At 47.1% G+C, this 122159-nt stretch overlaps 4 protein-coding genes across 8 annotated transcripts in view; 3 read left to right on the forward strand and 1 right to left on the reverse strand.

The window, feature by feature from the left end:
* The window catches only part of Slc9a1 (solute carrier family 9 member A1), a 55883-nt gene extending 49697 nt beyond the window's left edge, over positions 1 to 6186 (reverse strand). The window contains 1 exon segment of the mRNA NM_001246753.1: positions 5823 to 6186. Coding sequence (NP_001233682.1) covers positions 5823 to 6186 — 364 coding nt within the window.
* A 19157-nt stretch (positions 6187 to 25343) lies between these two features.
* Wdtc1 (WD and tetratricopeptide repeats 1) lies at positions 25344 to 87095 on the forward strand. 5 transcript variants are annotated; one of them, XM_027399568.2, is made up of 17 exons: positions 25344 to 25528; positions 25867 to 26024; positions 57709 to 57855; positions 59774 to 59857; positions 63701 to 63747; positions 64091 to 64202; positions 70279 to 70466; positions 72404 to 72586; positions 73975 to 74069; positions 74574 to 74689; positions 76859 to 76931; positions 77500 to 77608; positions 78479 to 78652; positions 81612 to 81847; positions 82652 to 82823; positions 83897 to 84089; positions 85216 to 87095. In XM_027399568.2, the coding sequence occupies exons 3-17, from the start codon at positions 57808 to 57810 to the stop codon at positions 85411 to 85413; spliced, it is 2028 nt and encodes a 675-aa protein (XP_027255369.1). In that variant the 5' UTR covers positions 25344 to 25528; positions 25867 to 26024; positions 57709 to 57807; the 3' UTR covers positions 85414 to 87095. The 5 variants fall into 5 exon arrangements, with proteins under 5 accessions (XP_027255369.1, XP_027255368.1, XP_027255371.1 ...); XM_027399569.2 differs by lacking the exons at positions 25344 to 25528; positions 25867 to 26024 and adding exons at positions 41337 to 41718; positions 47581 to 47670; XM_027399567.2 differs by lacking the exon at positions 25344 to 25528 and having other exon boundaries at positions 25607 to 26024.
* Positions 87096 to 102299: 15204 nt separating this feature from the next.
* Positions 102300 to 116296, forward strand: Tmem222 (transmembrane protein 222). The gene is made up of 6 exons (XM_027399565.1): positions 102300 to 102566; positions 110340 to 110424; positions 111627 to 111658; positions 114248 to 114344; positions 114425 to 114555; positions 115491 to 116296. The coding sequence occupies exons 1-6, from the start codon at positions 102373 to 102375 to the stop codon at positions 115576 to 115578; spliced, it is 627 nt and encodes a 208-aa protein (XP_027255366.1). The 5' UTR covers positions 102300 to 102372; the 3' UTR covers positions 115579 to 116296.
* A 4258-nt stretch (positions 116297 to 120554) lies between these two features.
* The window catches only part of Sytl1 (synaptotagmin like 1), an 8992-nt gene continuing 7387 nt past the window's right edge, over positions 120555 to 122159 (forward strand). Inside the window, exon 1 of the mRNA XM_035439544.1 lies at positions 120555 to 121309. Within this exon, the coding sequence (XP_035295435.1) occupies positions 120912 to 121309 (398 nt within the window). The 5' untranslated portion in view covers positions 120555 to 120911. The remainder of the gene's footprint in view (positions 121310 to 122159) is intronic.

The raw sequence follows: 122159 nt of genomic DNA on the forward strand, positions 1-122159 counted from the left end.
CAGTTGCAGGGGATCTGACACCCTCACACAGACATACATACAGGCAAAACACCAATGCACATAAAATTAAAAAAAAATCATTTCAAAAATCTTACTCCCTTAAAAGATAATAGTAGTCTCCACACACTTGGGAAGCTTAGGCAGAAGGATTGCTGAGAGTTCGAGGCCAGTCTGGTCTCCAGAGAGAGTGCCAGGATAGGTTCCAAAGCCACAGAGAAACCCTGTCTCGAAAAACAAAAACAAAAACAAAAACAAAAACAAAAACAAAAAAATTAAAAATCCCAGCTTACTCACCAGGCAGGAAAGAAGACAGAACCCAGAACCTTGGGCTACTAGTAGTCCTTTCCCCTACCTCAAGCAGGTCACAACCCAAGACTCAGTTTCCTCAGCTGTAAAAGATAAATTGTGAAGCAAATCACAGCACTAATAACTACCACGACTGCTTCCAGAGCTCCAGAAAACAGCCACCTGCTCCCATCACAGAGGGTGCCTCTCAGAGGGTGCACTGGGCCCTGAGGGCAACCAAGAGCAGCCTGGTACATTCTTCCTCAGGGCAGGAGGTCACAGTCACAAAACTAACCACTCCTTCTGGCTAAAATTGTCACACTCTTGACCAACAAGAGAGAAGCAAGCTCTGTCAGACAGCTAAGAGAGCACCTGCAGAGAGGAGACAGGTGGGTCACTACTAGAGAACAAGGAACAGGCTCAACCCAGCACAGGATCTGTATGTACTCACACAGTCTCAGCCATTTTAGAGGACAGGCCTAACACCAGGCACAAAACACCTACAGCTCTCTCAGATAGGAAGAAGGTCCCACGGTGGACATGCCACCCCCTCAGATGGAGTCCTAGTGGAGCACAGGTGCAGTGGAGCGCAGCACCACTCCACACAGGGCCTAATGCATCAGCTGAGGCAACGAGAGAGGCAATCCGTGCAGCTGCACCCCTCCAGGAGGCTACGCCAAGACACGAACAGAAAATAAACAGCAATTCAGCATGGCTAAGAACAGGAGCTGTTCCCTCATCTGAAGAACAGAGGGGACCTTTATCTATTAAGACTTAGTGGGAATTAGTAAGATACTTTTACAGAGTCCCTACACTGCTCTGTCGATATTCGATAAATGGTAATTATTATTAGAACATACACCCCAACAACAACAGAAGCCATGCCACAGGCGGGCTAGGCGTAATGCCGAAACTGGAGAAAAAAAGTATGGAGAGAGCATCAGGAGAGTGGAGAACAGGACTGGGCTTTTCCCCAAAGGCCCAAAGAGGTACTATTGGGAAGTTGTGGGAATTTAAGAGGCCTAACAGGTCTTTAGGGCTAATGGCAAGTCCGTGAAGGGATGATAGAATCTCATCTTCCTCCATGCTCTCTTTGGTTTCCCAGTCATGAGGGAGGCCATTCTGGTCCACTAAATATTCCTGCCATCAAGTGTCACCTCATCTGTAGGCAAACGATGGGCTAACTAATCTGTGAGCCCCCAAAACTGTGAACCAAAATAAACTCTCTTTTATAAACTGACTATATACAGTATTTTTGATATAGTAACAAAACTGACTAACACGGTGTGTGTGTGTGTGTGTGTGTGTGTGTGTGTGTGTGTGTGTGTGTGTGTGTAATAAGCTCTAAAAGCCACACACAGTGAGCCAGACAACCCCCCCAAAATCAATCTCTACCTCAGACTCAGAAGGTGAGACACTGCCATCACTTCACAAGTCCAGAGACATGTAGCAAAAAAGCAGCAGCACCAAGAGCAGAGAGCAAAGCAAGGTTTCCTTAGAGACTAGCTGCATGTGTGGGACCGGACCGGCCGGGGTGAGAGGAAAGGTGAACCTCGGGCCTGAAGCTGAATGAAATCCAGGCCAAGTGCCCAGCACACCTGAGAACACACTACCTGAGGCCTTTTCGCCCAGGTGCCAGCTGACTTCCTTCACGCCATCCCAGTCAGGCAGCTGTTTTCCCAGGAGAGAAAGGTCATCCATTTTCTTGGTAGAGTCCCATGGGGTTGAGACAGCTTCAAGGTGACCTGTTTCTTCTCTCCTTTGGAGAAGTGGAAGAAGTAGGTCCAAGTCCCACCTTTACAGAACACCGGGCTCATGTCTGCTTATGAGAAGTGGGCAATAATAACTCCCTAGTCTCTATTCACAAACTTGTTCTAAGGAGGAAATAGCATACACCTTGCAAAGACCAAAACCAAAACAACATCATAAGATGTAAAGGGACAAAAGAAGTCTTTTTTTGTCCCTAATCAGGGGACAAGATGAATACCTGCTTTATAGGCATCTGGGCCTCTGCCAGGTGTTCCAGGTCAGAAATATGGGCAAACAACAGGGGTGCTGCCAGTGGTGAGCTGGGCTACAGAGAGCTTCTCCCTGGGAACAAACACTGCCTGAGAGTCAGGTGAATTGGGACAAAGCAGAATTCATGCAAGAGCCAAACCACAGCACAAGAAGAGGCGAGGGAGGAGGAGAATAGCCCTATCCCAAAGGTTTCAGGACAGTTTGCTCAATTATTCATTTATTCATACATTTATTTATTATTTACTTATTTGAGATGGGGTCTCGTGTATCTGGCTTCAAGCTCACTCAGTAACTGAGGATGGCCTTGAACTTCTGATCTTCCTGCCTTTTTCTCAGTACTGAGATTACAGTGTGTTACCATCATACTTGCTTTATACAGTGCTGAGAATCGAATCCAGGACCTCAGACATGACAGGCAAGTACTCTATCAACTAAGTTACATACCCAGTTCTGGTTCTCCCAATAATTTAAGTCCCTCTTAAACCGCTAACCCTCCTCCCACCAAGAAAAGGACTTGACTACTAGAGAGAACAAAACAGGGTCCAGAGCAGGCAAGTGATTTGCCCGAGGTCACCTCCCCAGTCCCAAAGGCATCAATTACTCTAGAAAATTATTAACTCTTGCCCCGTCTCTCCCATGTCAGTCCTTTGGGTTCTCCTTTGGGTTCTGGGACACAACCAGGATGGCAAAGAAGACTGTACACTGCACCTTCCGTTCTTAAAAGAGGGGTATCTTGCATGACAAGGAGGATGGGGACTCCACCAAAACCTCTACCCACTCTGGGATAATGAGGAAACGGGCAAGACCCTGAAACAAATTCTCTAGCTCTTGGATAGCAGCCAGTACAGAAACCAGTGCTTCACCCGCCAGCCTGTTATCAAGGCACCATCTCCCCTCTTCCCACAACCAGCACATGGAGGCAGATCAAGAGAAAGAACAGGACAGCCAGGGTTACACAGGACAGGCAGAGAGAGAGAGAGAGTCAGATGACATGTCCAAACCCCTGTAACCTTAAGGAAGGACCAGGTGGCAGCACAGATAAGGGACGCTGTGCTCCAGTCTTAGAGGACCTAGGAAGTAGGGATGCTTCTGCCTTAGGTGGCTACAACACTGACAGCGGCAGTGGCTGCTCACCAAGCACTCCCTACATAAAGTCAACTGTCTGTGCATTCATTTACGGCATCGTCACGTCACTAACACTACAGCTAAGCACTAGTTCCCCACCCCGGAACAACACACACACTTTTTGTGGGTGTGGTACTGGGGTGGAACCTAGGTGTTCTCCACCACTGAGCTACACTCTATCCTGTGACAAAGAAACTGAGGTTCAGAGGATGTAAACCACCAGATGGCAGGTACCGTCTCCACTGCAACCTCAAATCTAACCTTAACGCTGCCCTGTGAAGGTGAAAGTGGAGAGTGGGTTTTCACTGTTGCCATCGGAACAGGACCGACCCTTCACGTCTTTCATCCACCTGCCCCCTCCGCTTTACCCCCCAGAATGGCCAGGTGCCGAAGGAGGCTCCTGTTGTGAGAAGCAGAAAAATGCCTTTCCAAGCCAGATACACAGACCTTTGGGACTGCAAAGGGGGATCATACTCAGCCTTCCCATTTTCTGACAGGGAAACTGAGGTCCAAGGTTGGGGAGCTTTCCCAGGGTTTCCAGAATCAGAGCAATAACAGAAATGTCAGACCTGGAACGGATCACAAAGATCAGCTGGCTGAGGAGGCTCGATTGGTCAAGGTCACAGGGGAGGAGAAATGAGAACTCAGTTTCCTGACTGATACTCTAGCCAGCACCCCGTCCCTGCTGTCCCACTGAGGGTCTCAGGCCCCACACTCCATGTTGACAAGGCAGGTCAGGCCCAGTTGTTGCCCCTTAGGACAAGAGCTGTCATATCAGGTCTGCAGGGAAAAAAAAAGTTTCCAGAGTGGGGTCTTTCTGGTCATATCACCAGCAGATATGCACTGTGTGTGCCAACTCCTGACACTGGGGCATGAGGGGGCAGAAGGGAGGTGTTAATTTACAGACAAGCACTTATGAAGTCTTTTCCTTGTCTCCCACAGACAAATGACAAATCATGGCCACTTCAGTTCTTATAACAAATACAGACACAAGGTTTCATGACTCAATCAATATAGTCAAATAGCAATTCAGATTCTTTCACAAAACAAAGACCTTCAGGAAAGGCTCAGCTGCTCAAGGTTATGCATTTATGTGAGAATCCGGACACAGGGTTCCCCTTGCTCAGTCCTTGATTTTTTCCAGGAAGCTGGCTGCCATCAGGATGTAAGTGCTGATGTTCCAGCTCCATGGCCAAACTCTGCAGCCACCATAACACCTCAGCACCAAAGCCCTGTACTGGGAAGCCAGCTCCTGGATCTGTCAAAACAGAGGCATCAGTTCCTGCAGCACGCTTCAGGAACCATCGGCAATGATGTCCTTGGGAGAGCTTCAAGGCTTCCTGCTCAGTCTCTACCTCCTCAAAACCCAAATCTCAAGCAAAGAGGGGAGCAGAGTCCCAGTACCTTGCACCTTCCACAGTTAACTTAAAGGGAACTGAAAAACTTAAGGCAGCTTGCAAAGCCCCCTGGACACTACCTCCAGGGACTTCTGGACTATTCGGTCTCTGGAGAACACCAATCACCCAGCAGGACAGGTTGCTCAGGCTAGGCAGGGAGCCCAACCCGTGGGGAGGGAACACCTTTTCCATGTCCTTCTTCCAAAAAGAGTATTTTGAAATCTCTTTAGACCTAGCTCTTGTCTATATCTCTTCTCCTTCAATGAGTAGTCAATGTCTCTGGTCAGTCGGGTACAACCCTGAAGCAAATCTCATCTTCCTCCACTTTCCTGCCACCCCAAAAACGGCCTTTGGAAATGCCTATGAACTGGATAACGGTTGGCATTTCTGGTCTGGAACCTGACTCAGGGGCATCTGATCAGCCTTGGCAGGCAAAACGGACAGATACTACCCTGGGGATGAAGGAAAATGAGACTTTGGTGATGTTCTACCACACTCCTAAGTCTCCCGTAACCAGTCCCCTACTATATGCAAAATCCTGAGACAGGCCAGGTCCTGAAACACTCTCACGAGGAAGGTAATAAATTGCACTGATTCCTGTTGACAGGACAGAAAGTGCCACTTGCTAAAAGGTCCTCCTGTCTTACAGTTCAGCACCCGACTCCTCTCTAGATCTGATCCAAGCCATAGGAGACCTGCCAAGCCTTGGAAGCGTTACTGAAACTACCTAGTGTCAGAGGCATCCCATTCTCAAGTCCTGTGCACTCCCCTGGTCCCTTCCTTCCCCTTCATAAGGCCAGCTCTAATCTTGGAAGGTCTCAGATCACAGAGGCCAGAGTTTAAGGACCAAACACAAAAAGGAAGAGGAGGCCTATGTCACAGAAGTGGTTCATTCAGACCCTGAGCAGCCCCATCTGGTAACAAATGGGACAAGAAAGAAGCTCACCTATCTGGTGGTGGCGGCAGAAGCAACACCATCACACACCTCAGACTTACCTATCTTCATGAGGCAGGCCAGCAGGATCCAGAGGGAGATCTCAAAGGGTGTGCGCACATGTAAGTAGTCAATGTCCAGCACTGGAAAGGCCTTTCGAAGTGTCTTAGCGCCATGTTCAATGTGTAAATTGGTCAAATTGCGGTCATCTGGGTGGTGGACAGGCTCTGATGGAGCAGTGGTGACATCCCCAATTGAGCGTTCCCGTGGTGGTTCAGCCCCTCTGATGGTGTTGGCAGTAGGGCTAGGCTGGAGGCCATGGCTCCTGAGAACAGGTAACAGTCCCACCAAGGCAACCACCACCAGCAAGGAGGGGAAGATCCGAGGTGGAGAAAGTCCCCAGATGCCAGACCACCGAAGCATCATGCTGCTCCCTCAGCCTGTGAGGCCTCAGCCCTTAGGGAAGCGAGTATAAGACCTGGGACATAGAGAGTAAGCAGTCTGCAGGGTGGGACGAGACTGGGGCAGTCTCTAGGAAAAGTTCATGATTTAGAGGTATTTTGCTTTTCTAGAGATTCACAATCTTAAAGTCCAAACTGGAAAGGGGGGCAAGTACCTTGTAGGAACTTGGGAGGAAACCCAAAAGATCTAGAACTCCAGGCTGGGAGAAGGCAATCGGGGACCGCGTCCTAAAGAAAGAGGGCACCAGCAAGGGAAAGGAGGAAAGAAGGATGGGACCTTTGGCTAAGGAAAATCACCGGGGTGCTGGGACTCGGCGAAAAGGAAGGGGTAAGGAACCTGTGTAGAAGGGACCGAAAAGGGTGAGACCCACTGCAGGAAAAGGAGAGAGAAGAAGGCTTGAAGGCCAGCCTGCCAGAAAGGAGTAAAGCCGGAAAGGGGCTGGGGCTTCCCCACCCAGAGGAGAGCCAGGGTCCAGGCGCGCCGGGTTGAGATTCCAGGGAAATGGAGGGAGGCGGAAGACGGAGGCAAGCAGGCGGCCTGGCGGGAAGGCGACTCGGAGCAGGCTGGAGCCGGCGCGCAGTGAGCCAGCAGCAACACACCCCTCCTTGTGACCCCGGTGCAGTGCTGTAGTGCACCCTGGCCGAGCGACAGCTCCTTCACGATCAGCTCCAGCTCCGGCTCCACCTCCAGCCCCGACACAGCCACGGGTCCCGCGGCAGCGGACTGATGCCTAGCTGAGCACAGCGCAGCCATTTATAGGCACCAACGAGCAGCCGGCGCAGAGAGCTAGAGAGACCTGTCAGCGCCCGCGCAGTGCAGCGGCCCCTGTCGTCGAGAGAAGGAGGTATCCCGTAAGAAGAGGAAGCCGAGACCCAGATGGAAAAAAAAAAAAGTGCAGTCTAACACGAATGTTCTAGAGCAAGTAACTTAGCTTCTCTGTTTCACAGCTTTCTCAGCTGTAACGTGGAGATAAGTAGCTATAAAAAACGGACAGCATAATGGCTAAGTGAAGTCATCTATGTGCAATGTTTAGAACGAGAGGGGTGGGACTGTGGTTCAGAGGCAGAGTGTTTGCCTGCATTTGTAAAGCCTTGATTTCAATGCCCAGCGCCACAAAATAAGCTAAATAAATAAATGTGGGCTAGAAATCTGAAATGTTCGCAAGGGTAGGTTTGTGCTAAGGACTGAGTGAGCACAGCTCTGTTATTACTGCATCCCATCTCCTGGCCGGTGCTTTGCTGGCAGTGTGCTGGCTTCCCTTGACTGGGGGAGCTAACTCCAACCTCCCTGTCTCTGTCTCTAGATCCAAATGTTCCCTTTTATAAGGACTCCGGTCAAATTGAATTAGGAGTCTGCCCTAATGACTTTACCTTAGCTTGATCAACTTAAAAAGTCCATCTAAGCCGTGAGCAATGAGTCCCACCCATAACTGCCAGCACTTGGGAGACTAAGGAAGGAGGAATTTCAACTCCAGGTCAGCTTGCGTAACAAAGTGAGTTCCAGACCAGGTTGGGCTACATAGGAAGATCCTGTCTCAAAGAGACAAAAAGAAAAAAAAAGGGGGAGGGGGGCTTACCTTAATAAGGCAGCCACATTCACAGGCACTTAGTATGGGCAGGGGGAAGACCTCAACTTCTTTTGAAAGGGCACAATTCAACCCATAACGGTAGTGAAACAACAAAAAAGCAAGAAGCTGGGCATTGTTTTGGTCTGTCTGTCTATTTGTTTGATTGGTTTAAAGAATAAAGAAGGATTTTTATTACCTGCAGGCAGAACACAGCTTCCAAAAATGGCATGTTCTCTGTTTTGTGAGAGAGAGTCTTGCTGTGTAGCCCAGCCTGGCTTCTAATTTCTGGCAATCCTCCTGCCTCTGCCTCTCAAGTGGGATTACTGTGCACCGCCACACACAGCTGAAGCTGAAATTTGAAAAATGATCATGATTGGAATTCGGAAAGCTCAAGAAATTATGTCTATATGGTGCAAGCATTGGAATTCTTTTCATCCTAAGTAGTAGGATTTGAACACAGAACCCTGCCTATGCAAGGCAAACACTCTACCACTGAGCCCAGACTAAGAATTTTTTTTTTCTTTTTTGGCTTTTTGAGACAGAGTTTCTCTGAGTAGCCCTGGATGTCCTGGAACTCATTCTGTAGACCAGGCTGACCTCGAACTCAGAGATCCACATGCCTCTGCTTCCCAAGTTCTGAGATCAAAGGTGTGCACCACCACCACCTGGCAGACTGGTAATTTCTGAAATCATTGAAGTGCTGCCCTGTTTTGTAGAAGAGGTTAATTAAAGCCAAGAAAGTCAAGGTAATCTTAGAGGGGTTCATTTTAGTTTAACAAAGCTTTTCGGGACCATCTGACAAGGCTTTGTGCTGCACTAGCATCACAGGCATGAGACATGGGGTGGGAGTAGGGATGGTGACTAGGTGTCAGCTCAAGAGCTCAAAGTGAGTGTCTGAGTCCTGGTAGTGTCCTGTTCCTCTGTTGGGTAGTCTGTACCAAGGTTTCCCAAAGGCAGGTATGTATGTTGTGGGAGCTTACCAAGCACTCGGGATTTGTGCACCTTTTGGGTGGGGTTGTTTGTTTGTTTTTTCAAGACAGGGTTTCTGAGTGTAACAGACCAGGCTGTCCTGGAACTCAGAGAGATCTATCTGCCTGCCTCTGCCTCTGCTGTGATTAAAGGCAATGTGGACTATCACCTCCTGAGTTTGTGCACTTACCTGTGGATATAAAATCTTCCAGAAAAAGATCTTACAAATAACAAGAGTGTGATATGACAAGTAAGTGTGAAAACACTACTGACTTTTTCTGAACCTTACATTTTCCAGGGATAGGTTCAGACACTGGGAGGTGACAAAAAAATAAATAAATAAAAGAAATCAAGAAACAGACTAGAGAGATGGCTTAGTGGGTTCAAATCCTCACTGAACTGTATTCAAATCCCCAGCTCTCACATTTAATAAAATAAAATAAAATAAAAAGAAAGAAAGTCAAGTATCCCCACGTACCTTTAATCCTAGCACTGTGGATGACAGAGACAAAAAAGATTGCTGGGGGGGCTTGCTGGCCGCCAGCCTGACTCCAGGTTCAGTGAGACTAAAACAAAGTGATAGAACAGGAAACCTGATGCCCTAGTCTGGCCTCTGTATGTGAAAGGCCTCTGCACCAGCACATACCACACACATATACATGTGCTAGACACGTACACACATGAAGGGGTAGGCTTCATGAAGACAGTATCCTAGCATAAGCAAGAACCTGAGTTCATCTCCATAACTTTAAGAAAACCCTGAGAACAGATGAAAGGCAAACATAAGCTCCAATGGAGGAAAGCAAAAAGGAACAGCTTTTATGTCAAGGATCAGAATCAGCCAGGCTTGGTATCTGGTGTTAGCCTGGGCCTGTAATCTCTGCTACTCAAGAGATTGAGTCAAGAGGATTTCTAGTTCAAACCCCAGCAGGCCTACAGAGTGAGCTCAACTTAGTGAAAGCCTATTTCAAAATAAAAGTGTGTGTGTGTGTGTGTGTGTGTGTGTGTGTGTGTGTGTGTGTAGCTGGGCCATGGTGGCCATGTCTTTAATCCCAGCACTTGAAAATCAGAGGCAGGTGGATCTCTATGAGTTTGAGGCCAGCCTGGTCTACAGAGAGATTTCCAGGACAGGCTCCAAAACAATACAGAGAAACGCAGTCTGGAGAAAAAAGAAAAAAGATGTCTGGGAACATAGCTCAGTAGTGGAGTGCTTGCCTACCATACAAAATGTCCTGGGTTCCATTTTAAAACCCCAGAGGATCAGATTCAATAATGCCTCACAGTTGTTCAGTCATTGAGAATTGAAAATCAATTGTCCATGTTTGTCAATGGTGAAAGGCCTGCTGTGCAGCCAAAGTCGTGGTTCTTCTCATTCTCACTCTGTAGGTGAAAAATTAGGGTTTGCATTTTCGAAGCTGTTTGTCTAAGATCATATGGCTATGAGGAAGCAGTGCTAAAATTTAAAGCCAGCTTTTAATCTACACCACAGACTCAGTGTAAATTAATAAAAAGGAGAAAAGGTGGAGTTAGTGGAGGCACTTTCCACCCATGCCTTGAGGCCAGAGCCAGAAACTTTCCAGTACTTTCCAGTCCAGACAACCAGTCACTGGTGCACTCTGACCCTCCCCTCTCTCTCTTCAGCCCAGCTACCAGCTGCAGAGAGCATACATCTGAAGAGGACCAGGAAATACCACCAGAAGGTCCCCCAGGACATGGAGAAGGTTATAAAAACTTGACAGTATCAGGAAATAATCATGGGGACAGCCTGTGGCTAGGGCACAGTCCCAGGAGGCTTTGGGGCTATCTAACATAGATGTCCGCTGTCTAGACCCTGTCCCAGAACCTCTACAGGCTAGTTATAATTAGTGGATAATTAGTGTCTGTTTCAAGTTTCTTCCACCGTAATGCCGGGCAGCAACAGTGCTAACCTCATGGTGCTGCAATCTGAGTGTTAGGCAAAGTCCGTACGCTTTGGAGCAGCACCAGCAGGAATCACCTAAATTTGTCATTGTTATCTTTTCTTTCATGCATCTTGAAGTCTTGAACTTAGACTTTAATGTCTGTTTGGGGTTCTGTTTTGTTTTGTTTCTGAGACAGATAGGGTCTCACTATGTAGCCCTGGTTGTCCTGGAACTCCCTATGTAGACCAGGCTAACCTTGAACTCACAGAGATACACTAGCCTCTGCCTCTCCAGTGCTGGAATTAAAGGCGAGTGTGACTACCCGAAGCTTGCTTGGTTTGTTTTGAAACCAGATTGTTACAACTCAGACTGGCTTCTAAACTCCTCATGTAGCTGAAGATGACCTTGAACTCATTATCTTCCCACCTTCGCTCTGCCAAATGCTGGGATTGCATGCATGCACCACCTTGTTTGAATCTGTTTGAATTTTTTTGCACTAGGACTTCTCTTCAAGATCCTCCTACCTCAGCCTTCTGAGTGTTCGTGTTGCAGAGGAGCCTTGAAGCAAGGACCCTGTGAATTTGCACACACAATCACAGAGACGACAGACACGCTAGGAAGAGCACACTCACACTGATGACACTGGTCCTACCATCCCATCACCTGCTATGACTCTAATAATTCTAAATAAGCACTATTTTATTAAAAATCACCTATTAAAATGTACTGTATAATGGGAGTGCTTACCTAGCTTGTGCAGGACTCTTGGTTCAATCCTGGCACCACAATAATATAAAGTGTCTTAGTTGGGGTTTCCATTGCTGTGAAGAGACAGCACGGCCATGGCAACTCTTATAAATGAAGACGTGTAGTTGGGGCTGCCTTCCAGTTTCAGAGCATGGGGAGAAGTGTGGCAGTGTTCAGGCAGACTTGGAGCTGGAGAGGGAGCTGAGAGTTTTACACCTTGATCTGCAGGCAGCAGCAGGAGACTGTGTGCCACACTGAGTGTAGTTTGAGCACTGGAGACCTCAAAGCCGGCCTCCATAGGGACACACTCCTCCAACCAGGCCACACCTCCTAACAGTGCCACTCTCTCTGGGCCAGGCATTCTAACACAAGAGTCTATGGGAGCCATACCTATTCAAACCACCACATAAAATAAACTACAGTATTTGAAGGAAAGCAGAGGGGGAGGGTTCGGGGTTTTTTGTTTTTTGTATGTCCTCACTTATTATCATATTGTTGCTCTAAACTCAGAAGAAATGTCTACAGACCTTTCCTGGGGCACTGTGTGCTATCTCTCCCCATCTAGGTCATGTTCACTCCCCAAAACACTCAATCAAATACTTAAACCCTTCCACTAAAGGTGCTGGGGATTTTATGAAATTATTATTGTGGTGGTATTTATGATTTATGAAAGCTTGCCTGAGGATTCAGAAAGCAAAGTCAGACACAAGCCACAGAAGCCATGCACATGTACCTTTAATACCAGCAGCCAGAAGCTAGGAGGTGGTGGTACAAACCTTTAATCCCAGGACTCAGGAGAAAGGCAGATGGATCTCTGAGTCCAAGACCATCCTGCGTTAAAGGAGAGTGAATCAGAGCTCACGCCTTTAATCCCAGGACTCAGGAGAGGTATTTAAGACAGGAACAGGGTCTCAGTATCAAGCATTCATTCTCCAGCCACACTGAGGAGAGGCAGCAGGATCAGCCCATTCAGCCTAAAGTGGTGGTAAGAGCTAGTGGTCAGCTACTTTTCTTTTCTTCTTTCTTCCTTTCTTTCTTTCTTTCTTTCTTTCTTTCTTTCTTTTGCAGATTTTATTTGAATTAGAAACAGGATTGTTTTACATGACGATCCCAGTTCCCTCTCCCTCCCGTCCTCCCCTACCACCTGCCCCCAACTAAAACCCTACCTATCACATATCCTTTCTACTCCCCCTGGATGGTGAGGTCTTCCACAGGGTGTCATCAGAGTCTATCATATCCTTTGGGATAGGGCCTAGGCCCACCCCTGTGTGACTTGGCTTAGGGAGTATCCCTCTATGTGGAATGGGCTCCCAAAGTCCACACCTATGCTAGGGATAAGTACTGAACTACTACCGGAGGTCCTGTAGATTTCTGAGGTTTCTTCACTGAAACCTATGTTCCTGGGGTCTGGATCAATCCCATGCTGGTATCCCAGCTATCAGTCTGGGGAGCAAGAGCACCCCTATGTTCAGGTCAGCTGTTTCTGTGGGTTTCACCAGCCCGGTCTGGACCCCTTTGCTCTTCACTCGTCCTTCTCTGCATCTGGGTTCCAGTTCAGTTCGGTGATTAGGTGTGGGTGTCTGCTTCTACTTCCACCAGCTGCTGGATGAGGGCTATTGGGTAGCATATAAGTCAGTCATCAATCTCATTATCAGGGAAGGGCATTTAAGGTAGCCTCTCCTTTGTTGCTTAGATTGTTAGTTGGTGTCATCTGCTTTTCTGATCTTCACCTTGAAGTTTGAACCCCAATATCAATTTCTGTATCTTTTATTTATTCTGCTACATATTATAGCTGTGGCATCACCTCTTATTATAGTCCATATGCTGGCAGAGGATCCACTGTGTATCACAGTGCACAAATGTAAGTCACACTTGTTTCTGTCTCCCAGTTTGTTCATGTGTATATCAAGTGGATAATGTCATATTAGTGTAGGATGATTGCAAGACTAAAAGGTGGCTGAGGCAGGAGGATTTCCATGGGTTTGAAGCTAGTCTATAGTAAGACACTGTATCAAAAAACAAAACAAGAGGAGCACGGAGGGAGGGCTGGAAAGGTGGCTCGGTAGTTGAGTCCAGCTTTTGCAAAGGACCCGTTTGATTCCCAGAACCCATGGCAGATGGCTCACAACTGTGACTCCAAGGGCACCTGCACTCATACTTGCACGCACATCCCACCCCCCCCCCACACACACACATACAGAAACTTGCTCTGTAGAGCAGGCTGGCCTCGAACTCACAGAGATCCACCTGCCTCTGCCTCCAAAGTGCTGGGATTAAAGGCGTGCACCACCAACGCCCAAATGTATATTTTTAAAAGTGCTAGTTAGGCTGGGCAGTGGTGGCACACGCCTTTAATCCCAGCACTTTGGAGGCAGAGGCAGGCGGATCTCTGAGTTTGAGGCCAGCCTGGTCTCCAGAGCGAGTGCCAGGATAGGCTCCAAAGCCACAGAGAAACCCTGTCTAGTACTAGTTAGGTATTTTGTAGAATGCTCCCCCCCCCCTTTTTTTTTAACCTGACATTTTCTTCCAAACTTGAGTTACAGGCTGGGAAGAATGCCACAGAAATGTGGTAGCTTTCTCATCACACCATGTCACAGGCCATACCATACCTTACCACAGGCAATATTCCATTGTCACTTATGAATAAGGAGATCCCAACGTAATTTCCCATTTTCCGTATACTAGCCATTGGAAGCAGCAGCTAATCACTCCCGTTTTTACATCCCTAATCACTAATGACCATTTTGTGATATTTGCTGTAGGGCATGTCTCTCACAGAAATTTTTTAGTCTTTTGCCTATGTTGCAACTCATTTGCTTACCTTTGGTTTCTACTGCACTCTAGGTGAGGTTTACATATTAGTAACAATTATTTCACAATTATCACAATTTAGTCATGTCCTGTGAATTAGATGTTTACATTTCTGTCTTTTTCTATTATTTATTTAGTGTGCGTATGTGTGCCTGTACATGTATGTGTGGGGGTGCATATATGAATCAGAGGACAGCTATCAGGAGTCATCCCATCCCTCCCACCACATGGGCTCTGGGGAAGGAAACCAGGCTTGCTGGCAAGTGCACTTACCTGCTGAGCCATTTCACTGACCCTGTATTTTTTTTTTCCAATGCTGGAGATCTGACTCAGTGCCTTGCAAAGGCAGGGCAAGTGTTCTACCACTTAGCTACACTCCTAACTCCCTGTGTAAGTTTTAAAGTTTAAATTAGTTACAATTGGAGGCTGGAGAGATGGCTCAGTGGTTAAAAAGTACTGACTGTTCTTCCAGAGGACCCTAGTTCAATTCCCAGCATCTGCACGGCAGCTCACACGGTCTGTAACAGCTCCAGGGGATCCGACACCCCCACACAGACACATATATAGACAAAGCACCGATGCACATAAAATAAAAATAAATAAAACTTAAAAAAATAATAAAAAATAAATAAAACTTAGCTACATTTGTATATCACTTCCTTTATTCTTTCTCTCCATTATCTTTCTTTCCTTTGCCCTTTGTGGTTTTGAAAGTACCTTTTGAACACCCAGCCATGACTTGCTTATCCCCTAACAACTATCAGTTCTCATGGCATTTGTCCTCATTTCTTGTTTTCCTCAAATGCCCAATGTTCCTCTTTCCTTTGTTTCCAGCCAAGTGTCTAAATACCATTAATACTGTAAACGAGAAGAAAACTTCTCTGTGAAGCTCTCCCTGTGCTTTCAGGTATACTTGGTTGTTTCCTCTTTCCATTGTGATTGCACACATAGCCCAAGTCTCTATTAAAGCACATTCTGTTCTCTGTGGTTCCCCTTGGTTTCACTGTTTACTAAACTGTTATGACTTAAGAGGGACCCCATGTAATCCCAGTTTGAGAGGCTGATGTAAGAGGATTGCTGGAGTCAGAGGCCAGCCTGGTCTATTTAGTAATTTCCAGGCCAGCCTGGCTACAGTGACTCCCAGCCTTAAATGACAACCACAAAAGGGCAGGAGCAGGATGTAGGTGATGTTTGTGGGGTAAACAGATAGGTGATGGGGGAAGCCATAACCTGAATCCATGATCTTCACATTTTCTTTTGCTTTTGTGACCCTGAAGAATTTTTAAAGACTCTGTACCCACCTCCCATGCCTGTGAGATTCCAAGAGAGAAAACAAATGACTTGGTCCAAGTAAGATGGTTCACACAGGTTGTACACATAGAGAGACTGATTTGGTTGTGTGGTCAGGGTGGAGGAAAGTCACAAGAGGCCTACAGGAAGCTGGGGATGGCAGTACCCAAACAGTTGCCACCCTCTGCCTACAGGTACAACTTGTCTGCCTTAAAGAGGGCACTAACAGCCTCCAAAGCTACAAAGAAACCCTGTCTCGAAGAAAACAAACAAACAAACAAAAGAGGGTACTAACTTCCTATCAGCTGACAAGACTGGCCTGCAGAGACTTCATGGGGCATGAACCAGAGGGGACAGATCCTGATCTCACTGTCTTCCCTTTCTCTATTCTCTTGCCAGGACTTCCCACTGGCCCATCTCAAGTCAAATCCAGATGGAACAGGAGCCACTGATATCTTCCATTTAAGTAAGATAGCCAGACAGGCAGGGGACAGACAGGGGAGAGGAGAGGACAGAATGCAAGCTGGCCTGGCAGCGGTATGCACGGGCCTTTCATCACAGCATTTGGGAGGCAGAGGTAGATGGATCTCTGAGTTTGAGGTCAGCCTGGTCTCTAGAATAAGTTCTAAGTCAGTCAGGGACACACAGAAACCTCCTTGGTTGTTTTGGGGGGAGGTTGGTGTGTGGCGGGGAGGGACATGTTCATCTTAAATGCAAGTCATTGCTGGGTCAAGCGTCCCCACACCCAAAAAAGGAAAATGTTGCTAAGAATATACTAGCATATTGCAACTATCCATTTAAAAAATTTTTGGTCTGGGCAGTGGTGGTGCATGCCTTTAATCCCAGCACTCCTGGTGTGTGTGTGTGTGTGTGTGTGTGTGTGTGTGTGTGTGTGTGTGTGTGTGTGAAGCAGGTGTATCTCTTTGAGTTTGAGGCCAGCAGCCTTGTCTACAAAGTGAATTCCAGGATAGGCTCCAAAGCTACAAAGAAATCCTGTCTTGAAAAACCAACCCCCCCTCCCAAAAAATTTGTTTTTTGGAACAGGGCCTTACTGAATAAGCCAAACTAGCTTAGAGCTTGCTATGTAGTCCAGATTGGCAAAATTTTATGGCAATCTTCCATCCTCAGCCTCCTGAGTGCTAATAATGAGTTTTTATTTTCTCAAAAAATTTACCATTTTTATCTTCCATCCTCAGCCTCCTGAGTGCTAATAATGAGTTTTTATTTTCTCAAAAAATTTACCATTTTTATTTATCTATCAGGGAGGGAACATGTCTAATGAGTGTGTTTGTGTGTGTGTGTGTGAGAGAGAGAGAGAGAGAGAGAGAGAGAGAGAGAGAGAGAGAGAGAGAGAGAGAGAGAGAGAGAGAGAGAGAGAGAGAGGCTGACTATGGGGGCTGCAATGTGTGTGAGGCAGTCAGAGGACGAGTTTGTGGAGTCAGTTCTTTCCGTCCCCTTTTATTGAACTCAGGTTGCCAGGCAAGAGCCTTTAGCTATGGAGCCATCTCACCAGCCCTACTGGTTATTTTGTTTTTGAGACAGGTCCTTAATGCATCCTTGGCCGGCCTGGAACTGGCCTCAAACTGGTAGCAATCCCATTGCTTCTGCCTCTTGAGTAGTAGATTATAGGTGTCCTTACTGAATGGGGAAAAAATGAGGACATGACTGCTCCTAGGTATGGACTGAAGAGGTTTTTTGTGGATATGAGGAAGAGCATAGCCAGAGACATCTGGAAGGGTCCAGACTGAACCAGGCCGAGAGAGAGAGAGAGAGAGAGAGAGAGAGAGAGAGAGAGAGAGAGAGAGAGAGAGACAGAGACAGAGACAGAGAGAGAGACAGAGAGAGAGACAGAGAGAGAGACAGAGAGACAGAGAGACAGAGAGACAGAGACAGAGAGAGACAGAGAGACAGAGAGACAGAGAGAGAGAGAGGCAAGCAGACCAAGAGACATCCAGGAGTGGAGCCAGCCAGGGGCCAAGAGACCATGTGTCTGAATGGCTGTGATTCTATAGTAAGAGAGGCTGGGGGAAGGGAGGCAGAAGTCCAGAGTGGTTTGTTTGTTTGCTTGCTTTTAGAGACAGCTTCTCTGTGTAACAGCATTAGCTGTCCTGGAACTCGATCTGTAGAACAGGCTGGCCTCTAACTCACGGAGATCCACCTGCCTCTGTCTCTCTACTGCTGCCACCACCGCCTGGTTTGTTTTGTTTTCGGTTTTTTTTTTTTTTTTTTTTTTTTTTTTTTTTTTTGAGACAAGGTTGCTCTGTGTGGCTCTAGATGTCTTGGAATTCACTCTGTAGACCTGGCTGGACTTGAATTTAGAGATCTGCTCGCCTCTGCCTCCTGGTGTGCTGGGATTAAAGGATGCCCACCAGCTTGTTCTGTTTTTTAATGTGGTGCTGGGGACTGAACCCAGGACTTCATGCTAGACAAACATGCTGCAAACTGAGTTACATCCCCAATCCCCAAAATTATTTTTTAATGACAACACAGTTAGAACTTCCAAGGTGATGGAGGAAAAACCTGGGCTGGAAGGCTCAGGCTCTCCTGCCTTTCCCCATCCCAGTTTCCTTTGTCATTCTTGTATCCTCATTCTTTATGAGACAGACTCTCACTATGTTACTACATAGTTCTGAGTGGTCAGAAACTCACTACACAGACCAAGCTGGCTTTGAACATGTAACAATCCCACTGCCTCTGTCTTCCAAATTCTGGAGTTACAGATATGAGCCATCACAGCTGGCTCTAGGGTTTTTCTTCTGTAGTGGGGGCAGGGAGGAGGGAAGTTAGAAAGACCCATATGTTATTAGAAACGTTTTCTAGCCAGGCAGTGGTGGCACATACCTTTAATCCTAGCACACACCTTTAATCCAGGCAGAAGTAGGCGGATCTCTGTGAGTTCGAGGCCGGCCTGGTCTACAAAGTGAGTTCCAGGACAGCTAGAGCTACACAGTGAAACCCTGTCTCAAATAAATTGTTTTCTAGAAGATAGGTTGAAGGAAAGAGCACAATGAGGCCTGATTAGCTTTCTTGACACACCTGTGGTAGGAACCCTGGGGAAAAACCTTCACAAAGCCTGGTTTGAAGATGGAGATGAGATCCTAATGAGAGGTACCAGTGCAAAAGAGATGTGCTCTGGTGGGAGAAAGCCTATGGTCACAGAAGGGTCCTATCATCCACCCTTCCAGAATGCCTTAGGCTCCTGCCTCGGCATTGACTCCTGCACTTAAAAAAAAACCAAAGTGGTGGGGGAGTTTATAGGACCCTGGTTCAATTCCCAGCACCCACAGGTGGCTCACAACCATCTCTATCCCTAACTCTAGTTCCAAGAGATCCAATACCTTCTCCTGGCCTCCTCAGGCACCAGGCGTATGTGTGGGGCACAGACATACATCCAGATAAAACACTTAAATACATAAAAAGAAAATAAATCTTTTTAAAAATAATACATTTTTATTTTAAAGATTTATTTTTTAATTATGTGTATGTCTTGTGTGAGGGTGCCCATAGAAGCTAGACTACATCAGATGCCCTAAAACTGGAGCTGTCTGACATGTCTGAGCAAAAATTTCTTAGAGGAAGCTGTGTCGGGTTGTGAACAAAAGCCTCCCAGGAGGAGTCTGTGTCTGCAGAGATTGATGGACTGCTTGGATTTCAGTACTGTGGGGAGAGTGGAATTTTGCAGTTCAGAGGCTAGTTAATTTGTCTTGGGCTAGTGTTTGCCATTCCTTGTCCCACTTTCTATGAACGTTGGGATAATAATAAAAATCTCTTAAAAGCTATTAATTTAGCCGGGCGTTGGTGGCGCACGCCTTTAATCCCAGCACTCGGGAGGCAGAGGCAGGAGGATCTCTGTGAGTTCTAGGGCAGCCTGATCTACAAAGTGAATTCTAGAACAGCCAGGGCAGTTAGTTACACAGAGAAACTCTGTCTTGAAAAACAACAACAAAAAAGAGGCTCACCTGTTTGAGGCTAGCCTCGGCTACATGGTAAGAACCCATCTCATCTCAAAGAAGCAATGAAACAAAAAGCCATCTTTGGGGGTTTGGTTGCTGTTGTTGTTTTAGCTTGAGGACTATTTTGTTGAAAAGAAAAACAACAGGGTAGGCAAACTGGAAATTTCAGTAGCTGCCAGGGCAAGGCGCTGGAGAAGAGGAAGCCAGCAAGGTTCGGTTAGCAGCCTGATGGAGCTTCAGAGAAAATGAAGGACAACTTGCCTGGGCTCTAGTCAGTATGTGAAGGAGGCAGGAAGATGGAAAAGAAGGAGGAGAGTTATGTTTTCCTGAGCCCAGACTCAGATGAGCCACCAGATTCATCACAGCTATGTGGTGCCTTTGGATGCCACTGCCAAAAAAGAATTTAAAATTAAAAGGCTGAAGGACAAAGCGAACCTCCAGGCAAAGACAACTTGATTCCTGGGTGGCTCAACCTTTTCCCAGCAGGGTGGAGTTCCTGAGTCACTGTCTTCCTGTCAAACCCCCAAGTTGAGAACCACTGGTCTATAACTTTTTGATAACCTGTACCTCCTGAGCTGCACGCCGAGTCTTGCCTCGAACTGTGCATTTATCTTGTGCTGTGAGGCAAGCAGACACACTCTATGCAGGACATAATTCTCACCAACCCCTTTACAGAGATGTGGTGATGGTTGTTTTTCACTCTTTTGGCTTTTACTCTTTGGTTTTGGCTCTTTTGAGGGTCCGCTACCCAGCTCCCAAATAAATCATACACAGAGGCTTATTATTACTTATGAATGCCCTGCCTTAGCTTGGCTTGTTTCTTGCCAGCTTTCCTTAACTTAAATTATCCCATCTACCTTTTGCCTCTGGACTTTTCCTTTCTTACTTCTGTGTATCTTACTTTCACTCTTACTCCGTGGCTGCTGGGTGGCTGTGTGGCTGTGACTGGCCCCTAATGTCCTCCTCTCCTTGTTCTCTTGATTCTTTTTCTTCCTTCTCCCAGATTTCTTCACCTATTTATTCTCTTTGCCTGCCACACCAGGCCTATCCGTTTTCCAGGTCACTATTGGCCATTCAGCTTTTTATTAGAACAATCAGATGTTTTACACAAAGTAACAAAACTTCACAGAGTTAAGCAAATGCAACATAAAAGAATGCAACACATCTTTGCATCATTAAACACATTTTCCACAGCATAAACAAATGTAACACATCTTTTTTGTTTCGTTTGTTTTGGTTTTTCGAGACAGAGTTTCTCTGTGTAGTTTTGTAGACCAGGCTGGCCTCGAACTGACAGAGACCAGCCTGACTCTGCCTCCCGAGTGCTGGAATTAAAAACATGCGGGCCGCCACTGCCAGGCTACAAATGAACACATCTTAAACTAAAATTCTACAACAGAGATGGAAAGCAGCAAGGGTTCAGCAATGATAACATTGCCCAAGGACACACAGAGAAGTGGCACTGCTGTGACAAGATCCCATTCTGTCCTTCCTTCTCTGCCAACTGTGAATTCATAAGAAGCTCCTTCAAAGTGCTTCCAGTTTATCAGTGGACAGAGGCTAGAACTAGATATGAGTGATGGCGCAACCTTTAGTCCCAGCACTTGGGGCAGGGGCAAGATTGATTTCGGTGAGCTTAAGGCTAGCCTGGTTTCAGGGCATAAAGAGCTACATAGAGAGACCTTGTCTCAAAAACACAACAAAAAAGTCAGAGGATGCAAATGTATGGAGGGCCTGGTGAAGCCCTCATTTTCCACTGTGGGGTGTCAGAAGAGTTGTCATGGGTCAGGTGATGTGTGTAGAGGCCAGACAGAAATCAACAGTGGTGGGGCTGGAGACATGGCTCAGAGGTTAAGAGCACTGGCTGTTTTTCCAGAGGTCCTGAGTTCAATTCCCAACAACCACATGTGGCTCATAACCATCTGTAATGAGATCTAGTGCCCTCTTATGGCCTGCAGGGAAACATGCAGACAGAACACTACACATAATAAATAAAATAATCTTAAAAAAGAAAGAAAGAAATCAATAGTGTTATTAGTTCTCAGTTGCATTCTACCTTGTTTATTACGTATATGTTTGTGTATGAATATTTACTCATGTGTATATATGTATGTGAAGGTCTGGTTCCAACTAGTCTAACTAGATAGCTTGCCCCAGAGATCCCCTTTTCTTCTTCCCTGGTGCTAGGATTCCAGGTATGCAGCAGTACCTGGATATCTGACATGGTGCTGGGGATTGGACAGCAACACTTTACCAACCGAACTGTCTCCGCAGCTCCTGATTTTTACAATAATTTATTTAGTATATGCATTGGTATTTTCCTGCATGTATGTCTGAATGAGGGTAGCAGGTCCCCTAGAACTGAAGTTTCAGACAGTTGTAAACTGCCGTGTGGGTGCTAGGAAGAGCAGCCAGTGCTCTTAACCACTGAGGCAGCTCTCTAGCCCCTAGCCTCTATTTTTGTTTTGTTTTGTTTGAAACAGTTTATCATACAACCCAGGCTGGTTTTGAACTTACTGTGTAGTAGAGGGTGGCCTTAAATTCTCAGTCTTCCCAATTCCACTTCTCCAATGCTGGGGTTGCAAATGTGGGTTACCATGCCTGACTTTGCATTTATTTATTTGTTTGTTTTTTGGGACAGGGTTTCTCTATGTAGCCTTGGCTATCTTGAAACTCAATCTGTAGTCCAGGCTGACCTCAAACAAAGATCCACCTACCTCTGCCTCCCAAGTGCTGGGATTTTGTTTTGTTTTTCCGAGACAGGGTTTCTCTGTGTAGCTTTGGAGCCTATCCTGGCACTTGCTCTGTAGACCAGGCTGGCCTCGAACTCTGAGAGATCCTCCTGCCTCTGCCTCCTGAGTCCTGGGATTAAAGGCGTGCACCACCATGTCCTTGTTTTTTGTTTTGTTTTGTTTTGTTTTGTTTTAAACAGGGCCTCACTCTAAGCCCAAATTAGCTTGGAAGTCACTATGTGACCCCAGCTGGCCTAGAATTTAAGGGCAATCCTCGTGTCTCAGGATTATGCTCTCTCTCTCTCTCTCTCTCTCTCTCTCTCTCTCTCTCTCTCGTGTCTGTCTTTCTTGGTCTCACATAGCTGAGGATGGCCTTGAACTTAGTGAATCTCCTACTTCCTCTTCCTAACTGCTGTTCTCGCAGGCATGACCCGTCACACCAGTTTTAAATGGTGCTACAGATGAAACCCAAGGCAAGTGTGGGGCCCACAAGCACCGTGCCAACTGGGCTCCCTCGCCACCTGTATGCTTTCCCTGCCCACACCATTACTTCATGTGCTCAGCAGCCCTGTGGCTGATGACTGGGGCCCAGATGTGAGAAAACCCACTGTATCCTCAGACCCCTCAGGTCCTTGGGAAGTTCTACCCCGGAGGGCAGAATAATGCTGGCTTGGCTTCTTTAAGCGTTTCTGCATCTTCTGACTTGTTGACCACAGACATGTCTTAATATATAATCAGGATAAGAATAAGTATTAGGTGCTATGGGTATATGGTGCTCTTAGAAGGGGCCCCTGGTCAGGTCAGGCGAAGGTTTCAGTAGGAAGATACAAAGGATTGAACATAATGAATGCTAAAAACAGATCTGGTTGTGTTTAGTTTATAATTATTCTTTAAACTGTACTTTCATGCTTGATGTCTATATATGATATATTACATAATTTTAAAAACACAGGTCTAAATCTGGGTGTGGTGGAGTGGTGGCATACACCTGTAATCCCAGAGGTCAGTTAGGAGGTTGAGGCACCAGGGTCATAAGGTCAAGGTCAGCCTTTGGTTACCTAGTGAGATCTGCCTCCACAATTTTTTGTTGTTGTTGGAGTTTTTTTGGTTGTTGTTTTTTCAAGACAAGGTTTCTCTGTGTAGCTCTGGCCATCCTCGAACTCACTCTCTAGACCAGGCTGGCCTTGAACTCAGAGATCTGGCTGCCTCTGCCTCCAGAGTGCTGGGATTAAAGGCATGTGCCACCACCACCCAGCCCTCAAAACATTTTTTAAAATAGTGAAAAATAAAAATAAAGCTAAAAATAAAAGTGCAAGTAGATTTCCCCAGTGGCAACCAGCAATGAGCCAGCACTCAGGCAGTGGCTTCTAAATACTATATTCTCCAATAAAAGGAAACGGGAACCTTTGGAGGAATGTCAAATTCTTGTACTTGAGCAGGGAAAAATGAGAGACAAACTCACAGTATCCTTTAGTGCCAAAGAGCCAAGAAGATCTTAAAAAGTAAAAGGAAGGCTAAACAAAAACAAACAACTCCCCCTTCCCAAACCCCACCAAAACACAAAACAAAACAAAAAAATAACCCCCTAAACAAACAGACAAAAAAAAGTCCCCAAAGGAAGCTGGAACCATTTGAACTACAAAATCAATAAGAATATGGATTGTAATCTATAGAATAACTATGGATGAGTTCATACTGATATAAATAATTGAATAAATAAGTGAGGGAAAAGAATTATAAATGCCCACATTCCTTGCAGGAGATAGAACTTAAAAGCCCACTCTTTAACTCTAGAGGGAGGCGTTTGTAACTTAGATGGATACAGTGTGGAGCTGCCAGGCAAGCGTTACATGCCTGTGTCCCCAGCACTGGGGAGGTGGAAGCAAGAGGAGCCGGAGTTTGCCAGGGCGTTGGTGGCGCATGCCTAGAGGTTAAAATCCCAGCACTCAGGAGGCAGAGGCAGGCGGATCTCTGCGTTCGAGACCAGCCTGGTCTAAAAGAGAGAGTTCCAGGACAAGCTCTAAAGCCACAGAGAAACCCTGTCTTGAAAAAAACAAACAAAAAGAGGAGCCAGCAGTAGTTCAAGGCCATCCTCAGCTGCGTAGAGTTGGAGTCCCGCCTGTGGACTGTAGACAAAGCCCCTACCAAGAAAAAAAAGAAAAAGAAAAAAGAAAAACCAACTACCAAACAACAAACACCGCCCCCCCCCCCCAGGATGTGCTATGGAAAGAAGGGAGTGGGGGAGAGGAGAGGGAATGCCCGTGTTCGAGGTTAGTATCACCCACGGACAGGGGTGGGCAGCATGTGCCTAACAACACGTGAAGAGGGAGCACTTGCCACTGCTACCCCAGGGAGGCAGAGACAGGAGGATTGCTTGGACCAGGGTACGTCATCATGCCGGAATGGGGTTGGTCAAACACTTCAAAGTTAAACTGGGAAAGAATGGCTGGAAAGTAACCGATCCGGAAGATTAAAGGTGGAGGAAACCTATGATTTGGGTTAAAAGTAGCCTGCTTAGGAAATCTGCTGGCTAGTTCGGATTTTTCCCAGTTTCTTTTCTTTTTTTCTTTTTTCTTTTTTTTTTTTTTTTTTGAGACAGGCTTTGGAGGCTGTCCTGGAACTAGCTCTTGTAGACCAGGCTGGTCTCGAACTCACAGAGATCCGCCTGCCTCTGCCTTCCGAGTGCTGGGATTAAAGGCGTGTGCCACCAACGCCCGGCTTTTTTCCAGTTTCTTAGACTCCATTAAATTTTTTTTTTTCTTCTGTTGTTGTTGTCCGGAGACTTGAACCTGAGGTTTCCAGCACGCAAACAATTCATTTTACCACTGAGTTGTATTCTCTTGAGGGGTACCCGAGCCACCTGTGTGTGCAATGTGGTTGCACTGCTGGAAGTGTAGGGGACTAGAGTAACCTAACTGAAACTGAAGGTTGGGTCTCCGGACTTTATCTTGTGGAACCACAGAAGTCTATGCAACAAGGGTGTGGACCGATTACTCAGCCAGTCTCACACTGTGAACTTCCTGATGCCTTCAGCCTGCTCCTCCCCCACCCAATTCCCTTTCAGCTCAGACATAAATTACATCACAAGCACCGGTTGGGCGTGGTCAAATCCTCCAGTAAATCCTTGTATCCAGTAGGCCATAGGGGAGGATCTTAGATTGGAGGTCAGCCTTGGCTACATGGGAAGCTGGAGGCTAACCTGAGTTATACCGAGACTCCGTCTTGAGAAAGCAAATCAATCCAGCGTGGTGGCGAACGCCTGACTCATGATCCCAGCACTCAGGAGGCTGAGGCAGGAAGCATCAACGCAAGTTCGAGGCCAGCCTGAGCCACATAGTGAGTTTGAGGCCAGTCTGGGCTACAGAAGTGTAGCCTATCTCAAAAAAACAAACCAAAACAAAAAACCCCCAAGCCAGACCTCCCCACAAATACCCCACCAAACCAAACAAGCAAATGACTAGACCTGAGATGGTCACCTCCAAGGCCCATCCTCCCACCCCTTCCTCAGACTGTTTCAATCTTCTTTAGAGGCTCTTAGTAGCCACACCCATTAAAGGAGGGGTGGAGCCACCTTTCAACCCTTCCTTTACAAGATGGAGATCCCTAGGCTGGGAATAGCCAGTTGGAGCCTTTTGTAAAACCTTGCAAAGCCTTCTCTCCCCTTTGCTCACTAGCCCCTCCCACACCAGTGAGAAGAATCCAATCTATTGGTGGGGAAAAGGGACTCTGGCGCAGAAGAGGGGTCTTCAAGACCGAGCTAAGTTTTCGTGCCATCAAGAGAATTGTCGGCTTCTCTTCGACGGGGTCTTCACGGAGCCACAAGTATGTCCAGGTCAGCAGCCCGGGGAAGAAAAATGGAGCGGGTTTGTGGTGGGAGATGTGAGAAGAGGTGTACTTTTTCTTCTAGAAATAGTAGCAGAGTTCATTCCCCACTGAAAGCATTCTTCTGTGTCCGTCTCTCTTACCCCTATGTGGAAAAGCAAATGGCTAGCGTTATGGAGCAATGCGTTCTGCGCTTAACACTGTAGGTGTAGCTTTATTTTGCCCCCACAGCATCTCTGTCCTAGTACTCTTGTTTTAGTCATTCATGTATTTAGGTTAGTTTTGTTATGCTTTGTTTTGTTTTGGTTTTTCGAGACAGAGTTTCTCTTTGTAACTCTGGCTGCTCTGGAATTCACTCTGTAGACCAGGCTGGTCTTGAACTCAGAAATTCACTTGCCTCTGCCTCCCGAGTGCTGGAATTAAAGGTGAACACCACCGCCGCCTGGTTGACTGTTGTTTTGAGACCCCCCTCCCCCCCAGTCATGCGCCCTGCATCTTCCGGTATTACCTAAAGTAACCTTGAACTCCTGATTCTCCTGGATCCTCCCAAATCGTGGAATTCCTGGCCTCCTGTGAAGAGGTCCCATTTTGTGTGTGTGTGGTGTGATGCTTCGGATTGAACTCTGGGTTTGTGCTTTAGGAAAGTCATCCACCGTCTGAGGACCATCTCTTGCTCATGCATTTTGTTTTGTTGTTAGGGCTTTTTGTTTGTTTGTTTTTGGTGTGTGTGTTTTGTTGTCTTTGAGACAGGGTGATCTTTCTGTACTTTTGGATGGCCTCCTGCCTCTGCCTCCTGACTGTTGGGATTAAAAGCACATTTGGCCTGTTTTGTTGTTTGAGACTTGGTCTTACTAAGTAGCCCAGGCTGGCCTTACACACACAGGTTACACTTTCTCCTGCCTCCTGAGTGCCGGGATCAGATGTGGCTTTTTAACTCTTTTAAGTATTTGGATTTTTTGGGGGGGGGGAGGGGGTTCGAGACAGGGTTTCTCTGTGTAGCTTTGGAGCCTATCCTGGCACACTCTCTGGAGTCCAGGTTGGCCTGGAACTCAGAGATCCGCCTGCCTCTGCCTCCCGAGTGCTGGCATTAAAGGCGTGTGCCACCAATGCCCGGCTTTAAGAATTGGATTTTTAAACTGGCTATGTAACTACATGTCCAGAATCCCAGCATTCCTGAGTTGAGTCAGGAAGAAATCAAATTCAAGGCCAGGTCAGGCTAATATCTAGCCCCTGTATCTCTCTTAAAACATTTTATTTTATTTTACCTGTCAGTGTTTTATCTGAATCTGTCTTTGTATCAACCACTAGTATGCCTGATGCCAGTGGAGGCCAAAAGAGGGCATTGGGTCCCTTGGAACTGGAGTGTTGAGCTGCTGCGTGGGTTCTGGGAATCGAACTCGGGCTCTCTGGAAGAGCAGCCAATTTTCTTAATCACTGAGCAATCTTTGCAGCCAACATTGTCTTAATGCCCAAACTCAGAGTTTTGTTTTTGAGACAGGGTTTCTCTGTAGCCCTGGTTGTCTTAGAACTTGCTCTGTAGAGCAGGCTAGTCTCTAACCTCCGAACTCATAGATCTGCCTGTCTCCTCCCCAGAGCTAGTATTAAAGGCGTTCACCACCATGGCCTAGCTCTTCCTTTTTAGTGTTTTGAGATGGGGCTCCTCTGTGTAGCTTAGCATGTACTGGAAGTCTATCTGTAAACTCAGGCTGGCCTCAAACTCTGAGATCTGGTTATCTCTGCCTCTTGAGTGATGGGATTAAAGGCCTGCACCACCACTAGCTGGCTTTTTTTTTTTTTTTTTTTTTTTTGGTTTTTCGAGACAGGGTTTCTCTGTGGCTTTGGAGGCTGTCCTGGAACTAGCTCTTGTAGATCAGGCTGGTCTCGAACTCACAGAGATCCACCTACCTCTGCTTCCCGAGTGCTGGGATTAAAGGCGTGCGCCACCAATGCCCGGCTTAGCTGGCTCTTTTTTAAAGGCCAAAGTATGTTGTGTAGCCTTGGCTGGCCTAGGGTTCACTATATAGACTAGGCTGACCTTGAACTTGGTACCATCTCCCTGCCTCTGAGTCATCAGGGCTGCATTTACAAAACCATCCACCATACCTGGTTTTGAAAAATATTTAAGTTAATAATCAATGGATTTCAAAGGCCAGGGATAGAGTACTTGTATTACCTGTTATGGAAGGCCTTGGCTTAATTTGGGGGAAGGGGAGTTGTTGTCGATAACTTAGGCCTAAAGTTTGCTAGGCCTAGTAGCACAGGCCTTTAACCCCAGCTCAACAGGCAGAAGCACACGAGGTGATCTCTCTGAGTTCAAGGCCACCGGGTCCACATAAATTGTAGGCCATCTAGATGACCCTGGCTGAAAAAGGGCAGAGGGGCAGGAGAAGAGAGAGACTAGAAAGGAAGGAAAACCAGTTAGATACTATGATACCTGCTGTGTTGTCCTGCTGCGGCCACTTTTGATACTGTTTCCATATACATTTTAGACCCCCCAACCTCAGTGAAGGGAGTCACTGGAATTTAGGTAGAGGTTTCATAGAATTGTAAGCCATTTAGGCAATACAGCCATTTCCATTTTCGAGCTGCTGATCCTCGGGTGTGAGGTGGTCTTTTAATCTCTTGGTGTCTTTACTTCCAACAGTCTTAACCCATTTAGTGACATGTTGGCCCCAGTTTTGTTATTGCATTGAAGTATCTTCTAGTTCAAGTTTCCTCCAGGATTTTTGTCAAGATTGGAATGTGGAACTTCATTAAAAGTCTTTTCTGCAACTATGACAGGTTCCCAGGTAGCCCAGGATGACCTCTGCCCTGCCTCCCAACACCGTGATGCTGTCTTTAATCCCTCCCTCCCTGTCTTTGTTTTTTGAGATACATCTCATGTAGCCCAGGCAGGAATCAGACTTGCTGAGAATCCAAGATGACCTTGAACTTCTGATCCTCCCATCTGCTGACCTTTGACATCACACCTGGCTTTTTTGGTGCTGCTAGGCAAACTCTACCAACTGACCTACATTTCCAGAATCCCTTACCCTTAAAAAAAAAATTTTTTTTTGAGATGTGATCTCACTATGCAGCTGGAGTCTGACCAAGGTTGTCTTAAGTCCTAGCAATCCTCCTGCCTCAGCTTTTTATAGTGTAGGATTATAGGCATGCACTATTTATTTAGCATGCCTGGTTGTTTAGGGGATTTTTGGACAACTCACTTTCCATGTCATTTTTCTTAGTGAGTTTGACAAATGTATGGATTCTGCTTGTTCTTTGGGACTCCAGATGACCGGGCACAGTGATGTCACTTAATCTATGTGATATCATAGCTCTCCCCACCTTCCCACAAACTACAGTAACCACTTTGAGCTTGCCAGGACTAGCAGCAACAGTGTAACTTGACTTTGTTCTTTCTTTTTTTAGTTCTGGACTGTAACAGGAATGCCCCTTACTAGGGAGCAAGCAGACATAGGGTGGGTCAAAAGCCATCTATCAACTTAGTGAGACCTTGTCTCAAACTAAAATAGAAAAGAGGGCCTGGAGAGATGGCTGTTTTTCCAAAGGACCTGAGGTAAATTCCAGCACTTACATTGAGCAGCTCACAGCTGTAAGGATTCAGGCACTATTCTGGCTTGCCCCTGTCACCTGGCAGAATGCACTCAGGCAGTACCCTGGTCAGCATGCAGGTGCAAAGGACCCCTTTAAAAGAAAGACACTCCCCTCCCCTACACTTATGCTCCCTTTCCTGCTGTTCCCCTGGGGCAAACAGGACTTTTCCTGTTTCCCTCTTCTCTCCCGTCCTCTCTCTGTCTTCTGTGTCTTTATATCACCCCCCTTTTCCCTTTCTAATAAAACTAAGCTCTGTCTGCCTGGCTTGTTTGTCCCCTGCCTGTCACCCTCACCTTCGGTGGAATCCACCAAGGTTCTCTGTGTGCTTTGTCCTAACAACAGTTTCTAACTCCAGCTCCAGGAGATCTGGTGCCATCTTCCGACGTGGGCATTCACACAGATACTATTATATATGTTTTGTATCTTATTTGTTGTTTTGTTTTTGTTTTTCAAGACAGAGTTTTTCTGTGTAGCCCTGGTTGTAGGAACTCACTCTCTAGACCAGGCTGGCCTTGAACTCAGAGATCTGCCTGCCTCTGCCACCTAAGAGTTAGGATTAAAGGCGTGTGCCACCATTACCAGGCAGCCCTTTCAATTTTTTTTTTTTTTTTTTTTTTTTGGTTTTTCGAGATAGGGTTTCTCTGTGGCTTTGGAGTCTATCCTGGAACTAGCTCTTATAGACCATGCTGGTCTCGAACTCACAGAGATCCGCCTGCCTCTGCCTCCCGAGTGCTACAATTTTTTTTAAAGATTTTATTTATTTATTATGTATACATACAACATTCTGCTTTCATGTATATCTGCACACCAGAAGAGGGCACCAGATCTCATAATGGATGGTTGTGAGCCACCTTATGGTTGCTGGGAATTGAACTCAGGACCTCTGGAAGAGCAGTGGGTGCTCTTAACCTCTGAGCCATCTCTCCAGCCCCCCCTTTTTTTAAACTTATTAATTTTTATTTTATATGAGTGTTCTGCATCTATACCTGCACACCAGAAGAGGGAGTCGGATTTCATTAGAGATGGTGTGAGCCACCATATGGTTACTGGGAATAAACACAGGACCTCTGGAAGAGCACCCAGCGTTCTTAACTCCTGAACCATCTCTCCAGCCCTGTGCCCTTTCAATTCTTAAGCTATAGCTACAGCAGCAACTTCTGTGGCCATACAGTCTACGAAAACATATGGAAATTTTTGCTTGTCATCCAAGTCATGCATTTCCGGCCTCTGGCAGCCAGGAAAGAGATACCGGTTCATCTTAGTACAACAAACCGCCTCAAGGGCACCATGAAAAACACCCTTCCTGTTTCTGTTCAATCAGTGCTTACCACTTTCTGTTCAGTCACTTATTCCACCAGTCTAGCCTGCCTCCTAATTCTCCCAGATCTTCCCACATCCAACAATCCTCTGTCCCCTTTACCAAGTAACCTTCCTGTTTTGCCTGGGTCATTAGTCTCTCTGTCAGCTTTCCTGCCTTCAATCTGGTCCATGCTGTCCAGTGCCCCCATTGTGTAATCCAGGTGACTGGTCTGTGGCTCAAATAGCCTGAGACAAAGTCCATGTTGCTTTCTTTCCTTCTTTCTCTCTTACTTTCTTGTTTTTCAAGACAAGGTTTCTCTGTGGCTTTGGAGTCTGTCCTGGAACTAGCTCTTGTAGACCAGGCTGATCTCAAACTCACATAGATCTGCCTGCCTCTGTCTCCCGAGTGCTGGGATCAAAGGCGTGCACTGCCACCACCTTGCTTTTAGTGTGGCTTTCTAAGGCCCTTGCCATCTGGCCACAGCCTCATTTTTCAACTGATACCCTGCCTGGCCCAACTAGTTCCCCAAATGTGCTCATGGTATTTTCTTTGCCCGAAAACCTCGATTCTGCCAATCATTCTGGTCTTTGCATGGATATCACTTTCTCTAGGAAGCTGTTAGCTCTTCTGTTTAGCAAGAGGCTGGAGAGCTGGTTAAACTGGGCATGATGGCTCACACTTGGAACCCCAGTTTTTGAGAGGCTGAGCAAGGGATCACAAGGGCTGGGATACAGTTACTTCCAGGCCAGCTTGGGATACAGAGTGATCCTACCTAGAAGACAAAAGCAGAATGTGGCCTGTGGGGCAACCAGCAGGGCATATCCTGTGTCACTCTTAGGAACACAAGGCTGGGGAAGAGAACCCTGACCTCAAGCCTAGATCACATGTCACTGCTGGTTTACTCTGTATGGTAACAATGGAGTGGATGTCGATGGTGTAATCGCCCCCATTTTATTGATGAAACAGAGACTGAGGAGAAAAATGCCGCAAAGCTGCAGGTAGTGTGACTAGAGGTGACAGAGGGGCCATGAGCCCCAGTCAGCAGTGTCACTAGAAGTGATGGAGGAGGGGCATGAGCTTCCAGTCATCTTGATTCAGAAGAAGCTCACTTCTTTTCATTCCCTGGATTTTCTGGGTGGCTGCAGATGGGTCATTAGGAGCAAGAGGCATCAGAGGAAATAATTGAAACAGTGATACACACCCACAGGGGAATGGAAGAGGAGAAAATTGGACCAGGTGATCACTTGAGAGCCTTCCGGGTTGAGAGAACCCTCTGGTTCTATCCACTAACATTTTTAAATTTATTTTTAATCTTTACGTGTTTGGATATTTTGCATTTGTCTGTGCATCCCATGCACGCATCGCTCATGGAGTCCAGAAAAGGTCATTTGATCCTCTGGAATTGGGATTCCAGATAGCTGTGAGCAGCCATGTGGGTGCTGGAGTTAAACCAAGTTAAACCAGGTCCTCTGGAAGAGCGGGACTCTAACCACTGAGCCACCTCTCCAGCTCCAGCCATCTGCACTGCACTCCCTGTGTTGAAGCTGGCTGGGATCATATCTTTGTCAGCTGTGCTGGCTGGTTTTCTGTCAACTTGATAGGACCTAGAGTCACTTTGAAATAGGGAACCTCAGCTGAGAAAATGCCCCCACTAGACTGGCCTATGGGCAAACCTGTGGCAACGCTTCTTGATGATGGATATGCGAGGGCCCAGCGCACTGTGGGTGGTGCCACCCCTGGGCTGGTGATCCTGGGTGCTTTAAAAATGCAAGTTGAGCCAGCCATTAAGCAGCACCCCTCCAAGGCCTCTGCATCAGCTCCTGACTCCAGGTTCCTGCCTGGAGTTTTTGCACTGGCTTCCCTCAGGGGCTGAGTGTGACCTGAGAGGTGTAAGGTGAACCCTTTCCCCCCACAGTTGCTTTTTTTTTTTTTTTTCTTCCTCAAGGAGACAGGGTTTCTCAGTTGAACAGCCCTGGCTGTCCTGGAACTTGCTCTGTAGACCAGGCTGGCTTCAAACACACAGAGATCTGCCTGCCTCTCTCTCCCAAGTATTGGGATTAAAGGTGTGTGCCACCACCACCCAGCCTAGATAGAGATGGGTATTTTATCTTTATTGTGCAACCCAAGCCTCATAAAATTAGATAGCTCTCTCTGAAGTGTTTAGGATCCTGGAGTCAGGGACTTTGGAGATCTTTCTGAACTGTTCCCAAACTGTTAAGGGGGCTCATGACATTTGATACTTTCAGAAGAAAAGAAACCAAACTAGGAGCCTAGTAGAGGTGGCATCCACCAATCTGCAGGCCAGAGGACAGGAGACTTTTGAAATGGAAGTTAGGGCTCCACTCAGTGCTGCCACGAAGCCCTAGTTTTATGGATGCTAAAGGTGAGAGGTAATCGGTCAGGAAACACCCTGGAACATTTTCTAGAAGAGTCAGCAGTAAGGTGTTGCCCACATCTTGTGTGGGGGAAAGTAGGTCAGAGGGGTGCACCTCATGGCTTCCATCCTCCCAGACCAAAGGTTGTCCCGAAAGGAGATGCAGTGTTCATATTCAACCACTAGGTGGTACTGTGAAAGATGTGCACACCAATGACCCTATTAGAACCTCTGATTTAGAAAGGATTTCAGATTAAAAATTATAAACTCTGGTTTTTAGTTTTGTTTTTTTGGGAGGAGTTGTGGTTTGTTGGTCTTGATTCTTTTTCAAGACAGGGTTTCTCTGTGTAGCTTTGGAGGCTGTCCTGGAATTCGCTCAGTAGATCAGGCTGGCCTCAAACTCACCCAGATCTGGTCTTTTTTTTTTTTTTTTTTTTTTTTTGGATATGGTCTTGTTCTGTGGCTTTGGCCAGACTCAGACTCACAGCAATCTTTCTGCCTCGGTCTCCTAAGTGACAGAATTGCCAACATTATGCCGCCACACCTGGCTTAAAACTCCTTGTTTTCTAGAAGAAATGTGAGGTCTAGAGAGGCTATCCACAGCATTTACTTTTGTGATTGGACCAGTTCTAGAGACCCAGATTGTTTTCAGTTTGTGTATTTGCCCATCAGTGCCCATTAGACCACACCTACAAATCCTTTCCCATTCACTCATGGTGCAAGCTTATTGAAGTCACTGGCATCTTTCACAGCCTCAGTCTTTTGTTCATAGAATAAAGGGTTGGGCTATATATGTGAGTTGTTAAGAAGGTCAACACTAGCCACAAGTGGCTATCCTAATCCTAGTTAAAATTTGAAATTCAGTTTTTAGTCTCAGCACTCAAGAGGCAGAAGCAGGCAGATTTCTGAGCTCAAGGCCAGCCTGGCCTACAGAGTGAGTTCCAGGACAGCCAGAGCTGCAGAGACACTCTGTCTTGAAAAACAAACTAACTTCACAAAGTTGTTTTCTGGTCCCCAAAAGTGCACTGTGCCATGAACTCCCACCACACACACATACATACATTAATAATAATGATTTTTCTTTCTTTTTTTTATATATTTGAATTACAAACAAGATTGATTTACATGACGATCCCAGTTCCCTTCTCCCTCCCTTCCTCCTCTACCACCCCCCAACTAAAACCCTATCTGTCATATGTCCTTTCTTCTAATCTACACCTGACTCAAAATTTCTGCTTCCTCATGACCTCTGCATCCTTCCTTTTCCTCCCTTCTCACTCTCGTAGCTTCCTCCCCCCTCAATAATAATGATTTTTTCATTGATTTATGCAACTTTATTGAAGGAAAATAAATCAATTACTAGGAGAGCTATTAGTTGATCACTCATCCATTGACAACTCATAATAATGATTTTTTTAAAAGCTCACCAAGATGAGGCCTCGGAGACGGCTCATTTGTTAAAAAAAAAAAAAAAAATCACTGTGTACACTTGATGACCTAAGTTTGATCCCTAGAACCCACATACAAAGCCAAGTGGTGGTATTCATACTCTGAGATGGGAGACAGAGACAAAAGCTAGTAGGCCAACTTTCCTGGCTCTACCTCAAAACAAGGTAGAAGGAGAGAACTGATTCCCAAAAGGTTGTTCTCTGACCTCTCCATGTTCCCCCCATGAAATAGATGCATAATTAATTTTGAAAATCGAGACGGATAGCACTGAAGAATAGCATCTGATCTGACCACATGCATACATATACTAACACACACAAAGGAAAAATAGTTTTTGCAGAGGGGAGTGATGGGATACATCTGCAATCCCATCACTTGGAAGACCCAGACACAAGGATCAAGACCAGACTGTTTTACCAGAGACCCCATCCAGAAAGACAAAGTAAGTAGACAGGCATGGTGGCTGAGGGAGGAGGATTCTCACAAGTTTGAGGGTAGCTTGTGCTACGTACTGAGTTCTGGAACAGCCTGGCTTACATGGAAAGGCCCCATCTCACTCTAACCTGTATCCCCTAAAACAGATCAGTAAGGCAATGGAGAAGGACTTCAGGGCAGGCACAGAGAGCAGGTATGCTTCTCCCCCACACCAGCAGGCAGGCTGCAGTTCAGAGTCTGGGTCCCCACATAACAAAGGCCTTTAAGTGACTGACGTAACTATATTTACTAGGCCACAGTTTTCTGGGTTAGCTGAGGGGACTAGCAGAAAGGGTCTCAAACCTTTACTAATGGTAAACTAGATTTACTCTAAAAAGGCTTTGTAACCTGAAGGGTTTTTGTTAGCTGCTTGTTTTGTTTTTTTTTTTGAGGCAGCGTTTCTCTGTGTATTCCCTTCTGTCCTGGAACTCACTCTTGGAGATCCACCTGCTTTTGCCTTCAAATGGTGGGATTAAAGGTATGGGCCGACACTGGCTGACACTGAAATTCCTTTTTTTTTTTTTTTTGGTTTTCTGAGATAGTTTCACTGTTTAGCCCTGGCTGTCCTGGAACTCACTCTGTAGCCCAGGCTGGCCTTGAACCCACAGACATCTGCCTGCTTCTGCCTCCCAAGTGCAGGATTAAAGGTGTGTACCGCCGGGCAGAGGGAGGCAGAGGCAGGCAGAGGCAGGTGGATCTCTGTGAGTTCCAGGACAGCCTGGTCTACAGAGCAAGTGCCAGGATAGGCTCCAAAGCTACACAGAGAAACCCTGTCTCAAAAAAACCAACCAAAAAAAAAAAAAAAAAGGTGTGTACCACCATTGGCCTGCAACATGGAAATTCTTAAATTCTTATATGTTAGTAATTATCATGGCACAGGATACACACACACACACACACACACACACACACACACACACACACTTCTTCTTAATTGTTTTTTGGTGGTGCTGAGGATTGTGTTAGGCAAGTGCCATATTTCTGAGCAACATCTCAGACTCAGGTTATAGAACTTTAGTGTTAGGTGGATCTTGTGCCTAGGCCAAGGTGGATTTTTCTCTCTCATTTAATTGAAATAATTTTGTTGGTGAGTGAGATGACCTAAAGTGGGGGTCTTGTCACCAACCCTGACAACCTGAGTTTGATCCTCAAGGTCCACATGGTTGGAAGGAGAGAACTGACTCCAGCAAGCTGGACATGCACACGTGTACCCAAATGCATATACACAAATGTAATAAAATTTTTTGAAGAAATTGTAAAGTTTAATTAGAAACCATTTGAAACATTCAGTAAGTCTAGATAATAAAGAAAAGTTGAGAACTGGGGGTGGTGGCATAGACCTGTAGTCTTAGCATTTGGGAGGCAAAGGCAGGACATTGACATAAGTTCCAGGCCATCCTGGGCTACATGATGAGTTTCAGGGCACACAGACCCTGTCTCAAACAACAAAGCACACACACATGCTGAGGAAACTGCTCACTGGTAGAGAGCTTGCCTAACATGTTCTTTAAGTCCCCAGCATCAGAAGAATGACAGATAATAATTTAACCACAAGACGAAATATTTAATATCTTCCATTGTTAATCTCACTTAACTGCCTCTGATTTGTTAATTTATTTGTTTTTCTTCTTTTTTTGTTTTTTGTTTTGTCCTGAATCTCACTATGTTGACCTGGCTGGCCTCCAATTCACTGCTTTCTGAGTACAGGGATTAAAGGTGTGTGCTACCATGCCTGCCTATACATATTTGTTAAATTGCAGTTTCTTTCTTTTAGAAGATTTATTTAATTTCCTTTTATGTATATGAGTGTTTTGCATACATGCATGTCTGTGAACCACAGGCAGGCAGTGCCTGCAGAGGCCATTAGAGATCTTGGATCCCCCTAGAACTAAAGCTATAGATGGCTGGAGACATCATGTGGGTTCTGGGACTCTAACCTGGGTCACTGGGAAGACCACCTAGTAATTCTCAACTGCCAAGCCATAGCTTTGTGTTTATATTATATTTGATAGAGTCTCAAAAATTGTATCATCTTTAATGTATCCTCCCCCCCCCCCACCAGACAGGCTTTCTCTGTATTGCTTTGGAGGCTGTCCTGGAACTCAGTAAAACAGACTGGTCTCGAATTCACAGAGATCCGCCTGCCTCTGCCTCCCAAGTGCTGGGATTAAAGGTGTGCACCACCAATGCCTGGCCATCTTTAATGTATCATCTTCCAACGTCCACTTTTACTCATTGTTGCAATTTTGAGATACTTTGATGGCATGGAAATTATTTAGTATGTTGGATATTGCACTATGAAAAAGCCACCTGCATCTGCTGACTCTTGTACAGGATAATTGTGTTTTTGTGACTTTGTTTTGCTATTATAGTGGAGCAGGAAGGAGCATCCTTGCCTGTCTGTGTCTTCTTGTGCCCATGTGTAACGATACCTCTTTCCGCCAGCAGCCTGAGTTCTGCCGCCACTTTAGGGACTCAAAATAACACAGAGATTAATTTTAGTTACAGTGCTGCTGGCCAATGACTAGGATTTCCCATTTGCTAGCTCTGTCTTAAGTATCAACCATAACCATTAATCTATATATTTTATAAAGACATATCTTATTGAGGACGCTAACGGCATGGGTCCTCTCAGGGATCACATGGCTACTCTCGCTTTACTACATTTCCCAGAATCCTCCTTCTCTCCTTGTCCCGTCTATCTTGCTTCCTTATTGGCCAACAGCACTTTATTTATCAACCAATAAGACAACCATATAAACAGAAGGACCTCCCCCCCTTACCCATGTATAACAGTTCTGTGGTATTAGAATTGCTATGTTGTTGCTGGATGTGGTGGTGCACAACTTTAATCTCAGTGGTCAGGAGGCAGAGGCAGGCAGATCTTGGGGAGTTCAAGGCCAACCAGGTCTACATATGAATTTTCAGAACAATGAAGGCTACAAGTCTCAGAGAGAGAGAGAGAGAGAGAGAGAGAGAGAGAGAGAGAGAGAGAAAGAAAGAAATCGAGAAAGAATTGCTGATTGCTGGGTTGTAAATATGAGAATCTGAGTTCCGGTTGACCACTGTTGCTTTTACTCAGGATTCTAATCAGATGAAAATGATGGTGTGGTGACTGCCACTGCAGAGTCAGCCATCAATCTGATATTGGGGGAGAAAAAAGCACCTATTATTTGAATGTCTTTGTTCCAAAAAAAAAAAAAAAAACAAATGAGAGATTATTGGAATTTGTCCTTTTGTTATCTCCCTAATTGGGTCTAGGGTTTCTTGGAGACATAACTTTACTGTGTTCTGAACTTGAATACTACCTGTGATGGAAAGCTTAAGGGCTCCCAAAACTCACCCAGCTCTGCTGGCTTAGAAGTCTCTTTCTTCCACTAATCTGAATTCACTTATAGCTAGAAGGTATGTCTGATTTTGAACTGAATTTTTCTCTGTGGTACTGAGTCTCAAAGCTCAGGTCTTGTACATTAGGCAAGTGATTTGCCACTCAGCTGTATTCTACCTGGCTGTTCACTCCCCCCCACACACCTCACACTCTCTTTTCCTGTGTAAATGAATGACTTAGTTAGGGTTTCTTTCTATTTTATTTTATTTTATTTTATTTTGTTTAAGGTTTAATAAGGTTTCTCTGTGTAGCTTTGGAGCCTGTCCTGGAACTCACTCTGTAGACCAGGCTGACCTTGAATTTATGTAGCTGTCTCTGCCTCTGCCTCTGAGTGCTGGGACTAAAGGTGTGTGTCACCACCGCCTGGCTTTTAGGGTTTCTGTTGCTGTGCTAAAACACCACGATCAAAAACAACTTAGGGAGAAAATTATACTTGACTCTTTCACAGATCATGGAGGGAAGTCAGGGCAGGAACTCAAGGCAGAAACTGAAGCAGAGACTAGAGGAGTTCTTACTGGCTTACTCCTCATGGCTTGCTCAGCCTGTATTCCTATACAACTCAGGACCACCTGCCCATGTGTGTAGGCTGTCTTTTCTGTGTTCTAGCAGCCACCTCTGTCCTGCCAGCCTGCTCCCAAATAGCAACACAATGACTGTATATTAGTTATAAACGCTCAGCTGATACCTCAGGCTTGTTTCTAACTGGCTTTTACAATTACGCTCCACCACACGGCAGTGTCTTTTTCCGCACACCGTGTTCATCTCCTGCCTCCTCTGCATCTCACTGGTGACTCCTCATGACTCTGCCCTTCTTTTCAGCATCCTCTCAGTTTGGCTGTCCAGCCTAACCTCTTCCTGCCTAACCATTGGCCAGTCAGCCTTTTATTGAACCAATCAGAAAGTGCCTTGGCAAAGAGACATCTTCACAGTGTACAAAATGATTATTCCATAGCACATGAGAGGCACTACCCACCATGGACTGGGTTCCTCCTGGGCCCAATTGTTAATCAAGAAAATGTCCCACAGACAGACTTGCCCATAGGCCAGTCTGGTGGGAGTATTTTCTCAGTTGAGGTTCCTCTTCCCCAGTGACTCTGGCTTATGGGAAGCTGACAAAATACTAGCCAGCACAGAATAAGAGTAATATGTATCCTTTCTAACATTAGTCTAATAAGTTAGTGTGTGTATGCAGATGTGTATACATACAGATACATATATGTGAACTATATATGGAGACAGCATGTGACCAAGCATGAGGGCTCCAGTGAATACCAGCCAGAAAATAAGTAGTGGTTACTGTGGTTATTATTACTTCCAGTCATCCATTCCTAAGCATCAAACAAATATATCCTGTCACAGAAATACAATCCACCCCTCTTCCTTTTCAATTCTGTGACCTTGTCACCTAGAACAAGCCCCTATTAAAATAAAGGGGATTATTAGTGGATTAGAATTATCTAGGTTTTGATGTCAAACTGTGCCACTTCTTAGCCATGTGATTGAGGGAGTGTTGTTTAATCCACTGGAAACACTTATTTCTCTTGGGAGCTGGAGGATAAATATTAGCTACATTGTAGCTTTACTGACCCAGTCAGGAAAGAAATCAGTTTGAACTAATTCACACAAGTGATTTGAACAGAAACCGGCAAAAAGGACACTCACGGAATGGTAAACATGTAACCAACACGCTAAATGTTTGCATCTAGTTATTGATGGTGATCTCTGCTTGGCTTCAATCCCTGTTTTCTTATCAACTATGTGGCCCTGGGCTAGAAGCCTTTAGCCTCTTTATGCTTCTTTCCTCTTTTGTAAAACATATAAACAGCTGTACCTGTCTACATATGCTCAGTACAGTGAAAACACAAGTGTTATTAATCGGACATTGACATACCATGTGTCACCCCAGATGACGTTTCCTTTTCTCAGAAGGTAATGACAATGATTTTGAGTTGAAGTTTCTGGTCTCTGTGCCTTAAGTTATCCTTAGTGCCTACTGTGTCACCTTGGGAACTTCTTAAGACAGGAGGGTGTCTCTGCTCTGACCTGGAACTCCTCAAAGCTTGAAAGTCAGAACAGCAGTGACTAGTATAAGATGGACCTTGTCGGCCTTCAATCTGGGTTCCAAGAGTGTGTGGCTGATTACTCCAGGCCACACAGCATAGGAACGATTCTCTTTTATAATCTTCCTTCCCGCTCCGGAAAAATTCCAGCATGGAATGTGCTGCTTCAGCACCCCCCTGAGCGGGAAGGAGTAGGCTGAGGCACTGGGAGGACTCTGGGTCGTCGCCTAAGGTGTCCCCTAATTTACAGGATCAAAGGCAGTTTTGACGAGCCCTTAGCGAGGCTGTGTTGGACTCTGGGTGAGCATATGGTATTAGGTCCCAGAAAAGGTGTGAGAGAGCATTTTATCCCGCCGTGGGATGGGAGATGCGTTCAGGTAACTAATGGTAACCGGGTAACCGGGCGGGGCAAGCTCACGCTGCGGGAGCTCCACGATGGCGAGAAACTACGATTCCCATGATACTCCAGGCCTGAGTCCGGCTTTCCCGCCCGCCCCCCTGGCTGCCGTTCCCGCGAGCGGTGAAGCCGATTGGCCCCGGCGGAGCGGGGGGTTCCCCCGCTAGCAGGTTAGTGGGCGCCACCGGCAGCAGACGTTGACCGGGCGCGCGATGGGGGGGCAGGGAGGACTGGGGCCCGCGCTCACTATTCTGGAAACTGCCGGGCGCCATCGCCGTAGCGTAGCCGTCGACCGTGGGGCGCGGGGCGGGCGCGGAGACTGCGTGGCGCAGGCGCAGTGCGGAGCTTCTCCTGGGTCCCCAGACAGCTGGAGGAGATAAACAGAGGAGGAGGAGGGAGGGGAGTGCGTGTGTGAGTGCGCGCGAGGGAGTGTGAGTGAGTGTGTGTGAGCGCGGGTGTGAGGCGGTGCGCAGGGGCGGGCGGAGGCGCTGTCCGGCCCCGGCCAAGCGCCGGGCGGGGAGCATGGGAAGAGGCTAGAGCTGCCCGGGTCCCCAGCCCCCTTCCCGGGATCCGCGCCCCTGCTCCCGGGAGAGGGGCCGGGCCCCCCGGATCGACATGGGCTCCTGAAGTTGCTCCGCGGCTGGTCCCGGGAAGAGACCTGACAGGTACGGGTCGCCGCCGCCGCCGCCGCCCCATCCCCGCTGCAGGCGGCGAGTCGGGGCCGGGCTCCAGCAGCCCCAGCACCAGGGCCCCCCGCTCTGGGCCGGCTCCCGTGCTGGGGGCCTGAGCCCGACCGTCTCGGGACTTCGGGGTGTCCCGAGAAGGGGGCAGGCCTCAGCGGCGAGGAAGGGCAGAGTGGGCCGGGGGCGGGAGGCTGGCAGAGGGGAGGCTGGGAGGTAGGGAGAAGGCTATAGGGGTCCTGGAGGCTCCACCGGGCAGAGGTGGAAGTCGTCCTATCACGGGACTTTTATTTATTTATTTTTTGCGGAGTTTTTGACATCTGATCTGGCGCCGATCGCACTCAGGAAGAAAGGGGCAGGTGGAAGTTTCAAGAGGTCAATGACCTGACCTGCTCTTTCCGAGTCTCTGTCTCTCCCTCTCGGTTTGCCCCTTTCCTCTCCCTCCTCCTTCCCCCTCTCCCTCGTGTGTGTGTGTGTGTGTGTGTGTGTGTGTGTGTGTGTGTGTGTGTGTGTGTGTGTGTGTGTGTGTGTGTATTCAGGCTTCTGGCAGCCTCAGATGCCTTCAGTGGCTCATCCTGGCACCAAACTGAACTTTGCCAAGGTGTTTGCATCATCCACTGTAGCGCCCAGTACAAAAGGTCTCTGTTTGGGAGTGGGCTATTAGTACCGGCTTCAAAGGCAAAATAAGAAGTGTAGAGATAAACTGCAAATCAGCAGGATTCCTTTCTGAAAAGCTTTAGTGGAGCCCCTCCCCCCTTCCTCCCTCCCCCCTCCCCCGATGGGTGGTGGGAGTTACTTGGTGACTTCTGGTTTGCTCTCCACTGCATTACCACGACTTCTAGAAAACAGGTTTGAGGGGTTACGGACTCGTCTTAGCAGCTGAATGTATTTCTCCTGAAGGTCTTTGATTTTCTTAAATCTCTTGAGGTGTACTGTATTGAGCAACTTGAAAGTTTCGTTTTCAAGTTTGAGTTTAGAAGCTCAGTACAGTGGCTGTAGCTTTTCCATTCCTTCCAAGGAGGGGGTGGATGATTGGGATAAAGTGTCAGATAAGTGTTCTTTTTTTGTGTATGTTTTAAAACAAGGTCTCATGTAGCCCAGACTGGCCTTGAAGTCATCATATAGTTCATGCTAGCTAGCTTTAAACTCTTTAATCTTATGCCTCCATCTTCCAAGTACTGGGATTATAGTGGTATAATGTCATTACACCTGGCCCAAGTGTTCCTTTTCAAACAAAGCCTGCCAGATCTCTGTGAGTTTGAGGCCAGCCTGATCTACATAGTTTCAGACCAACCAGGGATACATGGTGAGACCCATTCTCAAACAAAACAAAATCTGAGTATCAATCAATCAATCAATCAACCAAGCCTAAAACAGTTTGAGAAGAAAATGCTTCTGGGTTATCTTTTAAGGTAGGGATGTTTATATTATCTCTACCCAGGGCACAGGTGTTCTCACTGGTCTCCATTTAAGTTGTGAGTCAATCTGTACTCATTCGGTGAATGAATGAACCCCTTTGGACTATTTCTAGTTTGAGTTCTAGATTATTTTTTCTTGTAAGACTTGTATTTTTAAGAATTAAATTTTTAGGCCAGGCAGTGGTGGCACATGCCTTTAATCTCAGCACTTGGTAGGCAGAGGCAGGTAGATCTTAGTAAGTTTGAGGCGAGCCTGGTCTACAAAGTGAGTTCCAGGACAGAGGACAGTCAGGACTGTTACACAGAGAAACCCTGTCTTGAAAAACCATTAAAAGAAAAAAAAAAATTTTTTTTTTTTTTTTTTTTTGCTGTTGAGTGTAATACCGTAATACCCAAGGTTTTTTGTTTTTTTTTTTTTTTAAGATTTATTTTTACATGAATGAGTCTTTTGCTTGCATGTGTGTGTGTGTTGTGTGTATGTATGTATGTATGTATGTATGTATGTATGTATGTGTCCCACATGTGTGTGGTACCCTGGGAGCCCAGAAGAGAGTGATGGATTTCCTGGAACTGGAGCTACAGGTGGTTGTGAGTCATCATGTGGGTGCTGGGAATTGAACCCCAGTCCTCTGCAAGAGCTGCCAGTGCTACCAGAGAGTTACTAGCTGGACTGAATCTGAGGCTGAAGAGTTGATTTCTTCATTGTTAAGTTGTATTTCATTTTTCTCTTCTCTTTTGAGACAGGCTTTTGCTGTGTAGCCCAGGCTTGCCTCCTGCCTCCGTCTCCTGAGTGCTGGGATTGTAAGTGTGAGCCCTCATGTCTGGCATAAATGGTTAGGTTTCTTTTCTTTTAGTCTAGTGAAGAATGTTTTTAATATAGATTTTAAGCATGAGCACTAAGAGAAGGAAAGAGGTGCTTAGGAAAGATGTCTCAGAGCAGCTTCTGAGAAGAAGTTGCCTCTTTAATATTCTTATGTTTTGGTTTGGTTTTGGCAGCACCGGGATTAAACCCAGGGCCTTGAGCATGCTAGGCAAGTCCTCTGTACCACACAGCTGTATCACTAGTCCTTTTTTAAAAAAAACTTTGTAAAAAATGTATTACTGCTCTGAGAGAGTGTTGTGTGTGCACACACATGTGTGTGATGCATGCTTGTACACATCACTGCTTCTGTATCCCGTGACTTGTGTGAAGTCTAGTGATCAATTCTCCACTTCACTGTGGGTTCCTGGGATTGAACTTAGTTTGTCAGGCTTGCATAGAAAGCACTTTTGCTCACTGAGCCGCTGGCCCTTTAGAAATTTCTGAGATAGGCACTTCATAAGTTGCTGAATTTACCAGTCCATGCAGGCCTTGAACCTGTGCTATTCCAGCCTCCTAAGCAACACTGGAGTCATAGGCCTGCTTCATCAGGCCCAACAAGTTGTTGTAGTTCATTGGTACACCAGAGACAACCCTTTCTGTCATAGTTTGGATTAAACCGCCTGTAGGTCTGGATCCTTTCCTTGTTTTGTCTCTTTGGGGACCCTTACTTTCAAGTTACATCTTATAAAGGGAATACTGGGGTTAATTTGGCACAATGATTGAACCAACAACCTTTATTTATGCTTGGGCTTCCTTCCCTGATAGTCACCAAGGGAAAGAGGGAATGTATGACATACTGATCACAATTGCAGTGTTAACAATATTTGGCCAGTTTTAGAGTTGTCACAAGTGGCATTTTCCCCCTTTTAAATAGGAAAGCCTTATTTTGGCTTTTGGTTTCTGGGTGTTCAGTCCATGGCTGCTTGGCTGACTCCGTGGTGGCATGAGTAAGTGCCAAGGTTTTTACCTCAGGGGAAAAAGAAAACAGAGCAAAAGGAGAGAAATAGGATGAGGGGTGGCATTCAAGCTGCATGCTCTCTTTCCTTCAGTTATGCCACACCCACTAAAGTTTCATCAACCTCCCAAAATAGTGCCACCAGCTGGGGAGGAAGCATTGGATACATGAGCCTGTGGGGGCTATTTTCTTATTCATAACATTTAACCCCTGACCCCCACAGACTCTTTGCATTTTGTAATGCAAAATGCATTTAGTTCTAGTCCATCTGGAAGAATTCTCCAAATCTCAACGTGGTTCAAAAGTCCAGAGTTGTACCAGTGAAGAAGTAGCTTAGTTGGTGAAGGTGCTTGTCTAGCAAGCCTGGCAACCTGAGCTCAGTCCTCAGATCTCAGAGTGGAAGGAGATCTTCCACAAGTTGCCCTATGATCTCCACATATGCTCACACTCACGACTCTTAAGTGTGAGCCCTTAATGGGAAGAAGCAGAGCAGCTGGCGACTGTTTAGTTGGAAAGAATTCCGTATGGACACATTGAGCATCCTCAGGACCTTGAAGGACATGACAACTGAAGAGCTTCACGGTAGCCCATACTGTGAAACTCGCTATAGCTCAAGTACCCTAGAACTCAAGGCTATCTTCCTGCCTTAGTCTCTTCAGGGCCAGAATTACAGGTACATACTACCACTCCCAGCATTGACATATTTAGTTGCTTTTATTTTTCTCTTTTAAAATCACTCGTTTCTATTTTATGTGCATTGATGTTTTGCTACATGTATGTGTGAGGGTGCCAGATCACATGGAACTGGAATTATAGACAGTCATGAGCTTTCATGTGGGTGCTGGGAATTGAACCCAGGTCCTCTGGAAGAACATCCAATGCTCTTAAACCACTGAGCCACTCTCCAGCCCAAAATAGAAAATTTGTGCTACATGTAAGTTCTGACTCTCCGAGACCGCCCTGGACAACGTGTTATATGTGATGCTTGGCTTTTCTTTGGGCCAGTGGGTTAATGTCTAACCCTGCTTCATTCTTTTTGTTTTTTGTTTGGTTTGTCGAGACAGGGTTTCTCTGTGGCTTTGGAGGCTGTCCTGGAACTAGCTCTTGTAGACCAGGATGGTCTCTTGAACTCACAGAGATCCCCCTGCCTCTGTCTCCTGAGTGCTGGGATTAAAGGCGTGCGCCACCAACGCCCGGCTCTTCTTTCATTCTTACCTTTACAGGGTATCCGTTCCATCTTTGGTCTGCTGTATGGGTGGCTAGACTCTAGTGAACTGGTGAACTATGTTTTCTTAGCTGTCATGTCTTAAGAAACCCAGATCCTGATGGTAACCACCAGAAACCAGTACCTTGTTGTTACAAGTAATTCTGATTAACCTACTTTGACAGATACACACTAATGGGTTATATCTTAAAAAATGACTGACATGTATCAATGAACTTGGTTCTAGTTAGTATTCTTTTTTTAGATCAGGCTGGCTTCAAACTCACAGATCTACCTGCCTCTGCCTCCTGAGTGCTGGTTTTAAAGGCGTGCACCACTACTGGGCTAACTATTTTTATCTGCTTTAATCCTCAGGGTTGTCTTTGTGAGGTGAGAATTATTTTGCCTTACTATGCACATGAAGTCACAGATTTGGAGACTTAGGAAACTTGCTTAAGGTTTTTTTATGAGTTTGAGGACAGCCTGTTCTAGAGTGAGTTATAGGACATCTAAGGCTATACAGAGGAATCCTGTCTCAAAAACACAAGCAAAAAATCCAAAAGAAAGAAAGGAGAGAGAGAGACAGAGAGACAGAGAGGAGAGAGGAGAGAGAGGAGGATAGAGACACACACAGAGAGAGAAAAAGAGAGAGAGAGAGAGAGAGAGAGAGAGAGAGAGAGAGAGAGAGAGAGAGAGAGGAGAAAGGAGAAAGGAAAGAGACTGGTTAAATTCACACAGCTAGTTAAGTAGTTAAGAGGAGAACCTGGAGTGCTCTGTGGTACTGGGTGTCCTGGACCACAGTCAAGGAGGAAGAGTTGCAAAGTAAGGCTGAGAGGATGGGAACATGGTACTTGTCTTCAGATGGCTACTGGAGAGGGAACTGGCTTTTTTCAGCATTCTAGATTAAAGGACAAATCTCTGAGGGTTGGCTTTGGTTTGATAGAAAATTTAGCTTTTATTTATTTTTTATGCCAAGAGGGTAGGGGAAGGACAGAATGGGACAGAGTCTCCTGTATCCCAGGCTGGCCTTGAACTTCTGATCCTCCTTACCTCTACCTTTGGAATGCCTTATTATTGGCATGTGTCACCATAGTTGATTCTATTTGGTGCTAGGGATCAAACCCATAGCCTTCAAGATAGGCAAGCACTGTGCCAAGTAAACCGTGTCTCCAGGCCCCTACCCACCCTAGCTGGTCTGTCTAGGTGGGCTAGGCCGGCCTTGAACTCATGGGCAAGACTTGCCTCTGCCTCTGTCTCTGCCTCCTTGGTCCTGGAAGTACAAGCATGTGCTTGGTAGAAAACTTAGCTTTCTAAAAATCAAATATGCTGCCTTATAAGCAGGAGCTTTGTTTTTTGAGATGGGCTCAAAGGTGCCTTTCACCATGAACTTACGATCCTCCTGTTTTAGCTTTCAGGTACTCAGAGATCCACCTACCTGACTCTGCTTCCCTAAGCTGGGATTAAAGGCAAGAGCCACCACGCTAGGCTTGCCACTCAAGTATGTAATAGAGGGTTCAAACTTAAGTAATTGGACTAGAAAGTCTTTGGTATTTTAAACTGTTTTCCTGTAAAACTACCCAACTGCTTTCCTTTTAATCTGTAAAAAGCTGGTATCTATTGATTCTCTGCTTTATACTGGACACTTGCTAGACACTTTTTCTCAAATATCTCATTTAATCCCTACTGGAACTTCTCCCCCAAAAGGTAGACAATGATCATGATTCCTCCCTGAAGAAACAGGCTCCACAAATGCTAGACGCTACACTGCCAGGAGGGGTGGGGCTGTTCTGAGCTCACGTTTGCCTCGTATTAGTTAGGTGACATGAGTCCTCTCTGAGCTACAGACGCATGTGCTAGCCTCTGAAAAGAGCTGATGAGGTCCCTGCTTTTTGAGAGGGTTGATGGGGACCAAACGACAGTATGCGCTATTCACTGGGCCTCCTTGGTTTTCCTCAGGGTGAATTCCAGCCTGAATGGAGGCACCCACAAGCCCCGGGCTGATTCTTTGTACTCTTCATAATAGTTTCAGACTCAAAGCTTCGTAGCATTAGTGAGCAGTACCTGAAACCTAGAAAGGATGCAACCAGTAGGTCAGAGTGTAAGAGGGCCTGCTTTCCAGGAAGTTGTCAGCCAAGCCTGGTGGCACAGCCTCCTGTCCCTGCTGTTTGAGAGTCTGATCTGAGAGGATTGAAAATTTAAGGCCTGCTGGGCTCTACAGTGAGGTCAAAGCAAGCCTGGGCAGCCTGGTGCTTTCAAAATAAAACATTGAAAAAGGGATAGGGGCCAGGTGGTGATGGTACACACTTGGGAGGCAGAGACAGGCGGATCTCTATGAGTTCAAGGGCAGCCTGGTTTATAGAGAAAGTGCCAGGATAGGCTCCAAAGGTACACAGAAACCCTGCCTTGAAAAACCAAAACGGGGGGAGAAGGAGAAGAAGGAAAGAAAAAGAAAGGAAGGAAGAAAGGAAAGGGCTGGGGATGTAGCTCGGTGGTAGAGCACCTGAAGCAGGTCTTGGCCAGGCCTTGGTATTCTGGTATTGCTAAAGGAAGGAGAAGAAAGGTAGAAAATTTCCAGACATTCTTAAGAGTGAGGGGTCAAGGTTTGCTGTTTATGTTCTTATATTAAATACCTTCTTTTAGGATAAACAAGCTCACAACTGCTAGAGCTGTGCCAGAGCTGGATGCCAAGAATAATGACCCTTAATCCTCCCTGTAGCCATCAAGGGAGGGATTAGCCCCATTTTTCTTGGAGTGGGGGTGGGGAACAGACTAGGACCTTGGCCAGGGAGTTACCTAGTGACTCTCTGGCAGTGTTAGGACCAGAACCTGGTAAACTTTTATTTACAACCCCACGTTGTATTTTCTATCTTCAAGCAGAATACAACTGCTTGTTCTTGAACTTTCAGGGAATCCTTTTCAGAGTGGGAGCCAGGCTGTTAGGAAGCTTCTTCAGTCCAAGCCTTTGTGCATGGGTGCTGGCGGCTCTCCTGGTTCCCTCTTGAGTCACACTTATGGATGTAGCAAAAGTGTAAAGGAGTATTTCCGAGACCATCACCTCACTTTCCTTTGACCTTTCTGGAGACTGGAGATAGAGAGTGGAACTTCAGGGACCTCCTTGCAGGAGGTAGGAGTTGTGGCAGGATTTGGAAAGGCACAAATTAAGATGAAATCCAAGACAGGGTGCTCATGAACCTTGTGTGAGAGAGGACAGCATTATCAGAGCATGCTCTGTTTCCCCTTTGCTGTCTTCTACTGCCCTGTGGTATGGGCCCAACAGAAGGCAGACTGGCTGACTATGAAAAGCAAAGTCCTGAAGACCCAGGGAAAATGTCCACACAGCTCAGATGGCATTATAAAGCCCATTCAGGCAGAGGAGATGTCAAGGTGAGTTCTTGCTAAATGTTTCCCAGACGGTGAAGCATTTCTTTGGATAGACTTGCACAGAAAAAGCTGCTGTCAGTCTCCCATGGGACTCAGGAGACTCAGGTGTGTCCAGAGATGCTCTTTGCTGATAGGACTAGTCTACAAGCCCCTTTTTACAAAACTGTCGTTGTATTAATTATCCATGACCCCAAAGTGGCGTGCTTTCGGATACTCACCCCCTTCTATATAACCTAATGAGTCCTCAAAACCACAGTCTTGCTGCCTCCACTTCCTAGATGTGGGGGCTATGGATCTGTACCTTTTTAAAATTTTTATTTATTTATTATGTATACAACATTCTACTTATATATATCTGCACACCAGAAGAGGGCACCATATCTCATTACGGATGGTTGTGAGCCACCATGTGGTTGCTGGGAATTGAACTCAGGACCTCTGGAAGAGCAGTTGGTGCTCTTAACCTCTGAGCCATCTCTCCAGTCCCGCATTTTCTTTTTGGAGGCAGCATTTCACTGAGTAACCTAGGACAGCCTCAAACTAATGACCCTCCCGCCTCTGCCCTTCTAAGTGCTGGGGGAACAAGTGTGTGCTGATACTTAAGGCCTGAAGTAGCACTCTTCAAATTTATGTTTTTTTTTTTTTTTTTTTTAATTTATTAGTTCAAGTTAGGGAACAAGCTTGTTTCACATGTAAGTCCCTTCTCCCTCTCCCTCCCCTCACCCCATCCCTCCTCCCCCACCCCAACCTACCCCCTTCCCCATCCACCCACCACTCCCCAGGCAGGGTAGGGCCCTCAGGGTAGGGGGTTCTGCGGAGTCCACCAAATCTTCCTGTGCTGGGCCTGGGCCCTTCCCCATGTGTTCAGGGCCAGAGTGTAACCCTTCACGTGGGATGGGCTCTCAAAGTCCCTTCTTGCACCAGGGAAAAATACTAATCCACTACCAGAGGCTCCCTGGAGTGCAGAGGCCTCCTTATTGACATCCAGGGGTCTGGATCAGTCTTGTACTGGCCTCCCAGACAGCATCTGGGGTCGATGTACTCTCCCTTGTTCAGGCCAACTGTTCCTGTGGGTTTCTCCAACCTAGTACAGACCCCTTCGCTCTTCATTCCTCCCTCTCTTCAACTAAATTCCAGATTTCAGCTCAGTGTATATCTGTGGATGTCTGTCTCTGCTTCCATCAGCCACTGGATGAGGGCTCTCGTTGTGGATCGGTCCGTTTGTTTGTTTTTAAGACAGAGTTTCTCTATGTAGCCCTGACTGTACTGGAATTTGCTCTGAAGACCAGGCTGGCCTCGAACTCAGAGATCCTCTGCCTCTGCCTCCCAGGTGCTGGAGTTAAAGGCATGTGCCTCCACTGCTTGGCTAAATTTGTGTTTAAGACTAGTAAAGCCAAGATGATGTCTTTGTTTTCCTGGAAGTGTTGGCACTGGGGATTGAACCAGGGTGCCACATGAGTCACACATTCTGAGCAAGTTCTTTATTGGTAAGCTACACCCTAACCAAGGTAATTTTGCCTCCTTGTCTAGTACTAAAGAATATTGAGATGACAGGGCCTTAAAGATCACAGAAATAGTTGTTTTATGGCCAGTAGCCTGGGGTCTGGTATGAGGCTAGGTTGATTCCTATTTAATAACTTAGTGACTGTGGTAAATTAACTTTCCTATGCCTCAGATCTGTGTCTGGGGTAAGAATAACACCTATCTCGTGGGATTGCTATGAGGAGTATGAAATAACACTTGTATAACACTTGTGAACTGTTTGGCATGGTGAGTTAATATCATTAGCAGCTCATTTAGACCTTTTACACATGTTCTCCCCCATCACTGGCCCCCCCTGCAGAGTAACATATGATGAAATCAGGAAACTGAGTCTTAGAAATGCCATACAGAAGGTAGATGGCAGAGTTGGGATTTGAGCCTTGGTTCTATTGGATTCCACAGCTTGGCTTTCCATCACGTTTGCCACTTGTGTGACCTCCCAGCTAGGCCCTGCGATGTTAGTTACGTGGTCCCTCTGTGGGATTGCTCCAGTAGGGATACCACTGCAAGCAGAAGAAAAGGAAACTTGCATACATCTTTTGCACAATTCAGAGTGTTGAAAGGAGTCAACTGCCGCTTGGGCTGGAGGCACCTGCATATTCTGGAAGAGGGATGTCGGGAGGACACATGGTAGAGGCTCTGTCTCTCTTCTGAAGCTAAATTTCGGTGTCTCCTGAGAATCAGCAGTTGTTGGAAGTGGTTTTTTGCTCATCTCTGAGTCTGCTTCTTTTTTATTTTGTGTTTGTGTCTGTGTGTGTGCCTGTCTCTGTCTCCCAAGTACTGGGATTAAAGGCATGCGTTACCACTACCTGGCTTCAAGATGTAAACTCTTAGCGACTGCCTTAGTACCCTGCCTGCCTGCCTGCCTGCCTGCCATGATGATAATCATGGACTCTAACCCTGTGGAACCATGATCACCAAATTAAATGCTTTTTATTTTTTGTTTTGTAGGTTGCCATGGTCATGGTGTTGTATCATAGCAATAGACAACTAAGATAGGTCTCATGTAGCCCAGGCTAGCTTCCACTCCCCCTGTTACTGAGGCTGGCTTGATCTCTGCCTTCCTCCCAAATGCTGGTTTTAGTTGTGAACTACCACTCCCAGTTCTACTTCTCATTTTATAGATGGAAAAGTCTGGCAAAGTGCAGTGTCTGTCTCAGTTCCTATCAGTTAAGGTAGAGAGAAACCGGCCAAAGGCATAGGATCCCAGCCCAGTGGCCCTTCCTCAGTACCATAGAGTGTGCTTCAGTCTTCCTTAAGTGGGGACGATAATAGCTTTGTGGCTTCCTCGTGGGATTGTTGTGAAGCAAATTAAAAGCATGAACAAAGGCACTTTGATAGGCATAATGCATTGTGTACCCAGGTAGTCACGCTGTTTATTCAGTAGTTACTGGCATCTGCTAAGTTCAGTTGGACTTGGGAACATTACGAGATGAATCAGGTGAAGAGCTGGCCTTGAAGGAACAAGCTGTAAAACCACAGTTCAAGGGAGGAAGCAGGAAAAGTTGAGAGACCGCTTTTCTTTTTGAGTTGTGATTGATTGTGAAATAGAAAGGACGAGTTTGAGATAGTCACATGCTAGAGATGTATTGACACAATGTATACTTCAACTATTTGTTTGTTTGTTTTTGTTTTGTTTTTCAAGACAGGGTTTCTCTGTAGCTATCCCGGAACTAGCTCTTGTATACCAGGCTGTCCTGGCACTCACAGAGATCCACCTGACTCTGCCTCTCAAAGTGCTGGGATTAAAGGCGTGTGCCACCACCGCCTGGCTTACATCCTCAACTTAAAGACTGTCATTTACTCATGTTTGAGGCAGAGTCTCTTGACATCACATCTAGTCTTGAGCTTGATATGTACCTGAGGATGAAGGAGATTTGGTTTGGCTGTCTTTTAGTTTTGAAGTAGGGTCTGGTCTGAATTTGCTGTGTAGCTGAGAATAGTCCTGATCCTCCTGCCTGTGCCGGCAAAGTTTGCTTTCAGGGATTACAGGTGTGCACCACAGTTCTGCACAAGCTTTTAAAATATTTATTTTATTTAGTGACAGGGTCTCACGATGTAGACCAGGCTGGCCTGAAATTCACAGATATCCACTGTCTTTGCCTACTAACTGTTGTTACTTTTTGTTTTTTTCAAAACAGTTTTGTTTTTTCTCTGTGTAGCTTTGGCTGTCTTGGAACTCACTCTGAAGACCAGGCTGGCCTTGAACTCATGGAGATCCATCTGCTTCTACCTCACTGAGATATAAGGCACATGCTCCCACTGCCCAGCTAGAAAGAATTTTAAAAGAACTTTATCTGAACTCTGGTCCTTGTGCATGCTAGGATTGGTCTACCCAGAGCTACATCCCAGGCCAGGGGCTTTTTCAAAGATGTTCACAGCACTGTTCACACCAGTGAACTATATCGACATAGTGGAATGCTGTTTAGTCAATAAAAAAGAAATGAAGTAGGGATAGTATAAAATGGATCTCAAATAAAATTATAAGTGAGAGAAGCCAGATACAGAAGGCCATATATTGTTAATGAAACATTTGGAGTAGGTGATCTGTCAAGACAGAATGGAGAATGTTTTTGCCAGCTGTTGGGGATAGAGGGGAATTGGGAACTAATTATTTGCTGGGTCTAGAGTAATGCAAATGTTCTGGAACAAGCTAGGGGTGGTGGTTGCACAACAGTGTGTACTGGGTACAGTTGAATTGTGTATTCAGAAATGATTAATCTTATGTTGTGTGAATTCCACTTTTTTTATTAGTGAGTTGGCGGGTGCACATGTGTGTTGTGGGTATGTGTGAACATGTCTTTTGAGTTACTTATGGAGGCAAGAGGGCAACCTCAGGTGTGGCCCACTTTATTAAAATAAATAAATAAATATATATATATATATATATATATATATATATATATATATGTGGAATGTGGGAGTGTGGTTACAGCCATGCCTCCCTTGTGTGTGTTGGGGGGGGAGGGGTCAGAGGACAACTTATAAGAGATGGCTGTTCTCGGATTGTCACGTGTGCATGGCAAGCGCTCTGTCTGCTGAGTCAGCTCCCCACGTGTGCTGTCTACCTCACCCCCAGCACTTTTTGAGACAGTCTAGGCCAGCTGACTAGCAAGCTCCAGGAATCTACCTGTCTCCCATCTCCCAGCGTTACAAGAGCATGACCCCAGACCTAGCTTTGTTTACTGAGTTCTGGGGATGGAACTTGCAAGCACTCTACTTATTAATTGAGTTATCATCCCAGCTCTCCTTCTCCCTTTTTGAGACAGTCTTTGTAGCTCAGAGTTTCTTGGCAAGTGCCTTTACCTGATAACCATCTTGCTGCCCCTGAATATTAGTTCCTTATTAGAAGAAAGTTTCCTAGTAGCCTAAGCTAAAAACTTGCAGGCAGGGTGGGGTTAAAGGTACCAAGCTTGTGATTTTAGCCCCATGGGAGAATACCTTCAGAGAGGTGTGGATCCACACAGCGTCACCACTCATGTTTGTGTTAGAACATTATGTCATGTGTTTTCCTCTGTGCTGGCCATTGTGACACAATTCACTTTCTCCTCATTTCATGAGTGTCTGGGAGGGCTGACCTGTAGCATCCTAAGTACAGATCAGACCCTGAAAACCTTTGTCTTCTAGCTAGAGAAAGTCTTTATTGAGCTTTCATTTGCTATAAACAAATTAGCTATCAGTGTTCTTCCAGCTCTGAGTGTGGCGCGACCAGTCATCCCACCGCAGTGAAGAGTAAATGTTCTCCTTTTCTAGTGTCTCCACATTGTCGGGTCTTTCCCCATGGTTAATGCTCTATCTTCTGTCTTTTCTTCTAAGATTATGAATAAATTAGTATGAGTAAGATTCCGTCAATCCTTCCAAGTCCAGCTCATTAAAATTCTTGAAACTATTAATTTCAGCCATTATGTAATTTGCATACTGCATCTGAGATAGAATTGTCATTGGTGTCATCTTCTCTAGTGTTTGATCAAGTATATCACTGCCACTTGTCAGTCTCATCATCCATTCCCAAGCTTCTGTACCTGACCTGTTGACTGTCTCAAAAATGCCCATTGAAGTAGCACTTAAGAGTTGGCCATGAGCCAGGCGGTGGTGGTGTGTGCCTTTAATCCCAGCAGGCAGTGGCAGGTGGACCTCTGTGAGTTCGAGACCAGCCTGGTTTACAGGAGCTAGTTCCAGGACAGCCTCCAAAGCCACAGAGAAACCCTGTCTCGAAAAACCAAAAACCAAACAAACAAACAAACAAACAAAAAGAGTGTGAGTGCCAGGATAGGCTCCAAAGCTACACAGAAAAACATGACTTCTCCTTACAAAGTATGTTTTGATTTGTTGATCTAATTTTTTATGTTTGAGAGACTTTTGGATGGAAATATGAAACTAGTTGTTCCCCTTGGTAGATAAAGACATTTCTTCCTCTGTAAATCTTTTATCTAGTTAGATGTGCCTACAAAACTTTGTGGAAAGGCACTGAGTCTTTGTTAACTTAAGAAAGGCCAGGTTGTATTCCAGGATGGTTTTCCAGTGTGGTACCATTTCTTCTCAGGACCACAAAGCAGAAATGTTCATTCAAATGCTAAGTAGGGCCGGCCAGGTGATGGTGGCACAAGCCTTTAATCTCAGCACTCAGAGATCACCTGCCCCTGCCTCTCCAGGGCTGGTACCTGAATCTTACAGCAGCCTCCCAGGTAGCTGAAGTTACAAACAGGCTCCTCCTGAGCTGCTTGAATCTTTCTCTTTGTTGCCTCAGTAATCTCCCCTCAGACACCCTCTTCCCCCCAGTTCTTTGGCTCTTGTCCTACATGTACAGCTTCGAATCATCCTCTGACAGGATTTGTAGCTACAAGCAACAGAAACCAACACTGGCAGAATACTGAAAAGGTATTCAAGCTGGGTGTGGTATCGTAGGCCTTTAGAGGCAGAGGCAGGCAGATTTCTGTGACTTTGAGGCCAACCTGTCTATATAGATCCAGAACAGCCCAGGCTACATAGTCAGACCATATCCCCCCCTCCATAAAAAGCCACCCCAAACCACAAACAGCTTTTGGGGGTTTTTCTCCCTTTTGCCCAGGTAAAACTACTTGGTGAGTAGAGACATGGCTTGGTTGTTAAAGTGCTGCCTGTATAAGCAAAAAGGCTCATAAAATTCATGTTCCCAGAACCCCAGGCATGGTGGTAGCCACTCGTAATCCTAGCAACTGACTGGGGAGGTGGAGACAGGAGAGTCCCTGGAGTTCTCTGGGCAGCTAGTCTGCCCATTCATTGAGCTCTGAGTTCAGTGAGAGAGCCTGTGTCCAAAGAGAAAGCTGTAAAGCAGTAAGAGGAAGATATCCAATACCATCTCTGGCTAACATCTGTGTGCCTTCCTCCACATCTTCCCCTCTTCCTTTGTTTCATGTCCCCTCCTTCTAGAGCAGGGCTTCTAAACCTTCCTAATGCTGCAACCCCTTAATACAGTTCCTCATGTTGTGGGGATCCCAACCATAAAGTTATTTATTTTTTTAAAGATTTTATTATGCTTCCATGTATATCTGCACACCAGAAGAGGGCACCAGATCTCATAACGGATGGTTGTGAGCCACCATGTGGTTGCTGGGAATTGAACTCAGGACCTCTGGAAGAGCTGTCAGTGCTCTTAACCTCTGAGCCATCTCTCCAGCCCCCTAAAGTTATTTTGTTGTTACTTCACACAGGATATCTGATATGCAGGGTATTTGACTATTTGATCCCCAAAGGGGTCCCATGCCACAGGTTGAGAAGCATTTAGACTAAAAGGGGAATTGTAGGGGATGCTGTAGCCACGCCTGCCTAGCATGTGGCTACAGCATCCCCTACACCATTGCTCTACAACATTTGAAAAGTAGAATGAAAAAAGTCATATTATAACCCCCAAACACTTAGCTGAGCTATTATAATATTTGTTTAAGGGCTGCATATAGCATAGGCATTTTCCTTCGTGGTTATTGTTTTTTAAAAAACTTTATACTGCATTTGTTTTTATGTGTGGAGTGTATATGTGTGTGGTTGCATATATGCTGGTTGGAACCAGTTCTCTTTCTATCATGTGGTTCCCAGGGATTTAATTAAGGTTGTCAGTCTTGGTGGGAAGTAAACTTTACACACTGAGCCATGCCGATGACCTGTGATGTCATATGGCAATGCATTGTTTAGCCAGACTGCTGATAATTGAGAACTTGTGTGGTTTTTCCTGCTACAAAGTCTGTGATGAATATGCTTAGATTTTCTTGTTACATTTGTGTTTCCTTTGCTATATGTTAAAGAATTGGGTTACTTGCTCTTTTTAAATAGGGTTAGATGGTGTAGGACTAGCTTTCAGCGGTGATGGCACAGAGGTTAAACTATGCAGATACTGATGGGAAATTTCTTTATTCAGTTAAATCTTGGTTATGTTCATCACACATTTATTTACTTTTTTTTTTTTAAATATACCGGGCCAAGGATGCCACCAAAAGCCCCACAGAATCAACTAACCCAAGCTCATAGGGGCTTACAGAGACTGAGTGGGCTGTGGGCTGTTTTAGGAGCGGGATCAGGTCTTTGAAGGTACCTTATTCCATTCCCTGAGGCTTGATGGTGCCTTTTGTTTTCCTTGCAGGTAATTAAATGCTTATCTTGTGGACCTGGGCTTGGCTGGAATGTGCAAGGGTCTTGAAGATCCTTCTATAGCTTCCTTCAGTTGAACCATTAAGAGAAGATGGCAAAAGTCAACATAACTAGAGACCTCATTCGCAGGCAAATCAAGGTAAGCAGCCCAGACCTTTTAACCAGTGCATTAAGGCCCCCCTTTTATTTCCTACAGCAGTGGTTCTCAACCTTTCTATTGCTGTAACCCTTTAATACAGTTAGTTCCTCGTGTTGTGTTGGGACTTCTTAATGGTAATTTTGCTGCTGTTGTGATTCGTAATGTAAACATCTGTTTCCCCATGGTCTTAGGTGACCCCTGTGAAAGGGTCATCCCACCCCCTAAGGAGTCATGACCCACAGATTGGAGGACCACTGCCTTATAGATTCATTTAAAGACTACCCCCCCCCAAAAAAAAGCAGAACAAGCAGAAAGTCAGGTCTAGAGTTGGTGATTTACCTAAAGTCACATAGTTTGCTAGTAGCAGACTGAAGATAGAATCAAAGTCCCCTGTCTCCTGGAAATTTTTCTATTATGTGAAAATTCATGGAGGCTCCTCTGTCCTTGTTCTTGTTTGTGCCTCCATTGCTAAGATTAATATAGGCTGGTGAACTATCAGTGTAGAGAAGCCGTCAGTGTAGGAGTACACACAAGAGTCTAAGTAATAGCCTCTTCTGTGAAGTTGCAGAACACTAGAACCTTAGGGAGTCAGTCTGAGTACAGCTTGAGGCGGTTCTTCTCTGAGGCTCCCCTGCACTCCAGCCTGTCCTCTGCAGCTTGCATTTAAAAGGCACTGGTGACTGGGCAGTTGGGTTCAGGGAGTGAGACAGATCCAGGGCGACTCCAGTATGGAGGCCACAGAAGCTTAGACTAGATTCAAGCCAGGGCATATGTGCCTCTAATAAGAACCCCAAACTGGAGTCAGCAACCTCATATCCCATTGCCCTGAGGAGTGTAACTGCCTGAAGACTAGTCATTTTGTTTGCCTGTACTCTAATTTTTTTTTGTTATTGTTAAGTGATAACATCTTTGAAAAGTTAAATGCTAGAACATTTTTAAACTAAAAAGAAATTAAATTACACAGCAGTCAGTGGGGTATGGTGATTCATACCTTTAATCTCAGCCCTCAGAGGCAGGTGCAGGTGGAGTTCAAGGCCAGCTTCCGCTACATGATGAGTTCCAACTAGGGCTACAGGTTTTCTTCCTTCCTTCCTTCCTTCCTTCCTTCCTTTCTTTAATTTAATTTTATTTATTTATTATGTATACAGTCTTCTGCCTAAATGCCAGCAGAGGGCACCAGATCTCATTTAAGGTGGTTGTGAGCCACCATGTGGTTCCTGGGAATTGAACTCAGGACCTCTGGAAGAACAGTCAGTGCTCTTCACCACTGAGCCATCTCTCCAGCCCGGGCTACAGGTTTTCAAAAGTAGAATTGTGTAGCATTTGGTCCATAGAATTTCATGTGGATGAACTGGATGGACTGAGTGTGGTGTATGCCCTGGTAGGAACCAGTGCTTGGTATACATTAGTCTGTGTGTCTGTCTAGCTTAGCTTGTGTCATTGAGGCCTTTTAGGTCTGTCTGTATGAGGTCTGTGGGGATTTGATTGAATTGGAACTGTTTTTTAGAGGTTCAGTGTCAGCAGGTTATGTTTGTGTGTGCATAAGATGATGCCCTTCTGTCTGAACTATGGAAACATTCCCTGATTGTCTCTTCAGTTCCTTATCTTTAGTTTCTTACTGTGCTTAGCATAGGGTTGGCTATAGAAAAGTTACATACATTGGAGACTGGAGAGATGGCACCGAGCTGCGTTTAAAGCACTAGCTGTTTTTCCAGATTGCTTGGGTTTGATTCCCAGCATCACAGCTGTCTACAGTTCCAGCCCCAGGGATCCAACCCCCTCTTCTTACCTGCAGGCACAGACACACAATGTGCATGGAAAGAAAACTTCCAATCACACAAAATACATTTTAAAAAGAAAGATACTAAATAATGTTGAATTGAATCAAAGAAAGTGCAACTTTGTTTCTGTCCGCCAGGAGCGGGGTGCCCTGAGCTTTGAGCGTCGATATCATGTCACTGATCCATTTATCCGGCGGCTGGGCCTGGAAGCAGAGCTTCAGGTAAGAGATCTGTTTGCAGCCTAGATCCACATGGCCTGTTTCCCGTCCTCCACAGTGCTGGCGCTAAAGATATATATGTGCCAGCACACTTAGCTAGGTTTTTCTCTTTTTAGTTCAGTGTATGTGGGTAGGTGAGTGTGTTCATGGGTGTGCAGATACTCTTGGATGCCAGAGGCATCAGATCCCACTACAGCTGGAGTTACAGGCAGTTGTGAACCACCCGATATGGGTGCAGGAACTCAACTCGGGTCCTCTTTGTGAGCAGTATGTACTTAACTGCTAAATCATCTCTCCAGCCCTGATTTTCTTAATATTCTTTTTTTTTTAAAGATTTTATTTATTTGTTTATTTATTTAATTATTATGTATATAACATTCTGCTTCCATGTATATCTCCACACCAGAAGAGGGCACCAGATCTCATAACGGATGGTTGTGAGCCACCACCGTGGTTGCTGGGAATTGAACTCAGGACCTCTGGAAGAGCAGTCAGTGCTCTTAACATCTGAGCCATCTCTCCAGCCCCCTAATATTATTCTTAATTTATATACATTATGCAGTCATCCCTTGATATGCTTGGGGGATTTTTCTAGAACTTCCCACAGGTACAAGTATCTTCAAATGCTCAAGGTTTTTGTGTAAAATGATGTGTCATTTGCATATAACCTACAAACATACTCCTGGTACTTTACAACATCTCTAAATTGTCTTTAATACCTAATACAGTGTAAATGCCGTGTAAATAGTTGTTATACCGCATTGTTTCAGGACAATGATGAGGAAGAAAATGTCTTTATATATATATAATTTATATGTGTATATATATATATATATAATATATATATAATATATATAATTTTTTGTTATGATAAATCTTTCTGCCAAAAGCCACTGAGACCCACCGCCACATGTAAGCTTTACACCAGCTGCCTGCCCAAGTTAGGCCCAAATGAATACACAGAAACTTGTATTAGGTACAAAGCTACTTGGCCAATGACTAGGACTTCTCACCTGCTAACTCAGTCTTAACTATCATAAACCTATATATTTTATAAGACTTATCTTATCGCACACCTTATTGGCGTCCCTCCTTGCTGGGATCACATCTTGCCGCTGGAGCAGGAGGGGAAAAAAAAGGGCCCTTCCTGTTTCTCCTTCACTTAAATATGAGTCTCCTTGCTATGTCACTTCCTGCCTGGATCACACTTCACTACTACATTTCCCAGAATCCTCTTTGACTCCTAGTCACGTCTACTTGCTGTCTCATTGGCCAAACAGTATTTTATTTAGCAATCAATGAGATAAATATACACAGAAGTACTTCCCCATCAATTTTTCTTCCAGCCCAAGGAAGAAAATGTCCCTGACTCTTGTTTCCCTGTGCCTGGTTGAGTCTGCCCATATGGAATTTTCCAGTCTTGGGGCCAGTTACATATCTCACCTTCTCAATTTGCCTTTATTGCACTTCTCTTGTTACTGTTTTTGAGACAGTATTTATTTGTAGCCTAGATTAGCCTTGAATTTACTTAAAATGCACCCAAGACTGCTTTAAAACTTCTGGCCCTTGTGCTTCCAAATCCTGTGTTGGAATTACAGGTATGGGCCACCAGGCCTGGTGTTGGTTGCCTTTTATTTCCATTTGTTTCTTGTGTAATTTGAGCATAAATTCAAATTAGACTGAGTCTAGATGGTATGCCAAAGAAGCACCATAGCCTTTTTATGAGCTGTAGCATGGAAGTGGCAAAGTGGGCCTTAACATTTTATGTATGTCTGAGCTGCTGTGAACATTCATGCACACCTTTTTGTGTGGAGACGTACTTTTAGATCTCTTTGGTAGGTACCCAAGAGTAGAGTAGATAGCTGACTTACATGGTAATTCAGCATTGTTGCTGCTGTTTTCTTGAGACAGGATTTCATAGTACACCTCAAAGTTACCTTTGAATTTCAGACCCTCCTGTTTCAGGCCCCCAGTGCTGAGATTAGACATGGACCCCACGACCACACCTGGGTAGCTGTTTAGTGTGTGTGTGTGCACGCACACACCTGTGGAGGTCAGATGACAACTTGAGGAAGTCATTTCTCTCTTTTGCCCATGCAGGTCCCAGGCTGGGCAGAGGGCCTTTCGCAACTGAGCCGTCTTGTCTTCTCTGTTTTTCTCTTTCCTTACTTTTGCTTTCAGTGCTATATTTATTTCATCATTGTTAATTCAAGGTCATGAATATTTATATTTGTGTTTTCTTGTAAGAGTTTTGTGTTTTTGGAGAGTAGGTGTCCGTCTTTGATCTATGTGTTTGTATATGTAAACAAAATTCAGTAAGGAGATCCACTGAAGTAGGGTCAAAAAAATAAGGTCCTAAGGGGGATTCCACTTGACTCGTGTGGTTTGATGTGAGCCTAGCCTTTAACACTGAGACCTCTGCAGCCTGGCACTAAATGCTTTGGTTGTTCATGGTGGTGTCAGGGTCAAACCGAGCACTTGCTGCCTTAAGCGAGTGCTGTACCATTGAACTGCATCCCAGCTTAACTATTTCACAGGTGATCGTCCAGGAGTCCCAGCACCACTTGTTGCAAAGACAGTTGAATTGTCTTGGTACTCTTACCAGAAATTAAATACTCATAAGTGTAAAAATTTTGTTGACCTATACCATTGATCAAACTATCTGTCCTTATTCCAGTACCACTTTGTAGGCACTTGGGAAATTAGGGCATGTGAGTGTTCCAACTTTGTTCTTTTGCAAGATTGTTTAGCTATTCTGAGTCCTTTGTGTTTCCATATGAGTCTCAAGTGCCACCTGTTCTTATAAATAAAGTTTTATTGGAGCACAGCCACACTCATTCATTTATGTATTGTCTGTCTGTTTTAGTGATTCAACAGCAGAATTGAATGATTCATACAGAGACCATATGGTATACAAACCTAAAATATCTGTTGTTTGGCCCCTTACTGAAAAAGTTGTCGACACTTACTTTAGACAATGAAGTGAACCCCTGTTGCAATCACCTGAGAAGAAAAGAGGACGGCATCTCTAATCCACTCACGTATTCAGGCAAATAGAGTGTGCAGTGTGTAAGCTAGCAGTCTCTCTAGACACTGGAAGATAAACAGCAGTGAAGAAGGCCTTGCAGAGGAGAGGTTTTCTCTGACCACTCAAGTACATGTGCAGAAGTCCCAGCACCTTGTCTAGAGTCTTCATGGCGCTTAGTCACTACCCGACTAACCTGACTGACTTATGTAGGGGTTTTCTTTCTCTCACTAGAGTTCCCTGTATTACTTACACAATACCATTTATATGTAGAAGAATGCCTATTATATGCTAGGTACTCAGTAAAAATAAAATGGATATAGGCTCAGGATAAGGGAAAAGTACCTGGTATGAGTTGTCTGTTGCCTTCCCTACTGTACTTGTGTATTGCATCAGACATTGAAGGATGTAGCTATAGAGAGATCATTTTTTTGTGGTAGAAGTGATTGATTTTTTTGTTTGTTTGTTTTTGTTTTATGAGATAGGGTTTCTCTTTGTAGCCTTGACTGTCCTGAAACTCATTTTGTAGACCAAGCTGGGCTAGAACTCAGAGATCTGCTTGCCTCTGTCTCCTGCAGCTTTTCCTGCAAAAGGGGATGATGAAACCTGCCCTTTATGGCTCGGGTGTCCAGTATCAACTGAGACTGTGACGAAGTACTTTATATGCTGTGAGATGCAGGGCACTGTGGTTCTGGCCTCCACATGTCCCTCACAAATGCCAAAGGAGAAGGCTGCTCTGGTTGCATAATACTACTTGGCATTGAGCTTCCTGGAAGACTAGCCAATCAGCTCTCTTCTTAACCCTCTATTTCCTCCTCCAGGGTCACTCAGGATGTGTCAACTGTCTGGAGTGGAATGAGAAAGGAGAGTAAGTATGAGTTAGAGGGGGCTGGAGAAGGGGTCAAAGAGGATGGGGGAGAGGGCTCCTCATCTTGGGGCATCTAAGGAGATAGACTATTGCTCTCTGACTTTTTAAGCTTAGCCCATGACTGCCAATACGATTAAACTATTAACTCGAGTATTGATAGAAGTTTAGATGAATGTCCAGACCCTGCTTTACTGTAGGCCAATGTATTGGGAGAATATTGAAAAATTCTTAACAAAGTAAAATAGATTCTACTAATGTCACAAGCTCCTTATCCTCTGGGATGGGGATAGGAAGGAGACAACCTGGGAACTTGAGAAGTCAGAGCTCCTAACTCTGCCCACAGCTTGCTGGCTTCTGGTTCTGATGACCAGCACACCATTGTGTGGGACCCACTGCATCACAAGAAGCTACTCTCCATGCACACGGGACACACAGCAAATATCTTCTCTGTGAAGGTGAGTAAGACAAGCCATGGGGCAGAACTAGGCTGTGGACATGGCTGTATTGGTATAATGTGTCCCATGGATCCTAGGCTTGCAGATATCCCTGTGGTCTGAGTATTAGGTAGTGAGGCTGGAAACCTGTTTCTTCTGTGTTCTTAGAACTAACTGATCAACTCAAGATCCATTTATATTTATTACATTTTTATTGATTTGTGTGGGGGTACATGTGTGTTGTGGTGTGCATGTGTGTCTTGATACATGTAGAGGTCATAAGAACTGACAGGAGGAGTCATTCCATGCCATTCACCCTGTGGGTCTTGGGTGTCATTCAGATGGTCGGGCATTCATTATTACGTGATTCGTGCACTCAAAGATGATCTGTAGTCCGTAAGGCTAAGATTTCTTTATTCAGATAAACACCAGCCCAAACGCAAGCCAGAGCTTGCCCATAGATCGCAAGGTAGCATGGCCAGAGAGAAGGGGCCATCCACGTGTGCACTGTCCCATAAGAATTCTCTCTGAGTCATCTTCAACCTCCCCTGACAATGCCCTCACTGGCGTGGCCAGGCATACCTGTAGGGGCTACTAGGAGGCGGGGCTACAGTGTCTCCATCTTGCTATCCCTCCATCCATTTTATACTTATTTGAGCATGCCTCCTGGAAGGCGTGTGAACAGGCCAATCTCTTGTCCTTGCCAAGACTGTTTCCTCTAATGAAAAAAAGGAAGCCACTAAGGAGTATCTTCTAAATTTGTGAGTAAATGAATGAATAAGTTAGACAAATGAGCAGGTAGGACTGAAAGATGACTCAATGTTAAGACTATTTGCTGCTGTTTCAGAAGACCTGGAAATACAGTTTCCAGCACCCCATATGGAGAAGTTCACAGTCACTTTTAACTGTCTCCAGCATATTTGACACTCTTTTGGCTTGTGTAGACAGACCTGTGTGTGCATACATACATACACACACACTTGAATGTTTTTTTTTTGTTTTTTTTTTTTGGTTTTTCGAGACAGGGTTTCTCTGTGGCTTTGGAGTCTGTCCTGGAACTAGCTCTTGTGGACCAGGCTGGTCTCGAACTCACAGAGAACCCTCTGCTTCCTGAATGCTGTGTATGTGCCACCACCACCCGGCCACACTTGAATTTTTTAATGATATTTTTATTTATATTTTATGTGTATGGGTATTTTGTCTACATGTATTTCTGTGTACCACATGTGGACAGTGCCCAAGAGCGCATCAGATCCTCTGTAGCCACCATGTGGGTGCTGGGAATCAATCCTGAGTTTCTGGAAGAACAACCAATGCTCTTAACAGCTGATCCATCTCTCTAGTCAATGTTATTAAAATCTCAAATATTTTTTTAAGCTGGGTGTGGTGGCACACTCTTTTAATCCAGTATTTGAGTTTGAATTCCAGGTTGTTTTTTTGTTTTCTTTTAAGATTTATTTATTTATTTTTCATGTATACAGTGCGTGCCAGAAGAGGGCACCAGATCACATTACAGATGTTTGTGAGCCACCATGTAGTTGCTGGGAATCAAACTCAGAACCTCTGGAAGAACAGTCAGTGCTCTTAATCCCTGAGCCATCTCTCCAGCCCCCTGGTTTTTGTTTTTTTATGATAGGGTTTCTCTGTGTAGCCCTGACTGTCCTGGTACTTGCCTTATAGACTAGTCTGGCTTCGAACTCACAGAGATCTACCTACATCTGCCTTCCCAGTGCTGGGATTAAAGGTGAGTGCCACCACCACTTGGCTAAGCTTTTGTTGTTTTTTAATAAAAAGAATAGAGTCTGGAGAGATGGCTCAGTGATTAAGAGAACTTGCTGCTTGTGTACAAGACTGGAGTTTTGTTTCCTACATTGGATCTGACTCCAAGGGCAGATATGCAGGTGAAAAACAAAACAAAACAAAACAAAAACTCATACATATAAAAATAAAACTCCTAGCATAGAACTTGTAGCTTTTCTACCTTGTCATAGGAAATTAATCTTTACCCTTGATCAAAGGGAACTCAGCTGAGAAGAGGTGGCCAGGAGCCTGTAGAGCTTTGAAGCCCTGCTCTGTGAAAACAACACGAGACTAGATGAAATTTGCCACCCCCCCCTTAAGACAATTCCAGCTGGCTTGAAACTCAGCTCTGTAGCTGAGGATGACCTTGAACGTCTGATCCTCCACTTCCTTGTCCTTTGAGTGCTCTATCATAAATAAGTTTGTATGGTGCTGGGGATGGAACCTCAGGATTCACAGATGCTAGGCAAGCACTTTACCCACTTAGATATAGCATGAGTCTACATTCTTTTCATTCCACAAAACTTGCTATGTCTTGATCCTGGAAAACAAACCTAGGAGTAGCTATGGGGCCTTAGAATCACGTGTGGCCTGGAGAAGGAAAAGACTGTCTGGTTGAGGCTCCTTGAATCAAGTTTGGTTTTTTTTGAGAAAGGGTCTCACTCTGTAGACCAGGCTGCCCTCAAACTCAGAGATGCGCCTGCCTCTGCCTCCTGCATTCTGGGATTAGAGCATGAGCCATCATGCCTGGCTTGAAGAATATATATCAGGGTGTATGTCCGGATGTATGTCAGGGTGAGGGGCTCTCTGTAGGTGTCAGGCCGGTGAAAATGAGAACTTCATCAACCTGAATCAAGACTCTGGGGATGCCAGGCAGTTTATTCCCAACAAATTCAAACACAGTATAATTTGGGAAAAAGTTTCATAGTGGAATACAATCCTGGTGTATAAAGAAGCATAATTACATCGAAACTTGACTCAGGGTACATGTCATTTCTTCCAAGAAGATGGGTTCTAGAGATAGGCTATCTGTACCAGCTTAAGGCCTAGGGGAGGATCTGGCCTGGTCTAAGCCCTACTGATTGTGTAGAGTTCATTCGGGCTGTTGGTCACCTCTGGTCCTGGCTGTAAGGGTCATTGAGATGACTAGCTACTTCTGGTCTTGGTTGTAGGAGCTTGATATGTATGGCCCAACGGATAACACCAGGCTTCCAAGTCCCGGCTTTCTGGATGGAAGAGCAGGTTTACATATTTCCCACTACAAAGACAATCCTGCGTTCTTAACATTCCTGATTCTTTGGCAATGTGTGGACTCAAGGACGTTTGTGCTGTGCTCCCAACACCAGTGTCTTTGCACAAGGCTGTCCTGTCACTAGTACTTGGGCTGCCAGGTTTAAGGATACAAAATGACCAAAGAGGAAAGGACTTTTTCAGCCCCGGAGTTGTTTTGATATCCGTGGGCATATACAGGTGTGTGACTGACCTTAGAAAAGCCCCACTGATCTCATTTCCCCGGTTAATATCAAGGGCAGTGACAGGCTACCCGAAATCATAGCCAGAGTAGAGAGTTCTAAACCTTATTACTCTAAACTTTGCCTCATTTCTGTTTGCTCTTATACCTCCTGTGGATGAATTCCTGTGATTTTTCTAGAAGCAGAACAGCTGCAGCTTGGTTCGTGGGTCTGAAAACCAGCACTATATTGACAATAGTCTTACTATTCCCCAAGTCAAGACACAATTCTTTATCCTCCTCTTCTGGTGTTTTTGTTTGTTTAGATTTGGTCTAGTTTTTGGTGTTTTAAAAATAGGTTTTCAAAAATGTCTTATTGTTGTTTATGTATGTGTGTGCTATAGGAGAAGGGGTATGGGTGCTACAGAGGGAGTGTGGAAGTCAGGAGACCTTGTGGAATTGATTCTCTCCTTTTTGTGGGTCCCTGGCATTGATTCCAAGTTACCTTTACCAAATGTCTTTACCCACTAAGCAATCTTGCTAGCCCTGGTTTTTTGTTTTGTAAGAAAAGCAGAGAAATGACTCATTTTTGTTTGAGGTAGTCAAAACACTGATCATACCTATTTACAGTATTTCATGCAAGCGCTCCCCCCAGTGGCGACTGTGGTAATTACAAGTGTGGCAGCCATGAAGGCTCACCTGTTTTATTTGTCCTGTGGTTGGGATCTGTGCTATCTCCAGACAGGATTAAAGGTTGCTGCTTGCCCTTTTCCTAATGAGCAAGTAGCAAAGCAGAAAAAGTATAAATTTGTTTCTTTTCCAAATAAAAGCTAAAAAAGAAAACTGGCCTGGCGGTGGTGGCACACGCCTTTAATTTCAGCACTCAGGAGGCAGAGGCAGGTGGATCTCTGTGAGGTCGAGACCAGCCTGGTCTACAGAGCAACTTTCAGGACAGCCTCCAAAGCCACAGAGAAACCCTGTCTCGAAAAACAATAACAAAAAAACAAAGAAAAGAAAACTGGGATATAGCTCTGTGGTAGAGCACTTGCCTAGCATTTTCCATGCCAGTGTGTGTCTCCATTACAGGGAAGAAGGAAGAGGAGACAGACATAGACAGACAGACACAGAGAGAGGGAGGGGGAAGAAGAGGAGGGGGAAAAAGAGAGGATGGAGAAACGAGGGAGAAACGAGAGAGAAACAGACGTAACTAACATCAACCCCAAATACTTTCTTCCTCACAGTTAGATGGTAAAGCTGTGTCCTATTTGTCCACTGAAGCCACGTTTGTGGCTGTGTTGTTCTTGCCACATGTCATCCTCAGTGCTGTGTTCTCCACTTCACTGGCACGGTGGCCAGCCCTTCCCTGTTGTCCAGCATCTGAACTCTTTCTAGTGTTTGCTGTGCTAGGCATTTTGCCCAGATCCCTTTTTCTCTTTTGGATTATTTTTTTGAAGTGAGAGTTTTAGGTCAAAAGACAGGAATAGTTTTGTCATTGTTTTTGTTTCTTTCTTGTTTGTTTGTTTGGTGTTTTGAGACAGGGTTTCTCTGTGTAGCCCTAGCTGTCCTGGAATTCACTCTGTAGACCAGGGTAGCCTCAAACTCATAGATTCGCCTGTGTCTGCCTCCCTAATGCTAAGATTAAAGGCATGCGCCACCACTGCCCAGCAAGACAGGAATAGTTTTTAATCTTTGTTACCTGATTCCCCAATTTTTCCACATAAAGATTTGGACATTTTAAACAAGCATCTCATATCTTAAAACTCCCGGTTCATTCTTTTCAGTTCTGAACTATTTCAGTTGTGTTTGTGAATCCCTGCCTTGCATAACAGTCACCATGGACTGGGACAGTGGTCATGGAGCTCAGGGCAGATAGCGTGTCTACCTCATCTGTCTTAGCATGCCCTGGGTTCAGGCTCAGCACCAAACCTGGATGGACAGATGTGTGGGTGGGAGAATAGGTGTGTGCATGGATGGATGGATGGGTGGATGGATGGACGGACATACAGATGTACATATATGTTATGAGGCAGACAACCTTGGATTTGAAAACAGTCTTGCTGTATTATGAAATTCAGTGGTTCCTGTTCATTTGCTTGCTTTATTTTGGTGCTGGAGTTGAACCCAGGACTTCACATATGTTTTGCATGTGGTCTGCCTGTACTGTAAGCTACACTCTTAGCCCATGGTAGTTTTCTTTGTTTATGCTAGTAGTGGTTGGATTTATGTTCTTGCACATACTAGGTGAATGCTCATCGCTGAGATTCACCCTCCAATTTATAATGAGACTTTTCAATATCAGCAAGGTAAAGTAGCCGCCCTGTTGTCTGGCATTTGGAAGTTCTTAGTAAGCGACAGCGAAGATTGTCACCCACTCAGCTTCTGCTTGTAGAGTAAGCAGAGGAAAGGGGGTTCTTAGGTAATGCAGCTTGGTGTAAGTCATGACCACCCTGACTGCATGAGGAATATATAATCAATAAAATATGTTCGTTTTAACCTTGAAGGCTGATAGGCTGCTGCATGACACCCGAAGTTATTTTGGTAAGCTTTTTGTTGTTGTTGTTTTGCTTTTCGAGACAGGGTTTCTCTGTGGCTTTGGAGGCTGTCCTGGAACTAGCTCTCATAGACCAGGCTGGTCTTGAACTCACAGAGATCCTCTGCCTCTGCCTCCCGAGTGCTGGGATTAAAGGCGTGCGCCACCAACGCCTGGCTTATTTTGGTAAGCTTTTAGATAACTTATTTTTTTTTTGAGTAACATGGGAGGAACAGGCATGCTAACATCCAGGCCAGTCTCCTTCAATAGCCAGGTCCACCGTGTCTTCTGACAATCATGCAATTTCTTCTGAGCAGTTCCTGCCTCATGCCGGAGACCGAATCCTGATCACAGGGGCAGCCGATTCCAAGGTGCATGTCCATGACCTGACGGTAAAGGAGACGATCCACATGTTTGGAGACCATACAAACCGGGTGAAGCGCATTGCCACAGCACCCATGTGGCCTAACACGTTCTGGAGTGCCGCTGAGGATGGCCTTATCCGGTAAGGGTCTCTGCATGAAATGGCTGTGTCCTCTGCCGTGGTGCCTCTCCCTGCAGCGGAGAGGAAGTCCATCTCCCTGGTTCCAGTGTCGTGTGCAGTTGCATATTTACCTCTACTCTTTTCAGACAAAGCTGGTGCCCCTCCCCTTTTTTTTCCGTTTGGGGTGCTGGGCCTCAAACCCAGTGCCTCTTGCTTACCAGGTAAATTTTCTACCACTGGGCCAAACCACCACCAGCAGCCCTTTTCATGGGCAGATTGGGTGTTGAGATGGTGTTGCTCTGCAGTCTAGGTTGTACTTGGGCTGGAGATTTTTCCTCGGCCTCTCAGGTATTGACGAGTGTGTTCACGCTCAGTCTGCCCCCACATGTTGTTTTGAGAGATGGTCTTTCTGTTACTCAAGCTGGGTCCCCCTCCGAGGATTTGCAGGCACACCCCACCGTGCTCTGTGCCCCTGCCTTACTTTAACTGTCTCCTCCAATGCAGCCTCACAGCTCTCCCGCCCTTCTCCCTCCCTCGTGCATTAACTGGCTATCCCTTCCGTTCCCTTACCGTCTCTTTGCTGCTGTAGAGATCCTTCTAAGTGACATGTAAACTCATAACAATGCAGTCACAAGCAGGCCTCAGAAGCCAGACAGAACAGGTCAAATCCTAGTTCCCTCAGTTTTAAGTCTGAAAAGGCCACTTTACCCCTGAACTTTATAGCTTCTTCATCTCTAAAATAGGAATAATCATAATAGCCCCTTTGTTGATGTATGACAGTTAAGAACATACATGTAAAACACACAGCGCTTGAAAGACAGCTTCAATGGCATGTTCAGGGCCAGCCGGGAGAACACCAAGCAACCTGAACGTGAGGTAGAGCCCTGAGGGCCTGGGCATGGTCACAAGCAGTGCGGGCATCCTGGCAGTGCATGATCTTAGGCTAGGCCTTCAAACAGATGAGATTCGGATGGGCAAGAAGGCAGCGTGGATTCGCCACACCAGCAGGCTTGTAACAGGCAGGGACAGAGTAGTATAAAAGATAAAGAATGCTGTGCTGTAGGCTGGGGACACTACTCAGTAGAAGAGGGCTCACTTAACGTGCTTGGAGCCGTAGAAGGGGACAGGGGAGAGAAAGGCTGTAGTTACAATTGGCCCACAGAAAAAGCTGAGGAATACAGGGTATGTGAAATGGGGTCTTAAAAATGAGACTGTGGAGTTTGATAAACGTAACACTCAGGCTGCAGGTATCAAGTGGCTGAGCAATGATGCCAGACTCTTTTAGGAAGAGCATTCCAGTTAGGATGGCCTAGAAGGACAAGGCAACTGTATGAAGCTGTTCGAGACAGCTAGGCAAGAAATGAGTGTTGGCACACACCCCACTCTGGAGGTGTAGTGGTAGCAAAACAATGACCCTTTGGAGCATCAGGAGTGTGCTGCTACTGTTTTGGGCTTTTCCTTTGCTGTGCGCTGGGGCTGTGCAGCTGGCCCTGGCCTTGGTATCCATAGGCAGCTCTCTGGCTGTCCTGGAACTTACTCTTTAGACCAGGCTGACTTCGAACTCAGGGAGATCTTGCCTCTGCCTCCTAAGTGCTGGGATTAAAGGCATGCACCACCACCGCCTGGCTAGTTGATTAATTTTTAAGACAGGATCTTCCTATGCATCCCAGGCTTTCGTCAAACTATATATATATATATTAACCTAAGGGGTTAATCTAGCATAAATCAGGAGGCGAAGGATCTCTGTGAGTTCCAGGCCAGCCTGGTCTACAAAATCTAGTTCCAGGACAGCCAGAGCTAAACAGTGAAACCCTTTCTCAGAAAACCAAAAGCAGAAGAAGCCTGTTGTAGAAAACTGGCTGGCAGTAGACACCATCTCCCCATGCATTACAAGGGCTTGGTTTCTCCCCTGCTTTCTGCCTGAGAACCCTAGCCACTAATTCTGTCCTCTCTCACAGCCAGTATGATCTTCGGGAGAACAGCAAACACTCAGAGGTGCTGATTGATCTGACGGAGTACTGTGGCCCGATGGTGGAGGCCAAGTGTCTCACAGTCAATCCCCAGGATAACAACTGCCTGGCAGTAGGGGCCAGTGGGCCCTTTGTGAGACTCTATGACATCCGAATGATCCATAACCACAGGTGCGACCCGCAGCCTTGGGGGCAAGACACTGGGAACACTCTGTCCTGTCTCTTCAGAATTTGCCTGTAATCCCTTCCCGTGAATCACTGTATGTGTCCTGTAGTTATTCCATTGTTGGTGTCCGTACAGAGTAGTGGTCTTTTTAATGACATTTTTTATGGGGGTGGTGGTGGGAGGGGGGAAGAAATAGGCTCACAGGTGCCCCGGTGCACATATGTGTAGAGGTCAGAGGACCTTTAAGGGAGCTAATCCTCTGATTCCACCGTGTGGGTCCTGGGGGTTGCACTCAGGTCATCAGACTTGGCAAGAGGAGCCATTTTAGCAACCCCAGAGTTAGTCTTTGGCTTTTGTTTTTTTCCCCCTCCCTTGTTTTTTGTTTTTGAAATAATGTCTTGTTATGTAGCCTTGGCTGGTTTAGAACTCACTGTGTAGACCAGACCTTGAACTCATAAAGACATGCCTGCACTCTGCTCCCATGTGCTGGGATTAAAGGCACATGCCACTAATTATTGTGGTCCGGGGATTAACCTGGGACCTTGCACATGCTAGGCAAGTGCTCTACCACTGACTACATACTTGTCTACATTTTATTTAAGAAAGAAAAAATAGAGTAGGGCTAGAGAGATGGCTCAGTGGTTAAGAGCTGCTCTTACCAAGGACCAGCATTTGGTTTCCAGAACCCACATGGTAGCTCATAACTCTAGCTACTGGGGATCTGACATCCTCTTCTGGCCTTTTGGGTACCTGCACTCACATACTCATACCCTATGTGACAGACATAGTCACATAATTTTTAAAGTAATTTTTAGAAAGATTTATTTATTCATTTATTTATTATGTATACAGTGTTCTGCCTGCACACCAGAAGAGGGCACCAGATCTCATTACAGATGGTTGTGAACCACCATATGGTTGCTGGGAATTGAACTCAGGACCTCTGGAAGAATAGTCAGTGCTCTTAACCACTGAGCCATCTCTCCAGTCCCAAAATAGAGTATTTTTAAAACAGAAAAGAAAAAGTAAAATCGAGAATGATGGCACACTACTGTAATCCTAGCATGCGGGACAGAGAGAGGGAAGGACCAGAGGTTCAAGGGTCTGAGGTCAGCCTCAGCTGATGAGGCCCTGTCTCAGGAAAGATAGACAAAAGAGCGTGGGCTGTCTCTGACCTGAGCGATCGCTACAGCCTTGGCTTTTCCTGATCCTAGGACAGGTCCAGCCTGCTCTACTAATGATTATGTCCACAGCCTTCTAAAGAGCAAACATTGGAGTTGCTTATGGCAAGAAGAGAGAGACTTTCTGTAGCTCTGGGGACATAACCCTGGGTGTCCTCTATGGAGTGTGACAAAGCTAGTGTTTTAACCTGTCTGATTTTCCTTCCCCTCAGAAAGAGCATGAAGCAGAGCCCTTCTGCGGGTGTGCACACGTTCTGTGACCGGCAGAAGCCCCTCCCGGATGGGGCAGCACAGTATTACGTGGCAGGTAGGCTCATCCTGGCTCTCCACTAGACCTTGGCTCTTTCTGGGGGCTGTCCAGGGAGGCAAAGGGGAGCAACAATCAAAACCACGGGTTTTAGAATTAGACGGAGCTGGACTTTACTCCTGACTTGTGATTGGCCAGCTGTGTGATGGTCAACAAATCATGTAACCCTGATGAGTTTCTTCTCTGTAAAATGGGATTATGATCCCAGAACTCTAGAGGCTAAGGTAGAAGGTTCAAAATCACAAGATTGCTCCAGACTAGCTAGTAAGTGTGAAGCCAGTCTGGACTACAGAGTGAGATCCTGTCTCACACAGAGAATGACTAAATAAGAGAATGGGCGGAAGCTGCTGACCCATTGCCTATACCAAGGGCTCAACACTTGTCTCTGCCTCCATGGTGAAGTTGATTGCTAGCATTTTCAATTTTCCTGTCTTTACTCTGTCCCCTGCCTCTTTAAGCGGGGATGGAAGTCTCATCCTAGGGTTATTGTATTCTTCTTGGCAGGTCACCTGCCAGTGAAGCTGCCTGACTATAACAGCCGCCTGAGAGTGCTGGTTGCCACTTATGTGACTTTCAGCCCCAATGGCACAGAGCTGCTAGTCAACATGGGAGGAGAGCAGGTAGGTCCAACTGCCTGATGAGACGCTCCCCGCCAGGAATCTGTCTTAGCAGAAAAAAGCAATAGGTTCCTTGTAAATGACATTGTGACATGTGAAGGTAACATGGCATTATGTAGATTACCACAGAGTTACCCTAACTCAGTCTTTTTATTTTCCTTTTTTTTTTAAATAAACTAGACAGATACGATGTTTTGGGAGGCAGAGGCAGGCGGAGCTCTGTGAGTTTGAGGCCAGCCTGGTCTCCAGAGCGAGTGCCAGGATAGGCTCCAAAGCTACACAGAGAAACCCTGTCTCGAAAAACCAAAAAAAAAAAAAAAATGTAGGCTATGGTCTGCTTCATTTTTTCTGCCATGAGGAAGATGGATCCTCAGGTAAAAGTGCTTGCTGTTTGGGGTTGGAGAGATGGCTCAGTGGTTAAGAGCACTGGCTCCCAGCACCCACCTGGCAGCTCACACTGTCTGTAACTCCAGTTCCAGTTCCAGGGGATCTGAAGCCTTCACACCAATGTACATAAAATACACATTTTTAAAAAGTGCTTGCTGTTGAAGCCTGACAACCCAGGTCTCAAGGTAGAAGGAGGAAACCAACTCTCAAGTTGTCTTCTGGGACCAGAGATGGTGGCGCACACCTTTAATCCCAGCAGTTGGGAGGCAGAGGCAGGCGGATCTCTGAGTTTAAGACCAGCCTGGTCTACATCTCAAGTCCCAGACTAACCAGAACCATGGCAAACAAATGGGAAACGTTGTCTTTGACATCCACAACATGTACTGTGGCATGTGCACGTCTGCGTTCACATGTACACAGTACACTCACATCTTAATGACAAGGAGAGCTAGGGATGTTAGTCACTCGATAGAGTGCTTGCCTAGCATGCTCAAAACCCTGAGTTTGATCCCCACATAAACGGAGTAAACCAGGTTTGCTGATATATGCCTAAAACCCCGGTATACAAGAGTTAGACACTGGAGGATCAGGAGTTAAAGGTCATCCTTGGTCACACATAACAAGTTCTCAGTGAACCTAGGATTCATGAAACCCTGTCTGACCGGTGTGTGTGGGGAGGGGCATGGGGGCTAGGTTTGGGGGCACCTGCAGTTTTAACAGTTAGAAGCCTGATGCGGGAGAAGGAAAATTCAAGACCAGCTTCAATTTCATACTTAAAACCTGCCTCCAAAAAAGGAACAAAATTGATATACCCATTCTGAAATGCTAACCTGCTACTTTACTAGTTGTTTACAGTGATTTCAGGCAACTAACTGTCTGTAATTCCCCGAGCCTCAGTTTCCTCTCCTGCTGTTTTCTGGAAGGAAATCCTTGAGGCTCAGAGCTCAGCCAGGCTGTGATCTAGGGCCAGCTTTGCCAAGTGTTACTTGATATGCCAATGTGCAGAACCCCCTGCTCATGTGTTCTCAACTCAAGATGTGTACTAAGCCGTGTAGGCTCCATCTCCAGTCAGGGAACTAGCTCTGGCTGTGGCACTAGAATCAAGCACACATCCTCCCCCCCTCAGGCCGACCTGAAAGTGAGGCAGTGACCCATTACAAAGCAATGTGTAAACACACAGGAACCAGAGGGGCTGGAGCCAGGGTGAGCGCCTGGCCTGAGGGCGCATGACAATGAGTGGAAGGCCTAGCAGAGGAGTCAGGGGCAGGCAGACCTGATTTGAGTCTGGCTATGCCGTCTCCTGCATTTCATCTAAGGAAAGGCTGATGATATTAATAGGCTCTTCATTTAACTTCCTGGAGCAAGTCCATATAGAATATTTAGCAGAATCCTGGAACAAAATAAGCATTGAATAACACTCAGTTAAGTATTAACAACAGATAATGTTTACTTACAAAGAGAAGTGATTGACGGTGTCACTTTTAGTAACTTTTCTCTGAGGCCTCAGTATTGCCGTCTCTGTTCTTTGAGGACCTTTCTAATTTAAATATGTGCTCCCAAGTAATTTCCAGCCAGGGCTTTTGAGCACATCACCCAGCTACCCCAGGAGTCAAAGCTAGGAGTTCTGTGCTTCAGGCTCAGTGCAGGGAAACACCTGGCTAGTTCCATGGCTCCATGCTCAGTGCTCTCTGTGAGTTAAGGACCTTGGTCTTAAAAGCTGCCAAGACCTTGCCAGTGCTTCAGCCACACCCTTGCCTCATGGTCTCCATCCCTTCTCCACACCAGGTGTATTTGTTTGACCTGACTTACAAGCAACGGCCATATACCTTCCTCTTGCCTAGAAAATGCCATCCAGTGGGTAAGTTCTCCTTTAGGGAGCCTATGCTGAGGAGGGTGGGATCCTGAGTACTGTCACCTCTGTGGAGAAGGAAGTCTACTGGTTACTCTAACTTGTGTCAATGTATTCCAAAAGGAGCAGGTCTCCACAGTGACCTTGTCAGAAGGATCACAAAAGGACAGAGATCTGCCCAAGGCTTTGCACCCTGCCCCTCAGGAAGATGGGTTCTTCCAGTGGCTTGGCTCTTCAGAATTTGAAGTCTTTCCCCTTCTCATCCTGGTCCTTAGATTTCTTTCTGTGGGTTACAGCTGATACACACACCACTCCCCAACCCTTCCTTATTCCCTCTCCAACCTTAGCTGTGGGAAATGTCAGATAGAAGCTATGTCCTCTTTAGCCAGCAGAGGGCGCATGGGCTTTTCTTTACACCATTGCCTGCCTGTCCTGATTTGTTTTCTGGGTCTGGGTTTGACCTGGGAGAATAGTCTCACAATGGAGCCATCAGAGCCTATGATGAAAGCCAAAGGGATAGAGAGAAATGAAGCCCTCCTCCTGAGTTGTCACTGTTACTTTCTTTTCATCCTGCCAGAGGTCCAGAACGGCAAGATGCCTACTAACGGTGTGTCCAATGGCGTGTCTAATGGCCTACACCTTCATAGCAATGGCTTCCGGCTGCCAGAAAGCAAAGGGTGTATCAGGTGAGACTAGCTGACCTCTGTGACCTTCCATTTCTTAGTTACAGCTCATGGATGGGAGGGAGAAACATGTCCTGTAAACATCTCTTCTGGGGGCTGGAGAGATGGCCCAGCAATCAAGAGCATGTGCTGCTCTTCAGAGGGCCCAGATTCCATTCCCAGAACTACAAATAGACAGGCGTAGCTCCATTTCCACGGGATCTGATGCCCTCTTCTGGCCTCCTCAGGCACTGCACACACATGGTGCACAGACATTAACATAGACTAAGCACCCATAACACAAAAATAAATCTCAACAAAAATGCAAAACACCCCCACACATCCCTGCCTTCCTCCTGACCTGAACCCAGATGGAGATTGGACCAGAGAGGCTTCTTAGAAAGTGGCCAGTGTCCCTAAGGCAGTCTCTACCTGGGAGGCTGCCTGTCCTCCCCAGACGCTAGGGTAAGGGTCTGGAGACTAGCTGCCTCTTAGCATTGTGCCTTCTCTCCCACCCGGTTATCCTCCCTGTTACATGATTTCCCGTCCCATAGCATGTGCCAGCCTCACACTTTCCCAGCCCTCTGTTGGGCTTGGATACATAGATGCTGAAATTGTCTAGTCGATGAGAAGACCTGGACTCTTCATAGAGAGTCATAGGAGGAAGTCAGATGGTCGAAGGTTAATTTGGCGTGGTGGCAGGTAACACCAGTGCCTGGCACCTAAGCCCAAGCATTTGACGAGTAATGGCTATGTACCTGTCCAGATGACCTCACTCCCGCTTGCTGGCTCACTGGGTAGCAGTGAAATCCTAGGGTCCACAAAGCCATGCGTGACCCTTGGGCAGCACTACCAACCTTTAACTGGTTTGACTTGGCTCTTCTTCCCTCATAGCCCCCAGATGGAGCTGCCCCCATACCTGGAGCGTGTGAAGCAGCAAGCCAATGAAGCCTTTGCCTGCCAGCAGTGGACCCAGGCCATTCAGCTTTATAGCAAGGCTGTGCAAAAGGCGCCTCATAACGCTATGCTCTATGGAAACCGAGCTGCCGCCTACATGAAGCGCAAGTGGTGAGTGGGCACGGCAGAGGGACCTGGGTCAGAACCAGGGCTGCAGCAAGTGGGCCACGGAACCAAATGGCTAAGGTGTCCAGAGAAGGTGGCATCGGCGGCCTGCTACCTTTGGGGCTTCTTGAATGTAGGCCACTCCTTTCCACCTCTAAGGCCGAAGGTAGCTGGGTCCGTGTTTCAAGCACATTTAGTGGTGCATATTCACAAGAAATTCACAGTGCTTTGTTAGGAAGTGTGACTAAAGTAGGGTTTAAGAAATTGTTGATATAATTATTAGAGAACTAGACCTTGGAAGAACAAAGGAGTCTTGGTAGATGGAACTGAGGAGCTTGATGAACTCAGTTTTTATCTTCCTAAAATGATGCTGCAGCTAAATGGCTCTGCATTTGTTTTCTGGGTTCTTAGACCCACCCACTCGGAGACCTCAGATCTGAAGTCAAGTCTAGATTATGTTGGGATCACTGGCTGGTGGGAAAGGAGTAGGTCCATATCCTAGGCAGCCCCTCAGAAGCCATCAAGGCCTCAGGCCTGCCTGCAGTACCGTCAGACAAGCAGGCAGGCGGACCCCCATCCCCCAGCCAGGGCCAAGACTAGAGATGGATAGAGCTGGGCCCACAGCCATTTCTGCTCCGTCTGGCATCCGTCGGCTCTGCCCAGACAGACAGGCCAGCTGGTGTGCCATCGTCTGGCTGAAACTAGGCAGGCCTGGGGAAGCTTAAGAAACCCACCAAGTAAGCAGGTGGGGGTGGGGAGGGCGCCACACATGCAGAAGTCAGCTTAAGCATCCGGACTTTCCCCAGGGATCCAGTAGCACCCAATTCAGAAGAGGACTATTTGGGGGTCATCTGAGGTGTGTCACCCCTCTGTTCCAATGGTTGGGCAGAATGTGGCAGTCCTCATCTCCACTTGACTGGGAGCTCTGCATCATGTCGGTATTTTTGCTGAGAAAAGTTGATTGCCTGATTCACAGCTTGTTTTCTGAGCTCCTACTATGTGCTAGGTACCAGGGAAACAGAGTTCTGTCACTCTGAGACCCTGTGCCCTGGAGTGCCCAGCTGCTGGACAAGGATAAAGTCTGTGACATAGTTCAGCATGAAAGATAAGAAAGATGCAGGACGCAACGAGCCTGGTTAATGGTCAGGTAAAGTGCTGTGGACATGAGGAAGAGTTGCCTCACCTCAGCTCAGGACCAGGGAAGCCTCCGAAAGATGTGGTGTCTGAATGGGCTCCAAGTGTGGGCAGCTTACACAAGGAGACGAGGGGGAGGAGAGGACTGTGGGGAAGGACATTGCAGGGAGATGAAATGGTGTGAACAAAGGCGTGAGGGCGGGGGACTGACTGAAGAGCCTGCTGCAGAACAGCAAATCCATTTGGCTGAAGCAGAGGGTTCTGGAAAGGACTGGCAGGGGATGAGTCTGCGAGGTAGCCTGGGGCTTGCCTGGAAAGGGCTTGGAATGCAGAGGGTGGCATTTGGCCTTGATTCAGTGTGTGCCGGGCAGCTACTGGAGAGATCTGAGCAGGGTTGTGCAGAGGGCTGTCTTTTCAGGGAGACCGATCTGCCAGTGCATCTAGGATGGTGAGTCCTGGGGCCAGCCTGCTCTCTTCCCCTCCCCCCCCCCCCCCGTCCCCCCCCCCGTCCCCACATGCCTGCCAGTGACCCCAAGAATGTCACATTCTGTCGCAGGCCAGTCTCCCCAGGGCTACCATCTGCTCCTGGAAACAGACCACCCTCTGGCTCCTGGCTGGTCTCTGGTCTGGCTCTTGCTAGGAGCTCAGAAGGGGCACCTTGCAGGCAGTAATTGGGTTTCCAAACAGCGCCTGCTTCTTCGTCATAGCCTCTCATTCTGACGCAGAGCACACCATCAAAGCAGCTCTGTTTCCTCCCTGCCCCACATTGCTTAACTGTTGGTTCCTAGTCCCAGTGGCTGCTCCAAGGGCTGGATGTTCCTTCTGACTACCTGGCAAGAGGAGAGTCAGAAGCATCTTCTATATAGGCTGATTTTGGCCATACAGGAATACTGTGAACTGTGCCGTTAGCCTTATGATAGGCCCACCCCAGCCCAGTTGGAAGTGGGGGAGGGGGGCTTCAATTCCAAACACTGAAGAAAACCAACAAATGCATGTCTCTAAAGAGGAAAGTGGCCCTCATTGCTGCTTGACTGTACAGACGAGAGGCAAAGAGGCAACGGGGGAGGCATGCCTCCTGTCTTGGCTCAGCGTAGGAACATGAGGGCTTTTCCCTTTCCCCTCTCCAGTAGAAAGCATCTCCACTTCCCTTTATCCATACTTTCCCTTTGGAGAAACGAGTAGAGAGGATTTGGAGCTCCTGGCGAGCACAGCCCCCTCACCATCAGCTTCCAGAGAGCTGACTTTGCCAGACAGCCAGGCCCCATCCTCCAGCCCCAGGAGGTGGAGGCCACAGCTGCTGCAGATCAGTCAGCCAGGACAGAGGGGGGTCTGGCTGAGGGAGCACTGCCTGCTGGTCAGACCCTGAGCCCCCGGCCTAGCACTTCTGGCTTTTCCAGACCACAGAACTGTCCTTGAGGGCCCCCTGCCTTGGACATAGCTTTGAAGGCCAGCAGGGGGATTTGAGGAGGTGGATGAAGGAAAAGAGAAGGAGGGCTTGGGGAGTCTAAGGTGGGCAAGATGCCAAGCCTTCTGCTGCAGAGCTGCGGGTGCCTGAGGTGAGCTGTGCACAGTTGCCGTCTGTGCCCGGCAGAGGGCAGCCCAACACTGCTTTTTACTGTCTCAAACCTCAGGGTTCCTGGCTTGCTCCTTAGCTTGCTCCATCTCCCAGGGAGGGAGTACCGGGCTAAGCCAAGGCTTCATTTCCATGTCTCCTCACTCTAAAGTCTGTTAGAGGTGAGCTGGAAGTAGCCACAGAAAATGGAGACTGAGTGGGAGCCTTGTGCTTGCTACATGGCCTCACCTCTAAGCTGCTATTCCTCTATCTTCCCAGGGATGGTGACCACTATGACGCCCTCCGGGACTGCCTCAAGGCCATCTCCTTGAACCCTTGCCACCTGAAGGCACACTTCCGTCTGGCCCGATGCCTCTTTGAACTGAAGTATGTGGCTGAGGCTCTGGAGTGCCTGGATGACTTCAAAGGGAAGTTCCCAGAGCAGGCCCACAGCAGTGCTTGTGATGCATTGGGCCGGGACATCACAGCTGCCCTTTTCTCCAAGAATGATGGTGGTGAGTGCTGAGCAGAGGTTGCTGTGGATTTCTTCCTTAGGGCTACAGGATCCCGAAAGGACGTGGTTCTGTGTTCCATCGGGAAGCCCTGGCTTCAGATGCAGATTCAGAAAACCCTAGGGCCTAAGACATAAGACAGTCTGCTGATCCCCGAAACCCAGTTTCCACACCTGAAGGGACGGCAGCCAGCACCTCCCATTGAAAGCCTCTGTTGAGGGTAGTGAGAGCATTCAAGATGCCAGGTACAGAAGTCATCTGAGCCAGTCAGGCTATGTGGACTCCAGCTGGGCCTTCCCACCTGTTTCCAGACTGGGCCGTGGCAGCTTACTGGGCTGAGGGGCAAGTGGTATTTGTTGCCTTTGTTTCAGTCTTGCAAGAGTGGCAGACACGGTGGCTAGGGCATCTGTGATGCCTTAGTTCTCAGCTCAGCTCCCCCGGGTAGAACTGTGTGTGTGTGGCCATGCATACAGCATAGCCTCCAGACCAGTGCCACCTAAGCGCACACAGAGCCTGCCCAGTTCCTCTTGCTAGAGTTGTAGGGAGAGCTGGGGTGTGGTAATATGGACTACAAACATGGAAAACGGTCTCGCTGGAGGGAGATGCCTAGCGCAGATTTGTTCATTCAGAGAATACTGTTAGGCTGAAAGCAGTGGTGCTTATCCATGCAGCCTTCTCAGTTTCTGGAGTGAGGGTGGAGGTGGGCAGCCACATGTCTCCAGCATTGGACTGCAAGCAGACAGAGCTAGAGGAGCCAGTGAGCATGTGGGGGAAAGCCTCTCACCTCTCCTTGATCTCTGCCTCCAGAGGAGAAGAAGGCAGCTGGTGGCGGTCCAGTTCGCCTCCGCAGCACAAATCGCAAGGATTCCATCTCAGAGGATGAAATGGTGCTACGGGAACGGAGCTACGACTATCAGTTCCGCTACTGTGGCCACTGCAACACCACAACAGACATCAAGGAGGCAAACTTCTTTGGCAGGTCTGAGGCCCGTATCACAATTGGCAGCAGGAGTTTGTGGGCTGTGGCCACTCATTGCCTGGCCCGCCTTTGTGGCCTGCCCTTGGGTATCTCTGCTAGGCTCTGTTTGTCTGTTCGGTGAAGCCAGCCATGTACCGCTCAGGAGTCACAGCAGACTGCCCTGAATGCAGCATCCAGCACTGTGCTGGAGCAGTCTCCTCTGCCCCTCCCGACTCTGTCTCCTATCCCAGAGCTTGCTTGCTTTATCTGGGCAGTTGGAGCTTTTCTCTGCTGCTGAAAGGGGAGGCAACAACTGTCAAAGGCTGGGCACCTCAGACCACTGTGCTTGGAACTGTGCCCTAGGTACTGAGGGACAGAGCCTGTATTCTCAGACACTGCCACCCTAAGCCCCATCCTTCCTTCGTTTATACCCTTTGGGTAGGTAAGGCACAAGGACATAAATCAAGCAAGTCTTCTCTGCCAAGATGAGGGCTCACAGTTATGAGGCCTGTGTTGTGGGTGGACTGTAGGATTTGATAGCTGGACCCAAGAAGTCTTGGAGTTCTGAGTGAGCCTTAACTAGATGAGGGTGTTCTTAGAGACCTAAGCGATGGATACAAGAGTTAGTCCAACACCAAGGAGGTAATGGTGTACCTTGGGGATACTGTGGTACCATCTTGGAAGGACCCAGAGAATCACTGATATTGGGTGTTTTGTTGTTATTTTGTTGGGGTTTTTTGTTGTTTTGTTTTTCTGGACAGGGTTTCTCTGTGTAGCCCTATCTGTCCTGGGACTCTCTGTAGACCTGGCTGGCCTTGAATTCACAGAAATCCACCTGTCTCTGCCTTCCGAGTATTAGGATCAAAGGTGTGCTCAGTCCTCTACCCCAACTGATGTTGAATTTTCATACAGTAATGACTAGTACCTGTAGTATGGAGGAGGAAGACCATTTGCCTAGGAGAGTTCTGAGTCAAGGGTAGCTCCTTGAGTGTGGGGGACTGAGTGGTCCCAGGCTTCGCCGTTTCCCTCAAGCCTTTACTTGAGGCTTTAGGCCAGTCTCCCACCTGACCTTCCTGCCATTTGTCCCCTGCCAGCAACGCTCAATACATCGTCAGTGGCTCTGATGATGGCTCCTTCTTCGTCTGGGAAAAGGAAACCACCAACTTAGTCCGAGTGCTCCAGGGGGATGAGTCCATTGTCAACTGCTTGCAGCCGCATCCCAGCTATTGCTTCCTGGCCACCAGTGGCATTGACCCTGTTGTGCGACTCTGGAATCCACGGCCAGAGGTGAGGACACAGGCAAGGTGGCCAAAGCCAGACAACAAGGAGCGTAGGGACTGTGTTTAGAGCCTCGGGCTGAGCTTCAGTGCTGGGGAAGGGAATGAGCCATATAGCCTAGAAGCTGCTGGGAAGGTGGGAACCCCGGGCCCAGGAAGTCCTAAGTACAGTGGGGCATTTCTGGGGTGAGACTGGCTTTCACAGTCTTGGAACATCTCCTTGAGCTAGATGTGAAGGTGAAATACCCATCCACCAAGAGCAGGTATGCAAAAAGGAAGACAGGACTGGACCAGCCTCTCAAGAGAGTGCCCTAAGCTCCCCAGAGGCCTTTCTCTTCAGAAGCTGCTCTGAGGTCTGACTCAAGTCTCAGTGAGGTCCACAGACTTTGGAGTCTGAAAACCTTAAGTTTGAGGTCTACCCCTTTCATTCACTGCCTGTGAGACTTAACCATGGGGGTGATACAACTCCAAAGGATGCTGTGAGGTCTAAGAAGTGATTCCTGTGCAGTCTTGTCCACAGAACACTTAGGCCAGTGTGGCCTCCTTTGCTGTCAGTGCCAATGAGCAGGTGAGCCTTCCAGAGGCAGCTGGCAGGCTGAAGGTCACACGGTAGATCTGAATCCAGAACTGACTCAATGTGACTTTTATAGACGGGACCCCCATAGGAGACTTCCTTAAGAGAGAAAAGACAGGCCAGGCAGTGGTCGCACACACCTTTAGTCCCAGCACTCAGGAAGCAGAGGCAGGTGGATCTCTGTGAGTTCGAGTCCAGCCTGGTCTACAGAGTGAGTGCCAGGATAGGCTCCAAAGCTACACAGAGAAACCCTGTCTCAAAAAAACCAGAGAGAGAGAATATAAAGGAAGGACTGGGGGGGGGGGCTGTATCTGGCCCCCAAGCTGACATGTGCTCTCCCCATGCATTCCCATACCCAGATGTATTCCTGTGTACCTATCCCCTCCCAAAGTGTTTTGCCTAGTATGCCCCCTAGATACACACTGGTGTGATCTCTTGTCACATATTCTGAAGTGGGAATTCCCCCATGTATCCCGTATGTGTGGTCACCTCCCCAGCATGCGCCCCCTCCTATCCTGCTGTCCTCCCTCCTGAGCTCACTGGAACTGCCTTTTTCTCACAGAGTGAAGACCTCACAGGCCGAGTTGTGGAGGATATGGAGGGTGTCTCTCAGGCCAACCAGCGGCGCATGAATGCCAATCCCTTGGAGGCAATGCTGCTGGACATGGGCTACCGGATTACAGGCCTGAGCAGTGGGGGCACGGGGGCCTCTGATGACGAGGACAGCTCAGAGGGCCAGGTGCAGTGCCGGCCCAGCTAGATGGTCCTAGCCCATCCCCAGCCCTGTGCAGGAGATCAGAGGGCTGGGCTCTGTTTTGGTTTGTCTTCCCACCCCCATTTTTAATTTCCCCTGTTTTGTTTGTTAGTTTGGCATTGTGGGTGGGGATTGCTGCAACTTGCTGGCTTTCAGACTCTTGGGCTAATTGTCCCTTGACTGTCCCCAGCCCTGAGCAGAAAAGCAGGAGGGGAAGCCCCTCCGTCTGCCCTCACCTCCTGCTTCTGTGTCTCTGGAAGGCTCTGGCCCTTCTCAAAACCCCTTCTGCCTTCAGTGGGGAGGCAAGAGCCAGCCGAAGTTGTCTTCAAGGACTGTCCTGCCCTTCAGTTGGCAGCAGAGAGGGAGTGGAACTCCCCGCTGGCAACGGCTTGCCTTGGCCTATTGCCACTCTCGCTCCCGCCTACAGGGCTAGCTCCCCTGTGGTCTTTCTGGACAGTCCCTTCACAGCCACCAGTGTTAGGGTGGAAGCCTGGGAAAGATGGGAGCTCTGGAGTGGCAAGGTCAGGCCACCTGCCCTGGTGGCAGTGGAGCTTCCTCATCCCCTCCTGGACCTGGTTTCCTAGGCTGTCTCTGGGGGCTTTGCCTTTCCTATGATGTGACAGGAGGGTGGGGCACCTCATCCCCACCCACCTGCCCATGCAAGTACTTCTGCGCCATGGCCACTCTCCTGGGGTGCTCCTCGGCCTCACTGTGACCTTTCTGCCAGAGCTCCCAGCCAGGCCTACTCTGCTGAGGTGGCGCTTTCCTAAGGCCCCTTCTCACCCTCTCTGCCCTCCTTCCCACCCATGTGCTGAGCCGCCACCAAGACCAAAGAAGTGATGGCTTTTCTCTGTCCCCTGCTGCTTTGGGGAGAGGGGGTGGGAAAGTCCCTAGCTCAGCTATCCCTCCTTGGCAGCCCCCCAAGCTTTACACTGGACACAGCGGCCACTCCACCACCAAGCCTCCCTCTCCCTCTGCCCCCTTGGCTCCTGCTCTAGAGGTGGGAGTTGGTTCAACCCAGCCTCCCTGTGTGCTTCTTCTGGGCTGCAGCCCTCCAGCTGCAGCCTCCGGGGAGAAGTCCCTCCCTCCTCCCTCCTTTCTCCCTCCCTCCCTCGCCCCTTCCTCTGCCAGGTGCCTCCTCTCAGTCAAGCTTGTGAGCAGCCCTAGAGACAGGAGGCCATGTTAAAAGCTTTTCACAGTTTTAAGAAGACTGGGGGGTGAGGCTAGTGGTGGGGGGTCTGGCACCATCTCATTGCTTTAATCTCAGCGACACAGGTGGCAGTTTCTCCCCCTCCCTGCCCACCCCAGGTCCTCTCCCCACTCCTCTCTTGTAGCTTGGTAATGAAGTGTATTTATTGGTGAAGGAAACAGCTGCTGCTGCTGCTGGGACTTGCTCCCCTGTCTCTTCCTCATGACCTTTCTCAAGCCAGGGAGGGCGAGAGGGAGTGTTGGGCTAGGCCTTTGGGGCACAAGAACTGGCCAGGGTCCCTTTGCTTTCCTATGTTCAAGCCACCTGCCATTTCCTCCCTCCATGCCTCCTGTCTCCCACCCATCTGCCTAGCCTGGGCCCTGCAGTGTGGAGAGACACATAAGCCTTACTGTCCTCTGGGGGCAGGAGCCGAGCCTTTTTGTTGCTCTGCTCCCAGGAGAGTGAGGGTGACGCAATTGATTAAAACCATTTTGTTCTAGTTGTGACTGGTGGCATTTGTTGGGCTACATATGGGTCTTGAGTCCCTCCACTCTGTGGCTCTCTGACCTGGAGCAGCCGCACCCCTGCAGGATGAGATCTGCCTTGGGAGGGCCATCATGAACAGCGGCCACTGAGCCCAGCAGGCCGAGCACAAAGCCCAGTAATCAGCTTTTCGTCTCTGGCTTTCTCCCTGTGAAATGAGGGATTTCAAATCTTAGTCGTTTTTCAGATTATCTAAACTAGAAGCTGAATCAGAAATACACATTCCACCCTGGGATCCAAAAGGTGCATGTTTCTTGTCTACGTATTATAAGGAGCGAATGTTTTACACAGCAGTGTTCCCCTTGCTACATGCCCTGTGTTCTGTGTCCCTTTCTGTTTTACTACAGAAAAAAATTCTAGTTGTAGCATACTAAATGGATTTCAGAACCCACAGGTGTCCCCCCACCCAGCATCCTATATTGTGTGATTTCCTAATCTAGAAGATTCCAGAATTTCTCAGCTCACACCATTTTCATGGAGTTTCCCCCACCCCCAAGCAAAGAATGGCTGAGTTCAATGTATGGTGTAAGTCAAATCACTTAAGAGTTTTTATGTCCTGGCAAATTAGTTATATTTAAAGAATAATGCAGATAAATTAGGAGACACTTGACAGGGTCTCTAGCTCAGGCAGCCTTGGATTTGGATGACCTTGAAAGGATCCCCCAGCCTCCATCCCCTGAGTGCTGGGATCACAGATGAACACCACCACCACACCCAGTTTATTGCATACTAGGTGTGAAACCCAGGGCATCGTGCATACTGGGCAAGCACTATCCACTGCGATACACCCCCAGCTCTGTCTTTTTCTTAAATAGCTGGTTACTGATGGGATCCATGTACTTGGGAGCTACATGACTTCTCAAACTTTTATTTAAAGCAAATACCACCACCCATCATTCCAATTCCACACTGATTTGTTGTTTTTATCACAGTGACTGCTCAAAACCCAACATTGTGTTTTTGTTTGAGACAGGGTCACTCTATTATGTAACCCTGGCTGTCCTGGTAGACAAAGCCACCTGCCTCCCTAGTGCCAGTATTAAAGGTGTGTGTTACTACACCCCCCCAAAGCCCAATTTTTTGAAATAATGTAGTCAAAAGCAGTGCAATGCAGTCTCATAACGAAACTGCAGACTACCACAAGTTGGTTGTTTTCTCCATGACCAGTAGGTATTGGTAGCTCTCAAATTTAAACTACTCCTGTTTGCTGTCGACAGGCTGCCAGGACAACATAAGGCCCCTTGATACAGTTTAGGGCTTGTAGTGCCACAAGAACAGTTCCACTTGAAACTTGAGAATCTATTCTGTAGCTGCAGAAGACCCAAGCTGGACTGACTGCTGGACCTTATCAGGTCAGGACACAGACTAGACAAAGACCCTGTGTCCCAAATTGAGTCTCCAGAAGCCTCAAGATAGTTCCAGATGATTTGAGAGAGGTACAGTGTCCCAGGGTAAGGAAATAATGCACTGTTGTGTTTCTCTGTGGACCCAGCTTGTAGATGGTGGGCAGGAGGGGCTAACTGGAGGATTCCATGTCCTCAGAGATACAGGTCCTGCAGACAAGGAGGAGCCATTAGAGTTTACCAAGAGGGTGCGTGAGCTGTTCAGTGGTTTTAAGCAATTGATCGTGCAGAGGACCCAGGCTTTCTACCCAGCACACACATCAACCACCTATAACTCCAGTTCCAGAAAATTGAGGGGCTGGACAGGGGATGACTTAATTGGTATGCGGCAGTAGTCCTAGTTCTGGGGCGGCAGGGACAGAGGATTCGGAGAGTTTGTCAGCCGGTTGGATAGCTGGGTTGAATTAGTGAGCTTCCAGTTCAATGCAAAGACCCTGTCTCAAAAAAGAGGGAAGCAATGGAGGAAGACAGCCAACAGCAAGCTCTGGTCTGCACACCTGTGTCTGTACCATGTACAAAAAAGCAGCACCGTTGCTTTGATCTGCTGTTTTGTCCCACTGAACTTCCTCTTGGAGGGGGTGAGTAGACGCAGAGTCAACGGCTCAGACTCTGGGAGACTGTAGCAAGCTCAGTTTATTTTAGGAAGGGTAAAGCCTGATATACCCCCACCCACCCAGGGGAAGGGAAAGTTGCAGCGCTGGCCTCAGGGTCTTTTCTTGGTGACTGGAGACTGGTGCAGGTTATCTAATGGCACACAGCTGTTGCTGGGAGCTCCTTGGCAGATGATTGGCCGAATTTGGGGAAGTTACTGCATGCTCAGATAGCCAGCTTAGTTCAGTTTAGGCCACAAACAGTGAGTTCCATGCACCTCTCCCTGGGTAGTTCCCTACTACTGATCCTTGCACTAGTCTGTATATTGGTCACTTCTTCATTGCTGTGACAGAATACCTGAGAAAACAAACTTAAAGCAGGAAATGTTTGTTTTGATTCAGGGTTTCATAGGCTGTGGGTGATGAATAGCTGGTCCCATTGCCTTTCAGCCGGTGGCAACGTAAAAATATGGTGAGATAAGGGGCAAAGGAAAGTTGCCCACCTCATAGTAACCAGAGAGAGAAAAGGGAAAACACCCAGTAACCTTTCTCCTCCAATCAGGCTTCATCTCTCTTTTTTTTAATTTATTTATTTTATATATAGTTTATATATAGTGTTCTGCCTGCAGGTCAGAAGAGGACACCAGATCTCATTATAGATGGTTGTGAGCCACCATGTGGTTGCTGGGAATTGAACTCAGGGCATCTGGAAGAGCAGTCAGTGCTCTTAACTGCTGAGCCATCTCTCCAGCCCCCTCCTCTCTCTCTCTCTCTCTCTCTCTCTCTCTCTCTCTCTCCTCGACAGGGTTTCTCTTTGTAGCTTCGGAGCCTATCCTGGCACTTGCTCTGGAGACCAGGGTGGCCTTGAACTCACAGAGATCCGCCTTCCTCTGCCTCCCAAGTGCTGAGATTAAAGGCTTGCCCACCAACGCCCGGCCCAGGCTTCATCTCTTAATAGCCCACAGTTGATGGATTAACAATTGAAGTTAGCAATACAAAGCCCTGATCACCTGTCAGCAGTGCCACCTAGCTGGGCATTTCTTATCCAAGCCACGGATAGCACTGTGATACATTTGTTATCATGAATGAACCAGTATTAATTGATACGGCACTGAAGTATGCTTCAGATATACACCATCACACTGACATACAGAGTAATTTGACTACTCCCAGAGTACACTGCTCACCTCTTCACCCCTCAGAAAGAGTGTTTGTTACAGAGACAGGGTCTCTCTGTCTAGCCCTGGCTGTTCTGGAATTCCCTCTGTAGACCTGGTTGGCCTTGGAACTCAGAGAATACCTGCCTGTGCTGGATTTAAAGGTGTGTGCCACCACTGCCTGGATACTAAAATTAAAAAACTTTAGGAGTGGGGTTGCAGAGGTGACTCGGCAATTAAGAGTATGTCTGCTCTTCTAGAAGAACAGAACAGAACACCCTCATTGAGCCACTCGGAGCTCTCTGACTCCAGCTCCAGGGAATCTGATTCCCTCTGGTGGTTTTCACAGACAACTGCTTACATGGTACACACACACACACACACACACACACACACACACACACACACACACTAATAAAATTCTTAAAATGTACAAGGTGACTACAAACATGCATATGCAAACACAGGATTTATGTTTTGAGACAGGGCCTCACTATGTTGGCTTGGCTGACCTGGAACTTACTATAATCCACAGCTTCTGCCTCTCAAGTGCTGGGACTACAGGCATGTGCCACCATGCCCAACTGTATGAAGTCTATATTATAAAAATTCAAAATTGGTAATATAAAATTAAATGGGCAGTGCTTCCTTTGGATAGGAAGATTCAACATTAATATGTCAACTATTTCTGACTTGCTCTATAACCTCAAATAATTTCCAAAAGTCCCAGCAAGTTATTTTATGAATATCAGCAGGATGCTTGCAAGGTTTGTATGGAGAGGTAAAAGATCTGCAATAGCCAAGACAATACTGAAAAATCAAGTTGAAGGAGCAGCACTACCCAACTTCAAGATGCACTAAAAACTACAGTAATAAAGACAGTCCAGTACTGGCAAGAAATGGTTAATAGACCAAAGGAATTAATAGTCCCCAAACAGACCCACATAATACAGATATTTGGTGAATGTCTATTAATAAGGTCTTTGGTGAAGGAGCAATCGGTTCAATGGAGAAAGTATAATCTTTCTATAGTCTACTTGCATAAGAACAACTGGACATTGTCATATCAAAAACTAAAAGCAATCTAAAGGTTTATTATATTTTTTAAAAGATTTTGTTTATTATGTATACAACATTCTGCTTCCATGTATATCTGCACACCAGAAGAGGGCACCAGATCTCATGGATGGTTGTGAGCCACCATGTGGTTGCTGAGAATTGAACTCAGAACCTCTGGAAGAGCAAGTCGGTGCTCTTAACCTGTGAGCCAATTTTGTGTATGTGTGTGCATGCACACCTGCATTCGGTTATGTGCGCCACATAGTGCAGGTAACAGGCCAGAAGGGGGCACTGGATGTCTTGGAACAGGAGTTAATGGTAGTTGTAAGTTGCCATGTGGGTGCTGGCATCTCTGCAAGAGCAGTAAGTACCCTTAACCTCTGACCTCTCTCACCAGTCCTTTAATGCCAGCACTCCCGAGGCAGAGACAGAGTGATTTCTGTGAGTTCTAGGCCAGCCTACTCTACAAAGCAAGTTCCAGGACAGCCACGGCCGTTACACAGAGAAACAATGTTTCAAATATATATACGAAAGATCTGGGCATGGTGGTTTATGCCTGTAACGCAAAACACAAGAGAGAGGTTGAGGCAAAACGATCCCAAGTTTTTGATCTGCCTGTGCTACACAGACCTTGTCAAAAATAGAGTAAAAATTTACAAGAAATAACAAAATCTGTGTGACCTTGGGTTTTGTAATAATTTTTTAGGTACAACATTAAAAATAAGATCAATGGCCAGGCATTGGTGCACGCCTTTAATCCCAGCACTCAGGATTAAAAAAAAATGAAAAACCAAACCTAGAGTTCCAGGCTAGCAAGTACTACATAGTAAAACCCTTGTCATTACAACATATCATTACAGAATAGTAAAATAGTAAAATAACAGAAAAGCCTACACATCTATCAGGATAGTTTAAACAAATGACAATACTAAATGCTGACAATGTGAAGCAATTATACTCTGATACATAAACAGAAAAAGGGCCTTTCTATGTAGCCTAGGCTGGCTTGGCCCAGGTTTATGAGCCTTCTATTTAAGCCTCCCCTATGCTGGGATTACAAGCAGTAACTATCACAACACCTAGCTAATATACTCACTTTTGAGGACAGTTTGAAGTTCTTTTCGTTCTTTTTGTTTTTGTTGTTGTTGTTGTTGTATTTTGAGACAGGGTTTCTCTGTGTAACAGCTCTGGTTGTCCTGCAACTCACTCTGTAGATCAGGCTGGTCTTGAACCCACAGAGATCCACCTGCCTCTATCTCTGGAGTGCTGGGATTTAAGGTGTGAGGCACCATCACCCAGCCAGTTTGCAGTTCTTACAAACTAAACATAGTCTACTACACAATCCAGACATACTCCTTGGTATTTATTGAAATGAGACTAAATCTATGTTAAAAACACACATGCATATGCATAAAAACACATACTTATTTATAGGTGTTTTGTTCATGATTGTCCAAACTGGAATCAACCAATATGTGCTTCAAAAGACCAGAAGATAAACTAGCTGCAACCATACAATGGAATGTTCCTGGAAAAAAAAGGGGGGGAGCCTTTTTTCATATGAATACAAATAAATATTAAGAAAATGAACAGTGGTGGCGCACGCCTTTAATCCCAGCACTCAGGAGGCAGAGACAGGCGAATCTCTGTGAGTTGGAGGCCAGCCTGGTCTACCGAGAAAGTTCTAAAACAGCCTCCAAACCTACAGAGAAACCTTATCTTGGAAAAAAAAATGGGCTGAAGAGATGGTTCATTGGTTAAGAGCACTAGCTGCTCTTCCAGACCACTGGCTGGGTTCAACTCCCAGCACCTATAAGGGAGCTCACAACAGTCTGTACCTCCAGTCCCCAGGAGAACCCATGCTCTCTTCTGGTCTCAGGAGTTTCCAGGCTCACATGTGAAGAGACACCATGGCCATGGCAACTCTTACAAAGAAAACACTTAAATGAGGCGGCAGCTTACAGTTTCAGAGGTTCAGTTCATCATCATGGCAGGAGGCATGGCAGTGTACAGGCAGATGCGGTGCTGGAGCTGAGAGTCTACTGATGGGGGAGGTCCTTCTGTATATGTTTCTCTTCTTGGTTGATGGATAAAACACTGTTTGGCCAATAGGCAGGCAGGCAGGAAGGATAGGCGGGGCTATGAGAGGACAGAGTGCGGAGGCAGGCAGAGGTAGAGATGCCATGCTGCCGGCGGAGTGACATGCCGGATTATGGGTAAGCCACAGCCTTGTGGCAATATAGAGATTAATAGAAATGGGTTAATAAAACAGAACTAGCCAGTAAGAAGCTCAAGCCGTCAGCCAACAGTTTATATTTTTGGTTGTGAGCCTAGCCTTTAACGGCTGAGCCATCTCTCCAGCCCTCAGCCAACAGTTTAATAATATTGCCTCTGTGTGCTTATTTGGGACTGAAGGTCTGCGGGACTTGGCAGGACAGAAACCTCTATCTTCATCCTTCATCTTTGTTTTGTTTTGTTTTGTTTTGTTTTTCGAGACAGGGTTTCTCTGTAGCTTTGGAGGCTGTCCTGGAACTAGCTTTTGTAGACCAGGCTGGTCTTGAACTGAGATCCACCTGCCTCTGCCTCCCGAGTGCTGGGATTAAAGGTGCGCGCCACCATCGCCGGCTCATCCTACATCTTGATAGGCAGACAACAGGAAGTGGACTGACTTACTGGGTGGTATCCTGAGCATAGGAAACCTCAAAGCCCACCCCAAGAGTGACACATTTCCTCCAGCAAGGGCATACCCACTCCATCAAAGCCACACCTCCTAACAGTGCCATTCCCTATGAGCTTATGGGGCCAATTACATTCAAACTACCACACATAAAATATTTTAATGGCTCTGCATTGGTGGCACACGCCTTTAATCCCAGCACTCGGGAGGCAGAGGCAGGTGGACCTCTGTGAGTTCGAGACCAGCCTGGTCTACAGAGCTAGTTCCAGGATAGTCTCCAAAGCCACAGAGCAACCTTGTCTCAAACAAACAAAAAAAGGGGGAAAAAGTTGAGTAAAAATAGCCTTAGTTTTGGGGCTGGAGAGATGTTTGAAGTCATGCTTGCCCCTGTGGCTGTCATGCGTTAGTCTGATTGAGTTTGGATAGAGCTGTATGACAGAAAGAGCTGGCATACCTCATAATACTGAAAGGGATAAGATACAGCATTTATGGGCTGGAGAGATGGCTCAGAGGTTAAGAGCACCCACTGCTCTTCCAGAGGTCCTGAGTTCAATTCCCAGCAACCACGTGGTGGCTCACAACCATCCGTTATGAGATCTGGTGCCCTCTGCTGGTGGGCAGATACACATGGAAGCAGAATGTTGTATACATAATAAATAAATAAAATCTTTTTAAAAATATTTTAATGGGCAAAGAATAAATGCATAGTAAAACCAGTCAGTAAAGGCAAAATGTATTATGATACCAGCTACATGACTCTGGAAAGGGCAAAGTATAAGATAGGAAAAAGGTCATCAGTGTTCCACTTTTAAACAGTTCCTGTGGCTCATCCAAAGCTCCCTCTGGCCTTGCTGCTGGAGAGCCTGGAGCTCAGATGAGCACACGGAGAAAATGCTCAGCAAAGCAGACATCACAGAGAGAGGCGTCTGCATTTGTGGTGGGCCAGTGTAGCCCCAGAGGCCAACACTGTGTTCCCTCTATAGATCGTGCTCAAATGTGGTTGCAGAACCTTAGAGACAAGTTGGCTAGTGCACATGGCTGGCCACAATAGGAACCACCTAGGATCTTTTAAGTGTTTTCCTTGTTTCCTACCCAGAGCTTCTGTATTGGTTTGAAGTAGAGCTCAGGCATCCATGCATTACTTAGAAACAGTCCAGGTTCATTCTACAGTGAAGCCAGACATGAGATCCACTAATCTGGCCATGTCCAAATTAAGTGAGCATGGACAATGAATTCCAAAGAGAAAAAAAGGATGGCTTGCCCAGGCCCTACAGTGAATGAAGCAATTCCAGGACTAAACCCTGATCTCTGGTTACTAGACCAGTTTTTGGAGTCATTTCCTTGGGACTGGAGAGATGGCTCAGTGGTTGGTAAATTACTCTTGCAGGGAACTCCCATCACCCACATGGTGCTCAGAACCATCTGTAACTCCTCTTCTGGCCTCTAAGGACACGAGGCATATACATGGTGCCCAGATACACATACAGGCAAAACACTCATAAAAATAAAATATATCTTTAAAAATAAGTAAAAAAATCTTAGGCCATTTTCTTAGCATGCCTAAGGCCCTGGTTTTTATCTTCACCAAAACACAACAGACATTTTCTTACATTGATATTCCCAATACAGGTTTCAGCTTCTTACTGTGTGTCTGGCATTGGGCTGGCCACTGGCTCAATGGGAATGCACACAATAGACCAGGTTCCTGCCAGTCCAGTGCTTCCAGATTATCTGAAAATTATAGAGTAGCAAGTTAGGGAATTGTGTCTGGCCCTGAGCATTGGCCTTCAATGGGAAGCAGCAGGGAGCCTCCCGCTGTGTGCCAGGCACAGGCCTAACAACATCAGCACGGAAGGCAGGGAGATGGAAGGTACTCTGCACTGTGGCAGGAGTGTGCACTCAGGGGTCTACCCTCTACTGCACTTATTTCTTTAAAAAAAAAAAAAAGTTCTGGTCCTAATAAGCCATAGTTTGGCTGACTCTCCCTATTCTTATCATTCGCCCCTTTCCAGTAGAGACAGGCAAATGTGGGTTGGATTCTAATATGTGCCTACACCTCAGACAAATCCCTCCTGAACACTCCTCCCCCTCCCCCACTCCAACAACCTCTTTGGGTGTATTTTTGCAGCAAATGGATACTGTCACCATTTATCTTTTATCTGTTTATCTTTGGCATAAGGAGGCCCCAAAGGATGGTAAGAGTAAGTGGGTATGGGTTTTCCAATAGCGAGGTATGATTCTAATTGCTACTAACAATGAATCCTTATCTTGCCCTGGCATCACAACCCCAAGATAGCTGGGGTCTACAAAAGTGAGTTCCAGATAGTCAGGGCTATTCCACAGAGAAACTGAGAAACTCTGTCTGGAAAATACCTAGATAAATAAGTAAAAGATTCAAGTGTTTTGTTGTTATTGTTTTGTTTTTTGAGACAGGGTTTCTCTGTAGCTTTGGAGCCTGTGGAGTTTCTTTCTTTTTTGTTTTGTTTGTCGAGACAGGGTATCTCTGTGTAGCTTTGGAGCCTGTTCTGGAACTCACTCTGTAGACCAGGCTGATCTGGAACTCACATAGATCCGCCTGCCTCTGCCTCTCAAGTGCTGGGATTAAAGCCATGTGCCACCACTGCCTGGCTCAAGTGTTTTGTTTTGTTTTGTTTTAATAAGATTTCTCAAGCTGAAGAAAGCTGTTCTGTCTTCTTGAGGTGGTGTGAACCCAGTGTTCTTAATGCTCCAGGGATTTAGGAGCAACACTATGAACTTAACTGACTTGTTAAGACAACAAATGTGGTGTTGTGATGAAGAAATGAGAGGACATGAACTATGGTATCTATTGAAAAGATAGGGGTGACAAATTTTTTTTATATATTTTGTTTTGCCAATATGAAAAAAAAGAGGCCTTATTTCTTACTGTGCTGGGATAGCAAACATTTCTGTTGTTTGCTTGAAAATACTACTGAATCTGTATAAAAAGGAATGAAAGTTCAAAAAAAAAAAAGATTTCTCTTTTTTTTTTTCTAGAATGAAGGTCTTTTTCTAAGAGCTGATATTACAGTTGTGTTCACTATGCCCAATATTCTTTGTTGTTTGTTTCTTTGTGGTTTTATTTTTGAGACAGGTCTCTCTCTATGTCAGCAGTTCTCAACCTTTGGGTCTCAAGCCCTTGAAGGTCACATGTTAGATATTTACATTACTATTCATAATAGTAGCAACATTACAATTTATGAATTAGCAACGAAATAATTTTATGGTTGGGGGTCACCACAACACGAGGAGCTGTGTTGAAGGGTCGCATATTGAGAGCCACTGCTCTGTGTCCTAGTTATCTGGCACTCGCTCTGTAGACCAGGCTGGCCTCAACCCCACAGAGATCCTCCCGTTTCTGCCTCCAGAGTGTTGGGATTAAAGGTGTGCGCCACCACACCCAGCTCCATGCCCAGTTTTATGGAGTGCCAAGGATTGAACCCATGGCCTTGTATATGCTACGAAAGCACTATACCGAATGAACTATATACCCAGCTGTTTCAGCTCCTGACAGAGAGGCTTCAGATCTTAAACACGATGGCCATGTCTCGAGTCCACATGTTTTTCCTCATGCTTTACTGTCTTTCCCAAAGTCAGAGACTTAGATTTCGGCCCTGGCTCTACAGTTTGTAACCTTGCTTGGGTAAATTCACCCAAAAGAGGGAGGAAGTAGGAAGCTGAACTGTGATATTTAAAGATTCAGACTAAATTGTCAGTGGTTTCTTGCATTAAATGATCGACCCCTCCAGGCCCCTCTCAGGTGTGGAAATTTTCAAAGCCCTAATGGAGATGGCAAGATGAAAAAAGGAGGGAGGAGAGAGGGGAAGGGGAAGGGAGGGAGGGGGAGAGGGAGAGGGAGAGAAACTTATCCAGTCTCTGGTAGGCAGAGTGTAATGATGGACTGAGCAGAAAGACTGCAAAATCTACAAAATCAAAGACACTGCCCCCTGGTGTGCCACACCCTGCATTCAGCCTAGGACTTCCTCCAAGCAGCAGCTAGGGAAGCCGCTGTAGCCAAGGAAGCCCCAGCACAGTGCTGCTGCTTCACCTTTGCAGGTTCACTGATTGAGAAGCTGCTGCAGAAAGGGACCATATATGGTCAACAAAACAGCTCCTAGGGCACTCCTGAGCAACCCGTCTCTGCCTGCTGACTATCGGGACCATTAGATCCAGTCAGTCCCTTTCTCAAGGAGTTTACAGTCTCCAGGGAGAGACAGACGTGTAAACAGCTAATGCTAATGCTAGCTCACATGAATATTCAATAGGTGGAAACAGCCTTCATGCTCTGGAAGCATAGGAGAAGGAAGCATCGGTCTGAAACCTTGACCGTGGTGCGGAAGAGGAGGGAAAGGGCGCAGGGTAAGCGAAGGCAGGAGGCGTGCAGTACAGTGAGGCCAGCGGCACAAAATCTCAAGGACAAAGATGAGGAAAGGAAATTTGGGGTCAGCCCTGGAAGAGCCTTGGATGCCAGAATGAGTGAGGTGCCCTAAGAGAGGAGGTTTGAGAGCTCCGGGGAGTCCTGCATGGAGTCAGTTGAGGAGGTGTCCTGACTCCCACCAAAACAGGGGCACCCTAAACTCACTCCTCTAACGAGCAGCCTCCAACCCTCAAAGGTTTACCAGCTTGACAGTTTCCACTCTGCCATCCTCCCCTCCCCCACCCAGCCCCATAAATGGATCCAGATGGTCATTCCTATTTTGGGTAGTGTATGTGTTGGGGGAGGGGTGGCTCTGAACCCCATCAATCCTCAAACAAACTCTGTGTAAGAGGAGCCTCTTCCAGGCCCTGCTGTGATTCTCTGAGCCTGGAAGGCAGCGATAGTCTTTGATGGAGATTATCCATCTGTTTGGGGGGGGGTGGCGGGGGCAGGCAGAGGAGGCAAGGACACAGGCCAGAGCTGAGTGCTCTGGGTTAGAACCAAGGTGATGCTTGTGTGAGAGAAAGGGCAGTGTGATAGCTTGTAGTGGAAACCAAGCCCGGGAGAGAACGCCCACAGGACTCAGAGCTGGTTCTGCTATACAGCCACATGACCTCTGCTTCCTGACTTCTGCAGCTACCCAGGGCAAAGGGAGGATAATGTAGGCTATAAGAAGAAAGCTAGGGCTCCCTTTCAGAACATAATACTAAAGCTCTGTGCCCACTAGCCTCCAGGAACCCGTCCTAAAAGGGCTCAGAGCACAAGGAAGTAGCAGACGATCAGCTAGGTCCCTTTGCTCAGACAGCCTGTTACCAAAATATTATGCCAAGCCTATAAGTGTTTGTCACAGATCTGGCTTAGTGAATATTGGTTAAAAACCACTAAGCACTATACTAGGTACTGGGTTTACAGAAGTGAAGACAACCACTCCTCCCTAGTGGAGGAAGCAAACAATACGAGGCTATAAATGTACTATGGAGAAAAGGGGTGTTCCAGAGGAGAGTGACAGGGACTTTCTAATTAAAACTGGAAGCCAAAAATTGGCTGGCTGAGAAAGTGGCATTGCATCTAAGTCTGGAAGGATTGATGGAAGTTAGTTTAAGTGGGTTCAGGGTACATTAAAGGCAGGGGTGGGGTGTGCTATGTTCCTCGGTATGAAGGGTTAATGGCAGCAAGTGCTCAAAGGTTAGGGAATCAATAGTGAAGACGTAAGAGATAAGACGATTTGGAAGGTACAGAGCCTTGTAAATTAAAACACGGTAGATATAGCAGGATGGTGGTGGCGCATGTCTTTACTCCCCACACTCAGCAGGGCGGGCAGAGGCAGGTGGATCTCTACGAGTTTTGAAGCTAGCCTGGTCTGCAGAGTGAATTTCCAGGACAGGCTCCAAAACTACACAGAGGAACCCTGTCTTGAGAAACCAAAACCCAAAACAAACAAAGCAACAACAAAAAAAAAAACATGGTAGATATTTGTACCTTATACTAAGTACAGCGTGAAGCCATGTGGTATTTTGTTAGTACTGCCAACTTTGTGGCAGAATCCGGACACTTACTTTGGTTGTTTCCTCATCCGTACATACAATCAATGGTTAAAAGACATATAAGTTAATAGTGCTAAGTTAATAGTGCTGGAAAAGGAATATCAAAGACCCACACTTTCCTTGCAAACATTGGGCACAGAAGTTAGACAAGTGCTGTGACTGAGTCAAGAACTAATGTGACAACTCATCTGACAGCATTTCCTGGGCACTCAATCTATTCTAAACCATGTTGGAGGGGTTGCTTCCCTACAGGGTTCACACTGCACAGGGTTCACACTGCACAGGGTTCACACTGCACAGGGTCATTCATGAAAGATGTACAAGTGTGCTCAAATGTTTTGAGTGGATTAGAATTAGATACCAGTGAGGTTTTTTGTTGTTGTTGTTCATTTGTTTGTTTGTTTGTTTTTTGAGACAGGATTTCTTTGTAGACCAGGCTGGCCAAACTAGCAGAGATCCACCTGCCTCCACTCTGGAGTGCTGGGATTCAAGGATTAAACCACCCAGCCCAGTGAGATCTTTAAATGATATCTAAATCAAGGAATGTTGAGTGTACATTCAGTAGGGATGTGCACAGTTATGGGAACATCTGCTCTGCAGTAGGAATTGTGCTAGCTAGTGCAGGCAAAGACAATTGGATTTTCCACGGCACAGATAATTTTTTAAAAAATGCATTTAAGAATCAGGGCAGCAAGCCTTCCATAGGTCTCCATTAAAGAAGAGTGATTTAAGAAGATCATCTTGGGCTGGAGAGATGGCTCAGAGGTTAAGAGCACTAGCTGTTCTTCCAGAGGTCCTGAGTTCAATTCCCAGCAACCACATGGTGGCTCACAACCATCGGTTATGAGATCTGGTGCCCTCTTCGGGTGTGCAGATATACATGGAAGCAGAATGTTGTATACATAATAAATAAATCAATAAATAATCTTTAAAAAAAAAGATCAACTCAGAGCATAGCTTTCTTCCTCCTTAGTGCTCATGTCCATAGCTTCAGGTCATGAGGAATCGAGTCTGACTGTACTAGGCTATAGTCCCTGGCCAGAAAGAGTTGCTGAGCCCTAACCTGTCTGGTCTGCTCCACCTGCAGAAACAATATGCCTGGATATGGAAAACAAGTCACTCACTCTGGGCCTAAACAAACCACAGAACTTCCTGGTATGTACCTGGTAGCTACACACACACACACACACACACACACACACACACACACACACACACACGTCCTCCAACCCCACTGTTCCAATAAAGCAGTCTCAGCCTGTTGAGGCAATCTGTCTGCCTGGTTTTTTCTTATTCCTTCCTGTAGCCTGGTTCCCTTCTCGTCTTCCAATCCTCACTTCACACTGCATCACTTTCTACTTCTTTGTCTCTCTGGGCATCCCACCAAAAGCCAAAAGATTCCAAGACTGAAACTTGGCTGCTCTGAGTTCTCAGGTATGAATTTAGACAATTGCTAACTGCTGAGGGTCTCAGTTTTCCTACTGAACATAAAAGGACCTGGCATAGTGACACACCCCTTTAATCCCAGCACGCAGGACAAAGAGGCAGGCAGATCTCTATGCGTTTGAGGACAGCCTGGTCTACATAGTGAATTCTAAGACAGCTAGTGCTACCTAGTGAGACCCAGTTTCTAAACAAAAACTCCGTACCCAAAACATCAATAAAGAGGTTCTATCTATCTGCCCAAATCCTGTGACTATTTCTCAAGCCAGGATGACATGCTGTCTCCGGCACACAGTGACCCTCCCGCTTTCCTGTCTTTACATCTCTGCATCCCTGCCCTCCCCAGGCCTGAGGCAAGCATCAGTGTCGTCTTGCTGCCTTGCTCACTGCACTGCGTGCGTCTCTATCACATACACACACCAAGATTTTAGTCTGACCTTCCTTTACACTATCGTAACTCGTGGCACAGAATAAAAAGGACAGAGGAAATCTAAAGGCTTGAGTTTGAATCGCGGCCCCTCACCTCGTCAGGACTCAGTCTCCCATTTATAACCCGAGGAAAGCAACTAAATTTGTATGTCTAATTATTTTGTGGGAAGTAGTAACAATGGATGTCAAGCGCTTGGCACCTAAGAAGCGCTCCGAAGATACTGCCTGCACCACGTGCCGGCGATCCGAAGCGCGATTGGCTGTGGGTCTTTCTAGGGCTAGACTGAGAGCTGCCTGAGGACCGCGGAGACGCTCAGCTACAGGAGCGCGGAAGAGGCGAGGCGGACCGGGCACAAAAGGACGAGACTTCAGTCAGTTCCTGGAGGGAAGACCAACCAGGCGGACCCCTAACCTCCCGGAAGTGACGATACAGGGGCGAGCGGCGCCGCAGCCAGGCCTTCCCGAGCGGGGCCTGTCCGAGCGGGCCGCGCGCAGCATGGCGGAAGCGGAAGGGAGTTCTCCGCTCCTGTCGCAGCCGCCGCCGCCCCCTCCTCGGATGGCGGAAGTAGAAGCGCCGACGGCGGCCGAGACGGACATGAAGCAATACCACGGGTCCGGTGGCGTCGCCATGGACGTGGAGCGGAGCCGCTTCCCCTACTGCGTGGTGTGGACGCCCATCCCGGTGCTCACGTGAGTCTGTTCCGGAGTCGCGCGAAAGCGGGGAGGGCCCGGGAGTCCTCCGGTGTGTCGTTGTAGCTTTTTCCTCAGAAGGGGCAGTCCTGACCCCGGCCAGGCTGGCGCCCCGTCCCTAGAACCCCGCCACCTGTGCGGTGCGCTTCCCCGCTCGATGCGTGCTTCCGATCATGCTTACCCCAGTCTCACGGGGAGGACGACGACTGTAGGCCAGGTAACTAGAAGGCAGGTGTTCAGAAAAGTCCTTTAACCAGTGACTGAAGAGGGATGTTCAGTCACCGTTATTATTATTATTTTTTAATCATTGAGCAAATGAATGCTTGCTTACTGGTCGTCTGCTAGATGCAAAAGTGAATTTGATTGAGGTCACGCTTGCTCATGCAGTGTCAGCACTGGGAGGTCCATGTCAACATTTGCCCCCCCACCCCCCATCTTCTGAGTTGCAGAACAGTCAAGTACCTAGGTGTCTGCCTCCCAGCGAAAGAAGAGAAGCGGGTACATAGGTGCAACTTACTGCCTTCCAATCTAGTTCTAACAGCCCGGGCAGTTTGCAAGCTCTTTCATTCCCACCCACCCCCCTTTTTTTTCCTAAAGTAGGGATCCTCTTCCTCCGTGGTGAAGCTGAGTTTCTTGTAGCTTTGTCTTGGTCTGTTTACTACCCCAGCAAGAAGACATTCAGAACTCTAAAAGTTTACTGTAACTTGTCACTCAGCTGTGTCATAGCACACCTCACCTGAGGGGATACATATTTTTGTTGTTGTTCTATTTTGTTTTTGGTTTTTAGAAACAGGGTTTCTCTGTGGCTGTGGAGGCTGTCCTGGAACTAGCTCTTATATACCAGGCTGGTCTCAAACTCACAGAGATCCGCCTGCCTCTGCCTCCCGAGTGGGGGCCACCACCGCCTGGCTGGGGGGATACATTTTTTTCCTCTATCAAAACCAGTCATCTGCCAGGCATGCGTATCTCTCAGAGCCATGAAGGCGGTAGGATTTTGAGAAAAGCAGGTGCTTAATGTCTCTCCCCTGAACATGACTTGTTGCAAACTGTCCTGGAAAACTGAAGTCTCAGGGGGGACATGACTTGCAACAAGTGCAGATAACTGATTAAAGTTCTATACCAAAGGGAAAAACTTAGGCTATGTAGTGTGATATCCGGAGGCTGCAGCTCTTACTGCTGACACCCCAGTGAGAATTTCCTTTCTCTGGGGCTATTTGAGAATACAAAGCACCCCGTATATATTCTATATACATCCATATTTGAAGTAACAAATATTCTGGAGTTGATCCTAGAATATTAATTGCTACTTGTGTAATAAATGATAAATCTCCCTGCCTCAGGCTTCTGAGTTCTGGGACTATAGGTATATACCAACCCATCCAGCTAATAACCCTAATTTTTGTCTTATGTTAAACTACTTGGTAACATGACTCAATCAGTAAAGTGCTTGCTTTGGATTCCTATCACCCATGTGAAAAACTAGATGCAACGGTATAATCAGTCTGTAGTCTCAGAGCTGAGGCAGTGGATATAAGTCTCTCTGAGGCTTGCTGGCCAACTAGTCTTGTCATGCCATTGAGACATGCTGTCTCAAAAAATAAGGTGGGGACTGGGCATAGTGACACACACCTGTAATCCTAGCACTCAGGAGGCAGAGCTAAAACAGGTGGGAGTGGGGCTAAATCAATGGCTCAGTGGTTAAGAGCACTTGTTGCTCCTGCAAACCAGGGTTCAATTCCCAGCACCCACATGGTTACAGGTACTCAGCTACCTGTAACACCAGTTCCAGGGGATCTGATGGGCACCAGGCAAACAAGTGGTGCACATACATCTATGCGGGCAAAATGTTTATATAACTAAAACTAAACCATAAAAGAAAACAAAATCAGGCAGCCGGATGGTGGTGGCGCACATCTTTAATCCCAGCACTCAGGAGGCAGAGGCAGAGGCAGAGGCAGATGGATTTCTGAGTTTGAGGCCAGCCTGGTCTACAAAGCTACACAGAGAAACCCTGTCTCAAAAAACCAAAAAGAAAAAAATCAAAGTCCGAGTTCAGGCACTGTGGCTCACACCTCTGACCTGAGAGCACTCCAAGAGATTAAGGTAGGAGGGTCCCTGAGGGTATTGAAGCCATCCTAGGTTATAGAGCAAGGCTCAGGCCAACCTAGGGTTCCAGAGTGAGCCCCTGTATCACATAACTAAAACTAAACTAAACATAACTAAACATAACTAAACAGACTAACTAAACATAACTAAAAAGAAACATAACTAAACATAACTAAAAACATAACTAAAAAGAAAAACAACGTATATGCTTGTTAATTTGTTACATGTTCCTCTAACACATTTGCTAAGTGATGGACTCCTTGTGCCTCTGTAGTCGTAGGTAGTAAGGCCTAGATGTATGGTACATAGCCATCCGCTGGCAAGTAAGCAAGTGTGCTGCTTGCTCTTGAGTTGGTGGCAGGAGTAGAGAGTAAATAAGTAACCAATGGGAGAACTCCAGGTGTGGAGTAGGGCTGTGAAGAAAACGACTGTTAGTGTGAAAGGGGTAGGTATGCAGGAGATGCGTTGTTCCTGTGAAACTCATCATGCTAGCCATGTTGGCCTTCTCTTCATTTCTTCTTTTAAAGGAATTATTATTTCTGCCAGGTGGTGGTGGCAGGAGCCTTCAATCACAGCATTCCGGAGGCAGAGGCAGGTGAATCTCTTGAGTTCTAGGCCAGCCTGGTTTACAGAACAGGCTCCAAAGCTACACAGTGAAACTCTGTCTTGAAACCACTCCCGCACTCTGTGTGTGTGTGTGTGTGCGTGTGCGTGTGCCTGTGCCTGTGCCTGTGCCTGTGCCTGTGCCTGTGCCTGTGCCTGTGCCTGTGCCTGTGCCTGTGCCTGTGCCTGCCTGTGGAGGTCAGGGCAGCTTACAGAGGACAGCTTACAGGAGTTCTTCTGCCACGTGAGTCCTAGGAATCAAGCACAGGTGATAGGACTTGGTGCAGGTACCTTTACACACTAACACACTGAACCATCTAGTCAGGTCAGCTCCTTTTTTGTGTTCTTGTTGTTTTTTGGTTTTTGGTTTGTTTGTTTTTGTTTTTGAAGACAGGGTTTCTCTGTGCAACAGCCCTATCTGTCCTGGCACTCGCTCTTTAGACCAGGCTGGCCTCTAACTCTCTGAGATCCGCCTGCCTCTGCCTCCCAAGTGTTGGGATTAAAGGCATGCGCTACACTGTCCTGCAAGCTCCTTATTTTTAAAACTATTTGCAGAATGGTCCTCTGCAGAGAAGTGGTAGCAACTTGAGGAGGAGACATGCAGTTCCCCACTGTCTGGGCTGGAAGCAGCTTACATCTCAATTCTTTCAGACATGTGTGCAGTTGCTCCTAAGACTCGGGGCTCCCATTGGAGGACTTCCTTCAGCAGAGGGGACAGGTACAGATGGCTTTGTAGTGAGAGGGAGATCAGGGGAGACACTGATTCCAAGACCTGTCGCCTCTTCTGAGGTGGTAACGGGAGCTGCTGCTAATTTCATGTTCCCTGTCATCCAGGCCTACTTCAATTGTGAAAGCAGATACTGTTGCGATCACTCGTAAGTAGATGAGGGGTAAAGAAGGGAAACTCCAGGATGAGCAACTAACTCATTCACTAACCCTTTACCGAGGACCACTTTTGTCCTAGGTCTAGAGGAGACAGCAGTTAACTGAGCTCTGGAGCTTTGTGTTTGGGGAGCTGACAAGCTGCCTTGAGAGTTGCTTCCCTGGGGTTTTGTTGGGAACAGAGTTTTAGTGTTGTCTCTCTAACCTTCATTCCCAGTCTGTCGGCCATCAGCACAGTCGTGACATGGAGGAGTATTCCTCAAAGCCATGTTCCCTGCCACTTGAAAGGAATCTGGCCCAGGAAGAGCCTGGGATTGGGTTCTGAGAAGCCAGGGGAGCTCTTTCCCACAGTTCTTGATTTCCGCCCTTGGATCTACAGCTGCTTACTCTTTCAGTCAGGTAGCAGGTATTTACTGATTGCCTCAGAGTAATATTGTGTGTGTTAGTGAGTGAGAGAGAGAGAGAGAGAGAGAGAGAGAGAGAGTGTGTGTGTGTGTGTGTGTGTGTGTGTGTGTGTGTGTGTGTGTAGCGTTTTACTTTGATTGCAAGCAGTGGCCTCTCAGCCAAGTGCTATTACTCTGCAGGAAGCTGGGAATGAATAGCCTGCTCAAAACTTAAATCAGAACCTGACTTCACTCTTATTTTTTTTTTTTTTCTTTTGAGTCAGAGTCTCTCTGTAATCCTGCCTGCCCTGAAACTCGCTCTGTAGACCAGGTTGGCCTTGAACTCACAGAGATCCACCTGCCTCTTCCTCCCAAGTGCTGACTTCATTCTTTTTTTCTAATTGTTACATAGAATAATCATATGTAATACAGGGTACAGTGTGACATTCCAGTATGTATTTTTATTTCTTTGTTTTTCAAGACACGGTTTAACTATGTAACCCTGGCTGTCCTGGAACTCCATCTACAGACCAGGCTGTCCTTGAACAGAGATTTGCCTGCCTCTGCCTCCTGAGTGCTAGGATTAAAGGTGTGCACTACCACTGCCTGGCTCCAATATATATTTTTTAAATGGGTGTGCAGATATACATGGAGGCAGAATGTTGTATACATAATAAATAAATAAAATCTTAAAAAAAAAAAGAAAGAAAATAGGAACCTGCTGGGCGGTGGTGGCCCACACCTTTAATCCCAGAGCTCAGGGGGCAGAGGTAGGCAGATCTTTGTGACTTCGAGGCCAGTGTGGTCTAGAGTGAGCTCAGGACAGGCTCCAAAGCCACAGAGAAACCCTGTCTTGAATTCCGCCCCCCCAAAAAAAAGAGAAGAAAGAAAGTAGGAATCTTGTAGTTCCAGGGCCCCTAAGGTGAGATGGCAGAGACAGGAAATCCCCAGACATTCACGGGCAGTTAGCCTGGAATACACAGCAGAGAGATCCTGTCACAGGGCAAAAGGCAATGCAGCACCCAAGGTTGTCCTCTGACTTCCACACATACACCAGGGAACACATCATACACATACCATATGCACACATATACACTATACACACACACACACACACACACACACACACACACACCATATTGTACACATATCTACCATACACATACATATACCATATGCACTCACATACAAGACACACATACACACACACACATACACATATACCACACACACATGCATGCACCATACAAATGCATACACCAGGGCACATGCGTGTACACCATATACACACAGAATGATGAGCAGATCAGCATAAATGGTGTATCCATTACTTGCTCTCGTTTCTCTGTGTTGGGAAGATTCAGAATGCTCTCTCCTACTCTTTTGAAATCTACAGTTAGGTGTCAATTATAGTTACCTTGCTGTGCTATAGAATGTTGGAATTACTCCTTGTGTCCAGCTACACTGCTCTACTCTCATGTAAATCAGAGAGTACATGAGAGTCAGTGTTCCACCGACAGATACATGGGGAGTTAGGAGCTGTGTGCCATGTCGGGCACGCCTTAGAAGCTGCAATGATAGATGAGACAAAATCATGGAGCATAAGTGTTCAGTGAGGGGAAACAGGCAGCTGATGAGTAAGTATGCAAAATTGTTTCTAGTGCATGGGTGTGATGAAGTAAAGGGGGAGATAGGTCTGGGGCTCTGTGGCTGCTGGTGTGTAAAGGGTATCAATTTATTTAAATGTATTTTATGTACATTGGTGTGAAGGTGTCAGATCCGCTGGAACTAGAGTTACAGACAGTTGTGAGCTGCCATGTGGGTGCTGGGAATTGAACCTGGGTACTGTTCTTTTTTTTTTTTTTAAGATTTATTTATTTATTGTGTGTACAACATTCTGCCTCCATATATGCCTGCTGGCCAGAAGAGGGCACCAGATCTCATTTACAGATGGTTGTGAGTCACCATGTGGTTGCTGGGAGTTGAACTCAGGACCTCTGGAAGGACTGCCAGTGCTCTTAACCTCTGAACCATCTCTCCAGCCCCAGGGGTACTGCTCTTACAGAGGACCTGAATTCAGTTTCCAGTGCTCACATCCTGTGGCTCACAACTGCTCGTAACTCCAGCTGCAGGGTATCAGATGCCCTCTTGTGGCCTCCAAGGGCACCTACCTGTACTCACGTCCCATACCACCACACATATACATGATTAAAAATTAATCTTGGAGAAAAAGAAATCCCTTTCCTTTTACAATTTGAATCCATTTCCTCCCTCCCTCCCTCTCTCCCTCCCTCTCTCCCTCCCTCCTTCCCTCTCTCCCTCCCTCTTCAATTTATGGGCTGGAGAGATGGTTCAGCAGTTACTGTTCCAAAGAATCCAAGTGTACTTTCCAGCCCCGTGTCAGGTGGCTGATAACCCCTGTAAGGCCAGCTTCAGTGGAATCCAATCCCATTCATACCTACATGCAGAGAGATGCACATAATTTAAAATAACAATTGAAATTTTTTCATTGTTAATGTGTGTGTGTGTGTACAGGAGTGCGTGTGTCACAGTACACGTGAGGTCAGAGGACAGCTTTGTGGAGTGGTTTTCCCCTTCTACCATGTGAGTCCCAGGAGTCAAACTCGGGTCACTAGGCTTAGTGGCGGGCACCCTCAAAGCTGAGCCACATCTTGCCAGGCCCAGGGCAATCGTGGCAGATTTGTTTTCTCTTCTCTGGAACACCACATGGTTCTATGTTTTATGCTTGGGTCAGTCTTTCTTTCAGGCCTACACTCTTGAGAGTCTATGTCGTATATAGCAGAAATGTGTTTTTCATTGTTACCTACAACTAATGCAAGGCTATGCTGCTTTTATTTATTTTTCTGTCAGACGTGTGTGTGTGTGTGTGTGTGTGTGTGTGTGTGTGTGTGTGTGTGTGTGTGTGTGTGCTCGCGCGCGCGTGTGTTTGGTTTCTCTGTAGCTTTGGAGCCTATCCTGGCACTTGCTCTGGAGACCAGACTGGCCTCAAACTCACAGAGATCTGCCTGCCTCTGCCTCCCGAGTGCTAGGATTAAAGTCGTGCACCACCAACGCACGGCTTTGTGTGTGTGTGTGTGTGTGTGTGTGTGTGTCTGTGTGTGTGTGTCTGTGTCTGTGTGTGTCTGTGTGTGTCTGTGTGTGTGTGTTTAAGATTTTATTTATTTATTATATATACAACATTCTGCTTCCATGTATATCTGCACACCAGAAGAGGGCACCAGATCTCATAAGGGATGGCTGTGAGCCACCATGTGGTTGCTGGGAATTGAACTCAGGATCTCTGGAAGAGCAGTCAGTGCTCTTAACGTCTGAGCCATCTCTCCAGCCTCAGTAAAAGGTACACACTTTTCTGAACAGTTCATTGAGGATTTTTGTTTTTTACAGTTCTGGGGTTCAAACCCAGGGCCTTGTTTATACTGAGCAAGTTCTCGGGGTACCTTGTATGTTTTTGTACATAGTTTTTGTGGACACGAGGCTCGTTTCCTTCTGTGACATTCTCAGAACTGCTGAGGAGTAGCTTACGGGGCTGGACAGTTTCCCATGAAAGAAGTGTTTTTATCTCCCCCACAGAGTCCCCAATCTGGCTGTTCTGCATCCTTTGCTGTGCTTGGTGTTTGTGTCCTTTATCAGTGATAGCCCTTCTGGCGGGGTTGCAGGGTATCCCAGTGTGCCTCCACGTCATAGTTGCTTTTCTTAGGTGCTTCCCCCATCCTCTGGACCTCCCTAACCTGGCTGCCTGACCCAGCCCTGTCCTTTACCCTGGTCTGCTTTCTTACAGGTGGTTTTTCCCCATCATTGGCCACATGGGCATCTGCACATCCACCGGAGTCATTCGGGACTTCGCTGGCCCTTACTTTGTTTCGGTGAGTCTCCATTTTGCCCTGCCCTGGAGAGTCTCCAGGCTCCCATAGAAAGGCTGGCCTGGCCCAGGAAGTTGCAGGTAACTCTCAACCCTGTCCATAGCCTTCTGCCCCTCACCAGTGTTTGACCCCTTTCCTTCTCTTGCCTCCAGGACAGGCCAGGAGGGCAGTGTGGCCAGAGGAATCTTAAGTAACTGGCTCAGCCCTCTGCCCCCATCCCTGGGTACCAAGACATGGGTAGGGGTTAGAGGCAAGAGTGGAGTCAGACCATCCAGGAACCACATCTCTGGACCTTCAGAAGGTGGGAGCCATGGTTGGGGCACAAGGGAGGCTCACATGGTCCCCAGGGTGGGGCTTTCAGACTGACCCAGCCGTGTTCTCAAATCTGCATCCGGGGGATGGACCTGCACTAGTCCAGTGGGCTCTTTGCAGATGAGCAATGGCATTTGCCTATTTTCAGGTAGCTAAAGCTGGAACAAAGGGGTGTGATAGCATAGCCTGTTTGAATCAATGGTTCTTACAGCCATCCTGACAGGACAAGGCCTATTGTTGTGAACTTCATACTTTCCCTAGCTAAGATTGTGGGTCATGCCTCTCTAATCCCAGCATTGAAACTCAGGCAGAAGGATTGCCCAGAGTTGGAGGTCAGCCTGGGCTACATAGTGAGTTCCAGGTTAGTTTTGGTTATAGAGTTGAAAAAATAAAACAAGACCAGGCGTAGTATCACATGCCATTAATTCCAGTACTCAGGAGGCAGAGAGATCAAGACCAGCCTGGTCTCCATAGTGTTCCAGGACAGACAGGGCTACATTGAGAGACCCTGTCTCAATATATGTAATCAGATTTCTGGGGTGTGTGTGACTCCCCACAGTCTCCCTCATAAGAGTTCTGTGGGTCCGGCAGCCTCCCTCCCGCCCCAGGTTTCATGTGAGCTGTCACTGTTGCATTGAGAGGTCGGGGCTGACGCTAGGCATGAAGGGAAGCTCTGGTCCATGGTGAAAGGTCAAGGCTGCCCTGAGGACATCGGGAGAGGGCCAGAGAAGCCCCTGGGCCTTGCAATGCCTCCCTTCCACAGAGATGCCATGCCATGCCGTGCTGCAGCTCTGCTGTCCCCTTCTAAGTCACTGCACTGGAGCCACTGACCCAGGGTTGTCATGAGACTGGATGTAGATTCCACACTGACTTGTGCTCTGGTCTCTCAACAGGAAGACAACATGGCCTTTGGAAAGCCTGCCAAGTAAGTGAACAGTCCTGTGCCTAGTCCTCGGCCAGGTTCCTCCTGCTCAGAGCAACAGGCCAGCAGGAGCCAGCACCCTGAGGACAGTTAGAGCCCATGAGGACACAGTGCCCTGTACCTAGTGTACCAGTCCCTATCTAGGCCTCATCCTGTAGACTGACCGCGTCTTCCTCAGATCTGAGAGGTTGTGTTTTCAACTCCACGGCACAGGAGAACAGAAAGGGATGGGACTCGGGCAAGGTCACACAGTTAGGGAGCATCAAACCTAGCTCTCACAGCCAAGTCTGTCTTCCTGTGTAGCCTGGAGTCCTTCACCCTGGGGAACAAGCAGGCTGTTAAGGAATAGAAGGCTGCTTGGGGCTCCCCTGCAGTTTTGTTTGAAGGATGTGAAAGCGCGCTCAGGCCCTTTGAGAGCAAAAGCAGGTTTCATTGCAGGCTTGTCTTTATTCTTCAGCCCTGGGTGGTTCCTGTGACTCTTGGCTTGGTGACAATGCCTCAGAACTACATCAGGTATCCTGTGGCCCAAAGCTACACAGGAAGCTGCTGGACAAGGTGGCTTGGAGCAGAGCTCCCTGCTGTGGCTTCCTCAGGCAGGTAGAGATGTGGTCTAGGGGGTTTCTTTGGGCTGTTTTTCAGTGTTTGAGTTGTTTAATTTTTGTATTTTCAAAGACGTTATTAAGGACAGCCTGCTCTGAGCAGGAGCCCCTGAGCCCCACACTCAGCCACAGCGATTTTTACCTCCATGTCCACTGCTGATCTCCCGCCACTGTCTCCCCTCCGTTATCGTCCCCCATCCCTGTCCCTGCCTCTGGGGCCCTCTGCTGCTCCCAGAAGCCAGCTGACTGACCTGCCTGGTGTTAGGGGCTTCAGCTCTGCCAGCTGTTTTCCCACTCTAGCAGCTGAGTTGGGGAGAATGCTGCTGCTGGGTTAACCACCTCAGTGTGACATCTGCGTGTCCTGCCTCAGCTGTCACTTCGTTCCCCAACACCTTGTTTTCTCCCGAGTCCTCCGGGATTGCTCAGTCACTTATTTCTGGGACACACTGAACAGTTGAAGCTTCCCACCTTACTCAAGCTGTTCCCACAGCCCCCGGTGCTGACCTAACCCCTCTTCTGTCAGCCTAGACTCAGGTGTTCCCTCTGTCTTCATCCATTTAGGTTGCCATGACAAAATGCTGTTGAGTGGGTGGCTGGTCGACAACAAAAATGTCTCAGCATTGGAGAGTAGGAAGGCCAAGAACAGGGTGCTGGTACACTCCATGCCTCTCGGGACCACAGTGCCTTCTTGTTCCCACATGTGATGAAAGGAGTGGAGGGGTCTCTCAGGCCCGTGTTTTTGTTTTTTAAGATGTACCAGTGTAATCTTTCTTTTTTAAATTTGTTTTTATTTATTTTATTTGCATTGGTGTTTTGCCTGCATGTACATCTGAGGCATGTCCGATCTTGGAGTTACAGACAGTTGTGAGCTGCCATGTAGGTGCTGGGAATTGAACCCAGGTCCTCTGGAATAGCAGCCAGTGCTCTTAACCACTGAGCCATCTCTCCAGCCCCTCAGGCCTGTTTTTTTAAGGTCACTGACCCCACCCATAAGGGAGTTCCTGGGGGTTAGGATTTCAATTTAAGAATAGGGAACAGAGGCAGGGCGGTGGTAGCCCATTCCTTTAATCCCAGCACTCAGGAGGCAGAGGCAGACGGATCTCTGTGAGTTCGAGACCAGCCTGGTCTACAAGAGCTAGTTCCAGGACAGCCTCCAAAGCCACAGAGAAACCCTATCTCTAACAAACAAACAAACAAAAAAAAAAAACAAAGAATAGGGAACAGTCCTCATTAGTGGCAGGGGTGAAAAATTCCTTTAGATCCCAGCAAAGACGGGCAGATCTCTGTGAGTTCAAGGCCAACCTGGTCTAGAGTGTGAGTTCCAGGACAGCTAGGATTACACAGTGAAACCCTGTCTCAAAAAACCAAAAAAGAAAAAAAAAAAAAAAAAATAGGGTCTCAAACATTGAGACCACATAATCACTCTGGATTAGTCTGAATCTTCCCAGGAGCCTTTGTGGCACTGATGGTCTTTCCTGGTCACAATTGTCTCACTTCCTGGGGCGATGCAAACAGACTTGTGTACAGATTGGACACGTGATTGCACCCAAATGGAGCTTCATAAGCCTGAATTTACTGGGGTCACTTATAGGAGTGTGAGTGTCCCAAAGGCAGTTGACTCCCAGGAAAGTTAACATTGTGGGCTCAGCTCGTGAAGCTGTTCCTGCATTTTCCCGCATGTCATGCTGGCACCTGGGAAACTCAGTCTCTTCCCCACACCAATTGCTATAACTTGAAAAGCCTTGGGGAAGGGCCTTGAGACTCTCTTGCAGGAGTTTGCTGAGCCCTTTGAGTTTTCTTTCCCAAGTCTCAGGGGTTTCCCTCTTCCCTGCAGAAGAGAATGTTTCAATTGGGAGGAAATAGCTGCATCACACTAGACCTGGCACTACCTGGTCGCCCCACAGCCTTGGGCACCCCACGCAGAGAACATTCATAAAGCTGGAAGGCTACAAAGGGACTGAGCCAGTGCCCAGAGCTTCCCTTTTCTCTTCAGGTTCTGGAAATTGGACCCTGCGCAGGTATATGCTAGTGGGCCCAACGCATGGGACACAGCTGTGCACGATGCCTCTGAAGAATACAAGCACCGAATGGTAGGTGGGAACTTGAGGGGTGGAAAACTCCCCTCTACCTCCTCCAGCCCAATCTGACCCAGCTGCTTTTGTATCTCCAGCACAATCTCTGCTGTGACAACTGCCACTCACACGTGGCATTGGCCCTGAACCTGATGCGATACAACAATAGCACCAACTGGAACATGGTGACACTCTGCTTCTTTTGCCTGATTTATGGGAAGTATGTCAGGTGAGCTGTCTTCCCATCTGCAAGCCCGCCACCCCCACCCCACCAGACCACTTTCCCAAGGATCCTAGAAAAGTTGTCATTGAAGTCCTTCACTCTCCAGGGAGGTTCTAATCTAGAGCGACCGAGTTCCTGATGGAGAGCAAGATGGCTATACCAAAGTCCTACTCCACATGGGTTTACAGCTGACTTGTCACTTGCTCACTGCGAGGTCCTGGGTACCTGCTTCTGGGCTACAGCTGTCCCTGTAGTGGCTCTGGCTTCTAGAGAAGCTATGAGTCTACAGATGTTCAGATGAACACACAGATCTCTTGGATAGTGTCTCCCCTTCCACACACCCCCACCCTGTGTCCTTTGTCAGAGGCAAGCTTCCGGACAGTTGAGCTTCTAGACCAGGCAGATGAAGCCACAGACTCATGACCTGTGAGGCATTCATCTCAGATCATACTGAGAGAATTCAGGGTGAGTGAGTTCCCTGGATTCTACTGCAGAGCCCAGACTTAGGAACCATCCCACCCCCCAACTTTGTTTTTAATTGTGCTTATCATTATGAGCTTCTGGAAGGGAAATTCTCAGGGGGCTTCTTTGCCCCTAGAAGGCTTTAGAGACTTCCCCCCAAAAGAACATGACTAGGTACAGGATTGGGCCCTGACTCCTAGCCCTGTGACCCTGGCTGTCCGTTGTCCATCTCTCTCTGTGGATCCCCCCCTCAGTGGGAGCTCCTGGTCATGAGTGATTGTAGGTGCCAGTGAGACTCACACAGTTCCTTCCTTCCAGGCCTCCACAGTAGGCATCAGGCTAGACCCTGTCCCTTGGCTGCCCAAACTGAAGACTAAGTTCCAGGAGCCTTCTAGGACCTTAAGCCCTGTCAGGGTGGGGAAAGGGGGGATTCTGGGCCATCCATCTGCTTGCCTGACTGTGTTGCTCTCCTTCGCCAGTGTTGGAGCCTTTGTGAAGACCTGGCTGCCCTTTGTCCTTCTGCTGGGTATCATCCTGACCGTCAGTCTCATCTTCAACCTGTGGTGAAAACTTTTAGATGGTCTAAGCCCACCAGGTCCCTAAGGAGTCTCCACCACCCCCCTGGTCCAGTTCTTTTGCCCCCCGACCCCCTCAGGCAATTGTCTTCCTGGGTTGGAAGTAGGGTCAGGGCTCCGGATGGAAGTGCTGAAGTAGAGTATGAGATAAGGCCACTTAGAGCCTCCTTGTCCTCTCCCTGGGCTTGTGACCTCACCTTTGTGGCATCCCTATTGCTGTCCTGGGAAGGCCTGCCTTTAGAGCACCTACTGCCACTGGGCAAAGCTGTGTCCAGAGCTGGATTTGAAGCTGCTTTCTGACTGGTAGCATCCCAAAGTTGGGTGTGGTGTTCTCAGAAGCACTGCGAGCCAAGAGACTTGGAACCTTCTCTGCTGGCCTAGAACGGACTGGAAGGGCTAGCCAGGCTCTTCTGAAGTGTATACCCCATTGCCCCTCATCTGGGCCCTGGCTAGCAAGGTGAATGGCCTTACATGCAGAGTGGGTCCCCTGTAAATCAGGTAATGTGAACCCCACTTATTTCCAGCCCAGGGAGTCCTCATGCTGGTGATAGAACCCCTTATGTACAAAGTGAGTAACCCATCAGAGCAGCTGGTGGCACCATGGATCTGCTGGGTCTACTTCCGGTTGCTGCAATGAACCCTGTGCAGCCTGCCTTACCCCCTGCTCCTTTATAAGGGGCTCCCTGGCAGGAAATAAAGTGTCAAGTCAGGTGGTGTCCGTCATTTTCTTCCTCTACCCCCCCATCCCCCAATTCCTTAAGTTCATATATCCCTGGGGTCCTGGGACAAAGAGATCTAAGTGCTAACATGTCTGGGTCTTCCCCACTGAAGCTTAGGGGCAGATCAATATTCGTTGTAAATTCCGCCACTGCACAGGCTGTGGGAAGTCCCAGCTGTTCCTGGTCCATGTTCCAAGTTTCCTTCTAGAACATCTTCCCTATTGGGAAAAACTTGGCAATAGGATTGGATTTGGGAGTGAGCTGCTTCCTCAGCCGGGAATGCACAGTTGGAGTAAGCCAAGAGGAATGGCAGCCCCGACCACATAGTGTATGGTGGCCATGTTGAGCTCCCCATGCCTACCCCACAATCATGTCAGCTTGCTCCTTGGTGCCTCTTTCTATGACTGCCAGGGTTCTTGTTCCTCACCATATACCAGGTATGTACTCCTGATCCACCAAAGCGCAGCTTAAGGGCTGTTTCCAGGACAAGTGACTGACAGTCCTTGTCTAGCATGGCCTAGACATGGTTCCAGCTGCAGCACTCGTGCTCATCTGTACTGGCCCTTGTTACAGAGTGGAGCGTGATTATGTAACCTCCTGACAGCTGTGTAAGGCAGGCGCTATCAGTCCATGTTGCAGATGAAGAAATGAGTACCCGCATGACTTGTCCAAGTTCAGAGGAAGCAAGAGGCCCAAAAGCCAGCAGAGCCCCACCTAAAAAGGACACTTGGCCATGAAAACTGGCAAGATTGGATGCCTTTCAGGGGTGCTGAGAGGTGGGAGAAGGACCAGAGAAGCATCCTTGAGCTGTTTGCCACTTTCATCAGTGGGAGAAACTTGGTGGTACAGTTGACCACTTCCATGGAGACACTAGTGGAAAGCACACGTGTAAATTCACGTTTTCACTGAGCTACCTCCATCCCTATACATGGGTTATCTGAGAATCTAGGGTTCATGCTCTAGAACTGAAAACCTAAGTGATTATTAACTGACTTAAGGAAAAAGAAACTGAAAATAAGACTGACAAAAACAAGTCAGGGTGAGTAGTAGCTGAGTGGTTAAGAGCCCTGGCAGTTTTTCCAGAAGATGGTGGCTCTCGACCATCAAAAAAATAAAAATAGTGCCAGGTGGTGGTGGCACACGCCTTTAATCCCAGCACTCGGGAGGCAGAGGCAGAGGATCAGCCTGGTCTACAAGAGCTAGTTCCAGGACAGCCTCCAAAGCCACAGAGAAACCCTGTCTCGAAAACCCAAAAATAAAAATAATACAAAAAAAGAAAGTGTGGGGCTGGAGAAATGATCCTGTGATTAAGAGCAAAAGTTGGTTGCTCTTCCAGAGGACCAGATTCCAGCTCCTACATGGTACCTCACATCTGTAACTCCAGTCCAAGGGGTCCAGTGCCCTCTTCTGGTCTCCACAGGCATCAGGCACACATGTAATGCACAAACATCCATGCAGGCAAAAACATCTACACACAAAAACATTTAGAAGCAAGTAAGCTTGGAGGCCAGCAGTGTGGCTCAAGAGAGTAAGAGCACTGAGAGCCAAGAGTTCCATCTCCAAAAAGGCAGAAGGAGAGAATGGACTGTTGCAAGGTCCTCTGGCCTCCACATGCACACCATGGTAGCACATAGAATTTGAAAAAGTTTTTTTTCAGGGGGCTAAAGGCCAGGTAGTGGCACACAGCTTTAATCCCAGCACTTGGGAGGCAGAGGCAGGCAGATCTCTGAGTTCAAGGCCAGAGTGAGTTCTAGGATAGCCAGGGCTACACAGAGAAACCCTGTCCTGAAAAGATAAAGGAGGGGTTGAAGAGATATCTCAGCACTTAAAGTACCTGTTGCTCTTGCAGAGGCCTTGGAATCCCAAACACCCACATGGTAGCTCACAACCATCTATAACTCCAGTTCCAGAGTCTGACACCTTTTTCTAGTTCCCTTGTGCACCAGGCACTCATGTTTTACATACATATATGTAGTCAAAGCATTTGTACACATACATAAAATAGCAGTGGCCTCTAGTGCCTAAGAGCAGAATGTGGATAGCTACAGAAGATCATTGTCCCCAAGCCCTATATTCTAAGGCCCAAAACAGGTTCTCCTGATCAGGATGTGGTACTTGATAGTGACTGTGTGGGCTCCTGGACTGGCACTGGAATCCAGAGCTCTTCAAATAGAAGGGCCCAGGGTTGAGAGGAGACAAATGGTTGTGAACATGGTGCTCAGAGGTACTAAAATCGCCATGGACATTGGTCTGTTGGAGAGAGGACACCTGGCATCACTACATGCCATCTGTACCAGGCACCTGTGTACCAGCTGTACCAGGCACCTGTGTACCAGCTGTACCAGGCACCTGTGTACCAGCTGTACCAGGTACTTGTGCTTCTCTTTGGGTTCCACTCCAGTTTGAATAGAAAAAAATTATTGCTCAGAGGGGTTAAATCTGTGAGTGCTGAAGCCAGGATTCTGTCCAAGGTTGCCCAGTGGCAACTCTGTAATCGTCCCATTACTGTAGTTTTTAGAAGAGTTTCTGACTTTGCTTTCAAAGCAATCTTCTCTTGGCCCTCTGTGGCAGAGTGAGTCTATTACCCATTCTACAGATGGACCAGCCAAGGCCCTGAGCTAGCCCTGCAGGTGAGGCATGCTTTAGTTGCAGGGTAAATCTACAATGCAGCTGGGCCCAGCTACAGGGCCCTGCAAAACTGGCCCTGGGTTCTCTGACAGCTGCTGTGGGCGCACCAGTGCACCTGAGGAGCTGCAGTCCAGGCCCGGTTTTGCACCAGGCCCTGCTGAGGTGTCTCCTCCTCCTCCACCTCCTCAGGGCTGGGGCAGCTGCAGCTGGGCCAGTCAGCCTTAGTCCCCACTGCTCTTGTGTGCTCTGAAACTCCTTCCTGAAGAGCTGGAGTTGCCTTCGAAATTGTCCTCCCTTCTGGACCCCTACAGGTAACACACCTCCCTTGCCAGTGGTCTAAGGGACAGGCACTGCCACCTGGTGTCCTGAGCATACTCTGGCACTTTGGGAGCTTGGGATGGGGGAAGTGCGAGCAAGTTTATGACTCTGGCCTGCCAGGCAGATTGGCATACTTTTATTTTTCATCAAAGGGTCTTTCCCATGATGTTACTACAGGGTGGGGGGAACCAGGCACTTGATCTGCCTCTGAAAGAGAAAGAGCTTGAGGCTTGGAGGCCCACAGCCCAGACCAAGCAAACCTGTAAGACAAGGCCAGGCTCAGTTCTGCCACATGTCCCTCTGCCTTCATGCACATACACATCTGGTGGTCCCCAGGGCACTGGAGTACACAGCACAACACAGCCCGGGCTGGCCAACCACACAGGAAGACATGCACACACCCACACGGCACTGTCTTCCAAAAAGTCACTGCACATACCATGTTCGCTCCTGTAAGACATGTAGCGTCGCACAACACGGCACTTAGGCTCGGATGCTATACTATCCCCTGGCCTGCAGACATGTCTATATCCTGTTAATGCAGCCATTCAGCACAATGCAGCAATGCTTATATGCCATGCCACAGAAGAGTCCCAAGCAAGCCCAGCCATTCAGGGAAACAGTCACTGTCAGCACACAGGTATCTGTCCAGGGCTATGCAGATACAGATGTATAGAAACCCCCAGAGGGAAAGCAGGGTAGGAAAGAAGGCTTGCTTGCTACACTTGGACACCAACCCAGCTGGGAAGGGCCAGGGCCAGGAGGAGACAGGCACAAGCCAGACCCCGCCCCTGAGTTGCCCTAGTCCCACTTGAGCCCTGCCTGGAGGCCTGGCATGGAAGGGGTGGGAAGGACAGGATAGAGTCCCAGTGAGCCCAGGCCAGGGCCACTACTGTGTGCTGGGCCCTTGCCACGTCCACACGCCCCTCTCAGCTGGTAATGTTTTCCTTCCGGAGTGGCTGTGGTGCCTGGGTATGAGTTGTTTTGCCAGCTGAAGCCTCCAGCCAAGTTTGGGGGTTGGGGAGCCCCTGTAATCAGAGGGGCTCAGAATCTCCTCTAAGCAAAAGGGCAGGGCTGTTGTCGGGGAATCTCGGGGCGGGTGGCCTCAATGGAATTGAGCACTGTGGTTAAATTGTGGGGGGAGGAAGTTGGGGGTGAGGTTTGGGGAGGAGGTTGCCTCAGACAGGAAGACCAAATGGGCCAGGGCAGGGTGGAGGGAGGCGAAGGCAGAGGCGGGCTGGGCTGGGAGGCTCCCTGGGTAGGGGCATAAGATAGGTGGTGGAGATGGCTGGGTGTGCCCTTGCATGTTTGTGCAGGTTTATTTTCGCATTTCATTAAGAATCAGGTTATGTTGTGTGCAGAGTACTGACTTTGTGGGGAAGGAGCTGTCTTTGGCTTCAAGGAGTTCATAGTGGGTTAAATGTGTGTGAGGAAAGCCAGAGTCCCTGTGAACACACACAGACTCATTCTTAATGGAGGTGGGTAATTGTCTTCTTTGTGTGGACATACTGTGTGCAGGGTTAAAACTTGCTGTGCACAGCTCTTGGGCCCGGGCCTCTTGTGTGTGTATGTGTGGTCATTACCTGTCTTTGACCAGGTATCCCTGTACCCATATGACTGTGTGTAGAACAGCAGGTACACATATCAGTGTCCTCAAGGGATGCGTTCTGTGGCCTTCTTAAGTGCACCCCACACACCCCACCTCACCTTGGCCTGGCCCTCCTTTGATTACTCCCTACTACTGGGGTATGTGCTTGGGAGAAAACGGGCAGTTGGCTCCAGGATGTACTGTGTATCTGAGAAGACACTGACCCTTGCTCTCTCCCCAGGAAGCTACATATGCCCAGCTGGGGCACAACCCCAGCTGATGCCCCAAAGAAGCCACACATCTCACGAGAGGCTTTGGGCCCTGCCCTCCCTCCCCATGGCCCATGAGTCAGAACTTGATCTTGAGGGATTGCTGGACCTCAGCTTCCTGACAGAGGAGGAGCAGGAGGCCATCGCTGATGTCCTCAAACGGGATGCCCGCCTGCGCCAACTGGAGGAAGGGCGGGTCAGGTGAGACAGGACAGCCACCAGCCAGAAGGAAGGGATCCAGGGTCCTTGGAGGCTGCCTGTTTGGTCTGCGTGGGTCTTGGCTCTACCCTTTGGTCTCCACTGACTTTGGCCAGCTTAGTGCTTCTCCCAAAGCCTCCCTGTCTCTGGGTTTTCCTACTCTGGCCACCAACTTGGGACAGGACACTTTGGTGGACAGATGCCACCTGCCCTTATACTCTGATGAACCCTCCCCAGACCTCAGAACAGAGTGTCAGAGCTTCTACGTGTGTTGTGTGTTCCCAGGTCACTCTGATTGCTCCCTGTCATCTCCCATCTCATCCATTTCCCTGTAAGCCTCACCCAGATATACAGAAACCTGCTATAGCCATGTAGTGCTCCCCAGTCCCCGGATGCTCTTCGCTTCCAAGCCTAAGCTGTTCCTTCTCCCCAGAAGAGCAGCAGAGGCAGAAGCCCTCAAGAGTGACGAGCACTGTCTAGGGGCAGCTGTATGAACTTTAGTGGATGCCTTAATCTTGAACCTCACCTTTCTCAGCTAAAACAGAGTTAAGGACTGGTAAGATGGCTCTGTGGGTAAAGCACTCTGCATAGGCTTGAGGAAGAAATGCCAGGCCACCATAGACCCAGTACTTGGGCAATGGTGACAGGGAATTCCTGGAGCAAGCTAGGTTCACCAAATCAGTGAGCTCTGGATTCAAGTGAGACCTTGCCTCAGCTAGGGAAGGAGAGTCCAACTTCCGTTTCTGACATCCACATGCATGCATGTGACCACAAACATGGGAACACACACATATGCATGCACGTGACCACAAACATGGGAACACACACATATGCATGCATGTGACCACAAACA

This window comes from Cricetulus griseus, chromosome 2, assembly GCF_003668045.3.
Source record: "Cricetulus griseus strain 17A/GY chromosome 2, alternate assembly CriGri-PICRH-1.0, whole genome shotgun sequence".
NCBI lineage: Eukaryota > Metazoa > Chordata > Mammalia > Rodentia > Cricetidae > Cricetulus > Cricetulus griseus.

Bases quoted from the DNA above. Each gene is read 5' to 3' on its own strand.
- Wdtc1 (XM_027399568.2), top strand. From the start codon at position 57,808: ATGGCAAAAGTCAACATAACTAGAGACCTCATTCGCAGGCAAATCAAG. The intron at 70,467-72,403 runs GTAAGGGTCTCT...CCTCTCTCACAG, and splicing joins GCTGAGGATGGCCTTATCCG to CCAGTATGATCTTCGGGAGA. The intron at 84,090-85,215 runs GTGAGGACACAG...TTTTTCTCACAG, and splicing joins TCTGGAATCCACGGCCAGAG to AGTGAAGACCTCACAGGCCG.
- Tmem222 (XM_027399565.1), top strand. From the start codon at position 102,373: ATGGCGGAAGCGGAAGGGAGTTCTCCGCTCCTGTCGCAGCCGCCGCCG. The intron at 102,567-110,339 runs GTGAGTCTGTTC...GCTTTCTTACAG, and splicing joins ACGCCCATCCCGGTGCTCAC to GTGGTTTTTCCCCATCATTG. The intron at 114,556-115,490 runs GTGAGCTGTCTT...CTCCTTCGCCAG, and splicing joins ATTTATGGGAAGTATGTCAG to TGTTGGAGCCTTTGTGAAGA.